Source organism: Hyla sarda, chromosome 10 (genome assembly GCF_029499605.1).
Source record: "Hyla sarda isolate aHylSar1 chromosome 10, aHylSar1.hap1, whole genome shotgun sequence".
Lineage (NCBI taxonomy): Eukaryota > Metazoa > Chordata > Amphibia > Anura > Hylidae > Hyla > Hyla sarda.
Genome location: NC_079198.1, coordinates 53,065,439 through 53,176,979, shown reverse-complemented (window position 1 = coordinate 53,176,979; position 111,541 = coordinate 53,065,439). Strand labels below are relative to the sequence as shown.

At 44.3% G+C, this 111,541-nt stretch overlaps 1 protein-coding gene across 1 annotated transcript; it reads right to left on the bottom strand.

Annotated features, from left to right (window-relative positions):
• Positions 1–7,595: 7,595 nt before the first annotated feature.
• On the bottom strand, positions 7,596–68,188 carry ATG12 (autophagy related 12). Its single transcript, XM_056542007.1, has 4 exons — positions 68,017–68,188; positions 49,286–49,422; positions 10,809–10,871; positions 7,596–7,984 (listed from the first exon to the last, which is right to left on the bottom strand). The coding sequence occupies exons 1-4, from the start codon at positions 68,144–68,146 to the stop codon at positions 7,925–7,927; spliced, it is 390 nt and encodes a 129-aa protein (XP_056397982.1). The 5' UTR covers positions 68,147–68,188; the 3' UTR covers positions 7,596–7,924.
• Between the last annotated feature and the right edge of the window lie 43,353 nt (positions 68,189–111,541).

Below are 111,541 nucleotides of genomic sequence, written 5' to 3'. Positions count from 1 at the left end.
TAATATGTCTATGTTTAAATTGTTAGTCTGGAACGTGCGAGGCATGTCGGATAGTATTAAAAAGTGTGCAATCTTTGATTATATTCGGAGGTGCCTTCCTGCGATCATATGTTTAGTCGAGACCCATAGGTCAAGAGATGAGCAGATACTACCAAGGAAGTGGGCCAAAGAAGAATACCATTCCAGACTCTCTTCTTACTCCGTGGGAGTATCAGTATATGTCCATAGGAAGGTACCATTCGAAACTAAAAATGCAAAGGTAGACAAGTATGGTCCATACGTATTTCTCTATGGAATATGGGAAAAAAGGGCCGTTATCTTGGCTTTTGTTTATATCCCTCCACCTTTTAGAGTGGACGTTTTGAGGGACCTCGTGAGTTATAGTGAAAGTAAGACACATGCGGCATTATGGATAGTTGGAGACTTGAATAATGTAATGGACCCTAGTATGGACAGATAAAAATTAGGTAGGAATGTAGGGGGGAATGTAACAGCATTGGCGAGATACTGTGGAGAGATTAATTGGGTTGATGGGTGGCGAAAATTAAACCCAGGAGTAAGACAGTACTCATGCTTTAGTACCTCATATAACACTGCTTCCCGAATTGACCTATGCCTTTGTGATAAGAATGCGATGACCTGGACCAGTAGGGTGCAGTATAAAGCTAAAACCCTATCGGACCATTGCCCAGTGGTGGTGGAAATTGGAGGTCAGGCAATGGGTGGGAAAAGGTTGGGCTTTCGGCTCAACCCCCACTGGATAGAATTAGTGGGAGACCAGGACTGGTTTAGACAGGAAATAGAGGCATTCTGGGAGATTAATCATAAGTCCGCAAACCCTCAGGTAGTATGGGATACCATGAAGGCATATTTGAGGGGCCTATATATAGGGCGAATTAATAAAAAGAAAAAGGAATTTTCACAGGAAGAATCAACACTGAATAGTAAAGTGGCAACATTAGAAGCAGGGATAAATGAGGATAGTGGGGGTGAACGGCTGTTAGAATTGAAGGCAGCTCAAGAGGAATATAAAGAATATCTACTTAAAAAGGCACAAAATAAACTATTCTTTAGTGGGCAATTTAATTTTTTTGAGAAAAGGAAACCAAATAAGACATTGTCAAGATTACTTAAAAATCAAGGTGAGGAATGTGGTATTATGGCTCTGAGGAGGGTAGATGGCAGCATAACCACAGAAAGAGAAGAAATAGCCCAAATGGTTAGCTCTTTTTTCTCCAATCTCTATATAAGTAGCAATATTAATAGGGCTGACGTAGTGGAATTTTTGAGGGGAATTAATATTCCAAGTCTGACAGAGGATGTCAGGGATTCCTTGGATGACCCAATCTCCCTCCAGGAGCTGGAGGAAGCATTGGCATCAATTCAAGGGAATACATCCCCCGGGTCCGATGGCATTCCATTCCAGATATATAGGATATACTCAACCCTGCTACTTCCAAAATTGCTGGGTATCATTAATGAATCCTGGAGGGGGGGGGGGGGGTTCTTCCTAAATCAATGTGTGAGGCTAATATTAGACTCATTAGGAAAAAAGATAAAGATCCCTTGGATTTGGGTTCATATCGTCCTATCTCCTTGCTTAATACGGATATAAAGATAATAGTGAAAGTATTGGCAAGGAGATTAGATAAAGTGGTGGAGGTAGTGGTGGGCAATGACCAGGGAGGATTTAGGTCAGGAAGAACGGTCCACAACAATATCCACCAGGTGTATGAGGCAATCCAGAGTGGATCCCGGGGCCCCCGCTCCATTCTGTCACTGGACGCTACTGAAGCTTTTGACAGGGTGGAGTGGGGATACCTCTGGGAAGTGTTGAACAGGGTGGGCCCGAGATTCTTGAGTTATATTCAGGTATTGTATACTAACCCTGAGGCGAGTGTAGTGGTGGATGGAATTCCCTCCTACCCATTCAAACTAAGTAGAGGAACAAGGCAGGGCTGTCCCCTCTCACCCTCTTTATTTTTAATTTATATTGAACCCCTAGCGGCTTGGATAAGAGATAACAATGTCTATGAGGGATTTGGAGTAAATGGAGAGATGAGTAAGATCTTATTATTTGCAGATGATATCCTCCTTTTTGTAACTAACCCACAAGAAAAAATACATCGTATCATTAAGCTGTTCGAGGCATTTGCCCCTCTATCTGGGTTGGAGATAAACTGGAGTAAATCTACTATGATCCCCCTGGATGAAGATATGGGGGAGATGGTGGGAAGACTATCCGTGCTAAAAAAATGAATGTTTCCCCTATTTGGGAGTAAAAATAGCAGCCACGAATGATAGGTTTGTGATTAACAATATACGGCCCCTTTTGAATAGTTTAGCGAAGAGAGTAGAAGTATGGATTAAAATGCCTTTCTCTATGTCAGAAAGGATGGCGATAGTAAAAATGGTGGTCCTCCCACAGATCCTTTTCTTTCTTAGTGCCTCGCCAATGTGGATCGCCAATTGCTGGTTCCGGAAGATAGAAGTGATACTGGGTAGATTGTTATGGGGAAGAAAAAGGGTTCGTCTGAAGTACCTGAAGTACAGATATTTTATGGCCCCTGGTGACAGGGGGGGGATTGGACATGCCCAACTTTCTTGTTTATTACTTGGCCGCGCAGTTGGTACGAGTCGTGAATTGGAGGAATTCTAGATATCTGGAGAAGATTGTAGTAGATAAGGAGAAAGAGAACATATATGAGGTGTTGGAATTAGATGATTATGAAGAAAAGGGTTCAAATAACATGATGTTATTGTATAAATATAGAAAAGTATAGGAAAGATTAAAGGAAGAATTACATATAGAAAATAGTTTTGGGTTCACCCCCTTATGGGGTAACAATAAATTTAAAGAATTGGTGGATTGTGAGTCAACTTTTTGGGATAGTAAGGGTATAAAATGATTGGAACAAATATTTGATAGAGGACAACTTTTTTCATTTGAGCACATAAAAAGGGGGTATGATATTAGTGATAATGATTGGCTGTACTATTGGCAGGTTAGTCATGCAGTCCATAACACGATAGATAAGGAGATATATGTAGCACAGAAACACAGTTTGATAGAAGCACTAACTCAAATAGAGCACTTAAAAAAAAAAAGGAATATCAATTTTGTATAAGAAATTAAATAAGATTATTGGAGTAAGGGGGGCCGATAGAATTAAAGAAAAATGGTCCGGGATAGCGGGTACTGTGTCTGAAGATGAGTGGGACATTATGGCCCAAAATATAAGTAAGGTTTCTCGTAATATGGAACATAAAATCGCACAATTTAAGATACTACACAGGACCCACTATTCCGCGCTTCATTTATATAGGATAGGGGTGAAAATTACGTCACAGTGTGTTAAATGTGGTTTGGAAGAAGCGGATTATCTACATAGCTTCTGGTCGTGTAAGAAGATATCTGTTTTCTGGGAATCGCCAGACTGACCATATTAAGGAATTGGATATCCCCTAAAGAATTGCAGATAGAGGAATGGAAGGTTTAAAAATCATGAAAAATAAGGAGTTTAGATGGATGAGGAGTAAGAAGGGTCAAAGAGAATGTAGAAAAATTTGGAATGTATGGTAGACTTAAACATTAACAATTACTTACAATTAAAAATCCCCCCCCCCCCCTTCTTTCCTCTTTCCTTTTCTCGGTGCCAGTGGGGTGGGATGGGGGGGGGGGGGTGTTAATAATGATTAGGTATACTTCTCAGATGTAAACAAGCATGGCTATTTGGCCTTTTTGTCTTTTGTCCTTTCTTGATTGGTGACGTTGTTATATCTGAATTGTATAATGTATTTTTGTAAACTTTTATTATTAAAATAAACATATTAAAAAATAAAAAAAATAAAAACACTCCCAGCATGCCCTTTGGCTGTCCATGCATGCTGGGGGTTGTAGTTATGCAACAGCTAGAGGAACACTGGTTGCAAAACACAGAGCTTGTTACTTAACTCAGTGTTTCCCAACCAGTGTGCCTCCAGCTGTTGCAAAACTACAACTCCCAGCATGCCCAGACAGCCGAAAGACATGTTGAGAGTTGTAGTTTTGCAACATCTGGAGGGCCACAGTTTTGAGACCACTGTGCAGTGGTGTACAAACTGTAGCCCTCTAGATTTTTCAACTCCAAGCATGCCCAGCCTGTCCAGGCATGCTAGGAGTTGTAGTTCTGCAACATCTGAAGGGCTAGATGTTACAGAACTACAACTCCCAGCATGCCTGGACTGTCTGGGCATGCTGGGAGTTGTAGTTTTGCAACATCTGGAAGGGCTACAGTTTGGACACTACTGCACAGTGGTCTCCAAACTGTGGCTCTCCAGATGTTGCAAAACTACAACTCCCACCATGCTTGCTGGGAGTTGTAGTTTGCCAACTCCTGGAAGGCAGCAGTGAAGATCACTTACTGTTGCCTCCGCTGGTCCCGCTGCCATCTTCCCCCCGCTCTGCTCCAACATCCAGGGTCAGGCCATGCGGGGATTTCAACTTTAACCTCCCACCCCCCTCCTGCCATTGGTCACTTTGTCCTAACGACCAATGGCAGGGGATAGGAGCTGTCTCTGAGCGCCATTGAGCTTTTGGAGAGAGAATTTTTTTGGAATGGAAGTCATGGGCCACGTGCACTTACAAAGCCCCCATGGTGCCAGAACAGTGGACCCCCCACATGTGACCCCATTTTGGAAACTACACCCTTCACAGAATTTAATAGGGATGCAGTGAGCATTTATACCCTACTGGCGTATGACAGATCTTTGGAACAATGGGTTGTGCAAATGAAAAATTTAATTTTTTTATTTTCATGGACCACTGTTCCAAAAATCTGTTAGGCACCTGTGGGGCGTAAATGCTCACTGTACCCCTTATTACATTAGTGCCCTTCAATCCCGGACAAATTTACTCTCCAAAAGCCCAATGGCGCTCCTTCTCTTCTGAGCATTGTCGTTTGCCCGCAGAGCACTTTACATCCACATATGGGGTATGTTCTTAATCAGAAGAAATGGAGCTCCAAATTTTGAGGTGCTTTTTCCCTATTCTCGCTTGTGAAAATGAAAAATGTAGGGTAACACCAACATTTTAGTGAAATTTTCTTTTTCTTCTCATTTTCACATCATAGTAACATAGTTCATAAGGTTGAAAAAAGACCAGAGTCCATCAAGTTCAACCTATAACCCTAATGAGTCCCTACTGAGTTGATCCAGAGGAAGGCCAAAAAACCCTCATACTAGAAGTAAAAATTCCTTCTCGACTCCAAAAAAATGGCTTCAGAATAAATCCCTGGATCAACGTTCTGTCCCTATAAATCTAGTATACATAACCAGCGATGTTATTCTCCAAAAATGCATCCAGACCCTTTTTGAACTCTATTACAGAGTTCACCATGACCACCTCCTCCGGGAGAGAATTCCACAGTCTCACTGCTCTTACAGTAAAGAACCCCGTCTGTGCTGGTGTATAAACCTTCTTTCCTCTAGACGTAGAGGATGCCCCCTTGTTATTGATACAGTCCTGGGTATAAAGAGATCATGGGAGAAATCTCTGTACAGTCCCCTCATATATTTATACATAGTTATTAGGTCTCCCCTAAGCCTTCTTTTAGAGATGAGCGAACTTACAGTAAATTCGATTCGTCACGAACTTCTCGGCTCGTCAGTTGACGACTTTTCCTGCGTAAATTAGTTCAGCCTTCAGGTGCTCCGGTGGGCTGGAAAAGGTGGATACATTCCTAGGAAAGAGTCTCCTAAGACTGTATCCACCTTTTCCAGAGCACCGGAAAGCTGAACTCATTTATGCAGGAAAAGACATCAACTGCCGAGCCGAGAAGTTTGTGACGAATCAAATTTACTGTAAGTTCACTCATCTCTACCTTCTTTTTTCTAAACTAAATAACCCTAATTCTGATAATCTTTCTGGGTACTGTAGTCCTCCCATTCCCCGTATTACCCTGGTTGCTGTCTTTGAACCCTCTCCAGCTCCACTATATATTTCTTGTACACTGGTGCCCAGTACTGTACACAGTATTGTATGCGTCGTCTGACTAGTGATTTGTACAGCAGTAGAATGATTTCCTTGTCATGGCTATCTAGGCCCCTTATTGATGCACCCCATGATTTTATTTGCCTTGGCAGCAGCTGCCCGACACTGGTCACTACAGCTAAATTTACTATTAAAGGGGTTCTCCACTGCCTTCACCTACTTTCGGCAGTTAGTTAGCTCTGTGGCTATATGTTATTATGGCTTTTTTTCATGTTGCTAACGGGTCTGTATGTGGTGTTTTACTTACCTTTTTTCCAGACCCGGAAGCTGGTTTCTTCATTTGCTTCCTGCCTTGCCTCGACCACTTTTTTTCTTTTCTTCCGCCGCCATCTTGCCATTGGGACGTCACCGTGGAGGGTGGTGTGTTGGAGGCCGGCCTTCCCCTCGCTCCGTACGTGCCCGCCTCCCGCGCGACGGAATCCTCTGTCGCCATGAGCACACACCCTCCTTACTTTCAGCTTCTAAGCTGAATGCAGATTGGGCTGCTTTCGGCAAATCAGATGCCGTGATGGGCACATGCGCAGTTGGTCCTCACTCAGGAGGGTCATCTGCGCATGTGCCATAGTGATGTCAGCATCGGGCCTGACGCGCTGGAGGATTGTGAACCCTAACCTGGCCAGAGGTGAGTCCCGGAGCGCTGGACAGCTCCTGAAGGTTTGCTATGGCAGTGTTTCCTAACCAGGATGCCTCCAGCTGTTGCAAAACTACAACTCCCAGCATCCCCAGACACCCAAAGGCTGTCTGGGCTTGTTGGGAGTTGTAGTAGGAAAGCTGGGGAACTTAATTTTAACCCCCCCGATCTCCTATTGGACCCCTGCCACCTCACTCCTATCCCTTCAGGGGGATTGGGGCTGTCTTGGACAGCCCTTATCATCCTTATTGTCCACTTTACCGGAGACCAGAATTCCCACGGGCGTATAGGTATGCCCTGGGTCCTTAAGGATCGGGTGACAGGGCGTACCTGTAAGCCGTGTCCCCAAGAGGTTAACGGAGCCATAGTGTGACGCATCGCTCACAACAAGGAAGATGACCACACCTGAAGGATTTGAGCAGTGATTACAAGGGCCCAAGGGAGAAGCAGCAGGCAAGTTTTTGTTTTCTATGCAGGCAGCCTAGGGATAATGTTAAAAATCTGAGACCAGAAAAGGATGTGGCCCCTGATCTTAAGTTATGATGCAAATAGAAAACAAGAATGGAATGTGGATGCTGCTTTTTTTTCTCAGTGTCTGAAGGGATGAGGAACAGAGATGGGGAGGCATCTGAATGCTATATACAGCAGCATGAGATGTGTAAGCAGTAGGCTGTGACAATGGGAAACACACCAAACACAGACAAGTATAGAACAAAGACTAACAACATAAAGCAAAAAAAAAGTGGCCTGCAGAAACCATCTGCATAGTGGTGGGAAAACTTGACAGCTTATGTGGAGTTATTCTGCATTCCAGAAGTTTTTGGGATGGTGACTTCTTAAGATATAACTGAATATTGACAGAAGTGACAGTTTTGTTCACTTCTCATGTAGGTTTGATGCAGAAATATAACTAATAAAATAAGTCAATCTGACTGAATTCACTTCAGCATAGTGATGTTAATGTAAAAAAAAAGAAAAAAAAAGCTACAAAGTAAATAAATGAACTGTCCAAGCAGCAAATAATGAAAATAAGTTACATTTAGAATTGTTGAAAGCATTTGATATATGTCTAGATCCATCTTGCTTCTCTCTGTACAGTAAGGTTACAGTCAACGAATCACAAACTGCTTTGCATGGAACAGGATACAATCCAAGCATTCTCGAAGTAGGTTGGACCACAAATGACTACATTAAGGCATGCTATTCTTAAGGTTCTTCTAGAACCAGAAACAATAACATGAAGATGTAAAATTGATGCTTCTTCACCCCCAAGCTTGTGATTTGCAATAATGTAAAACAAGCTTTCCATCGCTTCCAAAGCACTGAGGAAAAGAAAAAAAAAAAAAAAAAAAAAAAAAAAAAAAAGTTACACAAAATAGGAAAAAATATCTAGAATTAAATATTACCATTAGAGATGAGCGAACTTACAGTAAAATCGATTCGTCACAAACTTCTCGGCTCGGCAGTTGATGACTTTTCCTGCATAAATCAGTTCAGCTTTCAGGTGCTCCCGTGGGCTGGAGACTCTCTCCTAGGACTGTATCCACCTTTTCCAGCCCACCGGAGCACCTGAAAGCTGAACTAATTTATGCAGGAAAAGTCATCAACTGCCGAGCCGAGAAGTTCATGAAGAATCGAATTTACTGTAAGTTCGCTCATCTCTAATTCCCATCAATGCTAAAAAATTATTTACATTGCAGGCAAGAAAGATTTAAAAGAAAAAAACTGTTGGTATTACAGAATGTGACATGCAGCTTTTAGCCCAGATTTACTACTTAAAATGAGGCAGAATTCTGGCATAATTTGCACCACATAACTGGCTTATATGCTACATGCAACATTTATTACATGTTTTAAACACTTTTTGAGCCACTTCCACTTTCGATAAAGCGGGTATGACTTAAGCTAAGACAGTGTGTGCCAAAGTTTTATCTTTAATTTGGGTGCAGTTTAAAGGGGTACTCCGGCGCTTAGACATCTTTATCCCCTATCCAAAGGATAGGGGATAAGATGCCTGATCGCGGGGGTCTCGCCGCTGGGGACCCCCGTGATCTTGCACGCCACACCCCGTTTATAATCAGTCCCTAGAGCATGTTCACTCCGGGTCTGATTACCGGCGACAACAGGGTCGGCGGCGTGTGACGTCACGCCTCCACCCCCGTCACACTCCGCCCCTCAATGCAAGCCTATGGGAGGGGGCATAACAGCTGTCACGCCCTCTCCCATAGACTTGCATTGAGGGGGGGTGGAGCGTGACATCACATGGGCAGAGCCTTGATGTCACAACGCTCCGGCCCCGTGATCGACAGTAATCAGGCCCGGAGCAGACATGCTCCAGGAAGTGATTATAAACAGGGTGTGGCGTGCAAGATCACGGGGGTCCCCAGGGGACCCTGCGATCAGGCATCTTATCCCCTATCCTTTGGATAGGGGATAAGATGTCTAAGTGCCGGAGTACCCCTTTAAAGGGGTATTCCAGGCAAAAAAAACTTTATATATCAACTGGCTCCAGAAAGTTAAACAGATTTGTAAATTACTTCTATTAAAAAATCTTAATCCTTTCAGTACGTATGAGCTTCTGAAGTTAAGGTTGTTCTTTTCTAAGTCCTCTCTGATGACACCTGTCTCAGGAAACGCCCAGTTAAGAAGAGGTTTGCTGTGGGGATTTGCTTCTAAACTGGGCGTTTCCCCGAGACAGGTGTCATCAGAGAGGACTTAGAAAAGAACAACCTTAAAGCATAACTGTCGCCAAAAAATCTCTTTATATTTTGTTAATCAATGTATTAGAAACAACTTTCTAATTACATGTGATTAACAAAAATGTATCTTTATATATATTTTTTTACTCTAAAAAAAAACGACCACTAGGGGTCTCCCTACATGTTCCGGCGCATAGAGTTCGGACTCATGCCAGCCTGGTAGCATGAGTCCGAAATCTCAGTGAAGCCGGACACTGAAGAGCACAGCGCAGCTCCCCGCCTGTCAATCAGACAGGCAGGAGTGAGTGCTGTGCCAGCAGCACGGGTGCTCCTGACATGGCCAGCCGCTTCATCTGGCCAAATATCAGTGTAGCACAGGGCAGCACAGAAGAGGATCGGGACTTGTACGCTCTGTTTCCCGAAGCAGTCATTCATTGTCCAGTAGTAGCAAGGCAGCATGATGGGACACAGAGCACATAAGTCCCGACGTGCTGCCGCGCTACTACGGGACAATGAATGACTGCTTCGGGACACAGAACGTACAAGTCCCGCAAGCTCACTCACCTTGCCGGGGATATCTATTACACTCTGATGTTGAAGAGGGAGAAGGGCGGAAGTGCGGATTGACAGGCTTCAGATGACGTCAAGCCTGCCGGGCCACGCCCCCTTCCTCCCTCGCTCACGGCAGGAGCCTGAGCAGCCACAGGGGATCTAAAAAAGGTATTTATATGGGGTTTTGGGTAAAAATATAGACAGGGATAGAGTCAGTGAGAGTCAGGGACAGATTGGGGGGAGGGATTAGGGACAGCTTAGTTGATGATAGTTACTCTTTAACTTCAGAAGCTCATAAGTACTGAAAGGATTAAGATTTTTTAATAGAAGTAATTTACAAATCTGTTTAACTTTCTGGAGCCAGTTGATATATATAAAAAAGTTTTTGCCTGGAATACCCCTTTAAGCCAACTAATGGTTGGTCTAAGATTAGACAGTCTAAGAATGCAATCAATTTACCAAATTGCCTGAGCCACCATGATAATTCTGGGGCTTTGTTAGGTTATGTTCTCACACACTTTTTCAGACTTTTAACCTTAAAAAAATAAATAAATAAAAAAAATATAAACTGTCTGGAAAGAAAAACTCAATTCGGTCGGTTTTTCAGCCATTTTTTCAGCTTTTGTGCATGAACATAGCTTTAGACTGTGTACTCTAAGACCTTGATTTACCAGTGTGCCCTAGCTGTGATTGGTTGCTATGGGAAAACCAGTTTCTGTCCTCAAACAGATTGCTAAATCTGGGCCTAAGTATATGCGGTCCAAAAATCAGTTTTAGTAAATCTGGGCCACAAGGTCAAAAAATATCAAAACCACCAGCAGTCAGGTGAAATAATCACTAACTCAAAGCAACATGGCTAAAGATGAATGATCAATAAAATAAGTGGCTCTTTTACCTCATATAATATGCCCACTTCTTGGTCAGGTGATGGAGCAAATGACTGATTGACATAGATGAACTGTAAATATACATAAACATATTTATAAAAACAATTAGATGTTCAGTAAACACTAATAAAACATTTGCAATAAGAATCCAAGCACATTCAAGTATATATACACTAGGGATCAACCGATATTGATTTTTTTAGGGCCGATACTGCGTGGAGGTTAGGGCCGATAGCCGATATTCCGGTATAAGTTATCGGCTATTTAACCCCCCCCCCCCCCCCCCCCCCGGCGACAACACTGCAGACCATTGATTTAAAGTGGGCGTTTTAAATCAATGAACTGCAGCGATTTTTGCTGTGCCAGAGACCCCCTGCCTGTCCTGGGGTCCTCCTGAGTCCTATCCCCGCCACCACGAATGCCCCCCCCCCTGCACCACACCGCACCCCCCACCACACCACCCCAGCCAGAGACCGCCGCTGCCCTACTCCCGGTTTTATAATTACCTGTTCCCGGGGCCCACGCTACTTTTGGCTCTGTCAGCGTCCTCCTGAGCTGTCACTGTGCGCACTAACTGTGACGTTGTGTTGAGGACGTCCCTCGTCATTGCGCAGCGCACAGCGTAACACAGGATGCTGCAGGAGCCAGAAGTAGCCCGGGAACAGGTAATTATAAAACCGGGGATGGGGGAGGCAATGGTGCGGCGGCGGCGGTCTCTGGCCGGGGCGGTGCATTATTGGATTATCGGCAAGGTAATTGCCGATACCTATAACGTCCAAAATAGTGAATCAGCCAAACTGATAATCGGTCAATCCCTAATATACACTGTCTCAAGAAATTAAGAAAATACCAATAATACCAAATACCATAAAACATATACAATCATACTGGCCTAGATTTGTCAAAATAGTTTGCTTTGCCCATAGCAAAGTGAAGCTGTAATTTCTCAAAATTGCTCTGGTAAAATGAAATCTGAGCAGTCATTGGTTGCTATGGGCAAAGCAGAGAGTTTTTGTCTCAGACTCGATAAATATACATGGCAGCACGAAACAGAGAAATGCTTCCTTCTTATTACATCCACCTATTAGTTCTGAAAAGCTTTGGTTTTTAGAACAGCCGTAGTTTAAAAACTGTCAAAAAGGATTTTTGAGTCGCTTGGAACCCCAGCCAGCTTTGCCATGCCTACTAAGCTTGATAGAACGCTGCAAGTAAGAGAGAAGCTGACAGGGAATGCTTATTTCCAGAAGGTTTTTAACCTCTTAAGGACCAATGACGTTGTGGAACGTCATGGCACCCTGGGCTTTAAGGACAGATGACGTCCCACAACGTCATGGCGTTCTCCGGTCCCTGCCGCTTGCCGGGCAGAGATCGGAACGGCATGCCGTGCAAATGCCTAGGGGGGGTCCCGAGACCCCCGCATGTCGGCGATGGCAGAAAATCACATGTCAATTCAGACATGCGATTTTCTCCTATTCTGGGCTGATCGGGTCTCTGGTGACCCGATCACCCGGAAAATAGGGATGCTCGGACCTGTGAGTGACAGGCCCCAGCATCTTGCAGGGTAGGAGTGAGGTCGCAATGCTGCGATCTCCTCCCTTCCCCTGCCATTGGTCAGAACTGATTCTGACCAATGGCAGAGCAGGACGGTGGGTTGCCATGGAAACCCCCCGTTCCTGCCACCCCTGGATGTCAGGTAGAACGGGGGGAGAACATGGAGGCCGCTACCTGGAGGAGACGACTCGTGGGGCCCGGCAATCATCGCAGATATTCACCGGAGATCCCGGTTCAGGTAGGGAATCGACGGTGGGGGGGAGAAATGAAACTGAAAGTAAAGTGATTTTTACTGCGGCAACCACTAGGAAGGCCGAACTGCAACTCCCAGCATGCCCAGACAGCTGTCTGGGCATGCTGGGAGTTGTAGTTTTGCAACATCTGGAGGGTCACAGTTTGGGGACCACTGTTACAGTGGTGCCCAAACTGTAGCCCTCCAGATGTTGCCAAACTACAACTCTCAGTTCTGTAACATCTGTCCCTTCAGATTTTGCAATTTTCATGAAATTTTTGAAAATTGCTGCTCTACTTTGAAGCCCTCTAATTTTTTCAAAAAGTTAAAATATGTCCAATTTATGATGCCAACATAAAGTGGACATATTGTATTTGTGAATAAAAATAAAATTTATTGGGAATATCCATTTTCCTTACAAGCAGAGAGCTTCAAAGTTAGAAAAATGCTAAATTTTCTAAATTTTTCATGAAATTTGGGAATTTTTCACAAAAAAAAGTAACGCCGAAAATTTAACACCAAAATAAAGTAGAATATGTCACGAAAAAAAAAAAAACAATCTCAGAATCAGAATATTCGGTAAAAGCATCTTAGAGTTATTAATGCTTAAAGTGAAAGTGGTCAGATGTGCAAAAAACGCTCTGGTCCTAAGGTGTAAAATGCCCTGGTCCTTAAGGGGTTAAAGTGGGAAAAGGAGTAAAATAGTTACAGACAATGGGGGACATATTCAAAAAAATTAAAATGGCATTTCCCACCAAAATTTTGGAGAAAAAGTTTTCATCAAATATTGAAAGTGTTTTACGCGAGAGTGATCTGGGTGGCATACCTTTGATGTTTTTTATATCATAGATATTTTCAAGTGGTGTCCATTTTACATAAAAATTTCACACCAGCTCTTTTGCTAGTGTAAAAATCTATTTTTTTTTTCTGTGGGAGAGGGGTGTCATTTCCTCAATTACTGAAATATACAATAGTAAAAAAAAATAAAAAATGAATTTTTAACCACTTTAGGGACCCAGGGAATACGGGTACGCCATCGCTCCCTGGTACTTAACCCCTTAAGGACCCGGGGTTTTTCAGTTTTGGCATTTTCGTTTTTTCCTCCTTACCTTTAAAAAATCATAACTCTTTCAATCTTTCACCTAAAAATCCATATGATGGCTTATTTTTTGTGCCACCAATTCTACTTTGTAATGAAGTCAGTCATTTTACCCAAAAATCTATGGCGAAACGGAAAAAAAAAATCAATGCGAGACAAAATTGAGAAAAAAAAGCGCCATTTTGTAACTTTTGGGGGCTTCCGTTTCTGCACAGTACATTTTTTGGGTAGAAATGACACCTTTTTATTCTGTAGGTCCATACGGTTAAAATGATACCCTAATTATGTAGATTTGATTTTGTTGTACTTCTGGAAAAAAAAAATCAGAAAAACATGCAGGAAAATGTATATGTTTAAAATTGTCATCTTCTGACCCCTATAACTTTTTATTTTTCCGCGTATGGGGCAGTATTAGGGCTCATTTTTTGCGCCGTGATCTGAAGTTTTTAGCTGTACCATTTGATAGGACTTATTGATTGATGCATTGATAGGACTTATTGATCGCTTTTTATTCATTTTTTCTTGATATAAAAAGTGACCAAAAATGCACTATTTTGGACTTTGTAATTTTTTTGCGCGCACGCCATTGACCGTGCGGTTTAATTAATGATATTTTTATAATTCGGACATTTCCACATGCGGCGATACCACATATGTTTTTATTTACACAGTTTTTTTTTATGGGAAAAGGGGGCGATTCAAACTTAATAGGGGAGGGGTTAAATTATCTTTAGTCACTTTTTTTTTCACGTGTTATAGCTCCCATAGGGACCTATAACACTGCACACACTGATCTTTCACATTGATCACTGGTTTCTCATAAGAAACCAGTGATCAATGATTCTGCCGCTTGACTGCTCATGCCTGGATCTCAGGCACTGAGCAATCATTCGGCGATCGGACAGTGAGGAGGCAGGTAGGGATCCTCCGGCTGACCTGTAAGCTGTTTGGGATGCCACGATTTCACCTCGGCTATCCCAAACAGCTCCCTGAGCTAACCGGCATGGTTTCACTTTCATAGTGCTCATTTTAATAAGTGTTAATAGCGCACGGCAGCGCGATCAATGCCGCGCGCTATTAGCCACGGGTCCCGGCCGTTGTTAGAGGCCGGGCCCGACCCGCTGTGGCCCCGCGTTATAGATCGGGATCGGACTCAGGTTAAGGACCCAGGGCATACCCGCCTGTGGGTATTTCGGTCCCTGCCGCGCACCAGGTGGGGACCGGACCAGGGTGACTGCTGATATCCATCAGCAGACACCCGATGCAAATGCCCAGGGGGTCCTGAGAATACCTCCCCCCCCCCCCCCCCCATGTCGGCGATCGCACCAACCCACACAGGCGATTCCGGTTATAAGGGTCACACATACGGGTCCGGAGATAGTTACATAGTTAGTATGGCTGAAAAAAGACATACGCCCATCAAGCCCAACCAGGGAGTTGAAGGGAAGGGTGTAAGGGGATAAGGGGAAGGGATGTAGTTTTATAATTCTGCATAAGCATTTATGTTATTTTGTTCCAGGAATATATCTAACCCTGTTTTAAAGCTGTTAATTGTTCCTGCTGTGACCAGTTCCTGAGGTAGACTGTTCCATAAATTCACAGTCCTTATGGTAAAGAAGGAGTGTCGCCCCTTTAGACTAAACCTTTTCTTCTCCAGAAGGAGGGAGTGCCCCCTCGTCCTTTGGGGGGGGTTTAATCACACCCCTACCCCTTATTTCCCTGGTTGAACTTGATGGACATATGTCTTTTTTCGACCGTACTAACTAACTATGTAACCTGGAACAGTTTTTCTCCATATTTTTTGTATGGGCCATTTATATACTTATATACGTTTACTCATATACTCATATCCTCCTTAAACATCTTTTCTCAAGACTAAACAATTTTAACTCCTTTAATAATCACTCCTCATAACCAAGATGTTCCATGCCCCATATTAGTTTAGTAGCACGTCTCTGCAACCTCTCCAGCTCTGCAGTGTGCCTTTTATGTACAGGCGTCCAAAACTGAACAGCATATTCCAGGCGAGGCCGTACCAATGCTTTATAAAGGGGGAGTATTATGTCCCTGTCCCTTGAGCCCATGCCTCTTTTTATACATGACAATATCCTGCTGGCTTTGGAAGCAGCAGCCTGACATTGCATGCTATTCTGAAGTCTGTGATCCACAAGTACACCCAGATCCTTCTCTACCAGTGACTGCCAGTTTAATCCCACCTAAGACATACGATGCATGCATGTTCTTAGTACCCAGATGCATAACTTTACATTTATCCACATTGAACCTCATTTGCCAAGTGGATGCCCAGACACTTAGTCTATCCAAGTCATCTTGTAACTTATGCACATCCTCTATAGACTGTACCGTGCTACAAAGCTTGGTGTCATCTGCAAAGATAGAAACAGAGCTGTTAATACCATCCTCTATATCATTGATAAATCAATTAAACAACAGCGGTCCCAGTACAGAACCTTGGGGTACACCACTAATTACCGGGGACCAATCAGAGTACGAATCATTGACCACCACTCTCTGGGTACGATCCATGAGCCAGTGTTCAATCCAGTTACAAACTAAAGTTTCCAAGCCCAAAGACCTTAACTTACCTGTCAGACGTCTATCTATGAGGGACAGTATCAAACGCTTTAGCAAAATCCAGAAACGTTATATCCACAGCCATTCCTCTGTCAAGGCTTCTACTCACCTCTTCATAAAAGCAAATTAGATTGGTTTGACAACTTCTATCCTTAGTAAACCCATGCTGGCTATCACTTATAATACAATTATCCCCTATGTATTCCTGTATGTAGTCCCTTATAAGTCCTTCAAACAATTTACCCACAATGCACGTTAAACTTACCGGTCTATAATTGCCTGGGGAAGACCTAGAGCCCTTCTTGAAGATTGGCACCACATTCGCCTTGCGCCAGTCGGGGGTGTAGAATACCCCCCACCCCCCCCAATCACCTCCTGTATTTATGGCGAGGTGGTGATTTCTTCACCCTCCCCAGGAGCGCTACTATTGGCCGGACGATAGTCCGACCAATAGCAGCCGGCAGGGGAGGGGTTAATGTCCCCTTCTCGCAGCTCTGCTAGCCCAGTCAGAGTTCAGTCAGCAGGCAGAGCTGTGAGCCAGGGACCCCCCCCCCCTCTGCCGAGATCAGAGCTCCTCCGGGCTGAAGGGTCCTTTAGTCAAGGTGAGTTTGTATGCACGGACAGGTAGGAGGTTAAAGATAGAAAAAATTTAATAGGTCCTCAAGGGTCCGCCTCAGTTTTTTTCGGCGTGACCTGGGCCCTATTAGGGGTTCAGGGCGCTGCATTTGGCCCCCCATTTTTTTGGGCCGCAGCTTTTTTGTTTTATAACGGTGTGGGACTTATCACACACAGTAATATAAAAGTATACACCAAACACACACACACACACTAACTACATACTTCCCAGCAGTTCATTGCCAACCACCCTGATTCTTTTTTGGCAAGGTCCAATGAATGGTACTCCATTGATGCAGCCAAAACAAGGACATTTTGGGGCCTCATGCTGCATATGGGCCTGGTCAAACCCAGTGTCAGACAGTATTTGAGCAGGGACGTCCTCTACCAGACCCTGCTTTATAGTATGGTCATGGCATGGAAGCAGTCTGAGGCCATTCGGAAATGACTCCATTACACTGATAATGCGGCATGTCCTGTACAAAGTGAGGCCGGCCATTGATCACTTTGGGGACATTTTTTTGGAGGCCTACGTACCCCTCAGGGAGCTCTCGGTAGATGAATCTTATCAATTTTAAGGGGAGACTCATCTTCTGCCAGTATATTCACTCGAAGCGGGCGCAGTATGGCGTGAAACTCTACACTCTGTGTGAGAGTACCTCTGGGTGCACTTACAAGTTTAGATTATATGAGGGATGAGATTCCCGTACTGAACCCCCAGAATGTCCCCCCACTCTGGGTGTCAGCGGGAAAATCATTTGGGACCTTGTGCACCCATTGCTGGATAAGGGTTACCACATGTACGTGGACAACTTTTATACCAGAATCCCTCTGTTCCCATCCCTTGCCGCCAGATCCACGTCAGCTTGTGGGACCGTGCGGAAGAACCAGAGAGGCATCCCTCTAAATTTTGTTTAGACACCTATGCTTAAGGGTGAGTCCTGTGCCCTTACCCATGAAAACCTGTTGCTGGTCAAGGTATATGGATAAGAGGGATGTCCTTATGCTGACCACTATTCATGGTAACGGCAGCTCATCTGTCCCTGTGCAAAGTACCACAACGGTCCTCAAGTCCGATTGTATTCTGGACTACAATCGGTATATGAGGGGGAGTGGATCTCTGATCAAATCCTCAAGTCATACAATGCCATGCGCAAAACACAGGTATGGTACAAAAAAGTTGCGGTCTACATGGTACAGGTTGCCATGTACAACTCTTTTGTACTATCCCAGCACGCTGGCAACACAGGGACATTCCTCCAGTTCCAAGAAGAAGTCCTAAAGGCCCTGATCTTTGGAGACTGGCAAGAGCAGGGCGGAGCTCCCAAAGAACTGAAGTTATAGGTGCCAGGATCGTCCCAGGCCAACACTTTCCAGGTGAAGTCCCCCACACTGGAAAGAAGGGACGATCCCAGAAAAAAAAAAAATGCAGAGTATGTCACAAGAGGGGGATACGGAAGGACACCACCATTCAATGTGACACTTGCCCTGATCATCCGGGTCTCTGCATTAAAAACTGCACACTTCCATGCAGTACAAAATTTTCCCTTTTCATTTAAACTTCCCATAATTTGACCCTAATGTACCAAGTCCAGGGTAAATTCCAAGTTTTAACCCCATAATCCACTAAATTGCCAAAAAAAAAAGTTTCAGAAATATATATATATATAGATTTTTTTTTCCATTTATATATTAAGACCTCTGGGGGTATTTTTGTTCCAAAAATGAGTCAGGGGTCACTGAGTCACTATCATCGGGGACTTTTTATGTTGCCTCAAATGTGCAGTGCTCTCTCCACCTGAGCGGGGTGCCCATTTGAGGCAACAGGTTAGGGACAGCAGCACACATCACATTCCCAGAATGATGATCCAGAGCACAGGGTTTGGGGTGGGCATATTTTTTAGTTTTTGCTATGCTCTGGGTCATCATTCTGGGAACATAATAGAGAAAATGTCACCATACTAATTTATCGTGACATTTTCTCCTGTTACCATTTGTGGAAATGAAAAATTGGGGTAACCCCAGCCTTTTAGTGTAAAAAAAATAAATAAATATCACATTTTTCCTTTTCACATCCCACTTTGATAAATGATCATTAAACACCTGTGGGGTGTTAAGGCTCACTGTACCCCTTGTTACGTGCCTTGAGGGGTGTAGTTTCCAAAATAGTATGCCATGTGTTTTATTTTTTTGCTCTTCTGGCACCATAGGGCTTCCTAAATGCGATATGCATGCCCCCCCCATTTCAGCAAAATTTGCAAATGTGACTCCTGAGCATTGTAGTGCGCCCGCAGTGTTCTTGACATCCACACATGGGGTATTTCCATACTCAGAAGACATGGGGTTACACATTTTGGGGGGCATTTTCTCCTATTACCCCTTGTAAAAATGAAAAATTTTGGGGAAAACCAGCATTTTGGTGAAAAAATATAATAATTTACACATCCAACTTTAACGAAAAGTAGTCAAACACCTGTGGGGTGTTAAAGGGGTTATCCAGGAAAAAAAAATATATTTTTTTTTAAATATCAACTGGCTCCAGAAAGTTAAACAGATTTCTAAATGACTTCTATTAAAAAAAATCTAAATCCTTTCAGTACTTATGAGCTTCTGAAGTTGAGTTGTTCTTTGCTGTCTAACTGCTCTCTGATGACACTTGTCTCGGGAACCGCCCAGATTAGAAGAGGTTTGCTATGGGGATTTGCTTCTAAACTGGGCAGTTCCCGAGACATGTGTCAGCAGAGAGCACTTAGACAGAAAAGAACAACTCAACTTCAGAAGCTCATAAGTACTGAAAGGATTAAGATGATTTTTTAATAGAAATAATTTACAAATCTGTAACTTTCTGGAGCCAGTTGAATATATATATATATATTTTTTTTTTTTCTGGATAACCCCTTTAGGACCCAGCCAATTTTCACTGTAGGACCCGGCCATTTTTAGCACATCTGACCACTGTCACTTTAAACAATAACAGCTCTGGGATGCTTTTACCTTTGATTCTGATTCAGAGATTGTTTTTTTTCGTGACATATTCTACTTTATCATAGTGGTAAAATTTTGTCGATGCTTGCATCATTTCTTGGTGAAAAATTCAAAAATTTTATGAAAAATTTAAAATTTAGCATTTTTTTTTTACTTTGAAGCTCTCTGCTTATAAGGAAAATGAATATTTCAAATAAATGATATATTGATTCACATATACAATATGTCTACTTTATGTTGACATCATAAAGTTGACATGTTTTTACTTTTGGAAGACATCAGATGGCTTCAAAGTATAGCAGCAATTTTCCAATTTTTCACAGAATTTTCAATATCAAAATTTTTCAGGGACCAGTTCAGTTTTGAAGTGGACTTGAACGGCCTTCATATTAGAAATACCCCACAAATGACCCCATTATAAAAACTGCACCCCTCAAAGTATACAAAATTACATTCAAACTACAACTCCCAGCATGTACTGATCACCGAAGGGCATGCTGGGAGATGTAGTTATGTAACAGCTGGAGGTACGCAACTACCACTCCCAGCATGCAGAGACAGCTTTTTGCAAATCCCAGCATGCCCAAACAGCAGTTTTGCAACATCTGGAGGGCTACAGTTTTAGAGAACACTGCAAAGTGATCTCCAAACTGTGGCCCTCCAGATGTTGCAAAACTACAAATCCCAGCATGCCCAGACAGCAAACAGCTGTTTGGGCTAGGAGTTGTAGTTTTGCAAGATCTGGAGGGATACAGTTTAGAGGCCACTGTATAGTGGTCTCAAACTGTACCCTCCAGATGTTGCTAGGCAACTCACCGGCTTCTGTAGGATCCAGCCGCACGACATAGTTGCCCAGCGATCTCCGTCGCCCGCTGCCTCCGGATGGGCAAGTGTATCTTCGGCGCTCGGTCCCCGACGGTTTCCCCGTCCTGCCCCGCCTATTGTGGGTGGGCAGGACGGGGAAAACGAAAGTAACCCCCCCCCCCCTCCACCTGCTATTGGTCGTCGATTCTGGCGACCAATAGTGGGGATAGGAGGGGTGGCACCCCTGCCACCTCACTCCTATCCCTTCAGCAGGATCGTAGGCGGCTTAGACAACCGCGTTCCCCCTTATATTCCGGGTCCCCATAGAACCGTAATGACCCGGAATCGCAAGTGTGAATTCACTTGCAATTTGCCGCGATCGCCGACATGTCTGATGACCCCCCCCCCCTGGGCATTTGCACGGGATGCCTGCTGAATGATTTCAGCAGGCATCCCGGTCTCCGTCCGGCGCTTGGCGGGGGCCAGAATTCTCCATGACGTATGCGTACGTCATGGGTCCTTAAGTATCAGGGTGTCATGACCTACGCGTACGTCAAGGATCCTTAATGAACCTACAGCAAAGAGGGGGAAGATAGTGTAGATAGAGAGGTGGGAATTATAAATGTACCTGGGGGTGGAGCGGAGGGAGGGGTTAGAATAGTTAATAGGAATAAGCTTCATAGGAAAATAAAACTTACACCCTTGAATCCCATTAACCCCAATAACATAAAGGATGGAAATGTAAAGTGTATGTTCACAAATGCCAGAAGCCTAGCAAATAAAATGGGGGAGCTTGAGGCCTTGATACTGGAGGAACATATTGATATAGTTGGGGTCACTGAGACATGGCTGGACTCCTCGCATGACTGGGCTGTCAATCTGCAGGGGTTTACATTGTTTCGCAAGGATAGAATGAACAGAAAAGGTGGTGGAGTCTGTCTGTATGTAAGAAGTGGTATGAAAGTCAGTGTGAACGATGCCATAGTGTGTGATGATTCTGAGGATGTGGAATCATTGTGGGTAGAATTACAAAAGGAGGGAAATACTGAAAAAATAGTATTTGGTGTAATCTACAGACCCCCTAATATCACTGAAGAGATAGAAGTTCGGCTTCATAAACAAATAGAGAGGGCCGCCCGGGCAGGTACAGTGGTAATAATGGGAGATTTTAACTATCCAGATATAGATTGGGGTCCGGGGTTGGCTAAAACTACAAAGGGGCGACAATTCCTAAATTTATTGCAGGATAATTTTATGGGCCAGTTTGTAGAGGACCCAACAAGAAGTGATGCCTTGTTGGATCTGATCATTTCCAACAACGCAGAGCTGGTTGGTACTGTAACTGTGCGGGAAAACCTTGGTAATAGCGACCACAATATAGTTACTTTTGACTTAAAATGTAGAAAACAAAGACAGGCGGGGAAGGCAAAAACATATAACTTTAAAAAGGCAAATTTCCCTGGGCTGAGAGCTGCACTACAGGACATAGACTGGGGGAAGGTTTTCTCAAATACTGATACAGAAGGTAAATGGGACATCTTTAAATCAACTCTAAATAACTATACAGCTAAATATATACCAAAGGGGAACAAATATAAACGATTAAAACTAAATCCTACATGGCTGACACATGATGTTAAAAAGAGCAATAAACAACAAAAAAAATAGCCTTCAAAAAATACAAATCTGATGGGTCAGCTATAACATTTAAAACAGTACAAGGAGCTTAATAAAATCTGTAAAAATGTAATAAAAACAGCAAAAATTCAAAATGAGAGACAGGTGGCCAAAGAAAGCAAAACTAATCCTAAATATTTTTTTAGATATATAAATGCAAAAAAACCTAGGACAGAGCATGTAGGACCCCTTAATAATGATAATGGGGAGGTTGTTACAGGCGATCAAGAGAAGGCGGAGCTACTGAATGGGTTCTTTAGTTCTGTATATACTATGGAAGAAGGAGCTGACATTGGCCAGGTCAGTGCTGGTAACACATCATGTAATGTACTGAACTGGCTTAATGTAGAGATGGTACAAGGTAAGTTAAGTGATATAAATGTAAGCAAATCCCCAGGACCGGATGGATTGCACCCAAGAGTTCTTAGAGAGGTAAGTTCAGTAATATCTGTACCCCTGTTCATGATATTTAGAGATTCTCTGGTGTCTGGTATTGTGCCAAGGGACTGGCGCAAGGCGAATGTGGTGCCAATCTTCAAAAAGGGCTCTAGGTCTTCCCCAGGAAACTATAGACCGGTAAGTTTAACGTGCATTGTGGGTAAATTGTTTGAAGGACTTATAAGGGATTACATACAGGAATACATAGGGGATAATTGTATTATAAGTGATAGCCAGCATGGGTTTACTAAGGATAGAAGTTGTCAAACCAATCTAATTTGCTTTTATGAAGAGGTGAGTAGAAGCCTTGACAGAGGAATGGCTGTGGATATAGTGTTTCTGGATTTTGCTAAAGCGTTTGATACTGTTCCTCATAGACGTCTGACGGGTAAGTTAAGGTCTTTGGGTTTGGAAATTTTAGTTTGTAACTGGATTGAACACTGGCTCATGGATCGTACCCAGAGAGTGGTGGTCAATGATTCGTACTCTGATTGGTCCCCGGTTATTAGTGGTGTACCCCAAGGTTCTGTACTGGGCCCACTGTTGTTTAATTTATTTATCAATGATATAGAGGATGGTATTAACAGCTCTGTTTCTATCTTTGCAGATGACACCAAGCTTTGTAGCACAGTACAGTCTATAGAGGATGTGCATAAGTTACAAGATGACTTGGATAGACTAAGTGTCTGGGCATCCACTTGGCAAATGAGGTTTAATGTGGATAAATGTAAAGTTATGGATCTGGGTACTAATAACCTGCATGCGTCGTATGTCTTAGGGGGGATTAAACTGTCAGAGTCACTGGTAGAGAAGGATCTGGGTGTACTTGTAGATCACAGACTACAGAATAGCATGCAATGTCAGGCTGCTGCTTCCAAAGCCGGCAGGATATTGTCATGTATCAAAAGAGGCATGGACTCAAGGGACAGGGACATAATACTCCCCCTTTATAAATCATTGGTACGGCCTCACCTGGAATATGCTGTTCAGTTTTGGGCACCTGTCCATAAAAGGGACACTGCGGAGTTGGAAAGGGTGCAGAGACGCGTGACTAAACTAATATGGGGCATGGAACATCTTAGCTATGAGGAGCGATTAAAGGAGTTACAATTGTTTAGTCTTGAGAAGAGACGTTTAAGGGGGGATATGATAAACGTATATAAGTATATTAATGGCCTATACAAAAAATATGGAGAAAAACTGTTCCAGGTTAAACCCCCCCAAAGGACGAGGGGGCACTCCCTCCATCTGGAGAAGAAAAAGTTTAGTCTCAAGGGGCGACACGCCTTCTTTACCGTGAGGACTGTGAATTTATGGAATGGTCTACCTCAGGAACTGGTCACAGCTGGAACAATTTACAGCTTTAAAACAGGATTAGATACATTCCTGGAACAAAATAACATTAATGCTTATGAAGAAATATAAAATCTCATCCCTTCCCAATATCGCGCCACACCCCTACCCCTTAATTCCCTGGTTGAACTTGATGGACATATGTCTTTTTTCGACCGTACTAACTAACTATAAGGCTCAATGTACCCATTGTTACTTTCCTTGAGGGGTGTAGTTTCCAAAATAGTATGCCATGTTTTTTTGCTGTTCTGGCACCATAGGGGTTCTTAACCCCTTAAGGTCCAGGGGTTTTTCCCACTTTCATTTTCTCCTTACCTTTAAAAAAAAAAAAAAATCATAACTCTTTCAATTTTGCACCTAAAAATCCATATGATGGCTTATTTTTTGCACCACCATTCTACATTGTAATGACAGTCATTTTACCCAGAAATCTATGGTGAAACGGAAAACAAAATCATTGTGAGACAAAATTGAAAAAAACAATAAAATAAAAAAAAAGCCATTTTGTAACTTTTAGGGGCTTCTGTTTTAAGGTAAAAATTACACCTTCTCTTTATTCTGTAGGTCCATACGGTTAAAATGATACCCTACTTATATAGGTTTGATTTTGTCGTATCTACATGCAGGAAAATGTATGCGTTTAAAATTGTCATCTTCTGACCCCTATAACTTTTAAACTTTTCCGCGTATGGGGCAGTATGAGGGCTTATTTTTTGCGCCGTGATCTGAAGTTTTTTGTATTGATCAGACTTTTTGATCGCTTTTTATTCATTTTTTCATGATATAAAAAGTGACAAAAAATACGCTATTTTGGACTTTGGAATTTTTTTTACCCGTACGCCATTGACCGTGCGGTTTAACTAACAATATTTTTCTTCGGACAATCCCTCAGACAGCCCTATTCACCTTTTTTTTCCCGGGTCATCAGAGACCCGATTGACCCGGAATCGCCGGTCTGACTAGACATTTGGGGGGGGGGGGGGAGAACCTGCTTGCACTGGCTGCCTGCTGATAGATATCAGCAGTGATTGCAGTCCGGTCATTACCATGGGTGTACAGGTACACCCTGGGTCCTTAAGTACCAGGGCGTCAGGGCATACCTGTATGCCCTGGGTCCCTAAGTGGTTAAATATAGATTTGACGTAATAGTCCCCTATGAGGACTTAAACAATTGTGAAGAAAAAAAGATAATGTGAATGAACCCCTTCCCTAATAAAAGTTGCAATTTTTTTTAAAATAAAAATTTGTAAATAAAAATTAAACTTACCGTATATACTCGACTATAAGCCGACCCGAACATAAGCCGAGGCCCCTAATTTCACCCCAAAAACCTAGGAAAAGTTATTGACTCGACTATAAGCCTAGGGTGGGAAATACATCATCCCCCATGTCATCATCCAGAACCCCGTTGTCACCACCCTGTCATCATCCCCCCTCCTTTCATCATCACCGCCTGTCATCATCCCACCCTCCCGCCCCACATCCCCTCCATCATCACCACCTGTCAATGTCTGAACAGTAGTCTTCAGCCATCGGCTGTCCGGGCATGCTGGGAGTTGTAGTTTTGAAACATCTGGAGGTCTGCAGGTTGAAGACCACTGCGGCCTTCGTCATCATCCAGACCCCCCACACCCCCTTTAGTTTTGTACTCGCCTCCGCTCGGCAGGAAGGAAGGGTGATCTGGTCCGGGCCATCTGTGCTGCAGGGACCGTCTGGTGGGGAGGGATAGTCGTACCGGGCTGTCCATCTTCACCGCGCTTCGGGCCCGGAATATTGGTGTTGCCTTGACGACGATGCACAGGGACGTTGCGCATGAACATCCCTGTGCGTCGTCGTCAAGGCAACGTCACTATTCTGGGGCCAAAGCGCGGAGAAGAGGCCCCCCCCCCAGTGAAGATGGACAGCGTGGAACGACTATCCCTCCCCACCGGACAGTCCCTGCAGCACAGATGGCCCGGACCAGCTCACCCTTCCTTCCCGCCGAGCAGAGGCGAGGGGTCTGGATGATGACGAAGGTCGATGGCTGTCCGGGCATGCTGGGAGTTGTAGTTTTGAAACATCTGGAGGTCCGCAGGTTTTCAGACCACTGAGGGCGGAGAGTTCACTCGAGTATAAGCCGAGGGGGGTGTTTTCAGTACGAAAAATCGTGCTGAAAAACTCGGCTTATACTCGAGTAAATACGGTAAGTGGCGTTGCCACGTGTGTAAATGTCCAAAGGATGAAAATATGTTAATATCACACTGTGTAAATCAGTCTGTGTAAATGTGTTAGTGATCAGACAGACAATTTTAAGCATATTCATTTACTTACAAAATGTTCTAATTGTAATAGTAGTAAAATATATAAACTTTGGTATATTTGTAATCATATTGACCTACAGAATAAAGAGAACGTCATTATTGCCTCAAAGTGAACTACATAGAAGCAAAACCACCAAAATTTGCAAACTTGCATTTTTTTTAAAACTTATTCCTACATATAAATTTTTATTTTTTTGTGCTTTACAAGAGAGTATGTGGTAAAATTAGTGATGTCAATACAAAGTACATTTGGTCACACATAAAACAAGCTCCCTGTAGGTAATAAAAAAATATATAAAAAAAACACAACAACATGACTATCAAAAAGTGAGGAGGAAAAAACAACAACAACAGAATAAAAAATAAATAAAGATAGGTTACTTACCCGGTAATCTGTTTTTCCATTAGCTCATGATAGCACCCTTTGAGACTTAGAATAGTAACCAATCAGGGCGGGACTACCACCTGAAGGACTTTACGTCCAAAGGAAAGATCAGAAACAGGATTTAACTGCAACCTATACGGGGACATTTATCATCGTTGCTTTGGTAACAGAGTTCTGTAGGCATTTTTTTCTTGCTCTTGGCTTTGCTTATGTGCAACGTATTTATCATACTATCACAGGGGGTTGATAAATCACTTTTGAATGCCTTTTTTTTGGCACACATAAGCAAAAACCAATAAATGACTTCAGAACAGCACTTTGTCACCCCACCGCAGCTGTGAAAAAAAAAATAAAAAATAAAAGTGCGATAGATGTTTTTTTAGGGATTTATCAAGTCGCACAAAAAGTTGCAAGTAGAGATGAGTGAAGTTACAGTGATTTGATTCGTCACAAACCTCTCGGCACGGCAGTTGCTGACTTTAGTCTGCATCAATTAGTTCAGCTTTCAGTTGCTCCGGTGGGCTAGAGACTCTCTCCTAGGACTGTATCCACCTTTTCCAGCCCACCGGAGCACCTGAAAGCTGAACTAATTGATGCAGGAAAAGTCAGCAACTGCCGAGCCGAGAAGTTCATGGCGAATCGAATCATTGTAACTTCGCTCATCTCTAAATCAAGGTTATGGAACTTTACTTCACCTTCATGTCTTGGCTCATCACAAAAAAAGAGGGGAGAATATTCTGACATTTATGAGAGCCTCCTTTTGGCAGAAAAGATGGTAAAGTTCTCATTACTACTCTGTCATCTGATATCTTGAGGAAAGGCAGAGAGCACTTGCAATTCTCCTAGCCGTTGTTATTGCCAGGAGGAAGCACATCTTGAGGGTGAGCAACTTGATGGAGATAGAATCCAGAGGTTCAAATGGTAGTCCTGATAAGGCATCTAACACCAGACTTAAGTCCCAAGGGGGAACGGTAGGTCTTGATAGAGGATTTAATCTCATAGCAACAGAAATAAAAGGTTTAAGATATCTGCTAACTTGCAGTTAAAAAACAAAAAAAAGTGCTGAAATTTGTATTTTAAAAGGGTACTAGGACATAGGCTGCTTTCACACTATAAAATGTATCCGTTTTAAAGATCAGTTTGAAGTTCCGTTATAGAAGGAAAAATAAAAAAATAAAAATGAAAATTGGCCGTTAAACAGCCGTTACAAAATCCCATTATAGTCTATGGAGGAAGAAAGGGTAGATAAAAGTGGGGAATATGTAGAGCGCTCCTGCTGGCAAAGAACGGACTCAAGACGGCACATGCGATGAAGGCGCGTGCGAGCGCCGAAAAGAGTCCTAAAATATTTCAATAAATCGTCCTGTGCAGCCGTGGCGTCTTGAGTCCGTTCTTTGCCAGCAGGAGCGCTCTACATTATTCCCCACTTTAATCTACCCTTTCTTCCTCCTTTAATCCGTACCCTAGAGGACACGGATAGGGGAGATAGAGCTGCACACTGTATTCACCGATCTCCACCCATACCTCCCATACCTTGCACTGTTGCATCCTTCCAGCAGGTCGGTACAGCACAATAGGTGAGGTGGTGGTCCCCCCCCTTTTTTTTATTTTTTTTTATTTGACGATAACACACGAGAGAGCGCCCCGTTTTGTTTTTGTTCCGCTTTCTATCATTAGTCTCTGGGATTTTTAGATGATCCGTTTTAACCAGTTATTAATAACGGACGTTATTTTATGACGGAAGATTGTAACGGACGAAATAGTGCATGCACTATTTCTTCCGTTCATTCACCCGTCACAAAATAACATCCGTTATTAATAACATGTTAAAACGGATAATGTAAAAATCCCAGAGACTATAATGGGATTTTTTAACAGCCATATGGAATTTTTTAATGGCTGTTTAACGGCCAATTTTCTGTTTTTTTTATAACGGAACTTCAAACGGATCTTTAAAAGGGATACATTTTATAGTGTGAAAGCAGCCTTAGCTTCTTTTCCAGGCCTAACTGAAGGAAATTAAGGATTTGAGGGATATTAGGATCTCCCAATGGATCGACTGCAGGTGCTTCTACTCTTAAGAAGGCTCTCCGTGTTCTTAGGTATATGGCGGATGTTACATATTTCCCACTTGCAAGTAAGGTGTTTATCACTTGGTCAGATAGGCCCCTTGCTTTTAGAATTGACCTCTCAGCATCCAGGCTGTTCAATGAAGTTGAGCAGACTGAGGATGATGAAATGGTCCCTGGTACAGTAGATCCTCCCTGTCTGGAAGAACCCATGGTTGGGAGACTGACATTGTCCTTAGCAAAGTAAACCAGGGTCTTCGAGGCCAGAAGGGCTCTATCAATAGCACTAAGGCTCTGTCCTCCCTTATCTTCAAGATCCGAAGGATAAGGCGAAGAGGTGGGAAAGCGTACCCTATTTCTCTTCCCCAATCCCGAGAGAAGGAGTCTACTGCTGTTGGATAATCCAGTGGGTTGAGAGAATAGAACCTGGGATTCTTCCTGTTTCTGGAAGCAAAGACATCTATAGAGAACGTTCCAAACCTTTCCTCTATCATTGCAATTATCTCCTTGTTTGGACACCATACGGACTGAAGTAGATGAACTCTGATCAGGAAGTCTGCCACCTTGTCCTCCCCTTTCAGGTGAACAGCAGAGAGAGATGCCAACCTGGCTTCTGCTAGGGAAAAAATCTGGAAGGAGAGATTTAACAGGGACTCTGATCTTGTCCCCCCGTTTAAGTAAGCTACAGTTGTGGTGTTGTCTGAATATATCAGCACATCCTTCCCTTAAATTTGAGGAATAAGCAGAGATATTGCCTGGAACACTGCATAGAGCACTTTGTAATTTGATGTAGACTGATGCATCTGAGGAGACCATCTGACTTGAAGAAGATGCTGTCCGCAGGAGGCACCCCAACCCCAAGGACTGGCGTCTGTAGTTATACTCACTAACGATTAGAGAGACCAAGGTACCCCCCCTTGAGATAGGTTGTTAGAAAGGGAACATTTTTGGTTTAGCGATGAGGGATTGCCATCCCCTCTTTTGAAGGATATCTGTCTAACATCCTGGATTTGTACTGAACTACAATACAAGAAGTCCTCAGACCTAGTACTGACATTGCTTCCCTGAAGGTGCATAGGCAAGACCAAAAAAGAACTTCTGGTCTGTCCTTGATGAGGACCTGTTTGGCTAGAGGCAGGAGAGAAAGCAGAGAGACACTGAATTTAGAAGGATGCCTAAGAAGACACACTGCCTGGAAGGGGTTAGGTTTCACTTTTTAGATTCAGATTCCAACCCAGATCTTTCAGTATGGAGCAAACTACTTGAATGTGCAAAGGAAGGGGTTCTGAAGAGCCTGATACAATCAGTAAATCGTCCAGATATGTAACTAACAGAATATTTTGGGTTATTCTGAAAGCTGCCACCTCTGCCATCACTTTGGTGAATACTCTTTGGGCCTGAGAGACCCCAAAGGGAAGTGCTTGATACTGAAAATGGACCCATACTCCCTCCATAAACACTGCCACTCTTTGAAACTTTTGATGAGAGTTGTGGATGGGAATATGGTAGTAGGTGTCTTCTAAATCTACAGAGGCATTATGCAATTTGGAAATAGAGGGATTGTGGATTTTAGGTACTCTATCCTGAATTTTTTGTAGGACAGAAAGTTGTTTAACCCCTACAGGACCCATGACATAACGTTACGTCCCGACACCCTGGATCTTAAGGACCCATGACGTACAGTTACGTCATTGGCAGTTCTGGTCCCTCGCCGGGCGGGGACCGGACCGGGATGCCTGCTGAAATCATGAATTCACACTTGCGATTGGCGCGATTCCGGGTCATTACGGGTCTACGGTGACCCAGAATATAAGGGGGATCGAAGTTGTCTAAGACACCTACGATCCCCCTGAAGGGATAGGAGTGAGGTGGCAGGGGTGCCACCCCTCCTATTTGTGGTCTAGACGCGACCACCAATGGCAGATCGGGGGGGGGGAGGGTAACTTTCGTTTTCCCCATCCTGCCCACCCACAATAGGCAGCGCAGAACGGGGAAAACGAAGAGAACCGGCGCCGAAGATCGACTTACCCAAATGGGCGGGCGACGGAGATCGGCGGGCGGCGACGTCGTGCGGCTGGATCGTACGGAAGCCGGTGAGTTGCCTAGCAAAGTCTGGAGGGTACAGTTTGAGACCATTAAACTGTATCCCTCCAGATCTTGCAAAACTACAACTCCTTGCATGCCCAAACAGCTGTTTGCTGTCTGGGCATGCTGGGATTTGTAGTTTTGCAACATCTGGAGGGCCACAGTTTGGAGGTCACTTTGGAGTGTTCTCTAAAACTGTAGCCCTCCAGATATTGTAAAACTGCTGTTTGGGCATGCTGGGATTTGCAAACAGCTGTCTCGGCATGCTGGGAGTGGTAGTTGCCTACCCCCAGCTGTTGCATAACTACATCTCCCAGCATGCCCTTCGGTGATCAGTACATGCTGGGAGTTGTAGTTTGAATGGCATTTTGAATACTTTGAGGGGTGCCGTTTTTATAATGGGGTATTTCTAATATGAAGGCCCTTCAAATCCACTTCAAAACAGAACTGGTCCCTGAAAAATTTCGATTTAGAAATTTTTTTGAAAAATTAGAAAATTGCTGCTATACTTTGAAGCCCTCTGATAAACATGTCAACTTTTTAGTGGTCTCTAAACTGTAGCCCTCCAGATCTTGCAAAACTACAACTTCAAGCATGCCCAAACAGCTGTTTGCTGTCTGGGCATGCTGGGATTTGCAGTTTTGCAACAGCTGGAGGACCACAGTTTGGAGATCACTTTGCAGTGTTCTGTAAAACTGTAGCCCTCCAGATGTTGCAAAACTGCAAATCCCAGCATGCCCAAAACAGCTGTCTCGGCATGCTGGGAGTTGTAGTTGCATACCTCCAGCTATTGCATAGCTACATCTCCCAGCATGCCCTTCGGCTGTCAGTACATGCTGGAAGTGAGGCACACTGGTTGGAAAATACCGAGTTAAGCAACAGAACTTAACTGAAGGTTTTCCAACCAGTGTGCCTCCAGCTGTTGCAAAAGTACAACTCCCAGCATGCACGGTCAGTACGTACATGCTGGGAGTTGTAGTTTTGAAACAGCTGGAGGTTTGCCCCCCCCCCCCATGTGAACGTACAGGGTATATTCACACAGGCAGGTTTACAGTATGTTTCCCGTTTCAAGTTTGAGCTGCGGCAAATTTTTTGCCACAGCGCAAACTCCTAGTGGGAAGCTCACTGTAACACGCTAGTGCGAATGTACCCTAAAAACACTATACTACACTAAGGCCCCGTTCACACTCCGGAATTCTCGCGGCTGAATTCCGCGAGCGGGGATTCTGCCTGGCGGCCGCTGCCGAATGTACTTCGTCACCATTGACGGCTATGCAGTGCTCGCGGAATCCGCGCAAAGAATGAACATGTTCTTTCTTTGCGTGGAACACTTTCAGCGGCGGAAATGTCTGGCGGAGACCCGTTCACACTAATGTTAAAGTTCACACCGCGGAATTGCGCTTGTGGAATTCCGCCCGGAAATTCCGTGGCAATTCCGTAGTGTGAACGAGGCCTAACACATAATAAAGGGTAAAACACTACATATACACCCCCTTACACTCCCCCCCCCCCCAATAGAAATGAAAAACGTATTGTATGGCAGTGTTTCCAAAACGGAGCCTCCAGCTCTTGCAAAACAACAACTCCCAGCATTTCCGGACAGCCAATGACTGTCCAGGCATGCTGTGAATTTAGCAACAGCTGGAGGCACCCTGTTTGGGAATCACTGGCGTAGAATACCCCTATGTCCACCCCTATGCGATCCCTTATTTAGTCCTCAAATGCGCCTGGCGCTCTCTCACTTCGGAGCCCTGTCGTATTTCAAGGAAACAGTTTAGGGTCACATATGGGGTATTTCCGTACTCGGGAGAAATTGCACTACAAATTTTGGGGGGCTTTTTCTCCTTTTACCGTTTATGAAAAGGAAACGTTGGGGGCTACACCAGCTTGTTAGTGTAAAAAAAAAAAAATTTACACTAAAATGCTGGTGTTGCCCCATACTTTTTATTTTAAAAAGCGTTAAAAGGGGGGGGAAAAAAAGACCCCCCAAAAGTTGTAACGTAATTTCTCCTGAGCATGGAAATACCCCATATGTGAGCGTAAAATGCTCTGTGGACGCACAACAAGGCTCAGGAGTGAGAGTGCACCATGTACATTTGAGGCCTAAATTGGCGATTTGCACAGGGGAGGCCGATTTTACAGCGGTTCTGACATAAACGCAAAAAAAGAAAATACCCACATGTGACCCCATTTTGCAAACTACACCCCTCACGGAATGTAACAAGGGGTAGAGTGAGCCTTAACACCCAACAGGTGTTTAATGAAAATTCTTCAAAGTTGGATGGAAAAATGAAAAAAAAAATAAATAAATAAAAAAAATTCACAAAAATGCTAGTGTCACCCTAAATTTTTCGTTTTCACAAGGGAAAATAGGAAAAAAGCCCCCAAAATTTGTAACCCCGTTTCTTCCGAGTATATAAATATCCCATATGTGGATGTAAAGTGCTCTGCTGGCACACTACAATGCTCAGAAGAGAAGGAGGGCCATTGGGCTTTTGAAGAGAAAATTTGTCCAGAATTGAAGGCCACGTGTTTACAAAGCCCCCATAGTGACAAAACAATGGACCCCCCACATGTGACCCTATTTTGGAAACTACACCCCTCACATAATGTAATAAGGGGTACAGTGATCATTTACACTCCACTGGCATTTGACAGATCTTTGGAACAGTGGTCCGTGAAAATGAGAAAGGGGAATTATGACTTACCGATAATTCAGTTTTCTTGAATCATCACATCAGCACCACAATGAGATTGCTCCCCATTGACCCTTAAGGAACAGGAAGCACAAAGAGGTTAAAAGGCCCCTCCCCGGACAACCCCTCAGTGTTTTCAAATTACTAAGAAGTATACATATAAAGAACTAAACATACGTACACTACTTAGGGAGGGATTAAAGGGTGCTGATGTGATGATTCAAGAAAACCGAATTATCGGTAAGTCATAATTCCCCTTTTTCATATCATCATCACATCAGCACCACAATGAGACATACCAGATAAATGATGTCTAGGGAGGGACTACAGCTTGCAGCACTTTCTGTCCAAAGGCCAAATCCTGAGACGAGGCTACATCCAATTTGTAGTGTTTAAAGAAGGTGTGAGGTGTCGACCAAGTCGCTGCTCTGCAAATCTGCTCCAATGAAGCAGAACATTTTTCAGCCCAGGAGACTGCTATTGCTCTGGTTGAGTGAGCTTTTAGCTGTTCAGGAACTTGTTCTCCTGATCTTCTGTAAGCCTCAGCAATAGATGACTTCACCCATCTGGCAATAGAGCTTTTAGAGGCTTTCTTCCCTTTATTAGGGCCCTGGAACTGAATAAAGAGATTTTGATCTTTCCTCCAATCCTTGGTCTTTGTAGGTAGAAAAGGATGGTTCTCCTGACATCCAAGGAATGGAATATCTCTTTTATTTTTTGGGGAATTACAAAAGGTTGGTAAGATAATATCTTGAGACCTGTGAAAGTTTGTTACCACTTTCGGTAAAAAAGCTGGATTTAATTTCAGTATAATTCTGTCTTCAAGCACGGTAAGGTAGGGTTCTTCAATCGATAATGCTTGAATCTCACTTACTCTTCTTGCAGTTGTGATGGCTGTCAGGAATACTGCCTTCCAAGTTAGGAATTTTATAGAAGAGTCTGAAAGTGGTTCGAAAGGTTCCTTGGTGAGACTAGAAAGCACTAAATTAAGATCCCAAGGCGGAGACAGGTTAGATATTTTCGGCTTCAGCCTTGACACAGCACCAAAAAAATCTTCTGACCCACTTATGCTCCGCAATACTTGTATCAAAAAAACAACCTAAGGCTGCTGCCTGTACTTTCAAAGTACTGATGGATAATCCTTTGTCAAATCCTTCCTGAAGAAAGTTTAAGATTTGTGGTATATCAGGGTTCAGAGGGTTTGGAGGGGAGGAACCACACCAGGAGACAAATTTCTTCCATTGTTTCCAATAAATAGCCGAAGTAGAAGAAGGTTTTTTGTTTTTTAATAGAGTATCTATTACTCTGTGGGACAGGCCCCTCTGAATCAACACTGACCGCTCAAAAGCCAGGCTGTCAACTGCAGGTTTGTTAGATCCCTGAATAGTATAGGACCCTGCTGCAGGAGATCTTCTCTTACTGGTAGAGGGTAAGGGTGATCTATGGAGAGATGTTGAAGTAGAGTCTACCAACCTCTTTTGGGCCACCTTGGGGCTATGAATATCACCTTGGCCTTCTCCATCCATATCTTCTGTAGAGACCTGCTGATCAGAGGGAAAGGAGGGAACGCATAGGCTAAGTTGAAGTTCCAACTTTGTTGAAGTGCATCTACTCCCTCCGGGAGATCGCCTGGAAACAGGGAAAAGAATTTGTTTACCTTCCGATTTTTCCTTGTGGCGAATAGATCCACCTCTGGAATGCCCCACTTCAGGACAAGATCTTGAAAAACTTGTGGATTGAGTTCCCATTCCCCCGGACTGATCTGATGTCTGCTTAAATAATCTGCTTGGGTATTTTCGCTTCCCTTGAGATGCACAGCAGAAAGTGACAATATCTTGCCTTCCGCCCAAAAAAAGATCTTTTCTGTCAAGGCTTGTAGAAGGCTGTGTCTTGTTCCTCCCTGATGATTTAGGAAGGCTACTGTGGTAGCGTTGTCGGTGTAAACCTTCACATGATGATTCCAGATTTGGTGTTGAGAAGCCTTCAGCGCCTTGAATACGGCTTTCAGTTCTCTGAAATTGGAGGAGTGCAGACGAGTTTCCTCTGACCAAGTGCCCTGTAGGTAAGAATTCTGAACATGTGCGCCCCAACCCCTTTGACTGGCGTCTGTTGTGACTGTCACCACAGGAAGGGGAACCCAGGATACCCCTTTTTCCAGGTTTTTTCTCTTCATCCACCAAATGAGAGAATTTTTGACAGAAAGAGGAATTTTCATCTTCTCCAGCGCACTCTGTGAGCGGTTCCAGACTTTGAGAATGTGTTTCTTAAGGATTCTTGTGTGACTCTGGCACCATGGGACTGCTGGAATGCAAGAGGTCATGGAACCCAACTGGGACATCGCATTCCTTATTGTGGAGGAATTTGCATGGTGGAAGGCTTTGATCTTTTGGATTAGAGCAGTAATCTTGTCCTCGGGAAGGAAAGTCATCTGCCTGTCCGAGTCTAATATCATCCCTAAAAACAATTTTTGTTTCGCAGGGAGGAGATTCGACTTCTGGAAATTTATGATCCAGCCCAAATCCTGTAAAAAGAGAATTGTTGAGTTTACATGTTGGGACAGAAGTTCCTTGGATTTGGCAATAACTAGGAGATCGTCCAGATATGGAATGAGTAGGATTCCCTTTTGTCTCAAGGATGCCACTACTTCTATCATAACCTTGGTGAAAATTCTCGGGGCTGAGGATATTCCGAATGGTAGAACCTGGAATTGATAGTGGAAGGTCATATGATTTTTGATTACAGCAAATCTCAGGAATTTTTGATGTTTTGGAAAAATTGGCACATGAAAATAGGCGTCCCTTAGATCTATGGTTGCCATCCAGGCATACTGAGGTATCAGGGGAACGGCTGTTTTGAGAGTCTCCATCTTGAAGTGTTTGTATATTATGAAACGGTTCAGATGTTTTAGATTTATTATAGTTCTGAAAGAACCATTTGGTTTGGGAACAAGAAAAAGGCGAGAGTAGTGGCCCTGTTCTTGTTCCTCTAGAGGAACAGGAATGACTGCTCCCAGAGCCAACAAATCCTGAACGCCTCGAAATAGCTGGTTGTTTAGAGACTCTGTGCTGAGATTTGTTGTGCGGAAAGATTGAGGTGGGGGGGGGGGGGGAGACAAACTCTATTTTGAACCCGTTCTTGATGGAATTTAGAATGAACTGGTTTGTTGTTATATCCTTCCACTGATGGTAGAATAGAGTTAGTCGCCCCCCCACCGGAGGCAAGTCACTGTTTTTTGTCAGGGTTGTTAGGGTTGAGCAAGAAGTCTCGCCCCTTACCTCCTTTAGGATAACTCCACCTTCCGGACTTTCCTTTTCCTCTATACTCCTTCTGTCTATTTCTGAAGGGACGAAAATTCTTCTTTGGTTTTGAAGATTTCTCTTCAGGAAACTTCTTTTTGTCGTCTGCAGCTTTCTGTAGGATGTTATCTAAGACAGACCCGAACACCAGTTTACCTTCAAAAGGAATAGAGCAGAGTTTAGATTTAGAGACAGAATCTCCCTGCCAATTTTTCAGCCAAAGGGCTCTTCTGGCAGAGTTAAATAAGGCCGCAGATTTTGCTGCCATTCTTACTGACTCAGCTGACACATCCACTAGAAAAGCAGTAGCTAGCTTCAGCATAGGGATAGAAGACAGAAGTTGGTCTCTGGGTGTCTTATTTTCAATATAGTCTTCTAATTGACCCAGCCATAGAAAAAGGGATCTTGCCACGCTTGTAGCTGCAATGTTGGGATTTAATAAAGCTGATGATGCATCCCAATTTTTCATAAGAATTCCTTCCATCTTCCTATCCAAAAGGTTCCTTCAATTGTGAGGAATCTTCAAATGGGAGAGAAGTTTTCTTGACCACTTTAGCCACTTGAATATCTATCTTGGGAGCTTCACTCCATAATTCAGTATCCTCAGTACCAAAAGGGAACCTTGCTTTAAATTCTTTAGATAACATGAGCTTTTTATGTGGTTCTTTCCATTCATCCATAATTAAGCTTTTCAGGTTCTCATGAATAGAAAACGTATTTTGTTTCCTAGGTTTTAACCCCGCAAACATCTCATCCTGCACTGACAGGGTAACCTTAGGGTCTTCTATATTCATGGTACTTTTTACGGCATTTAGGAGAGTCTCCGTATCTTCAGCCGAAAAATAGTATCTCTTATCCTCAAATTTTTTGGAGGAAGAAGGAATATCATCCTCTGACTCCAGGTTAGAAGATAAGGCATCTATTTCAGAATCTGAATCAGAATCCACATTAATTGTAGGCTTGGATTTTTTAGCAGGAGGAGGATCACAAGTAGTTGGCTTAGGCAGAGCAGCTGCCACAGAGGCCTGGACCTGTTGATTAATTAGTGACCTTAATTTGTCCATAAAAGGACGGAGTCTCCTGCTGAACAATCCTGGCCGTACAGGAATTACATAAGGATTTAAGATGTCCTTCAGGTAATTTTTAAAAGCATAAGGCACATTTCTTAGGCTTGACTTTAGAAGACTTTTTCGGGGTGTCCTTGTCTCCCTAAAAAAGGAGAGAAGGAATACCCATAAAAAGAGGAACAAACCTCACAAGATAAGTAAGTGAAACCCCCAAGGGGCCAGATACTCACTGGGCTGATCGACTTCCCTAGCTCCGCAGATTCAGAGCGAATTCCAGAGGTAGCGTCCATTTTAGCAGAAGACATAAAATGGGCGAGTCTTACCTTTAAATAGCCCAGCTGATTCGGGTTTTGACGCCTTCCAATCGGCGTCCCCACGTGCAGCACCACCCGGCCAGGATTCAAAATCCGCGCCGAGAGAAGAGGCGGAACTTCCGGTCTCTGACAATCCCGGCACCCTGCGCGCAACGTGACGTCACACGCCAGCGCCGGAACCGCCGGAGACCAGAAAAGACCAGGGGACACACACGCGTGCGCCCGAGGTCTCCGCACGCCTATCTCCCCGCCGCTTAAACTCACCGAGCGCCGCGGCGGGGACTTGTAGGGTCCGGGAGGCTAGCGCAGAGCGCGCGACCCGGAGCGGCAACCTGAGAGGGGGAGATCCTATGACGACCGACCTCTGCCGCCTGGTATGGCCCACACCTGATCCTGACACCAGCCCCAGGACCAAGAGATAAAACCTCCATGCTTCCTAAAGGAACAGGAAACACAGAGGGGTTGTCCGGGGAGGGGCCTTTTAACCTCTTTGTGCTTCCTGTTCCTTTAGGGTCAACGGGGAGCAATCTCATTGTGGTGCTGATGTGATGATGATATGAAAAATTTACTTTTTCATTTGCACAGCCCACTGTTCCAAAGATCTGTCAAACGCCAGTGGGGTGTAAATACTCACTGCACCCCTTATTAAATTCTGTGAGGGGTGTAGTTTCCAAAATAGGGTCACATGTGGGGGGGGGGGGGGGAGTCCACTGTTCTGGACCACAGGGGGGCTTTGTAAACGCACATGGCCCCCGACTTCCAATCCAAACAATTTTTTTCCCCAAAAGCTCAATGTCGCTCCTTCTCTTCTGAGCATTGTAGTGCGCCAGCAGAGAACTTGACGTCCACACATGGGGTATTTCCATACTCAGAAGAGATGGGGGTTTCAAATTTTGGGGGGCATTTTGTCCTATTACCCCATGTAAAAATTTAAAATTTGAGGGAAAACTAGCATTTTTGTGAAAAAATAAATCATTTACACATCCAACTTTCACGAAAAGCCGTCAAACACCTGTGGGGTGTTAAGGCTCACTGGACCCCTTTTTATGTGCCTTGAGGGGTGTAGTTTCCAAAATAGTATGCCATGTGTTTTTTTTTTTGCTGTCCTGGCACCATAGTGGCTTCCTAAATGGGGCATCCCCCCCACAAAACCATTTCAGCAAAATTTGCTTTTCAAAAGCCAAATGTGACTCCTTTTCTGAGCATTGTAGTTCGCCCGTAAAGCATTTTAGGTCCTAACATGGGGTATTTCCATACTCAAAAGAGATGGGGGGCATTTTGTCCTATTATCCCTTGTAAAAATTTTAAATTTGAGGGAAAACTAGCATTTTAGTGAAAAAAAGGTTTACTGGACCCCTTGTTACGTGCCTTGAGGGGTGTAGTTTTCAAAATAGTATGCCATGTGTTTTTTTTATTTTTTTTTTTTGCTGTTCTGGCACCATAGGGGCTTCCTAAATGTGACATGGCCCCCAAAAATCATTTCAGAAAAACTCGCTCTCCAAAATCCCACTGTCGCTCCTTCCCTTCTGAGCCCTCTACTGCACCCTCCGAACACTTGACATACACATGAGGTATTTTCTTACTCAAGAGAAATTGGGTTACATATTTTAGGAAGATTTCTCTCCTTTTACCCCTTGTAAAAATTCAAATAACTGGGTCTACAAGAACATGCCAGTGTAAAAAATGAAGATTTTGAATTTTCTCCTTCAATTTGCTGCTATTCCTGTGAAACACCCAAAGGGTTAACAAACCTTTTGAATGTCATTTTGAATACTTTGAAGGGTGCAGTTTTTATAACTGGGTCATTTATGGGGTTTTTCTAATAAGAAGGCACTTCAAAGCAGAACTGGTCCCTGAAAAATTTTGATTTTGAAAATTGTGTGAAAAATTGGAAAATTGCTGCTATACTTTGAAGCCCTCTGATGTCTTCTAAAAGTAAAAACATGTCAACTTTATGATGTAATCATAAAGTAGACATGTGGTATATGTGAATCAATATAATTTTTTTGGAATATTCATTTTCCTTATAAGCAGAGAGCTTCAAAGTTTAAAAAAAAGCAACATTTTCAATTTTTCATAAAATTTTGGAATTTTTCACCAAGAAGTAATGCAAGTATCGACACAATTTTACCACTAACAAAGTAGAATATGTCACGAAAAAACAATCAATCAATCTCGGAATCAGAATGAAAGGTAAAAGCATCCCAGAGTTATTAATGCTTAAAGTGACAGTGGTCAGATGTTCAAAAAAAAGGCGGGGTCCTACAGTGAAAATTGGCCAGTCCTTAAGGGGTTAACTTTTTAAAATGTATTATAACTCCGTTTATTTGTTTTTTAAACTAAGAGGGGAATAGATCCTCTCCCCTCCTTCCTCTGGGTGACTGGAACCAGGACTTTTTTGAGCAAAGAAGAGATTTCTGTTATCATGGCCTCTTGTTTCAGGGAATCCTTCACTATACCAGTGGGAAAGAATCGGTCCGGAGGAAAAGACCGGAACTCCAGAAGGAGACTCGATCTCAGGGTGGATAGGACCCAGGTGCTGGAAGATATTTTCTCCCAGGCCCCCACAAACCTGGATCTTTATAACTGGACTCCTTGTTGGGATTGAAGAGGAAACCTCTACCTTTGTAAGGGATTTTAAAATTTCCTATTATCCTGAAACTTCTGATTAGGCTTTCTGGATTTTTTTTGCTACGAAAGGAATCAGGGGCACAACCCTGAGTGGGAAGTCCTTTCTTCCTATCAGAAGCCTTCTCAAGTACTTCTCTAACACGGGACCAAAAAGGCGATCTCCAATGCAAGGGATGGAACATAGTTTGCCTTTTGAGCCCACATCACCCTTCCACTGCCTAAGCCATGTGGCTCTCCTAGAAGAAATAGATAAAGCAGCTGCTCTGGCACCCAATCTGACGGAATCTACCGAGGAGTCTGTAAAAGAAAAAAAAAAAAAACACCACCTTGGAGATTACAGGTAAGGATTACAAGATCCGTTCTCTAGGGGTCTGGTTAACAGGATGGGATTGTAAAACCCAGAGTCTTAGGGAGTGAGCAACAGATGTAGCAGCTAGATTGGTTCTGATAGAAGCTGTGGTCACCTCCCATGTCTTTTTGTTAAAGAACTCTGCTTTTTTGTCCATTGGGTCAGACAGGGTTCCTAGATCATGAAAAGGCAAGGCGGATTTTTTTTGGTCGTTTTAGCCACCGGGGCATCAATTAACGGGGCTCTATCCCATGAATTAGTAACTGACTCCTCAAAGGGGTACTTCCTTTTAGGGAGCATAGGAAACAAGATTTCTTCTCAGGATCTTCCCATTCCTTATCAATTATTTGCCTTATACTTTTATGCAAATTGAATGTACGGGACTTCATGGGGCCTAAGCCTTCATAAAGAGCATCTACAGCCATGGCCGTCTCTCTGCTCTCCTTAAGATTAGCCATTAGGCTGATTGCTTTAAGGAGCTGATCAGTATCATCTGGAGAAAAGAGAAATTTGGATTTAAAAAACTCTTCCTCAGAGGAATATAGAGTATGATTTTCCTCTTTAAAACTAGGGGAACTGGAAATGGCAGGGGTGACCACAGAGGAGGCTGAAACACCCACATTCCCAACAATTCCTAGTCCTTTAAGGGATGAATCTATCTCCTCCCGGATAATTACTCTTAGGTTGCTAGCAATTGTAGAGGACTCCTGGGCCATGATAACAATACAGGTTGTGCATATAGATTTTTTTATAGGCAGAATCTAATGGCTACTTACATTTTGCACATTACAGGATTTAGAAGAAGACTTCTTACTACCCTACAAAATAAAACAATAGCCTGACTTAGCTTGCAGAATATGGAATGAAATTTAAATTCTCAACCAGAAGTAGATCCACACCTCCGTAGCCGGGCCGGAACAACTCTTCTTGGAGCGTCCACCTCCCTCTGTCGAATGCTCAGACATGCTGGAGTAGTTCTTTCAGAAACGCCAACAGGGAATCCGAAAGGAGAAATCCTGCACTACTTTTGAATGGAGCCAGAACCGTAAGTGGCACCAAAAATGTACTAACCTTTTTTTTTTCTCCTAATTTTAGATAAGTGAATGCAGAGGACTACGTCAGATTCAGTGGATTGCAACAATTTTTTTAAATGTCAAAAGGGTTAACGAGGGCTGTGGGGGGGGGGGGGGAGTGTTTTTTTAAATAGAAAAATTGTTTCAATGTGTTGTGTTTTTTATAATTTAAATTTTCTGGCTTAGTAGTGGAAGCTGTCTTTCAGACTGAATCGATTACTAAGCCAGGACTTAGCGTTATCCCCAAAATCAGTTAACGCTAAACCCCAATTATTACCCCTTACCCACCGCCACAGGGGTTCGGTTCAAAAATGGTGCTCCTGCGCCTAGACTGTACCAGGCTGCCATTATTTAGACTGGGGAGGTCCAGTAACAATGGTCCTCACCCACCCTGGTAACGTCAGGCTGTTGTTGCTTAGTTGGTATCTGGCTATTGAAAATAGGGGGAAACACACACACGCTTTTTATTTAATAAAAAAAAAAAAAAAGTGTGTGTGGTTCCCCCGATTTTCAGTATCAGGCAGATAGCAACCAACCAGCAACAGCCTGACGTTACCAGGGTGGGCAAGGACCATTGTTACTGACCCTCCCCAGCCTAAATAATGCCAGCCTGTTACCACCTAGGCCTAAGAATGCCATAGTTGACACGCCGGGCCTGTTGGTACCGGCTTTTCCCGACACCCCTGTGGCAGTGGGTACCAGTGTAATAATTGGAGGTTAGCGCTAGCTGATTTTGGGGCCAACACTAAGCCCTGGCTTAGTAATTGATTCCGTCTATAAGACAGCTTCCACTACTAAGCCTGAAAATTAAATTAAAAACTTGACACATTATAATTTTTTAAAAAATGTTTAAACACTCCCCCACAGCCCTTGTTAACCATTTTATTGAAATTAAAAAACAGCTGGTCATCGTCGCAGTCCACCGAATCTGATGTAGTCCTCCACATTCACGCATCTGAAATGAAAAGAAAAACAAGAAATATGGGTTAGTAAATTTTTTGGTGCTCTCCCCTGGGGATAGTGCACATAATGCAGCATGTTCCTAAACCGGGAGCCTCCAATTGTTGCTAAACTACAACTCCCATAATGGGGGGCTGTAGTTAAGCAACAGCTGGAGTCTCCCTGTTTGGGAAAACACTGCCAGAAAGTGTCTGTTCCCATTATGAAAAATGTATAATGTGAACAGAGTCAGGCCTGGACTGTGTAGCTCCACCCCCTAATGAAGTCATCACTAGGAGGCGGAGCAGTAAAGGTTGCAAGGTGTCTCAGGAGTGAGACCCCTTTCGATCTGCCCCTCTACCCTTGGACTACTATTCCCATCATGGGACAGTCTGTCCCATGATGGGAGTAGTTGTAGTACCACAGAACTGAGGGATGGCACTGGAGCCAGTGGGGAGCGCAGTGGTGCCACATGTGCCGCCGGCTTGTTAACTTAATAAATGCGGATCACAGCGGGTCTCTGGAGAATGACCTGCAGCGATCTGCACCTCAGCCCCTAGACTATAACTTCCATCATGGATGGAGTCTTTCCATGAAGGGAGTACTAGTCCTAAAAGTCCCGCAGCCGGGGGATGTGCAAGTGCCATCCCTCAGCGCTGCAGTACTACAACTACTCCCATCATGGGACAGACTGTCCATAATGGGAGTTATAGTTTAAGGGCTGAGGGGCAGATCGCAGTAGGTCATTCTCCAGAGACCTGCTGCGATCCACATTTATTAAGTTAACAATCCGGCGTCGCATGCGGCTCCACTACGCTCCCCTCCGGCTCCTATATACAGCTCTGCTAATTCATAATCCCTACCGCCGGGAGACAGCAGCTCCGATTGGTGAAAAGCTATTTACCAATCAAGGCTCCTGTCTCCCGGCGGCGGGGGATTATGAATTGTGACAGCTTATACAGTATACCCCGTCGGGAGCCGACAGGGAGCGCAGTGGAGCCGCATATGCCACCAGCTTGTTTACCTAATAAATGTGATCTGATCCTCAGCCCCTGGACTATAACTCCCATCATGGTCAGAGTCTGTCCATGATGGGAGCAGGGCTGTGGAGTCGGTCGATAAATGTTCTGACTCCAGTTTTTTGTGCTTCCTACTCCTCTATATTAATATGCGAATGTATTTATAAACACTTACAGTTAAATCCAAGAAGCTGTTCCACCAAGTTCTAAGCTCTTCTAGCAGAGAGGTAGTTGGGCAGAAGCTGCTGCCTTCTTTTTGTGTGCTGATCTGCTGCTGAAGATAGGGCAGTGGGAGGATCCAGGAAGGGGCATTTATTATAAAACATGATTTCTCTAGTAGAATCTCATAGTCCTGTTTAAAGTTTAAGCTAACAATCGGAGTTTACAAGTTTTTATAGCCTTAGCTGAATGGCAGCAGTTTTTCCAACGGTTTACAGCTTCAGTCTTGAACTTTTGACCCTCCATTCCCTTCACTTATACAAGTGTCTCTATTCCTGCAAAAAACATATTTACTTAATCCTTTCAGTGAGAGACTATGTTACCCATGGGGTCCCTGTAACAGCAGAACACAACACTATGGAAAGTTTAAGTATTGCCCCTCCTAATCGTGCGTTGCTGCACATGAAAAGCATGCTTCTTCACAGTCACTTAACGTGTTTGTTTTGCGGTTACATGAGGCACTGCATGCATTGGTCTTTATTCTTACAGTAGAGAAGTCATTAATAAAACTTTTTGTGAATTGGGACATTTAAACTTGCTTTTTTTATTCCAATCTAAATTTAGTAGGAGTCTGTGCATTGTTTGCCGGCTCCGACTCCAGGTACCCAAAATTTCGTCCGACTCCGACTCCACAGCCCTGGATGGGAGTAGTAGTTCTAACTGTCCTAAAATAGTCCCGCAGCCGGAGGGGATGTGCAAGTGCAGTCTCTCAGCGCTGCGGTTCAACTACTCCCATCATGGGACAGACTGTCCCATGATGGGAGTAGTTGTAGTTTAGCAGTGTTGAGGGACAGCTCCTGCATGCCACGGCTGTCTCGGTAGAACACTTTCCTACGTCTCCTTTTTAATATAAACAATAGTCCCACTAGACCTATAATTAACCTAACATAATGTATCCGCATCATAGCAGGTCTAGGAACTATATTGTCCTCCTAAACTGTGGAGGGGCTCTATGCGCAAATATGTATACCAAGAAAGAAAATAGAGCTACAAAAAAAACTCCATTAAAAATTTAACAAAATTTTATTATTCATCATTTAAAAATAGAAAACATGAGGTATAACTCACAAGGACACCAATAAAAAAAAAAAAAAAACATTCAGTGGAATACAAGGCGAATATAAATGCAAATACATATAACTTATTATTGCACATAGATTGTTTGTATATCCTATTGCAAACAACAGGCTAGGTATATGTAACATGGATGAAAGCCCATCTCCAATTGACTACTCCCTAGTCTGTGGTGCAGTATGCGCATAAATAATGCGAACACTTCACCATAATGATATTAGTACTCTAATACTATGTGCACTCAACCATGTTGGTAAACTGCCTGTAACCCACCGAACCCTGTGTCCTTTTTGATGGTGCATTTTTGCGTTAAAAAAAAAACGCATTTGCGCCAAGAAGTGTCTAAACAAAAAAACGCACATGATAAATTAGTATCCACTGTAGAATGCATTCCACAACACAAAAATAGAGTACTTGCTTTTGCTCTATCAAAAAAGACAATAAAATTCACTGCGCAAAAAAATACACAAGAAATAGGGGTAAACTCAATAATCTGAGAACTATATGTGTGTCAGTGTAAATATAGCGAAGTTTCTGTAAATGGTGCCATCTTACTGCGATTATACTGTACAAATCACAACATTTTTACAGCTATTTTGGAAAATAGCAGTAAAACTGTGGTGGTAATTAACATTACTGCTAATTCAAAGCCCCAATGTGAACACAGTGTAAAGGGGCATGGGGTTAAAAATGTGACTATATGCCCTTCTATTCTATCAATAAGTATGGGGAATGTTTTTTGCTCGAGGGAAATGCCTCAATCAGAAACGTCTGGACCCTATAAGAAGAAATGGTCAGGGCCACTCCCTGTTCTGTCTATGAATCTGATGTTTATGAATCTTGAAGATATACCTGAAAAAGGCTGTTTCACACACATAAACCAATAATTATTAAAAAGGGGGAATATTATAACATTTATGCAGTCCCTCTAACCCAGGCCTGCACAACATACGGCACATTTACGGCACACATCTTGAGTTCCACGATCATATAGCCTTGATAAGATAAAAGGTGCTAGTCCAATGACTAGTCTAGGACCCTTGACACTTCTCCATAGCTCAGAGGAGGTGATGAGAGTCTCCTGCAGCCCCAGCAAATTTTCACCAATAAAGTAGCATCCCCATAAATCCCTACTGAGCAGCAGAGGGACTTGCATATCCCAGGAGAGGCATCTCCTGCACTCCTGTAGCAGCCTTCTTGCCCCTTCTTGTTCAACCTCAAGCCAAGAAGTATTTTAAGCAGCCAGTGCATCCAGCCGGACCACCACCCAGGGGCTATGGGGATGAACCGCTTGGACTACTAGCATAAAGTCCCTGAATGGAGTGCTGCACTAGTCTAAATGGTTAATACCGGACAGCTGCATGATGTTTGTCATTAGCCATGGATCCCAGCTATAGTGGATATAAAGCATGCTCAGCTCCTGAGCGAACTTCATACACATTGGGGGAGATTTATCATTGCTTTTAGAGCATTTTTTTGTCTATGTTTTGGCGCAGTTCAGGCGCAAGCAGCATATTTTGAGACTTGCATGCGCCTTTTGATATAGACAGTTTCACTCTTTTTGCCTGTTGAACTTTTTCTTTTTGACCATGCAGTGGTCACGTATTTATCATTTGCGACTTTTGTCCAAAGTCGCTATTTTGTGAGCAAAGGTAAATTTTTAGGCGCATAGCTACCCCACCTACCAGTAGGTGTGAGAATAATTTCTACCTTCCATAATTCAACCATTAACTCCTTCCCGCAGAATCCCATCTATAGACTGCGAATAGCGCAGGTCCTTCGGGCATTCCGCCGTCTATAGACGGCATTCAGTTAACCCGGCGGGTTAACTGGCAGAAGTCCCGCTGTTACCAGCCCAATAGCTGATAACTTATACCGATATGCCGGCGCTTTAAATCAATGAACTGCAGCGGCTTTTAAGGGGCAAGAGACCGCCACCGCTCGCTTCTCTCCCCCTGCCTGTCCTGGGGTCCTCCCTAGTCCAACCACCACCGCCGCCGCCCCATTGCCTCCCCCATCCCCGGTTTTATAATTCCCGGGGCCCGCGCTACTCTTTTTGCCTACCAGTTGAACTTTTTATTTTTGACCATGCAGACGTCATGTATTTATCATTTGTGACTCCCCGGGCCCAAGTAATTATAAAACCGGGGATGGGGGAGGCAATGGGGCAGCGGCGGCATCAGCATCAGAGGCAGCAGTGAAGATCGTCACTAATCTTCGCTGCTGCTTCTAGGAGTTTCAAAACTACAACTTCCAGCATGCTCAGACAGCCTTTGGCTGTCTGGGCATGCTGGGTGTTGTAGTTTTGCAACAGGGCCACAGTCTGGAGACTCTCCAATCTGTGCTCTTCCAGATGTTGCAAAACTAGAACTCTCAGCATGCCCAGACAGTCCAGGCATGCTGGGAGTTGTAGTTCTGTAACATCTGGCCCTGCAGATGTTGCCGAACTACAACTCTCAGCATGCCTAGGCAGTCTGGGCATGCTTGGAGTTGAAGTTTTGCAACATCTGGAAGGCCACAGTTTGGAGACCACTACACAGTGGTCCCCAATCTGTTCTCCTCCAGTTGTTGCAAAACTACAACTCCCTGCATGCCCCTCGGCTATCTGGGTAGTTTTGCAACAACTGGAGGCACACTGTCTGGGAAACATTATCTGTTTTCTAACTCAGCGTTTCCCAATCCCTGTGCCTCCAGCTGTTGCATAACTAACTCCCAGCATGCACGGACAGACCATGCATGCTGGGAGTTTTAGTTTTGCAACAGCTGGAGGCACACAGTTTAGGAAACACTGAGTTATGTAACAAACTCTGTGTTTTACAAACAGTGTGCCTCCAGCTGTTGCATAACTACAACCTCCAGCATGCACGGACAGCCAAAGGGCATGCCTAAAGTTATAGTAGTGTGCCTCCAGCTGTTGCATAACTAGAAGTCCCAGCTTGCCCTTCTGTCACTGCATGCTGAGAATTGTAGTTTTGCAACAGCTGGAGGTTTGCCCGGCTATGCGCTGACAAGTACTTGCCAGTGCATGGCCAGTATTTGTCGGCGCTTTCGCATACCAACGCTCAACCCGTGGTGTACCCCTATGGGTACGTGTACCTAGGGTTGAGAACCCAGGCCTCTGGTTGTTGGTCTGACTTTTTTTTTTTTAAGAAAAGGTGTACGTTAGACAACTTTTCACGCTAAAGGAGAGCTGCACCTTATTCATCATTACGCTGCACATTATTGACGAATAAGGCGCACACTAGTCAAAGTATAGACAAAAAAAAGGTGGAAATTTGATCTAAAATAGACATTTCTTGATAAATCTCCCCCATTGTTGCTTATATAGCTGATAATATAACTGCTGACCTCTAGCTGTGTGAGAACTATAAGGCTATGTTCACACGCCAGAATTTCTGCATAGCAGTTTGCATGAATTTGGAGCCAATACACTTCACTAAATTGTCCCATTTACACAGCAGAATTTCTGCTGCAGGAATTACTTTGAAGTGTATTGGCTATAAATTCATGCAGAATTCAGTGCAGAAATTCTGGCGTGTGAACATAGACTAAGTCATGTTGTGTGGCTGTTCACATTGATATATATTCAAGTGATCATGTAATTGAATATAAACACCTACCATCTGTTCTGATGCTTCCATCTTCAAGTACTTCTTGATAAAGAACATCAGACCTTGCACTGTACGAGTCCGCTCTATAGTCCACTTCTTATTCTTCATTATTGGTGTATCACCAACAGCCTTTAGGAGGACATCAACTAGAGGGGGAAAAAATTCAATTTCAACACTTCATTTCTAAAAAGGGTTTTTCTTACACAATTCAAAATCACTTTGGGATACAACTGGTTACACCCAATACCCTTTTTGTATTCACCAAGACTGGGGTAGATAGCGGCATCCTCAAACAAAAGGTGGGAGAGCTTAAAGGGGTTCTCGACCCCTAGACATCTTATCCCCTATCCAAAGGATAGCGGATAAGATGTCTGATCGCGGGGGGTGGGGTGGCGCTGTGGACCCCCACGATCTCAGCTGCAGCACCCCAGACATCCGATGCACGGAGCGAACTTTGCTCCATGCCAAATGACTGGCGATGCGGAGGCTTGTGACACCACTGCCACGCCCCCTCAATTCAAGACTATGGGATGGAGTGTGGCAGTTTTGTCACGAACCTCCAGCGCAACACCCAACACTCTAAACGAATGCCGGGTGCAGCAGGGAGGTTGCAGGGGTCCCCAGCAGCAGGACCCCGTGATCAGACATCTTATCCCCTATCCTTCAGCAACACAGCGGGAACTCTGCCACTGCAGCGTTTGATTGTAAACCTAACAATAGCATCTACACCTAGGGCTCCAGGGTATATAGAACCAGTTACTGGAACCCCTGCAGTGTGAGACATATGCCACATGGGAGCTAACATGGTGACGCTATCCATGTCCGTATATTGAGGTCTATCTTGGATATAGGACTAGGTGTCCACTCTATAATCTAGTAACTCTTAGTGAATGCAGATTTTTTATTAAAGTTGTGCTATCCTTACACAGGTCCCTGAGTGTTTCCCCTGAGGAAGCAAGCATGTTGAGTATTGTAAGTGACGCGCTTGCAGAAACATGTTGAGAGTGAGATTATTGTGCGACTCATTTACTGTTGTACGCACATAGCACCGAGTTATGCAACCGTGATCTGACCATAGAGTTTATGATAAAAATGTACTGCATGTTATAGTCCCTTATGGGAGCTTTAACATTGCTAAGGGGGAAAAAAAAAAAAAAAAAAAGAGAGAAGAGGAAATAAAGATAATTTACCCCTCCCATAATGAATGTTTGAATCACCCCCCTTTACCCATAAAAAAAACAAAAAAAAAAAAACTGTGTAAATAAAAATAAAAACGTGGTATCGCCGCGTACATTAATGTCCATACTATAAAATATATAGTTAATTAAACCGCACGGTCAATGGCGTACACGCAAAAAAATTCCGAATTCAAAAATAGCGTAATTGGTCACTTTTTATATTATGAAAAATGAATAAAAAGTGATTAAAAAGTCCGATCAATACAAAAATAGTCCCGCTAAAAACTTCAGATCACGGCGCATAAAATGAGCCCTCATATTGCCCCGTACGCAGAGTAAAAAATGTTATAGGGGGGGGGGGGGTGTCAAAAAATGACAATTTTAGACATACATTTTCGTGCATTTAGTTATGATTTTTTTCAGAAGTACGACAAAATCAAACCTATATAAGTAGGGTATCATTTTAATCGTATGGACCTACAGAATAAAGATAAGGTGTCATTTTTACCTAAAAATGTACTGCAATTTTGTCGCACAAAGATTTCTTTTTTTTTGTTTTGACTTAAATTTTTGGGCAAAATGACTGAGGTCATTACAAAGTAGGATTGGTGGCACAAAAAATAAGCCATCATATGGATTTTTAGGTGCAAAATTTAAAGGGTTATGATTTTTAAAAGGTAAGGTGGAAAAAGCGAAAGTGCAAAAATGCTCGGTTCTTAATCCCATAAGGACTGAGCCCTTTTTCACCATAAGGCCAAAATGGGCCTGGTCCATAAGGGGTTAAGGACCAGAGCATTTTTTGCACATTTTGCATTTTAAGCATTAATAACTCTGAGATGCTTTTACTTTTCATTCTGATTCAGAGATTGTTTTTTCATGACATATTCTACTTTATGTTACTGATAAAATGTTGTCGATACTTGCATCATTTCTTGGTGAAAATTTCGAAAATTTTATGAAAAAAATAAAAAAAGAATATTTAGCATTTTTTCTAACTTTGAAGCGCTCTGCTCACTGGCATTTGAGAGATCTTTGGAACAGTGGGCTGTGCAAATGAAAAATTACATATTTCATTTTCACGGACCACTGTTCCAAAAATCTGTCAGACACCTGTGGGGCGTAAATGCTCACTGCACCCCTTATTACATTATATGAGGGGTGTAGTTTCCAAAATTGGGTCACATGTGGGGGTCCATTGTTCTGGCCCTATGGCCTTCAATTCCGGACAAAGTTTCTCTCCAAAATCCCAATGGCATTCCTTCTCTTCTGAGCATTGTAGATCACCCTCAGAGCACTTTACATCCACATATGGGGTATGTTCTTACGCAGAAGAAATAGGGTTACAAATTTTTTTTTTTTTTTTGGGGGGGGGGGGGGCTTTTTTCCTATTTTCCCTTGTTAAAATGAAAAATTTTGGGTAACACCAGCATTTTAGTGACTTTTTTTTCTCATTTTCCCATCCAACTTTAATGAAAATTCGTCAAACACCTGTGGGGTGTTAAGGCTCACTATACCCCTTGTTACATTCCATGAGGGGTGTAGTTTCCAAAATGGGGTCACATGTGGGTATTTTTTTTTATTTGAATTTTTTTTGCGTTTATGTCAGAACCGCTGTAAAATCAGCCACCCCTGTGAAAATCACCAATTTAGGCCTTAAACGAATATAGTGCGCCTTCACTCCTGAGCCTTGTTGTGCGTCCGCAGAGCATTTTACGCCCACATATGGGGTATTTCCGTACTCAGGAGAAATTGCGTTACAAATTTTGAGGGTCTTCCCCCCCCCCCCCCCTTTACCTCGTGAAAATAAGTATGGGGCAACAACAGCATGTTCGTGTAAAATGTTTTATCTTTTTACACTAACAGGCTGGTGTAGCCCCCAACTTTTCCTTTTCATGAGGGGTAAAAGGAGAAAAAGCCCCCAAAAATTTGTAATGCCATTTCTCCAGAGTACGGAAATACCCCATATGTGGCCCTAAACTGTATCCTTGAAATACGACAGGGCTCCGAAGTGAGAGAGCACCATGCGCATTTGAGGACTAAATTAGGGATTGCATAGGGGTGGACATAGGGGTATTCTACGCAAGTGATTCCCAAACAGGGAACCTCCAGCTGTTGCTAAACTCCCAGCATGCCTGGACAGTCATTGGCTGTACGGAAATGCTGGGAGTTGTTGTTTTGCAACAGCTGGGGGCTCCGTTTTGGAAACCCTGCGGTACAATGCATTTTTCATTTTTATTGAAAGGGGTGTATACAGTGGGGATGAAAAGTTTGGGCACCCCAGGTAAAGATTTGTATGAATGTACATAAAGAAGCCAAGGAAAGATGGAAAAATCTCCAAAAAGCATCAAATTACAGATTAGACATTCTTATAATATGTCAACAAAAGTTAGATTCTATTTCCATCATTACACTTTCAAAAAAAAATAAATAAATAAATAAATAAAATAAAAAATGGCATCTGCAAAAGTTTGGGCACCCTGCAGAGTTAATATCTTGTACTGCCCTCTTTGGCAAGTATCACACTTTTTGTAGCCAGCCAAGAGTCTTTCAATTCTTGTTTGAGGTATCTTTGCCCATTTTTCCTTACAAAAGTCTTCCAGTTCTTTGAGATTTCTGGGCTGTCTGTCACGCACTGCTCTTTTAAAGGGGTATTCCATTTTAAAGGGATATATATATATATATATATATATATATATCTCTCTCTCAACTGCCTCCGGAAAGTTTAACAGATTTGTAAATTACTTCTATTAAAAAAATCTTAATCCTTCCAATAGTTATTAGCTTCTGAAGTTTTCTGTCTAACTGCTCAATGATTATGTCACATCCCGGGAGCTGTGCATGATGGGAGAATATCCCCATAGGAACTGCACAGCTCCCGGGATTTGACATCAGGGATGTGGAATTCCTATCGCCCGACGCCCGGGACTAGCAGTTTTGGGCGCCGGGCAGGTGAATTTGTCCGGCCCTTAGCCCGGCTTTGGGCAAGCAGGGCCGGACCTGACAAGTGCGGCGGCAATCTGCAGCCCGCTCCATACTCTGCAGCCTGTGTCCTCCGAAGCAGAGCAGGGGAGATTAGAAGCTGTGTACAGTATTTGTTTTCTCTCCCCTGCTCTGCAGACGTGCGGGGGGAGATGAGGGGGCGTGGCTTCTTGCTCCCCGTGCAGACCTGCATCCTCTACCTTCACTCCCCCCAGCTGTAGCTTCGGAGAACTGAGGGGGAGGAGGCACGTCTGCACGGGGAGATGCTTGCGGCGCTCACAGGGGAGTATGGAGCGGGCTCGGGATTCCTGCCTGCTCCATACTCTGCAGCCCCCGGCTGTTCTCAGTAGCCGGGGGCCGCCGCTAATAGCCAGTATGCGGCGATCGCCGCGGCTGGCTATTAACCCTTTAGATCGCCACTGTCAAAGCTGACAGCGGCATCTAAAGGGACATGTGAATGCTCCCTGGTGGGCTAGTGGGGTGGATCGCCCCCGCAGCGCGATCGCAGGGGGGCGATCCACTATGGAGGTAGCCAGAGGGCTTACCTCTGTTCCCTGCTGTCCCGCTCTGTCATTGATAGAGCCTGGCTGGGCTAGGCTCTATCAATGGATCACAGAGCATACAGGATTAATAGAGTTCAATAGAACTTCATTAATCTGTCTGAGGAATCTAATGATTCCTCCTAAGTGTAAAAATAAAAAAAATAAAAAGTTTTAATAAAAGTTTGAAAGACACACATTAACCCAGTGGTCTTGAAACTGTGCCCCTCCAGATGTTACAAAACTACAATTCCCAGCATGCCAGCACAGCCGTTGGCTGTCCGGGCATGCTGGGAGTTGTAGTTTTGCAACATCTGGAGGGCCACAGTTTGAAGACCGCTGCATTAACCCCTTTCATGTTAAAAGTTCAAATCACCCCCTTTTCCTATATAAAAACAAACATTTGGTATCGCTTTGTGCGTAATTGTACAACCTATTAAAATATAACATTATGTATCCCGTACGGTAAATGTAAAAAAAAATACCGAACCACAGATTTGTAATTTTTATAATATCCCAGAAAAACCACCAAATCTGCAAAATTATCTTTTACTATTTCAATTTCACTTCCCATATAATATTATATATATATATATATATATATATATATATATTTATATATATATATATATATATATATTTTTTTTTTTTTTCAGAGAATATGTTATTGAAAAATTAAAAGATATCATTATAGTAGGTAGTTATGGCTATTATAGGGCGAGGAGGAAAAAATTTGAGCGTAAAAGCGATAATTGGCCTGGACAAGTGGATAGTCATGAGTAGATTTCGCTCCATTTTAGTCCCGTGGACAAGTAGTTTTTTTATAAAATTTCCACACCCCTGGACATCATCATTGAGCAGTTAGACAGAAAACTTCAGAAGCTAATAACTATTGGAAGGATTAAGATTTTTTAATAGAAGTAATTTACAAATCTGTTTAACTTTCCGGAGCCAGTTGATATATAAAAAAAGTTTTGGCCTGGAGTACCCCTTTAAGGTCTATCCATACATTTTCAATTATGTTGAGGTCACGAGATTGTGAAGACCATGGCAAAACCTTCAGTTTACGCCTCTTGATGTAATCCCCTGTGGATTTTTAGGTGTGTTTAGGATCATTATCCTAAACAGAAGCCATCCTGTCTTTAACTTCGGCTTTTTCACAGATGGCATCAAGTTAGCATCCAAAATTTGCTGAAATTTTATTGAATCCATTTTTCCTTCTACTCGTGAGATGTTCCCTGTGACACTGTCTGCAATACAACCCCAAAGCATGATTGACCCACCCCCATGCTTAACAGTTGGACAGAGGTTCTTTTCATTACATTCTGTTCCCCTTCTTCTCCAAATGTACCTTTGCTCAATCCAGCCAAGAAGTTTAATTTTAACCTCATCGGTCCACAGAACTTGTTTCCAAAATGCATCAGGCTTGTCTATATGTTCATTTGCAAAGTTCAAATGCTGATTTTTGTGGTGAGGATGTAGAAGAGGTTTTCTTCTGGTCTTCCAGATCTTGCTTTAACTTCCACTCTTCCTGATGGCTGCAATTTCTTCATTACATTCCGAACAGAGGATATTGATATCTGAAAACGTTTTGCTATCTTCTTATAGCCTTCTCCAGCTTTGTAAGCGTCAACTATTTTCAGTTTCAGATTTCTAGACAACTGCTTAGAAGAACCCATGGTGCCGATTGTTGGGGCAAGGTCAGATGAGTCTGGGCATTTAAAACCTTTGAGACTGACATCACCTGGTCTTCCCAGATGATGATTGAGAACAATCTATGACACTGGCAGGTCATGCTATAAATTCTGCAGGGTGCCCAAACTTTTGCAGACGCCATTTTTTTGTTTTCTGTTATTTTGAAAGTGTAAATGATGGAAATAAAATCTAACTTTTGTTGACATAATATAAGAATGTCTAATCTGTAATTTGATGCCTTTTGGAGATTTTTCCATCTTTCCTTGGCTTCTTTATGCACATTTATACAAATTTTTACCTGGGGTGCCCAAAAACTTTGGATCCCTACTGTATGTAGTGTTTTACCCTTTATTATGTGTTAGTGTAGCTTTTTAGGGTACATTCACACTGGTGGCGGTTTACAGCGAGTTTCCCGCTAGAAGTTTGAGCTGCGGCGGGAAATTTGCCGCAGCTGAAACTTGAAGCAGGAAAGTCGCTGTAAACCCGCCCATGTGAATGTACCCTGTACATTCACATGGGGGGGGGGGGGGGGGGGGGGGGGGCCTCCAGCTGTTGCAAAACTACAACTCCCAGCATATACTGATCGCCGAAGGGCATGCTGGGAGATGAAGTTGCATACCTCCAGCTGTTGTATAACTACAACTCCCAGCATGGCGAGACAGTTTGCTGTTCGTGCATGTTGGGAGTTGTAGTTTTGCAAGATTTAGAGGACCACGGTTTAGAAACCACCGCACAGTGGTCTCCAAACCGTAGCCCTCAAGATGTTGCTAGGCAACTCACTAGCTTCCGTAGTCTGCAGCACGTCGAACCAGGGAGCCAGCTGCACATCGTCGCCGCCTGCCGATCACCGCCGCCGGTAGTAAGTGGACTGCTGGCGCCGGTCACCGTCGGTTCCCCCGTTCTGCCAGTACTACTGTGGGTGGGCAGAACGGGGGAACCAAACTTTAACCCCCCCCCCGCACCCGATCTGCTATTGGTCGGTTGCTTCTGACCCACCAATAGAAGAGATAGGAAGGGTGGCACCCCTGCCACCTAACTCCTATCCCTTCAGGGTGACCGGGGGTGTCTTGGACACCCCCGAACCCCCTTATTTTCTGGGTCACTGGAGACCAGTATGACCCTGAATTGCCGAATATCACCGGTCTGAATTCAAATGGGCGATATGCCGGGGATGCCTGCTGAATGATTTCAGCAGGCATCCCGATCCGGTCCCCGACCGGCTAGCGGCAGGGACAAAAATTACCATGGGCATACCCATAATCCCTCAGTCCTTAACCCCTTAAGACAAAAAAAAAAAAAAAAAAAAGAGAACGGGCACCGCCTAAATACACACCCCTGGGTGCAAGCAAGTTGCACACATGCTAGTTCAGAAAAAAAAAAGAGAAAGCTAGCAACTATATCATGCTGCACACCAATAAGTTATTTAATCAGTCTCATGTGCCATACAAAAAACATCATCTTTATTTCAATATGCAAAAAAGAAGAGAGTATACAGACATTTAAAAACATACATTCCTCCATCCAGAATGTAACCCTACTACAGCCAACCCGTGCTGGGTAAATGACCCACTGTTCAGGGAAGAGGACAATCCTGCCACAAAAATTGCTGAATAGACAGTAACACCAGTTTCAAATATATAATGCAGTTAGTACAAAACGTTCACAAAAGATAATAACATCAAGATTAAAATCAATTCCACACTATCCAAATATGAGCATACCAACTGACATGCATCTATCCAACTATCCTATTGGCTAGCAGGTCAAATCAAGGTAAATACCAGTCCTAGTAAAGTGCATGTGACATGAGAGAGGTGACCGTCTCTAGCTAGTAAAAGTGCAATGGCAGAATGTCCTCATCCCAAACACGGGGACAGCAGACCCTAGGACATGTGCCGTAAATGTATGGCGCTGCTAAGAAGTACTTACATTTACGGCACAGCTTTCCTGGATCACCGCATCTCTGGACACGGTGATCGGGATGACAGCTAATATCTATCAGCAGCCATATCGCTGGGCGGTGATCGGGTCGGCGATTGGAACGGAGATCGGCACCGGCAGGGAGTCTCCTACCTTGCCCTAGTCCAGCGGGGGTCCACTCAGGATCGGTGGCAGCAAGAGGAGCAGCAGGATTTGTCCCTGCGGCAGGATACAGCGGCGGCAGGATACAGCAGGAGGTGAGGTCCTGTTCACCTCCTACTGTTGCTTTGCAACAACTCGCAGCATGCAAAGCCCAAGGGCATTCTGGGAGTTGTACTTTTGCAACAGCTGTTAATCCAACTACAACTCCCAGCATGCCCTTTAGTAGTCTGTGCATGCTGGGGGTTGTAGTTTTTCAACAGCTGGAGGCACATTTTTTCTATGAAAAAGTGTGCATTCACTGTTGCATAACTACAACTCCCAGCATGCAAAGACTACCAAAGGGCATGCAGGGAGTTGTAGCAGTGTGCCTCCAGCTGTTGCAAAACTACAACTCTCAGCATGCCCTTCGGCTGTCTTTGCATGCTGATTGTTGCAGTTTTGCAACAGCTGGAGACATTGGTTGTGAAATAGTTTGTTACCTAACTCAGTGTGCCTCCAGCTGTTGCAAAAATTCAACTCCCAGCATGCACTGAGAGACTGTACATGCTGGGAGTTGTAGTTTTGCCGCCCCCCCTATGTGAATGTTTGAGATGTGGCAAATTTTCCGCTACAGCTTAAGCTCCCAGCTCAAACTCACTGTAAACCCAACCGTGTGAATGTATCCTAAAAACACTACACTACACAAAATAAAAAGTAAAAACACTACATATACACACACCCCTACACAATAAAAAAAAAAAAAAAAAAAAAAATACATGTCTTGTACTTTCCAAAACAGAGCCTCCAGCTGTTAAAAAACAACAACTCCCAGGATTGCCGGACAGCAACTGACTGTCCAGGCATGCTGGGAGTTTTGCAACAGCTGGAGACACCATGTTTGGGAAGCACTGCCGTGGGGTATTTTTGTGGCGGATTCAAATCCCCAATTTAGGCCTCAAATGCGCATGACTCTCTCTCACTTCGGAACCCTATGGTAAAGTTGGGGGTCTACACTCTCATATTAGTGTAAAAAAAAAAAATATGCTTTAACACTAACATGCTAGTTTTGCCTCATACTTTAAATTTTCACAAGCGGTAAAAAAATTTAAAAAAAAGACCCCCAAAATTTGTAACAGTTTCTCCTGAATACCGAAATACCCCATATGTGGGTGTAAAATGTTCTGCGGATGCACAAGGTTCAGGAGTGAGAGCTCACTATGTACATTTGAGGTCTAAATTTTGCGGTTCTGATATAAACACAAAATACCCAGATGTGACCCCATTTTGGAAACTACACCCCTCACGGAATATAACAAGGGGTATAGTGAGCCTTAACACCCCACAGGTGTTTGACAAATTTTCGTCAAATTTGGATGTGAAAAAAAAAATTATAATTCTCACTAAAATACTGGTGTTACCCTAGATTTTAGTAGAGTAAGAACATACCCCATATGTGGCTGTTAAGTGCTCTACAATGCTCAGAAGAGAAGGAATGCCATTGGGATTTTGGAGAGAGAGAACGTGTCCGAAATTGAAGGCCATGTGTGTTTACAAAGCCCCCATAGTGCCCGAACAGTGGACCCCACATGTGACCCCATTTTGGAAACTACATTCCTCACGTAATGTAATAAGGGGTACATTGAGCATTTATACCCCACAGGTGTCTGACAGGTTTTTGGAACAGTGGTCCGTGAAAATTAAAAATGTTGTAAGATCTATCAAACACCAGTGGGGTGTATATGTTCATTCCCCCCCCCTTATTAAATTCTGTGAGGGGTGTAGCTTCCAAAATGGGGTCACATGTGGGAGGTCCACTGTTCTGGCACCCGGGGGGGGGGGGGGGGGGTGTAAACGCACATGGCCCCCGACTTCTATTCCAACCAAATTCTCTCACCAAACGCCCAATGTTGCTCCTTCTCTTCTGAGCATTGCAGTTCGCCTGCAGAGCACTTAACATCCACATATCCACATATGGGGTATTTCCATATTCAGAAGAAATGGGGTTACACATTTTGGGAGTCTCTCTCTCCAATTACCCCTTGTGAAAATGAAAAATTTGGGGTAACCTCAGCATTTTAGTGAAAAAAATAAATAAAAAAAATCAAATTTTTAATTTTCCTGTCCAACTGTCACCCTATCGGTCCAGCCAAGACATTAGAGAGAGTGTGATGGTGCAAGGGTTAAGGCCACCAGACCTCTGGGTATCCACTACTAGTCCCAGCAAGTCACCAAATTAACCCTTAGATAAATGTGTTTCCACCAGAGCTGCCTTCAGAAAGGTGAGCTCCTATATTTAGAGATCAAAGCCCAGAGCTGATTAATTAAACATTTAATCTGATAAAAGGTATCACAGTGCTATGCATAAAAATAAACAAATGACATACAGTTACAAAAATATGAAAGAGTTTAGCAAGGCAAGTTAAGAAAAAAAACATGAAGTTCTTACAGCATGATATAGCAGTCCATGAGAGTGCTGTTCTTAGGATGGTCTTGTCAGCTTGTGGCACAGCCTTGAACAACAGTTGAGTCCAGCATTTTAAGTCTTATCTGCTTCTTTGGAGGGAAACTACATTCCCCCCCTCTGATCCCACCAGGGCATCTCTCTTTCTGACCCCTTATCTGTTTGATTATATGATGGGACCAGAGTGCAAAGGAGATACCAAACAGCCAGACCCCCAATAAAATGCAATACACAAACCCACAGTCTGAATGACCTCTCACCCCCAGGTCTTAGTTTATACACAGATACAATAAAAACACATGTATGTTTCCATAATCAGGCCTTGGGCCTGACACCAAATTTAGCGGAAATTTGTCAAACACCTGTGGGGTGTTAAGGCTCATTGTACCCCTTGTTACGTTCCTTGAGGGGTGTAGTTTCCAGAATAGTATGCCATGTGTTTTTGTTTTCGCTGTTCTGGCACCATAGGGGCTTTCTAAATGCAACATGCCCCCCAAAAACCATTTCAGCAACATTTGCTTTCCAAAAGCCAAATGTGACTTCTCTTCTGAGCATTGTAGTGCATCAGCAGTGCACTTGATGTCCACACATGGGGTATTTCCATAGTCAGAAGAGATGGGGTTACACATTTTGGGTGGCATTTTCTGCTATAACCCCTTGCAAAAATGTAAAATTTTGGGGGAAACCGGCATTTTAGTAAAAAAAAAAAAAAAAAAAATTAATTTACACATCCGACTTTAACGAAAAGTCATCAAACACCTGTGGGGTTTTAAGGCTCACTGGACCCCTTGTTACGTTCCTTGAGGGGTATGGTTTCCAAAATAGTATGCTAGGTAGGGTTGTTTTTGCTGTTCTGGCACCATAGGGGCTTCCTAAATGTGACATGCCCCCCAAAAACCATTTCAGAAAAACTTACTCTCCAAAATTCCATTGTCACTCCTTCCCTTCTGAGCCTTGTAGTGCGCCCACAAATCACTTGACATCCACCTATGAGGTATTTCCTTACTCGAGAGAAATTGGGTTACAAATTTTGGAGGGCTTTTTCTCCTTTTACCCCCTTGTAAAATTTCAAAAACTGGGTCTACAAGAACATGAGAGTGTAAAAAAAAAATGAATATTTTGAATTTTCTCCTTCATTTTGCTGCTATTCCTGTGAAACACCTAAAGGGTTAACACACTTACTGAATGTCATTTTGAATACTTTGAGGGGTGCAGTTTTTATAATGGGGTATTTCTAATATAAAGACCCCTCAAATCCACTTCAAAACTGAACTGGTCCCTGAAAAATTCTGATTTTGAAAATGTGAAAAATTGGAAAATTGCTGATGAACTTTGAAGCCCTCTGATGTCTTCCAAAAGTAAAAACACGTACATTTTATGATGCCAACATAAAGTAGACATATTGTGTATGTGAATCAATGTATAATTTATTTGGAATATCCATTTTCCTTACAAGCAGAGAGTTTCAAAGTTAGAAAAATGCTAAATATTCAAAATTTTTATGAAATTTGGGGATTTTTAACCAAGAAATGATGCAAGTATGGACAAAAATTTACCACTGTGGTAAAGTAGAATATGTCATGAAAAAAACAATCTTGGAATCAGAATAATCGGTAAAAGCATCCCAAAGTTATTAATACATAAAGTGATAGTGGTCAGAATTGCAAATAAGGGCTGCGTCCTTAAGGTGAAAAAGGGCTCAGTCCTTAAGGGGTTAAGGACTTTAAAACAGTGGCATCCTTAAAGGGGAACTCTGGTGGAAAAAAATATTTTTACAAATCAACTGGCACCAGAAAATTCTACAGATTTGTAATTCACTTCTATTTAAAAATATCAACCCTTCCAGCACTTATCAGCTGCTGTATACCACAGATATACTAGAGAAATTTGTGAAGTGCTTTCCAGTCTTCCCACAGTGCTCTCTGCTGACACCTCTGTCCGTGTCAGGAACTGTCCAGTGCAAGAGAGGTTTTCTAGGGGGATTTGCTTCTAATCTGGACAGTTCCTGACACTGAGCAGAGAGCACTGTTGTCAGACTGGAAAGAACTGCACCATTTTCTCTGTAGTATAAAGCAGCTGATAAGTACTGGAAGGATTAAAGGGGTATTCCAGGATCTAAGCTTTTTATCCTCTATCCAGAGGATAGGGGATAAAATGTCAGCTAAAGGGGGCGACCCCCCCCCCCCCCCCGCGCGCGATCTCCCCGCAGCACCCACATAGTTTACGGGGCTTCCGAGACTGGAGCAGTGACGTAACGTTACGCCCCCTCTGAGACACCATGCACCCTCCATTCAAGTCTATGGGAGGGGGCGTAACGGCCCCCTACCATAGACATGAATGGAGGGGGCATGGAGTCACGGGGAGGGCGCGCAGTTACGTCACTGTTCCAGTCTCGGAAACCCGGAAGTTTCCGACACTGGAGACGCAGCCCCGTATACAATGTGGGTGCTGCAGGGAGATCACGGGGGGGTCCCAGTGGAGAGCCCCCCCGTGATCAGACATTATTATGGATAGGGGGTAAAAGCTTATTTTTTTGTCAAATATGTTTTTATTGTTTTCCCAACATTTCACAGCAAATGAATAGATATATAGCAGTCGCAGCTGCTGATCCATGTACAAACATGACAAAGACATAAAATGTCTTAAGAAATTTGAGAAAAGATAACACAAACTAACAGTTGTCAAATAGCGTGAGCGGAAACACAACCAAAGGATGAAAGAGTTAGGAGGGAAAGAAAAGGTAGAAGGAAGACATTAAGGAAGAAAAGAACAAGAATAAGAGGATAGGGGGGAGGGGAACAGAGACCTCCAGCCTGGACCTCGGCCGGTTACTTAGTCGTGGGGATAACTACACCCTTTGTGGGGATATTCGATCCAGGGTGACCATGTCTTGAGGTATAAGTCATATTTTCTCATGGCCCTATGGGACATTTCTTCGAATCTGCACACCTGGTGGACTTTGGTAAACCATTCCCCCATCGAAGGGGGCTCCCTTTGAGGATAAAAGCTTAGCTCCTGGAATACCCCTTTAAGATTTCTTAAAATAAGTAATTTAAAAATCTGTTTAACTTTCTGGTACCAGTTGATTTGAAAAATTCATTTTCCACTGGAGTTCCCCTTTAACCCCTTAAGGACTCAGGGCTTTTCCGTTTTTGCACTTTAGTTTTTTCCTCCTTACCTTTTAAAAATCATAACCCTTTCAATTTTCCACCTAAAAATCCATATTATGGCTTATTTTTTGCGTCGCCAATTCTACTTTGCAGTGACATTAGTCATTTTACCCAAAAATGCACGGCGAAACGGAAAAAAAAAAATCATTGTGCGACAAAATCGAAAAAAAAAAACACGCCATTTTGTAACTTTTGGGGGCTTCCGTTTCTACGCAGTGCATATTTCGGTAAAAATTACACCTCATCATTATTCTGTAGGTCCATACGGTTAAAATGATACCCTACTTATATAGGTTTGATTTTGTCGCACTTCTGGAAAAATCATAACTACATGCAGGAAAATTTATACGTTTAAAAATGTCATCTTCTGACCCCTATAACTTTTTTATTTTTCCACGTACGGGGCGGTATGAGGACTCATTTTTTGTGCTGTGATATGATTTTTGTTTTGATCGGACTTTTTGATCACTTTTTAATGGTATAAAAAGTGACCAAAATACGCTTTCTTGGACTTTGGAATTTTTTTGCGCGTACGCCATTGACCGTACGGCTTAATTAATGATATATTTTTATAGTTCGGACATTTACGCACGCGGCGATACCACATATGTTTATTTTTTATTACATTGTTTTATTTTTTTTTATGGGAAAAGGGGGGTGATTCAAACTTTTTATTAGGGAAGGGGTTAAATGACCTTTATTAACACTTTTTTTTTTACATTTTTTTTGCAGTGTTATAGGTCCCATAGGGACCAATAACACTGCACACACTGATCTCCTATGCTGATCACTGGCGTGTATTAACACGCCTGTGATCAGCATTATCGGCGCTTGACTGCTCCTGCCTGGATCTCAGGCACGGAGCAGTCATTCGTCGATCGGACACCGGGGAGGCAGGTAAGGGCCCTCCCGGTGTCCGATCAGCTGTTCGGGACGCCGCGATTTCACCGCGGCGGTCCCGAACAGCCCGACTGAGCAGCCGGGTCACTTTCAGTTTCACTTTAGAAGCGGCGGTCAGCGTTGACCGCCGCTTCTAAAGGGTTAATACCACACATCGCCGCGATCGTCGATGTGTGGTATTAGCCGCGGGTCCCGGCCGTTGATTAGCGCCGGGACCGACGCGATATGATGCGGGATCGCGGCGCGATCCCGCTTCATATCGCGGGAGCCGGCGCAGGACGTAAATATACGTCCTGCGTCGTTAAGGGGTTAAGTACTCGCCGATACCAATTACCGATACTTTTTTCTGTCATGTGACATTTTTAAATGGGAAAAAGGGGTGTTTTTTTTAAAAAAAATAGATTTTTTTATTAGAGGAAGGGCTTTTTTGTATTAAAAATATTTTATTTAAAAGAATTCAAACTTTTATCAGGGAAGGGGTTAATTTACATTTATTATATATTTTAACACTTTTTTTTAGTGCACTATAGGGCACTATAACATGCAATCTGTAGATTGCATACACTGATCATTGATATACAATAGCATATAATTGATCAGTATTATCGACGTTCCTTTACTACTGCCTGCCATTGATGGCTGCAGTAAAGAAGCAACAACTGGACAGCAAGGAGCACGATAAGGGACCTCTGGCCATCCTCGCAGCTGACTGGGACACAGCAATTTCAGTGCAGTGATCCCATCAGCATCACTGAGCTAACTGGCAGTTAACTTAAGGACTTTTAGACGCAGCGATTAACTTTGATTGCAGCATCTAAACGGTTAATGCCGGTGTTCAGAATTAGCCACAGGTCCCAGCTATGACTTGTGCTCAGCTGCTGGGCACGCTGCATTGTTCAATGCCTCCGTGATACCTGCTAGCAGGGGTACTGCCGGCAAGTATCGGATTAGGCATCAGGGACATTTGCACAAATACAAGTACTCGTGCAAATATCCAGTATCGTTATCGGGACATCCTACTAAGAATCCCATTATAGTACAGGGTGGGCAATTTATATGGATACACCTTAATAAAAAGGGAATGGTTGGTGATATTAACTTCCTGTTTGTGGCACATTAGTATATGTGAGGGGGGGAAACTTTTCAAGATGGGTGGTGACCATGGCGGCCATTTTGAAGTCGGCCATTTTGAATCCAAATTTTGTTTTTTCAATAGGAAGAGGGTCATGTGACACATCAAACTTATTGGGAATTTCACAAGAAAAACAATGATGTGCTTGGTATTAATGTAACTTTATTCTTTCATTACCGTATTTTTCGCCGTCTAAGACAATTTTTCTTCCCCAAGAAAAGTTGGTGAGTCTTATACGGCGAATACACACCTATCGCGGCGGTCCCTGCGGCCATCAACCGCCGAGACCCGCGGCAAATACAGGACATCACTGATTGCGGTGATGCCCTGTATTAACCCTTCAGACGCGGTGATCAAAGCTGACCGCCGCGTCTGAAGCAAAAGTGACACTAACCCAGCTGCACCAGGAGGGACCTTACCTTCCTCCTCGGTGTCTGCTTCGTGCCGGGATCCCCTGCATGGCCGGCAATCTCCTTCGTTGTATCATGTCGTCGCGCACGCTGCCCCGTCATCCAACAGGAGCGGCAGCAGAAACGTTCCGGTTGACGAGTCTGGAGCGGCGGGGACATGTGAGTATTACCTCCTATACCAGTGGTCTTCAACCTGCGGACCTCCAGATGTTGCAAAACTACACCTGTCCGGGCATGCTGGGAGTTGTAGTTTTGCAACATCTGGAGGTCCGCTGGTTGAAGATCACTGTGACCTATACTTTACATTGTATTCTAGATTTTCCTCATTTAAAATTGGGTGCGTCTTATATGCCGGAGTGTCCTATAAGACGAAAAATACGGTAGTTCTTTACAAGTTTCTGACCACTTATAAACTGTGTTCAATGTGCTGCCCATTGTGTTGGATTGTCAATGCAACCCTCTTCTCCCACTCTTCACACACTGATAATAACACTGCAGGAGAAATGCTAGCACAGGCTTCCAGTATCCGTAGTTTCAGGTGCTGCAGAATGGGCAAAACAAAAATTGGAACAGGACCCTCAGTTTACGCAGAAGATTTTGTTCAGTGATGAGGCAAACTTTTATGTGAATGGTGAAGTTAACAAACAAAACCACAGCTATTGGTCTGACATTAACCCACATTGGATAGATCCCTCCAAGACTGTTGGAACACAAAAATTGATGGTATGGTGTGGTATATGGGTTACAAAGATAGTGGGGCCATTCTTCATCAATGGAAACCTCAAGGCCACTGGATATGCAAAATTGCTACATGATGATGCGTTTCCCTCTTTATGCACTGAAGCTGGCACGTTCCCTGAGTTTTTCCAGAAAGATGGTGCACCACCACATTATGGGTGTCAGGTCCGAGCATTCCTAGATGAACAGTTTCCTGGAAAGTGGATTGGTCTCCGTGGGCCAGTTGAATGGCCCCCAAGGTCTCCCGATCTGACCCCCTTAGACTTTTTATCTTTGGGGTCATCTGAAGGCAATTGTCTATGCTGTGAAGATACGAGATGTGCAGCACCTGAAACTACGGATACTGGAAGCCTGTGCTAGCATTTCTCCTGCGGTGTTGCTATCAGTGTGTGAAGAGTGGGAGAAGAGGGTTGCATTGACAATCCAGCACAATGGGCAGCACATTGAACACATTTTATAAGTGGTCAGAAGCTTGTAAGTAACTCATGAAAGAATAAAGTTACATTAATACCAAGCACATCATTGTTTTTCTTGTGAAATTCCCAATAAGTTTGATGTGTCACATGACCCTCTTCCTATTGAAAAAAACAAAAGTTGGATTCAAAATGGCCGCCATGGTCACCACCCATCTTGAAAAGTTTCCCCCCCTCACATATACTAATGTGCCACAAACAGGAAGTTAATATCACCAACCATTCCCATTTTATTAAGGTGTATCCATATAAATGGCCCACCCTGTAGATATCTCATGGTTAAATAAATAAAGTGGACAATGCCCAGCTGTCTGCATATAAAACAACAATACTGACCTGCCACCACTCCCCCAGTGTCCCTCCGCTGCAGTCTTCTTCCCGGACTGGTCATGGGCTGCATGTGACACAGGCTCAGGAAATCACCGGCCGGAGTAATGTCTCACATCAGGTAACAGACCATAATGACACCGAGGGAGTGGCGGCAGGAGAGTCCTGTTTATTTTATTTGCAGGTACCCAAGGCATTATACTAAAAAAATGTCCAGGAGACTTCTCCCTTAAAGTCAATAGAATGTAACAGGATCTGGTGGTTTCCATCAGGCAGAGGACCTGCTCTGTTTTACCAAAGTTGAACAAGATCCCCAAACTAAGACTTAGATGTGAACCTAGTCTAAAAGGAAGCGTCTCTGTTTAGTGTAACTTTCATTTCATACAATAGTCCAATCTATAACCCTGCCCCATGGTCACAAGGTTTCCCAACCAATGAGCCTACTGCTGTTTCATAACTACAACTCCCAGCATGCCCGGACAACACAGTGACCAGTAGAATAACAGCAGCTTTATGCTGTAACATTGCTGTGTGACCTCCTGAGCAGGGTCTCTGCGCTATTCTATTACATGTGTACCCCCCTTTACAGTCTTCCCCGCACTGGCTGATTGCAGTCAGCGCCCCCTGCAGGTACCAACATGCCATAGCTCCATACAAGAGAACTTCCTTACTCTTACTTTTACGTTTCGCTTCGCACTGCGGCTCCTCGGTGGCTGGAGACACGCCAGCTGCGGGGACAGGCTCGATTGCTGCGTCTCCGCCACCGTTAGCGGGTGACGCACTGTAATTCTCGCCCGTTTCCTCCATTTATGTTTCTGGCAGTTCTACCTGGTAAGGGCGGAAGCGAACCGGAAATACGTCACTAGCCGGTGATGATAGTGGAGCGCCGATCACTCGCTGCCTTTATACACATTCCTCTTGTTTGGGGACTTCTTAGGCGTCATAGTGGAGCGCAGATCACCGCTCACAGCCTGTATGCAGCCTACTACCTGCAATCCGGACAAGTGAAGTCTGGAAAGTCACCGGACGGTGATCACTGCCCAGAGAGTCCCAGCAGCCCCCGAACATTCCCTTATGAAAGTATTAGCTTTGGTAATGTAACTCCATCTTAGAACCTACAAGCCAGAAAGCAGCGCAGTGTAGCGCCCATCTGCCATCTTGTAGCCTGGTGGTGTTCTTTATGATGGGACATACTAAAAGGAATGGCAAAGAGGAAAGAATGCCCATAAAGATCAATGAAAATGTAATATTTCAATTAGAGACACAACTATTTGATATATCTAATAAATCTTTTTCAGAAATAGTCTCCAAACTCAGTGATGTTGTTTAATATTCAGATTAACCCCTTAAAGGGGACCCCCGTGATCTTGTACACGGCACCCCGTTTGTAATCAGTCCTCGGAGCGTGTTCGTTCCGGGTCTGATTACCGGCGACCACACGTGTGATGTCACGCTCCGCCCCTCTATGCAAGCCTACGGCAGGGGGCGTGACAGCTGTCACACCACCTCCAATAGGCTTGCATTGAGGGGGGGCGGAGGCGTGACATCACATGCCGCCGGCCGTGTGGTCGCCGGTAATCAGACCCGGAACGAACACGCTCCGAGGACTGATTATAAACGGGGTGCCGCGTGCAGGATCATGGAGGTCCCCAGTGGCGGGACTCCCGCGATCAGGCATCTTATCCCCCATCCTTTGGATAGTGGATAAGATGTCTAAGCACCGGAGAACCCCTTTAAAGACCCAGCCAATTTTCACCTTAAGGACCCGGCCATTTTTTGCACATCTGACCTCACTTTAAGCATTAATAACTCTGGGATGCTTTTACCTCTCATTCTGATCCAAGATTGTTTTTTCATGACATATTCTACTTTATGTTAGCGGTAAAATTTTGTCGATTTTTGCATAATTTCTTGGTGAAAAATTCCAAAATTTGATGAAAAAATTGAAAATTTAGCTTTTTTATTTTTTTTATTTGAAGCTCTCTGCTTATAAGGGAAATGAACATTCCAAATAAATTATATATTGATTCACATACACAATGGGGGGCATTTACTAATCTTTTACTATGTAGTCTGGTTTTTACCCTGTTTTTTTCTACTTCATTTTTGACTATGTGCAACAAATTTACTAAATTGCTGCACGGCATTAATAAATTTGGCACACGTAGGCAAAAGTGGGAAATTTACTTCATGTAGTAGAAAAAATAGTCTGTTCCTTTTTCCTGCTGTCTGAATAGGTTTGGCTGCTGGTTTCCTTCTGGATCTTTTGTTTTTGAGGTTTTTTTTTAGCTTTTTCACCACATCTAAATAATTCAATAACTACAGTGGTCCCTCAAGTTACAATATTAATTGGTTCCAGGAAAACCATTGTAAGTTGAAACCATTGTATGTTGAGACCATAACTCTATGGAAACAGGGTAATTGGTTCTAAAGGCACCAAAATGTCATCCAAAAATAGGAAAAAGTGACAAAGAAAAATAAGTAGATAACTGATATAGATGAAGCAAATCCTTACATATAAAAGTAATAAAGATCTGCTGGGAGCTGTAAATCACTGTCTATGTCAGTGTTTCCCAAGCAGGGAGCCTCCAGCTGTTGCAAAACTATAACTCCCAGCATGCCTGGACAGCCAAAGGCTGTCCGGGCATGCTGGGAGTTGTAGTTTTGCAAAAAATGGGGCCACCCTGCTTGGCAAACACTGGTCTATGTAGAGGACAGGAGCTTCTTCAGGGGTCCTGTACAGTACAGGCAATGTCCAAAACAAGTAATGGAGTTGCCCTCACCTGGTGTCCAAAAGAGCAGCTAACCCTGATACAGGTAAAGTGTACAGAACATGTAATACCAGTCAGTGCATACACTTCAGTAATACAGGGGTTTTACCAGTGAATGCCCATTTTGATTGGTTGGTTCTTCCAGCCATTGACACGTTTTACAGATCTGGACTGTCTGTAGCATTGTATGTTGAGTCTGGTTTCAACTTACGATGGTCCAGAAAAGACCATTGTATGTTGAAACTATTGTATGTTGAGGCCATTGTAAGTTGAGGGATCACTGTAAATTGTAGTCATGGCTCAGAAGTGGTAAACGGCGTTTAGTGTGTGTGTATGTGTGTGTGTGTGTGTGTGTGTGTTTATTACATTTTTTTAACACAGTTTTTTCCTCCCTAAATGTACTTACACTTTTTTTTTTTTTTTGGTTACTTCTTCTACAGATCTGTGTATCCTGTGGACTCCTTCGGATTCGGTGGACTACTTCGATGACCAGCGTTTTTCTTTGCTTGATGTTAATAAAATGGTTAACGAGGGCTTGTGGGGGAGTGTTTTTTGTAATAAATTTTTTTTAAAACCTGTTGTGTTTTATTTTTATTTTACTTTACTAGACAGGCTTAGTAGTGGAAGCTGTCTTATAGACTGAGTCCATTACTAAGCCGGGCTTAGCGTTAGCCACAAAAACAGCTAGCGCTAACCCCCAATTATTACCCCGGTACCCAACACCACAGGGGTGCCGGGAAGAGCCGGTACCAACAGGCCCGGATCGTCAAAAATGGCGCTCCTGGGCCTAGGCGGTAACAGGCTGGCGTTATTTAGGTTGGGGAGGGCCAGTAACAATGGTCCTCGCCCACCCTGGTAACGTCAGGCTGTTACTGTTTGGTTGGTATTTGGTTGAGAATAAAAATAGGGGGACCCTATGCGTTTTTTTAATATATTTAATTATTTATTTTAAAAAAAAAAACGCATAGGGTCCCCCCTATTTTCATTTTCAGCCAAATACCAACCAAACAGTAACAGCCTGACGTTCCCAGGGTGGGCGAGGACCATTGTTACTGGCCCTCCCCAGCCTAAATAACGCCAGCCTGTTACCGCCTAGGCCCAGGAGCGCCATTTTTGACGCTCCAGGCCTGTTGGTACCGGCTCTTCCCGGCACCCCTGTGGCGTTGGGTACCGGGGTAATAATAGGGGGTTAGCACTAGCTGTTTTTGTGGCTAGCGCTAAGCCCAGGTTAGTAATGGACTCTGTCTATAAGACAGATTCCACTACTAAGCCTGTCTAGTAAAGTAAGAAAAAAACACAACAGGTTTTAAAAAATTTTTATTACAAAAAACACTCCCCCACAAGCCCTCGTTAACCATTTTATTAAAATCAAACAAAGAAAAACGCTGGGCATCGAAGTAGTCCACCGAATCCGAAGGAGTCCACAGGATAAACGGATCTGAAATGAGAAGAAAACAAAAAAATGGGTTAATACATTTATTATCACCTGCTCACACATCTCCCGCCCCGCACGACTACAACTGCCAGCATGCCCTTACAGTAAGGACATGCTGGGAGTTGTAGTTGTGTGGTGCAGGAGATGTGTGAGCAGGTGATAATAAATGTGACAAGCTTGTCCCCTGCCCCCAGCTGCAGGACTACAACTCCCAGCATGCCCTTACAGTAAGGTGGGGCGGAGGCCGGGCACAGTGTTTCCCAACCTGGGACTTGTAGTTTTGCAACATCTGGAGGCACCCTGGTTGGGAAACACTGTTTTAGGCCAGTGTTTCCCAACCAGGGTGCCTCCAGATGTTGCAAAACTACAAGCCCCAGCATGCCTGGACAGTCAAAGGCTGTCTAGGCATGCTGGGAGTTGTAGTTTTGCAACATCTGGAGGCAACCTGGCTGGGAAACACTGGCCTAAAACAGTGTTTCCCAACCAGGGTGCCTCCAGATGTTGCAAAACTACAAGCCCCAGCATGCCTGGACAGTCAAAGGCTGTCCAGGCATGCTGGGAGTTGTAGTCTTGCAACATCTGGAGGCACCCTGGTTGGGAAACACTGGCCTAAAACAGTGTTTCCCAACCAGGGTGACTGTTTTAGGCCAGTGTTTCCCAACATCTGGAGGCACCCTGGTTGGGAAACACTGTTTTAGGCCAGTGTTTCCCAACCAGGGTGCCTCCAGATGTTGCAAAACTACAAGCCCCAGCATGCCTGGACAGTCAAAGGCTGTCTAGGCATGCTGGGAGTTGTAGTTTTGCAACATCTGGAGGCAACCTGGCTGGGAAACACTGGCCTAAAACAGTGTTTCCCAACCAGGGTGCCTCCAGATGTTGCAAAACTACAAGTCCCAGCATGCCTGGACATTCAAAGGCTGTCTAGGCATGCTGGGAGTTGTAGTTTTGCAACATCTGGAGGCAACCTGGCTGGGAAACACTGGCCTAAAACAGTGTTTCCCAACCAGGGTGCCTCCAGATGTTGCAAAACTACAAGTCCCAGCATGCCTGGACAGTCAAAGGCTGTCTAGGCATGCTGGGAGTTGTAGTTTTGCAACATCTGGAGGCAACCTGGCTGGGAAACACTGGCCTAAAACAGTGTTTCCCAACCAGGGTGCCTCCAGATGTTGCAAAACTACAAGCCCCAGCATGCCTGGACAGTCAAAGGCTGTCCAGGCATGCTGGGAGTTGTAGTCTTGCAACAACTGGAGGCACCCTGGTTGGGAAGCCTGCGCAACTTACCGGCTTCCGTAGGATCCAGCGCTGCACGACACTGCCGCGCGACGATCTCCGACAGCGATCGTCGCTGGAGCCTCGGAAGGGTAAGTGAACCTCTTCGCCGGTCCCCTTCAGCTGTTTAGTTTTGCAACAGCTGGAGGACTACAGTTTACAGACCACAAACCAGGGGTCTGCAAACTGTGGCCCTCCAGCTGTTGCAAAACTACAACTCCCAGCATGCCTGGACAGCCAATGGCTGTCCAGGCATGCTGGGAGTTGTAGTCTTGCAACATCTGGAGGCACCCTGGTTGGGAAACACTGTTTTAGGCCAGTGTTTCCCAACAAGGGTGCCTCCAGCTGTTGCAAAACTACAACTCCCAGCATGACCGGACAGCCAATGGCTGTCCAGGCATGCTGGGAGTTGTAGTCTTGCAACATCTGGAGGCACCCTGGTTGGGAAACACTGTTTTAGGCCAGTGTTTCCCAACAAGGGTGCCTCCAGCTGTTGCAAAACTACAACTCCCAGCATGCCCGGACAGCCAATGGCTGTCCAGGCATGCTGGGAGTTGTAGTCTTGCAACATCTGGAGGCACCCTGGTTGGGAAACACTGTTTTAGGCCAGTGTTTCCCAACAAGGGTGCCTCCAGCTGTTGCAAAACTACAACTCCCAGCATGCCCGGACAGCCAATGGCTGTCCAGGCATGCTGGGAGTTGTAGTCTTGCAACATCTGGAGGCACCCTGGTTGGGAAACACTGTTTTAGGCCAGTGTTTCCCAGCAAGGGTGCCTCCAGCTGTTGCAAAACTACAACTCCCAGCATGCCCGGACAGCCAAAGGGTGTCCAGGCATGCTGGGAGTTGTAGTCTTGCAACATTTGGAGGCACCCTGGTTGGGAAGCTTGCGCAACTTACCGGCTTCCGTAGGATCCAGCGCTGCACGACACTGCCGCGCGACGATCTCCGTCAGCGATCGTCGCTGGAGCCTCGGAAGGGTAAGTGAACTTCTTCGCCGGTCCCCTTCAGCTGTTTAGTTTTGCAACAGCTGGAGGACTACAGTTTACAGACCACACACCAGTGGTCTGCAAACTGTGGCCCTCCAGCTGTTGCAAAACTACAACACCCAGCATGCCCTGACAGCCAAAGCCTATGGCTCTCAGGGCAGGAGCCCGGGCTGACATTACAGTGCAGCCGCCCGGGCTCCTCATACGGCCTCCCCGCTACCCCCTTTGTCTCCCGCCCGGGCTCCTCACACGGCCTCCCCGCTACCCCCCCCCCCCTTGTCTCCCGCCCGCGCCGCTCAGCTCCCGCTGCTACAAGACTACAACTCCCAGCGTGTCCTCACTGTAAGGCCATGCTGGGACTTGTAGTCTTGCAACAGCAGACAGATGGGAGTTGTGTGGCGCTGGCAGGTGAGAGGGGGGATGTAAATCACTGCAGTGTCCCGGTAGCGCAGTGAGGGTAGCGGGGAGAAAGTATGTCGGAGCCCGGGCGGCAGCAGCTTTTCCTGCTCCATGTTGGAGCTGGAGTAAATTTAGTAAATTTTTATGGCCGTTGCGACAGTTTATTGCGCAACTGCGACTGTCTCAGTTAATAAATTCCTGACCACTGCAAGTAAAAACTGAAAACTTGCGTAAATTAAGCGGGAAATTTTTTTTTGACTTTCTAGCTCTTGCTAGGGAAAGTCGCACAATTTATAGGGTAGGCGCAATTGCGACAATTTTGCGCCAAAAATAGTCAGAAAAAAATGACTAAACCCCTTAGTAAATGCCCCCCAATATGTCTACTTTATGTTGGCATCATAAAGTTGACATGTTTTTTACTTTTGGAAGACATCAGAGGGCTTCAAAGTTCAGCAGCAATTTTCCAATTTTTCACAAAATTTTCAAAATTAAAATTTTTCAGGGACCAGTTCAGTTTTGAAGTGGATTTGAGGGGTCTTCATATTAGAAATACCCCATAAATTACGCCATTATAAAAACTGCACCCCTCAAAGTATCCAAAATGACATTCAGTAAGTGTGTTAACCGTTTAGGTTTTACACTCGCATGTTCTTGTAGACCCAGTTTTTGAATTTTTACAAGGGGTAATAGGAGAGAAATCTTCCTAAAATGTGTAAACCAATTTCTCTCAAATAAGGAAATACCGTATTTATGGGGGTATACCACGCACCGGCCTATAACACGCACACTCATTTTACCAAGGATATTTGGGTAAAAAACGTTTTTTTACCCAAATATCCTTGGAAAACTGAGGGTGCGTGTGTGTGCATGCGTATACCCCGATACACTGTTTCTGACCCCGCAGAAGCCCCAGGAAAGGCAGGGGGAGAGAGGCCGTCGCTGCCCGCTTCTCTCCTCCTGCCTTTCCTGGGGTCTAGAGCCCTGCTGCCGCCGCTTCTCTCCCGCTGGCTTTCTGCGCCGCTGCCCGTTCTTTCCCCCTGACTATCAGTGCCGACGCCCCATTGCCGGCGCCGATAGCCAGGGGGAGAGAAGCGGCAGCGGCAATGGGGCAGCGGCGCCAATAGCCAGGTGGAGAGAAGGGGCAGTGGCACCCATTGCTGGCGCCGCTGCCCTGTTGCCTCCCCCATCCCCGGTTGTATAATTACCTGCTGCCGGGGTCGGGTCCGCGCTGCATTGTTGCTATGCACTGCACGACTCAGGGGACGCACACCGGAGGCCTGAAGCAGCGCGGATCCGACCCCGGCAACTGGTAATTATACAACCGGGGATGGGGGAGGCAACGGGGCAGCGGCGCCGGCAATGGGTGCCGCTGCCCCTTCTCTCCTCCTGTCTGTCGGCGCCGCTGCCCGATAGCCGGGGGAGAGAAGGGGTAGCGGCACCGATAGCCAGGGGGAGAGAAGGGCCGGCAGCAGGGCTCTAGACCCCAGGACAGGCAGAGAAGCCGGCAGCGACTGCAGGTCTCTGCACCTGCAAAGCCGCTGCAGTTCATTGATTTAAAGCGCCCGCTTTAAATGATTGAACTGCAGCGGCTTATCGGCGTATAACACGCAGGTAGACTTTAGGCTAAAAATTTTAGCCTAAAAAGTGCATGTTATACGCCGATAAATACGGTACCTCATATGTGGATGTAAAGTGTTCGACAGGTGCACTAGAGGGCTCAGAAGGGAAGGAGCGACAATGGGATTTTTGAGTTTTTCTGAAATGATTTTTGGGGGGAATGTCACATTTAAGAAGCCCCTATGGTGGCAGAACAGAAAAAAAAAAAAAACACATGGCATACTATTTTGGAAACTATTCCTCAAGGAACGTAACAAGGGGTACAGTGAGCCTTAACACCCCACATGTGTTTGACTACTTTTCGTTAAAGTTGGATGTGTAAATGATTTTTTTTTCACTAAAATGCTAGTTTTCCCCCAAATATAAAATTTTTACATTTCTTCTGAGTATGAAAATAACCCATGTGTGGACATCAAGTGCTCTGCTGGCACACTACAATGCTCAGAAGAGGAGGAGCGCCATTGAGCTTTTGGAAAGATAATTTGTTTGGAATGGAAGTCAGGGGCCATGTGCGTTTACAAAGCCCCCCGTGGTGCCAGAACAGTGGAACCCCCCACATGTGACCTCATTTTGTAAGCTTCACCCCTCACAGAATTTAATAAGGAGTGCAGTGAGCATTTACACCCCACTGGCATTTGACAGATCTTTGGAACAGTGGGCTGTGCAAATTAAAAATTTAATTTTTAATTTTCACGGATCACTGTTCCAAAAATCTGTCAGACACAATGCTCATTGTACCCCTTATAACATTCCGTGAGGGGTGTAGTTTCCAAAATGGAGTCACGTGTGTGTGGGCAGGGGGGGGGGGGGTTCCATTGTTCTGGCACTATGGGGGCTTTGTAAACACACGTGGACTTTAATTCCTGACAAATTTTCTCTTCAAAAGCTCAATGGCGCTCCTTCGCTTCTGAGCATTGTAGTTCACCCACAGAGCACTTTACATCCACATATGGGGTATGTTCTTACTCAGAAGAAATGGGGTTACACATTTTGGGGGTCTTTTTTCCTATTTTCCCTGTAAAAATGAAAAATTTAGGGTAACTCCAGCATTTTAGTGAAACATGTTTTTTTGTTAAATTTTTTCATCCAAATTTGAAGAATTTTTATTAAACACCTGTGGGGTGTTAAGGCTTACTATACCACTTGTTACGTTCCGTGAGGGGTGTAGTTTCCAAAATGGGGTCACATGTGGGTGTTTATTTTTTTGCGTTCATGTCAGAACCGCTGTAAAATCAGCCACCCCTGTGCAATCACCAATTTAGGCCTCAAATGTACATAGTGCACTCACTCCTGAGCCTTGTTGTGCGCCCGCAGAGCATTTTACGCCTACATATGGGGCATTTCCGTACTCAGGAGAAATTGCGTTACAAATTTTGGGGGTCTTTTTTTCCCTTTACCGCTTGTGAAAATAAAAAGTATGTGGGGCAACACCAGCATGTTAGTGTAACATTTTTTATTTTTTTTCCACTAATAGGCTGGTGTAGCCCCCACCTTTCCCCTTCCTTTTACCCCTTCCTTTTCATATGGGGTAAAAGGAGAAAAAGCCCCCCAAAATTTGTAGTGCAATTTCTACCGAGTACAGAAATACCCCATGTGTGGCCCTAAACTGTTTCCTTGAAATATGACAGGGCTCCGAAGTGAAAGAGCGCCATGCGCATTTGAGGTCTAAATTAGGGATTGCATAGGGGTGGACATAGGGGTATTGTATGCCAGTGATTCCCAAACAGGGTGCCTCCAGCTGTTGCTAAACTCCCAGCATGCCTGGACAGTCAGTGGCTGTCTGGAAATGCTGGGAGTTGTTCTTTTGCAACAGCTGGAGGCTCCGTTTTGGAAACACTGCTGTACAATACTTTTTCATTTTTATTGGGGGTGACAGTGTTAGGGGGTGTATATGTAGTGTTTTACCCTTTATTATGTGTTAGTGTAGTGTTTTTAGGGTACATTCGCACTAGCGGGGGTTTACAGTGAGTTTCCCGCTAGGAGTTTGCGCTGCGGCAAAAAATATGCCGCAGCTCAACCTTCAAGCAGGAAACTTACTGTAAACCTGCCTGTGCGAATGTACCCTGTACATTCACATGAGGGGGGGGGGGGGGGACCTCCAGCTGTTTCAAAACTACAACTCCCAGCATGTACTGACAGACCATGCATGCTGGGAGTTGTATTTTTGCAACAGCTGGAGGCACACTGGCTGGAAAACCTTCAGTTAGGTTCTGTTACCTAACTCAGCATTTTCCAACTAGTGTGCCTCCAACTGTTGCAAACCTACAACTCCCAGCATGTACTGATCGCCGAAGGGCATGCTGGGAGATGTAGTTATGCAACAGCTGGAGGTGCGCAACTACAACTCCCAGCATGCCAAAACAGTTGTTTGCTGTTTGGGCATGCTGGGATTTGCAGTTGTGCAACATCTGGAGGGCTACAGCTAAGAGACCGCTGCACAGTGATCTCCAAACTGTGGCCCTCCAGATATTGAAAAACTACAAATCCCAGCTTGCCCAGACAGCAAACTGCTGTGTGGGCATGCTAGGATCTGTAGTTTTGCAAGATCTAGATGGCCACAGTTTAGAGATCACTGCACAGTGATGTCCAAACTGTGGCCCTCCAGCTGTGGCAAAACTGCAAATCTCAGTATGCCCACACAGCAAACAGCTGTCTGGGCATGCTGGGAGTTGTAGTTTTGCAACATCTGGAGGGCTACAGTTTAGAGACCACTGTATAGTGGTCTCAAACTGTACCCTCCAGATGTTGCTAGGCAACTCACAGGCTTCCGTAGGATCAAGGGAGCCGCATCGGCGTCCTCTGCTGCCGCCAATCACCGCCGCCGATCGTCTCCTCCGCTGCCGCCGATGGGTAAGTGGACCTCCAGCTCCAGTCCCCTTCGGTTTCCCCGTTCTGCCCCGCCTATTGTGGGTGGGCAGAACGGGGAAACCGAAAATTAACCCCCTTCCCCCGATCTGCTATTGCTCATCGCTTCTAGAAGACCAGTAGCAGGGATAGAAGGGCTGGCACCCTTGCCACCTCACTCCTATCCCTTCAGGGGGATCGTGGGTGTCTTGGACAACCCCGATCCCCCTTTTTTTTTTTCAGGTCACCGGGTAACCATAGAACCGTATGACCCGGAATAGCCGCAAATCGCCGGTGTGCCGACATGGGCCTTAACAGGTCCTTAACAGGTTAAAGCGTACTCGTCAGATCCAACAAAGAAACATTTTTTTTTAAAAATATATCACTCCATGGACCATGTACATCTAATTTTTATGTGTCTAGTACCTTTATTTTTTTATTACACTTAAAGTTTAGTCTGAATTCCTCTCAGAGAGAGGGGCGTGGTCTCACTGTGCAGGTCTCCGCCCTCTCCCTCAGTATGCTGTCTGCTCACACCTCCCCTAGCATTAGCAAAACTACAACTCCTAGCTTGTCCTTACTGACATTAGCGGGACACAAGCTGACAGTGGGAGGATTTTTACTCCAGCTGTGAGCCCTGCACTCACAGCTGTCAATCAAGAAAGTGTGTCCATGACATAGGTGATGGTGCATGGACACATCAGGACTAGTATGTGTCCAAGCAGGCAGGGGGGGGCAGTTGTTTTTTCAGTATGAAATACTGAAAAATTTCTAATGAAAGCAATTGCAAAACCTATTGGCTTTGCATGCTTTACAACATATCAAAAGTTTTTGTATATGACAGTGCCCATTTAACCCCTTAAGGACCAGGCCAATTTTCACTGTAGGACCAGAGCGTTTTTTGCACATCTGACCACTGTCACTTTAAGCATTAATAACTCTTGGATGCTTTTACCTTTCATTCTAATTCCGAGATAATTTTTTCGTGACATATTGTACTTTATGTTAGTGGTAAAATTTTGTCGATACTTGCATCATTTCTTGGTGAAAAATTCCAAAATTTTATGAAAAAATTTAACATTTAGCATTTTTCTAACTTTGAAGCTCTCTGCTTGTAAGGAAAATAGACATTTCAAATAAATTATATTTAAATTCACCAATACAATATGTCAACTTTATATTTGCATCATAAAGCTGACATGTTTTTACTTTTGGAAGACATCAGAGGGCTTCAAAGTTCAGCAGCAATTTTTCACAAAATTTTCTAAATCTGAATTTTTCATGGACCAATTCTGGTTTGAAGTAGATTTGAAGGGCCTTCCTATTAGAAATACCCCACAAATTACCCCTTTATAAAAACTGCACCCCTCATAGTATTCAAAATGACATTCATTAAGTGTGTTAACCCTTTAAGTCTTTCACTGGAATAAAAGCAAAATAAAGGAGAAAATTCAAAATCTTCATTTTATACACTCGCATGTTCTTGTAGACCCATTTTATGAATTTTTACAAGAGGTAGAAGGAGACAAATCCTCTCAAAATTTGTAACCCAATTTCTCTGGAGTAAGGAAATACCTCATATGTGTATGTCAAGTGTTTGTCGGGCACTGTAGAGGGCTCAGAAGGGAAGGAGCGACTATGGGATTTTGGAGAGTGAGTTTTTCTGAAATGGTTTTTGGGGGGCATGTCACATTTAGGAAGTCCCTATGGTATCAGAATAGGAGAACCCCCCCCCCCCACATGGCATACCATTTTGGAAACTTCACCCCTCAAGGCACATAACAAGGGGTCCAGTGAGCCTTAACACCCCACAGGTGTTTGATGACTTTTCATTAGTCAGATGTGTAAATGAAAAAAAAAAAAATTCACTAAAGTGCAGTTTTTTCCCCAAGTTTACCATTTTTATAAAGGGTAATGGAAGAAAATGTCCCCCCAAATTTGTAACCCCATCTCTTCTGAGTATGGAAACACCCCATGTTGGGCCGTAAAATGCTCTGCGGGCGAACTACAATGCTAAGAAGAGAATAAGTCACATTTGGCTTTTTGAAAACAAATTTTGCTGAAATGGTTTATGGGGGGCATGTCGCATTTAGGAAGCCCCTATGGTGCCAGAACATCAAAAAAAACAAATGGCATACTCTTTTGGAAACTGCGCCCCTCAAGGAACGTAACAAGCGGTACAATGACCCTTAACACTTCACAGGTATTTCACGACTTTTTGTTAAAGTTGGAAGTGGAAATGAAAAAAAAAATGTTTTCACTAAAATTCTGTTTCCCCCCCAAATTTTACATTTTTACAAGGGGTAATAGGAGAAAATTACCCCCAAAGTTTGTAACCCCATTTCTTCTGATTATGGAAATACCCCATGTGTGGACGTCAAGTGCTCTGCTGGCGAACAACAATGCTCAGAAGAGGAGCGCCATTGAGCTTTTGGAAAGGGAATTTGTTTGGAATGGAAGTCAGGGGCCATGTGCGTTTAAAAAGCCCCCCGTGGTGCCAGAACAGTGGACCCCCCCACATGTGACCCCATTTTGGAATTTACACCTCTCACTGAATTTAATAAGGGGTGCAGTGAGTATTTACACCCCACTGACAGATCTTTGGAACAGTGGGCTGAGCAAATGCAAAATCACATTTTTCATTTTCACGGACCACTGTTCCAGAAAACTGTCAGATACCTGTGGGGCGTAAATGCTCACTGTACCTCTTATTACATTATGTGAGGGGTGTAGTTTCCAAAATGGGGTCACATGTGGGGGGGGTCCATTGTTCTGGCACTATGGGGGCTTCGTAAACACACGTGGCCTTCAATTCCGGACAAATTTTCTCTTCAAAATCCCAATGGCGCTCCTTCTCTTCTGAACATTGTAGTTCACCCGCAGAGCACTTTACATCCACATATGGGGTATTTATATACTCAGAAGAAATGGGGTTACACATTTTGGGGGGCTTTTTTTCCTATTTTCCCTTGTGAAGATGAAAAATTTAGGGTAACACCAGCATTTTAGTAAATGTTTTTTTTTTTTAATTTTCTCATCCAACATTAATGAAAATTCGTCAAACACCTGTTGGGTGTTAAGGCTCACTCTACCCCTTGTTACATTCTGTGAGGGGTGTAGTTTCCAAAATGGGGTCACATGTGGGTATTTATTTTTTTGTGTTTTTGTCAAAACTGCTGTAAAATCAGCCACCCCTGTGCAAATCACCAATTTAGGCCTCAAATGTACATAGTGCGCTCTCACTCCTGAGCCTTGTTATGCTCCCGCAGAGCATTTTACGCCCACATATGGGGTATTTCCGTACTCAGGATAAATTGTGTTACAAATTTTGGGGGTCTTTTTTTCCTTTTACCTCTTGTGACGATAAAAAGTAAAGGGCAACACCAGCATGTTGACCAGCAGTGTAATTTTTTTTTTTTTTACACTGGCTGGTGTTGCCTCCAACTTTTCCTTTTCATAAGGGGTAAAAGGAGAAAAGGCCCCCCCAAATTTGTAGTGCAATTTCTCCCGAGTACGGAAATACCCCATATCTGGCCCTAAACTGTTTCCTTGAAATACGACAGGGCTCCGAAGTGAGAGAGCGCCATGCGCATTTGAGGACTAAATTAGGGATTGCATAGGGGTATTCTACGCCAGAGATTCCCAAACAGGGTGCCTTCAGCTGTTGCTAAACTCCCAGCATGCCTGGACAGTGAGTGTCTGTCCGGAAATGCTGGGAGTTGTTGTTTTGCAACAGCTGGAAACACTGCTGTACAGTAGGTTTTTCATTTTTATTGGTGGGGGGGGGGGGGGGGGACAGTGTAAGGGCTTTATAAGTAGTGTTTTACCCTTTATTATTTGTAAGTGTAGTGTTTTTAGGGTACATTCACACTGGCGGGTTACAGTGAGCTTACCGCTAGGAGTTTGCGCCGCGTTGAAAAATTTGCTGCAGCTCATACTTGAAGTAGGAAACTTACTGTAAACCCGTCTGTGTGAATGTACCCTGTACATTCACAGGGGGGGGCAAACCTTCATCTGTTTCAAAACAACAACTCCCAGCATGCACTGACAGACCGTGCATGCAGGGAGTTGTACTTTTGCAACAGCTGGAGGCACACTGGTTGGAAAACCTTCAGTTAGGTTCTGTTACCTAACTCAGTATTTTCAAACCAGTATGCCTCCAGCTGTTGCAAAACTACAACTCCCAGCATGTATTGATCGCCGAAGTGCATGCTGGGAGATGTAGTTATGCAACAGCTGGAGGTACGCAACTACAACTCCCAGCATGCTGAGACAGCTGTTTGCTGTTTGGGCATGCTGGGATTTGCAGTTTTGCAACACCTGGAGGTCTACAGTTTAGAGACCACTGCACAGTGATTTCCAAACTGTGGACCTCCAGATGTTGCACAACTACAAATCCCAGCATGCCCAGACATTTTTTTTTACAATAACATGTTGGAGTAGACCCCAACTTTAGCTTTTCATAAGGGGTAAAAGGAGAAAGACCTCCATAAATTTGTTAGACAATTTCTTCCAAGTACACAAATACCCCATATGTGACCCTAAACTGTTGCCTTGAAATACGACAGGGCTTTGAAGTGAGAGAACGCCATGTGCATTTGAGGCCTGAATTAGGGATTTGCGTAGGGACAGACCCAGATGCAAGAATTAGACATTAGACTTGCCTCCGATACTAAAAATACCCTACGGCAGTGTTTCCTAAACAGGGTGCCTCCAGCTGTTGCAATACTCCCAGCATGCCTGGAGAGTCAATGGCTGTCTGGCAATACTGGGAGTTGTTTTGCAACAGTTGGAGGCTCCATGTTACGCTGTGCACTACAGCCACACACGCTGGCCGTGAGCGCATGGTCCCCTTACCTTCTGCTGCTGACGGGGTTGGGACTAGCATCGCGGGACGCACCCGCATGCGAGCCCAAGTCCGTCGCTCTCCGGGTGTTTCTGCTTCGGCGTGCGTTTCCCCATCCCTTAGGGTGTGCGCGCACCGGAGCTTTAACATTTAAAAGGGCCTGTACGCTCATTAGTGTAATCCACCTGTGGCTTGTTTATAAATTCCTCCACCATCCTCAGTTCTCTGCCGGATCTTTGTTGCCTTGAGCCCGAGAGAAAGCGTTCCATTGTATTACCTTGCCATGTACCAGATCTCCTGCTTTTGTGACTTGACCTTTCTCCTCTGCTGCCTGCCTACTGAACTCCTGCTACGTCCTGACTATGCCACTGTGCCGCCTGCCCTAACCTTCTGCTATCCAGACTATGAGTTGCCTCATCCCTCCTGTGCCTCGCATCTCCTCAGCCGCCTGTGTGGTCGAGCCGTGCCAGGGGTAGCGACCTGGGTGTTGCCTACAGCTGCAAGCCCATCCTGCTTTGCGGCTGGCTCTGGTGAAAACCAGCGGCACATTAGACTCCGCTCCCTAGTACGGTCTGAGTCATCTGCCACACAGGTCCAGCGGATCCACATACACCGGAGTTCCCATCTTCATAAACTTGAGTGTTACAGTAAGATCAGTCCATGGATCCCGCTGAGGTACCCCTGCCTGAAGTTGAGGATCTTTCCTCTGTTGTGATACGTCAGTCGCAGCAGTTGGCCTGACAGGCGCAGCAATTTTCTCAATTTTCAGCCATGATGCAACAGCTTTTGGCCTTGCAACAGCAGCAGGTACCTCAATCTGGCCCACCTCCAGCTCCTGCAGTGTCTCCTGGCTCCCAGCTGCACCTGCCTTTGCCTTCCAAGTATGATGGGGATTCCAAGTCGGGCAGATGCTTTGTTACACAGTGCTCCATGCATTTGGAGCTCATGTCTTAACTGTTTCCGACGGAACGTAGTAAGGTGGCCTTTGTCATTACTCTACTTTCCGGAAAAGCCCTGGCTTGGGCTACACCCCTTTGGGACCGTGGTAATCCAGTATCCTCCAATTTGTCTGCATTCTTGGCAGAATTTCGCAGTGTCTTTGAGGAACCCGCACGTTCCTCTTCTGCTAAGATGGCGTTGCTGAACCTCTGTCAAGGGAACTCTATCGTTGGTGACTACGCGATTCAATTCGGCATTCTGCCTCCGCCTGGAACTAACTTGCCTGGAATGAAGAGGCCTTGTGTGCCACATTCAAAAAAGGACTGTCATGAAGGATTAAAGATGCCCTTGCAGCACGAGATCCTCCTTCTTTGAATGGACTTATCCACTTGGCCACATGCATTGATGTGCGTTTTTCCAAAAGACAGGAGGAATTACGCTTTAAGAGGGAATCTGCCAGCCTGACACCTGTGTTCCAACGTCCACCTCTTCTGTCTCTTGCGCCTCTTGCCAAAGAGGTTATACAAGGAAATCGTTCTCGTCTTATGCAACAGGAGAGGTCACGAGAACGCAATGAAAATTTGTGCTTGTATTGTGCTAGCCCGGAGCACTTTCTCAAGGAGTGTACAGTTCGCTCGCACCTAGGGTACATGGGAGAGGCATCCCTGGGTATGAATACTACCTCTCCACGCTTAACTATTCCTGTACAAGTCTTCGCTTCAGCCAAGTCTTCCTTCAGCGCTACAGCATTTTTGGATTCCGGATCAGCAAGTGACTTTATTGATGCAGCTTTAGTCCACAAGTATCATCTTCCCCTTACTCAGCTTGCCAAGCCCTTGTTCATCTCCTCTGTTAATGGACAAAATCTGGACTGTAAGGTTCACTTTCGTACTGAATCTCTCGTCATTCAAGTGGGAGTATCACATTAAGAAAAGATTGAATTCTATGTTCTACCACACTGTACTTCTGAGATTCTTCTTGGTCGTCCTTGGCTGCAACGTCATTCCCCGCAACTGGATTGGAGAACTGGAGAAATAATTTGCTGGGGACAATCCTGTCAAAATTTTTGCCTCCAACCTGTTCTACGTCAAGTTGTTTCTCATCTTCCTCCTTTACCTGACTTGCTGAAACCGAGATTTCTCGGACGTTTTCTGCAAGAAACAGGCTGAATCTCTGCCTCCACATCGTCCTCATGACTGCCCTATTGATCTTCTGCCTGGTACCACTCCTCCTCGCTCGTGGGAGGATATACCCTCTTTCAGTTCCTGAGATATCCAGGAGAATCTCCAAAAGGGATTTATCCTTAAGTCCTCTTCTCTTGCTGGAGCAGGTTTCTTCTTAGTAGGGAAGAAAGATGTCTCACTCCGTCCATGCATTGACTACAGGGGACTTAACAAAATCATGGTCAAGAACTATTACCCTCTACCTCTTATCTCAGAGCTTTTTGACCGCCTATGTGGTGGTCTTCTCCAAGTTGGACTTACCGTTTCTTGGCTACATTGTCTCTCATCAGGGCCTGCAGATGGATCCAGATAAGTTGTCTGCAGTATTGGATTGGCCTCGGACCTATGTGCGATTCAACGCTTTCTGGGATTCGCTAACTATTATCGTCAGTCTATCCCACATTTTCCATCCTTGGTTGCTCCTATTGTGGCTCTCACTAAAAAGGCATCTAATCCTAAATCTTGGCCTCGAGAGGCTGAGGAGGCCTTCTCCCCTTTTAAAGTCTGCATTTGCCTCTGCTCCCGTGCTTACAAGACCTGATCAAGAGAGGCCCTTTGCTTTGGAGATTGATTCCTCATCTATTGGAGCAGGTGCCGTTCTCACTCAGAAAAACGCCAAGGGCAAGAGTGTAGCTTGTGGGTTCTTCTCCAAGACTTTCTCTCCTGCTGAGAGGAATTACTCCATTGGAGATCGTGAACTCCTTGCTATCAAGCTAGCTTTGGAGGAATTGCGACATCCATTCGAAGGTTCTTTTCATCCGGTCAGCATCTACTCCGGTCTTAAGAATCTTCTATACCTTCAGTTTGCTCAGCGTTTGAACCCCCACCAGGCAAGATGGTCACTGTTCTTTTCCAGGTTCAACTTCTTCATTCACTTGTGTCCAGCAGACAAGAATATCAGGGCTGATGCTCTCTCCAGGTCCTCTGATGTCATTGGTTCGGACTCCACGCCTAGGCATATTATTCCTCCTGACCGCTTGATTCCTGTCGCTCCTGCCGAGATTCAGCAAGTTCCTCAGGGAAAATCCTTTGTGCCCATCAGATTGAGATGCAAGGTACTGAAATGGGGTCATTCTTCCTTGACAGCAGGACATCCTGGAATATGCAAGACCTTACTTCTTATTTCCCGGCACTACTGGTGGCCCCATCTTGAACGTTATGTTTCTGATTTAGTTTGGTCCTGTGTAACTTGTGCCTGTGATAAAACTCCTCGGCAAAGACCTGCAGGACTCTTACAGCCTTTACCCATTCCAGAGACTCCCTGGTCCCATATCGCAATGGATTTCATCACCGATTTGCCACCTTCTCATAATAACACTGTCATCTGGGTGGTGGTAGATCGGTTTTCAAAGATGGCTCATTTAATTCCTCTACCAGGTCTTCCTTCTGCTCCGCAGCTGGCGAAGTACTTCTTGTTGCATGTCTTTCGATTACATGGTTTTCCACAGCATATAGTTTCGGATCGAGGGGTGCAGTTTGTCTCTAAGTTCTGGCGAGCCCTTTGTAACCGTCTGGACATCAATTTGGACTTCTCCTCTGCCTACCACCCTCAGTCCAACGGTCAGGTGGAGAGGGTTAATCAAATCCTTGAGACTTATCTTCGGCATTTTGTTTCAGCTCGCCAAGATGATTGGGCTGAATTCTCATATAATCTTAAGGATTCTGAGTCCACGAGGTCGTCTCCCTTTTTTGCTGTCTACGCACTACATCTCCGGCCTCCTCTTCCTCTCCCAGTCTCCTCCGGTGTGCCTGCTGTTGATGAGCTGGTCCGTGACTTCTCCACCATCTGGCAACAGACCCGACAGTCGTTGTCCCTAGCTTCTGCACGCATGAAGGTGCAAGCAGATAAAAGTAGAAGACCTCAACCGTCCTTCTCTCCTGGTGACATGGTGTGGCTTTCATCCAAATACATCCGCTTCAATATTCCCTGTTACAAGCTTGGTCCCCGCTACCTTGGTTCCTTCCAGATTCTACAAAAGATCAATCCTGTCTCCTACAAACTCTGTCAATCTGCTACGTTACGTATTCCCAATTCCTTCCACGTCTATCTCGTCAAGCCTCTTGTCGTAAACTGGTTCTCTCAGAACAATCCTGTCCCAACACCTGTCTCCGGCTCATCTGACATCTACAAAGTTAAACAGATTCTTGCTGCAAAAACTTTTTTGGGTCCTGGGAGGGTTACGGTCCTGAGGAGAGATCTTGGGAACCTGAGGAGAATATCCTGGAACCTGACCTTCTCAGGAGTTTTCTCTCTCATAAAAGGAGGGGAGACCAAAGGGGGGGTTCTGTTACACTATGCGCTCCGGCCTCATGCGCTGGTCGTGAACGCATGGTCCCCTTACCTTCTGCTGCTGAGAGGGCCGGGACTCGCATCGCGGGACACGCCCGCATGCGAGCCCCTGTCCGTCACTCACCGGGTGTTTCACCTGCCTCTGACTCCACCTCTCTGCTCCGGCGTGCTTGTCCCCATCCCTTAGGGCGTGTGCGCGCTGGAGTGTTAAGATTTAAAGGGCCAGTACGCTCATTAGTGTAATCACCTGTGGCTTATTTTTAAATTCCTCCACCCCCCTCAGTTCTCTGCCGGATCTTTGTTGCCTTGTGCCCTAGAGAAAGCGTTCCTTTGTATTGCCTTGCCGTGTACCAGATCTCCTGCTCTTGTGACTTGACCTTGCTCCTTTGCCGCCTGTGTATAATGACACCAGCTGACCTACACCAGTGATAAAGAGTTGGCTTTAAAACATAACTTTTAATAATTATTCAATAAAAGATATATGGTACAAATAGGGTGATTCAGTCACCACCATTGGATGACTGAGGGAGTAATTGATTGCTGGGTGACTACCAGATGGTTAGTCGCATCAGGTTGAATGTGCTTTGACACAACACTCCTTATGTGATTGGATGTGCTTGTACAACATCATAGCACTCCTTACTTGGATATGGTTGATGAAGGAACATTGTTTTCCTCTTTTAGCAGTAATATTCTGGTTTAAAGATTATTGTGTACATGCACGGAATGACACTATTTGTACCATATATCTTTTATTGAATAATTATTAAAAGTTATGTTTGTTTTAAAGCCTCCTTTTTATCACTGGTGTAGGTCAGCTGGTGTCATTATACACTTGTTATTTGGCTTAGAGGTTTTTGATTCGATCGATCTTGTACAGGACCTTACTGGTGTGCAGTCTGTTTTTTCATTCCTTTGCCGCCTGCCTACTGAACCCCTGCTATGTCCCGACTACGCTACTGTGCCGCCTGCCCTGACCTACTGCTATCCTGACTACGAGTTGTCTCATCCCTCTTGTGCCTCGCATGTCCTGAGCCGCCTGTGTGGTCGAGCCGTGCCAGGGGTGTCGCCTGCAGCTGCAAGCCCATCCTGCTTTGCGGCGGTCTCTGGTGAAGACCAGCGGCACCTTAGACTCCGCTCCCTGGTACGGTCCAAGTCATCTGCCACACAGGTCCAGCGGATCCACATACACTGGAGTTTCTGTCTTCAGAAACGTGAGTGTTACAATTAATTCCCTTCTTTGCAAGTGTTACTCTCCCTAAAAAGGGCAGCCCCACACAGGAACCTCTCCCTATTTCCCCCTACAAACCTACCATTTCCCAGGCTTTTTAGGTGGAAATAGAGAGAGTTTTCTGTGTGGGGCCGCCCTTTTTAGGGTGAGTAACACTTGCCAAGAAGGGAATTAATAGGGCGAGAGTAGGGCCTTACAAGAGAAGTTTTTACCCCAACCTGCTACAATGGACAATACGTTTTGTTCCCTTCTACCTTTTCGAGGAAAGTGTTAAAAAGGGCAGCCCCACACAGGAACCAATCCCTATTTCCACCTAAAATCCCTGGGAAATGGCAGTGTTTTTAGGTAGAAATAGGGAGAGGTTCCTGTGTGGGGCCGCCCTTTTTAGGACGAGTAACACTTGCCGAGAAGGAAATTAATAATGCGAGAATAGGGCCTTACAGGGGAAGTTTTTACCCCCACCAGTAACAATGGACCATACGTTGTTATCTTCCACCTTTTAGAGGTCTTTGCATCAAATCAATACTTGGTGGTGTAGGTGGCACATGGTGTTTTTACACACCTTTCCTTTGGTTTGATTGAATTTTTTTTAATCCTAAGCATATTATTAAAAGTTAAGTTTTATGTAATGCATATCCTCAATACTTACTTGTGCACACTAACACTTTTACAAAAGAGACCATTTTCTTCTGCCTACCTGCCTCAGCTACTATTCTAATCCTGCAACCCGCCTGATGCCATACATGTGATGCCAAGTTTTCCTTTTTTCACCCACCTTTGTCACCGTGTACTGGTATTGCCACCCACTGCACCACTCTGTCACCGGGTCACTTTCAGGACTCATGATGCTGCTGCTGCCACCTCCTTGCTGTCATTCAACCACTATTTGGTCTCCTCATGCTGCCGCCAACTCCATGCTGTGTCATTCAGCCACTATATGGTCTCCTCATGCTGCCGCCAACTCCAGGCTGTGTCATTCAGCCACTACATGGTCTCCTCATGCTGCCTCCACTTCCACACTGTGTGATTCATCTACTATATGGTCTCCTCATACTACCACCTCCTCCACGCTGTGTCATTCAGCCATTATATGTTCTCCTTATGTTGCCGCCACCTCTGCGCTGTGTCCTTCAGCCACTATATGGTCTCCTCATGCTGCAGCAAACTCCAGGCTGTGTTATTCAGCCACTATTTGGTTTCCTAATGCTGCTGCCACCTCCACACTGTGTCATTCAGCCACTATATGGTCTCCTCATGCTTCCGCTACCTCCAGGCTGTGTCATTCAGCCACTATATGGTCTCCTCATACTGATGCCACCTCCAGGCTCTGTCATTGTGCCGGTCTGTGACAGTGATTCTAATACCGCCGCCTCTGATCTGCATGTCATACTGAATAACAGTATTGTTTCACTAACCCAGCATACACTCTATGCGTGTTACAGCAAGGCAAAGTGTTCTACACCCCTATTAAGGATCTCTGCAGGCCAGAAATAGCATTTTTCAATAGTGATTTGCCGCAAATAAATTTGGACCGAACTGAATTTTTTCGGAAAATTCGGAAAATCGGCCGAATCCAATTTTTAAAAAATTCGCTCATCTCTAATCAGAATAGTTAAAGTCCCCCGTTATTATCACATCATTTTGATTTGCTGCCATGTATATTTCCCTTAGTAATTGATCTTTTGGCTCTTCCATAATATTTGGTAGCTTATAGCAAACCCTATCAGAATGTTTTATCTCTGTTTATTTCTATCCATAATGACTCCACATTATCATTTCCCTCTGATATATTGTCCCGCAGTGCAGCCTTCAGACTGGACTTTACATAAAGGCAAACTCCGCCCCCTTTCCAATTTGTCAGATCTTTCCTGAATAATTTATACATTGTATGTTGACCGCCCAGTCATAGCTATCGTCCAACCATGTCTCTGTTATACCCACTGTCTTCTCAGCTATTATCAACTCCAGTTCGCCAGTTTTATTGGTCAGACTTCTGGCAGTAGTCAACATGCAATTCAATGGTGTATGTTTCTTATTTGAAGCCTACCCCACTATCTAACCCCTCCCCATTGCAATAGAGCATATTGTTGATTTTTCTCATGGATCGAAGTGTCCCTATCTATTCTCCATGTTTAAATTCACATTTAGATAAAGGGGTTTAAAGAGCACAATGCATGCACAATCCCAAGATGCCAATATTGGATATAGATGCATGATCTGCTTCAGTATATGTTTGATTCAGACGTTCACACAGCCTTGTAACTGTACTATTTTGAAGATCTATTCTCTTTTGGCAGAAAACTTATTTGTATGCCTAACACTAGATGAAGGCAAATCTTATCTGCAGTTTTGAGTTTTAAGGTTGATTAATGGTGTTAAGTAAGCCTTTAGCAGTAATCTTCTTCAGATAAGTAATTAAGATGTAGAAAGAAATGGGATGAAGAATTAGAGAGAGTAGAATGAAATCCTCTTGTAAAGTATTTTCCTAGAGGATAGGTAATCATTTAACTGAGCTTCAAACTGATTCCCTTGATGATTGTGACCCAGTTGGAAGATGATTATTTTTAATGTCAGAAGCTTATATTTGCTGTCTGTCCTTCACACCTGCCTTTTGAGCGATCATTGGGTCATGGATTCAAGATTCAAATTCCCATCTGAGCCTAAGCACAGATGGGACTATTTCCCAATACTAGGGATCCCCCCAAAATTTAACTTTTATTGTTTACTCTCTAAAAAAAACTTTTTACCCTAAGTGCTCATATAAACAGGGATATAGCAATTAAAATTACATAGGAGATCATGAACTTTACTTAGTAGTTTATATATGTATCCACTTTAGAATCGGGGATTGTTACTTTGCAGAGTGTTCATTAATCTTGACGACCATAAGGGTTCAGTAAATCTGCTCCTTACATTGACTTAATTTGGCATCAGTCATCTGCAAGAAGCTCTTCCTATTATGGTCTGTCCCTATGCGATTAAAATACCACATGCGTATACCCCCCCGACGTTTCGCTGGAGAAGAACAGTTTTGTCAAGGGTCGGGGTAATACGCACAGTGTTACCCTGACCCATGACAAAGCTGGTCTTCTTCAGTATGACAAATAAAATAATACATAGGTATTATAAAAAAAAAAAAGTAGATTTGTTGCTTATGATCTGGACAAACATCCACTTACAGGTCACCTGTGTGGGTCCAAATTTGTCTTAGAGGTATTATTTGGCCAAATAAGAAGCTACATTAAGGGATTCACAGATAAGATGATACAATATCAATAATGTGCTGATTTGTGTATAAAAAATGGCTACCAACCTTTTATACACTAGATATACGTCATTGATTATATTGTTTTGGATACATGCACAGCATTTTCTCACACAAAAACTAAAGAATATCCCTCAGCCCTCATAATCATTGGAGACCTTCTGAGATTCAAAATAAACTAATTGTCTCCTCTCTCAAGGATGGTCTTCCCCCCCCCCCCCCCCAAACAACCATCTCATGGTCTTGCTCATGGAATCCTTGTTTTTCTGGTATTTAATCATCCAGTTATTATTAATTATTTCGTTTCCCTAACACTTACAATTAATAAAACATAAATGAGTAAATGATAAACACAATGGGGGAGATTTATCAAAACTTGTGTGTCATGTATGGGCAGGGAACAGTGAAGCCCTAACTCACCAACAGCCACTGTCCCTACCCATTGCCTATCCACCCTACGTGACAGATCGATAACCACAATGACAAACTCTCCCAGCTAAGTGCCGCGGTAGCATTGTCAAAATAATATAATACAAAAACAGTAGGAGTCAGGAAACAGCTGGAGGCACACAAACTAACAGAGATACACTAAGACACACACGGTCAAATCAATGTCAGTCTAGCCGAGGTTGGTACCAGGAAATAGAGGCGTACAGGAACAAAGAACAAGAGAAGAGTCAAGGGAAAAGCCAAAGATCAATAAACAAGCAGGTATCTAGTAAGCAGCAGGTGTCAGCTAAGGTATAACCTTTCACTGACAATGAACTGATCACCCCTCCTAGCTTATATAGGCAGGAGATCAGGGATACACCTTCCTAATAGGAAGCAGAGCTGAGAACCACACCCAGACAACACAGGTGAGCTCCAAGCAGCTCCAGACCAGCCAGATGGTACATTGTGTAGAGGAAAAGTTGACCAGTTGCCCATAGCAACCAATCAGATTGCTTCTTTCTTTTTTGAAAAGGCCTCTGAAAAATGCAAGAAGCAATCTGATTACTATGGTTGCTATGGGCAACTGGTCGACTTTCCCTCTGCAGAGGTTTTGATAAATCCCCCCCATAGATACCGTATTTATCGGCGTATAACACGCACTTTTTAGGCTAAAATTTTTAGCCTAAAGTCTGTGTGCGTGTTATACGCCGATACACCCCCAGGAAAGGCAGGGGGAGAGAGGCCGTCGCTGCCCGCTTCTCTCCCCCTGCCTTTCCTGGGGTCTAGAGCGCTGCTGTCGGCCCTTCTCACCCCCAGGCCTCCAGCGTGCGTCCCCGGCGTCGTTGCTATGCGCTGAACGGCGCAAATATCCTTGGTTAAATGAGGGTGCGTGTTATAGGCCGGTGCGTGGTATACCCCGATAAATACGGTATATATCTCAATGACACATTTGTCTGACTTAGATATAGAGAACATTAATGAAGCATTTAAAAGCTTAATTAGTAAATACATATAGTAGTACTACAAGTCACAGAAGTTAGTCACCATGTTACAGTATAACATCAGTTAGTTAAGATATCATATAAATATATTACTCTGAACTATACATGAAATGATGTCAAGAGTGGACAAATATTAAAGGAGATATGTGGTGACAATCTTTTAAGTCATCCTGTGCCCGGGCTGCAAAAAAAAAAATATAAATAACTTTAACTCCCCTTCCAACTTTCCCCCATTGCGCTGGTATCAGCCTGTCCTCCTGCTCTGCTCTGTGCTTCTTAGTCTCGGAATGTCACAGCACTGTCAGCGTATCACCGGTCGCAGCGATGTCCCGCCTTGGCTGGTGATAGGCTGAGCGCAGTGTCACATAAGGAGCTCTGGCCAGCCGACGAGGGAACCTAGGAAGGTGTTAAAAGACTTAAAAGATCATCACCGCATATCTCCTTTAAATCTTAATTTTGAAGAACACTTAAAATAAGTTTCTTTGTAGGAATATTATAAATAGAGATGAGTGAACTTTTGAAAAATTTGATTCGGCCGATTCCCCGAATTTTTTGAAAAAATTTGGTTTGAAACTAATTCACTTGTGGCGAATCTATATTAAAAATGGCTATTTCTGGCCTACAAAAAGCCTCAATAGGGGTGTAGAACACTTTGCTGTGTTCTAACACGCATATGGAGTGTGCTGGGGTAGTGAAATAATACTGTTATTCAGAATAACATGCAGATTACCGGCATCGCTTTTAGAATCACTGCCGCAGAGCGGCACAATGACAGAGCCTGGAGGTGGCATTAGTATGAGGAGACCATATAGTGGTTGAAAAAAACAGCCTGGAGGTGTTGGCTGCATGAGGAGACCATATAGTGGCTGAATGACTCAGCGTGGAGGTTTTGGCAGCATGAGGAAACCCTATAGTGGCTGAATGACACAGCGTGGAGGTGTTGGCAGCATGAGGAAAACATATAGTGGCTGAATGACACAGCTTGGATGAGGCTAAAGCATGAGGAGACCATATAGTGGCTGAATGACATAGCGTGGAGGTGTTCGCAGCATGAGGAGACCATATAGTGGCTGAATGACACAGCGTGGAGGTGTTGACAGCATGAGGAGACCATATAGTGGCTGAATGACACAGCGGGGAGGTGTTGGCAGCATGAGGAGACCATATAGTGGCTGAATGACACAGCTTGGATGAGGCTGAAGCATGAGGAGACCATACAGTGGCTGAATGACACAGCATGGAGGTGTTCTCAGCATGAGGAGACCATATATTGGCTGAATGCCACAGCGTGGAGGTGTTAGCAGCATGAGGAGACCATATAGTTGCTGAATGACACAGTGTGGAGGTGTTAGAAGCTTGAATAGACCATATAGTGGCTGAATGACACAGCGTGGAGGTGGAGGCAGCATGAGGAGGCAATATAGTGGCTGGATGACACAGCTTGGATGAGTCTGAAGCATGAGGAGACCATATAGTGGCTGAATGACTCAGCGTGGAGGTTTTGGCAGCATGAGGAAACCCTATAGTGGCTGAATGACACAGCGTGGAGGTGTTGGCAGCATGAGGAGAACATATAGTGGCTGAATGACACAGCTTGGATGAGGCTAAAGCATGACACATACAGGAGCATGCTCTGCTCTGTGCTTCTTAGGCTCGTAATGTCACAGCACTGTCAGCGTATCACCGGTCGCAGCGATGTCCCGCCTTGGCTGGTGATAGGCTGAGCGCAGTGTCACATAAGGAGCTCTGGCCAGCCGACGAGGGAACCTAGGAAGGTGTTAAAAGACTTAAAAGATCATCACCGCATATCTCCTTTAAATCTTAATTTTGAAGAACACTTAAAATAAGTTTCTTTGTAGGAATATTATAAATAAAGATGAATGAACTTTTGAAAAATTTGATTCGGCCGATTCCCCGAATTTTTCGAAAAAATTTGGTTTGAAACTAATTCACTTGTGGCGAATCTATATTAAAAATGGCTATTTCTGGCCTACAAAAAGCCTCAATAGGGGTGTAGAACACTTTGCTGTGTTCTAACACGCATATGGAGTGTGCTGGGGTAGTGAAATAATACTGTTATTCAGAATAACATGCAGATTACCTGCATCGCTTTTAGAATCACTGCCGCAGAGCGGCACAATGACAGAGCCTGAAGGTGGCATTAGTATGAGGAGACCATATAGTGGTTGAAAGAAACAGCCTGGAGGTGTTGGCTGCATGAGGAGACCATATAGTGGCTGAATGACTCAGCGTGGAGGTTTTGGCAGCATGAGGAAACCCTATAGTGGCTGAATGACACAGCGTGGAGGTGTTGGCAGCATGAGGAAAACATATAGTGGCTGAATGGCACAGCTTGGATGAGGCTAAAGCATGAGGAGACCATATAGTGGCTGAATGACATAGCGTGGAGGTGTTCGCAGCATGAGGAGACCATATAGTGGCTGAATGACACAGCGTGGAGGTGTTGATAGCATGAGGAGAACATATAGTGGCTGAATGACACAGCGGGGAGGTGTTGGCAGCATGAGGAGACCATATAGTGGCTGAATGACACAGCTTGGATGAGGCTGAAGCATGAGGAGACCATACAGTGGCTGAATGACACAGCGTGGAGGTGTTCTCAGCATGAGCAGACCATATATTGGCTGAATGCCACAGCGTGGAGGTGTTAGCAGCATGAGGAGACCATATAGTTGCTGAATGACACAGTGTGGAGGTGTTAGCAGCTTGAAGAGACCATATAGTGGCTGAATGACACAGCGTGGAGGTGGAGGCAGCATGAGGAGGCAATATAGTGGCTAGATGACACAGCTTGGATGAGTCTGAAGCATGAGGAGACCATATAGTGGCTGAATGACACCGCGTGGAGGTGTTGGCAACATGAGGAGACCATGTAGTGGCTGAATGACACAGCGTGGAGGTGTTGGCAGCATGAGGAGAACATATAGTGGCTGAATGACACAGCTTGGATGAGGCTAAAGCATGAGGAGACCATATAGTGGCTGAATGACATAGCGTGGAGGTGTTCGCAGCATGAGGAGACCATATAGTGGCTGAATGACACAGCGTGGAGGTGTTGATAGCATGAGGAGACCATATAGTGGCTGAATGACACAGCGGGGAGGTGTTGGCAGCATGAGGAGACCATATAGTGGCTGAATGACACAGCTTGGATGAGGCTGAAGCATGAGGAGACCATACAGTGGCTGAATGACACAGCGTGGAGGTGTTCTCAGCATGAGGAGACCATATATTGGCTGAATGCCACAGCGTGGAGGTGTTAGCAGCATGAGGAGACCATATAGTTGCTGAATGACACAGTGTGGAGGTGTTAGCAGCTTGAAGAGACCATATAGTGGCTGAATGACACAGCGTGGAGGTGGAGGCAGCATGAGGAGGCAATATAGTGGCTAGATGACACAGCTTGGATGAGTCTGAAGCATGAGGAGACCATATAGTGGCTGAATGACACCGCGTGGAGGTGTTGGCAACATGAGGAGACCATGTAGTGGCTGAATGACAAATTGTGGAGGTGTTGGCAGCATGAGGAGACCATATAGAGGCTGAGTGACACAGCGTGGAGTTGGCAGCAGCATGAGTAGAAACTAGGCCTTCACAATTCCTAAAATTATAAAATGAATTCTGAATTTTAAACCAAATATTTTGGGTAGCTAGTGCTACCATAACAACATTTTTATTTCCAGACCCATGCCCAGCAGCATCAGTAAACCATATATTGCCTGAATGAAACAGCCTGGAGTTAGCAAAACCATGAGGAGACCATTGAACTATAAGAATTTTAAATAGAAATCTAAGATTTTGAAATTAAAATTGAGGATTTTGAAATGGAACTTTTAACTCCCAAGTTTTAGTGTCAAGGGCCCAGGCGTGTGGGTACAAAGGACCTAATCTAACAAGGAGTCACATGGTAGCACAATGACAGAGCCTGGAGGTGGCATCAGTGGGAGGAGACCATATAGTGTCTGAATGGCACAGCCTGGAGTTAGCTGAAGTATGAGGAGACCCCAGGGCTTCACAATCTCTAAGAATAAAAGACGAAGTTTGAATTTTAAAACCGAAGATTTTGGGTAGTTAGTGCTACCATAACAACATTTTTATTCCCAGACCCAGTCCCAGCAGCATCAGTAAATCATATATTGCCTGAATGGCACAGCTTGGAGTTGGCAGCAGATGAGGAGACAATAGGGCCTACAATCTCTAATAATAAAAGTTGAATGTGGAAATTTCAATTGAAGATGTAGTGTGCTACCATAAACATATATAGGTAATGTCCTAGGCTCAGCAGCATCACTAAACCATGTAGTTGCTATGTGACACATACAGGAGCAGGCAGCAGCATGAGTACACAAGAGGGGTTCCCTAATATTAAAAGGTGAATGTTGAAATCTCTATTGAAGATGCATGTTAGCTAGTGCTAAACATCCAAAAATGTAAGGCCCAAGCCCAGCAGAATCAGTTAGCCAAGTAGTTCCTTAAACACACAGTCAGGAGCCAGCATCGGCAGTATACCAGAGGGTTTCATAACCCCTTAAATTGAAAGATCAATGTTGAGCATGTATTAAACATGTATTTAGCTAGCGCTAAACATCCAAAAATGTAAGGCCCAAGCCCAGAAGCATCAGGAAGCCAAGTAATTCCTGAAAGACACAGGAGCAGGCATCAGCAGTACTCAAGAGAGTTTCATAACCCTTTACATTGAAATATCAAGCTTGAAATCCCAATTAAGCATTTATGTTAGCAAGTGCTACCATAACATATTTGGAGTTAATATCCCAGTCCCAGTGGCATCAGAAAACTATATATTGGCTGAATGACACAACCTGGAGGTGGGGAAAGCATGAGGAGAGCATTGAAATACAAGAATTTTAAATAGAAATCTAAGATTTTAAAATTGAAATTGAGGATTTTGAAATGGAACTTTTAACTCCCAAGTTTAAGTGTCCCTGGCCCCGGCGTGTGGGTACAAAGGATCTAATCTAACAAGCAGTCTCATGTCACAAGGCAGCACAATGACAGATGGAGGTGGCATGAGTAGGAGGAGACCATGTAATGTCTGAATGGCACAGCCTGGAGTCGGTTGAAGCATGAGGAGACCCCAGGGCTTCACAATCCCAAAGAAAAAAAGACGAAGTTTGAAATTTAAACTGAAGATTTTGGGTAGCTAGTGCTATTATAACAACATTTTTTAGACCAAGCAGCATCAGTAAACCATATATTGGCTGAATGACACAGCCTGGAGTTGCCAGCAGCATGACGAGACCATTGAAATCTATGATTTTTTAATTTAAATTTAAGATTTTGAAATTGATATAATGGATTTAGTAATTGAAATTTCACTACTCTGCCTGACATACTTATTGTATATATGAGGGGAGTACAATACGCTTCAGTTCGCTTAGAACAGTATTTATGTAGAACAGCAGCAGGCGTGTACTATTGGCTGGCCTTTCACAGTATATAGACCCTTGACAGATTAACAGGTACAAAATAGTACACCACTTAGATGTAGGTATGTGGTATGCACTAATGATGGCAGAAAAATGTGCTACAGTACGCTTAAAAATACTTATTTTTACCTGTGTCCCAGATTACAAAATTCCTTTAGAATCCGAAATTGTCAGAATACCACCTGACATTCAAAATAATAAAATGATAGATACATTCTCTGAAGAAAAGGATCCTTCATTAGATGGCAATATGAGTATTGTGTGTTCCGGTGACATTAGCTCATCGGAGGAATAGGAAAACACAATAAAACTTCATTCTGCAACTGAAGAACCACAACAAAGAATGAACGACTTAAAGCCTACTGGAACTGAGGAACTTCAAAATGGTAAATCTACCACCTGGGATAGTCAGTCAATTCAAACAGCCAGTGGTCAGTATCCACAGTTACCTGTTTCTGCTAGTCTTTGGCAATATTCCTTTTATTACTGGTATCAACATGGCAATAATGCTGGGAGAGTAACTCAAGGATAGCCACATGTTTCCTACAATACATAGTCAATATATGGAGACCATATAGTGGCTGAATGACACAGCCTGGAGTTGACAGAAGCATGAGGAGACCATATAGTGTCTGAATGACACAGCCTGGAGTTGGCGGCAGATGGGGAAACAATAGGGCCTCACAAATTGTAAGAATAAAATATGAATTTAGAAATTTTAATTGAAGATGTATGGTACCTAGTGCTACCATAAACATATATAGGTAATGTCCTAGGTCCAGCAGCATCACTAAACCATGTAGTTGCTGAATGACACAGACAGGAGCAGTCAGCAGCACAAGAGGGTTTCATAACCCCTAAGATTGAAAGATCAAGGTTGAAATCTCTATTAAGCATGCATGTAAGCTAGTGCTAACATCCTAAATTAAAGGCCCAAGCCCAGCAGCATAACTAAGTCAAGTAGTTTCTGAAACACACAGCCTCTAGCAGGCATCAGGATGAGTTTACAAGAGGGCTTCACAACCCTTAACATGTTGATGTTATGTTAACATGTTATGTTAATGTTTAAATCTGTATAGAAGATGTATGTTAGCTAGTGCTAACATCAAAAAATTTTAGGCACTAAACCATATACTTGCTGAAACACACAGCCTGGATCAGGAAGCAGCAGAAGTACACAAGAGGGCTTAATAACCCCTAACATTAAAAGGTGAATATTGAAATCTGTATAGAACATGTATGTTAGCTAGTGCTAACCTCCCCAAAAAAATTCAGGCACAGGCCCAGCAGCATCAGTAAGCCAAGTAGTTCCTGAAACACACAGTTTGCATCAGGCAGCAGGATGTGTACACAAGAGGGCTTCACAACCCCTAACATTAAAAAATCAATGTTGAAATCTTTACTGAGCCTGTAATATCCAAGACAGGCCCAGCAACATCAGAAAACAATATATTGGCTGAATAACACAGCTTGGAGGTGGGGAAAGCATAAGGAGCCCATATAGTGTCTGAATGGCACAGCCTGGAGGTGGCATCAGGAGTCCTGAAAGTGACCCTAATGCAAGGAATTTCCGAAACTGGGGACCAGCACCTTAACCTCTTAAGGATCCAGGGCATATGGATACGCCCTCACACCCTGGGCCTTAAGGACCCAGGGCGTATCCATACGCCCTGGCGTTTTCCGGTCCCTGCCGCGCGCCGGGCAGAGATCGGAACCGGATGCCTGCTGAAATCCTTCAGCAGGCCTCCAGGGCAAATGCCGAGGGGGGCCATGTAGGCCCCTTATGTCGGCAATCGCCGCAAATCGCAAGGGAAATCGCCCTTGCGATCTGCGGCGATACCGGGCTGATCGGGTCTCTAGGACCCGACTGCCTGGTAATTTTGCATGATCCCGGCTGTCACAGACAGCCAGGACCATGCTAAAGTATAGGAGCGAGGTGGCAAGCCTGCCACCTCCTCCGATCCCCTGCGATTCTTTGGTTAGTTAACCGACCAATTGCAGGGGGGGGGGTGGTTACTTCCTCCCGCCCTGCCCGGCCCGTTGAAGTCCAGAGAGGACGGGAGGAAGACCGGAGGACGCGGCGGGGGACAGGGGAGTGCTGGGGCCCGGCCCTGGTACTTACCTCGTCCCTGAAGACCAGGATCCAGACGATGAAGACGGCGGCGGCGACAGGTGAGTTCCTCTTCAGCCGCGGTAGGGCCCTTTACAGCAATGCACGTCGCCGTAAAGCGACATGCATTGCTGTAATGGGACCCTGTATACTAGAACTCCCAGCATGCCCAGACAGCCCTTGGCGTCTGGGCATGCTGGGAGTTGCAGTTTTGCAACATCTGGAGGTCCACAGTTTGGAGACCACTGTGCCCTTCCAGATGTTGCAAAACTACACATCCTCAGCATGCCCTTACTGTCCAGGCATGCTGGGAGTTGTAGTTCTGTAACATCTGGCCCTTCAGATGTTGCAGAACTACAACTCCCAGCATGCCTGGACAGTAAGGGCATACTGGGAGTTGTAGTTTTGCAACATCTGGAAGGGCACAGATTGGGAACCACTGTATTAGTGGTCTGCAAACTGTCGTCCTCCTGGTGTTGCAAAACTGCAACTCCAAGCATGCTGGGAGTTGTAGTTCGGCAACATCTGGCTCTAAAGATGTTGCCTAACTACTACTTCCAGCATGCCTGAGAATGTTTGGGAGTAGTGGTTTTGCAACAACTGGAGGCACACTGGTTGGGAAACATTGTCTGTTTCCTAACTCAGTGTTTCCCAACCCGTGTGCCTCCAGCTGTTGCAAAACTATAACTACCAGCATGCACTGATAGACTATGCATGCTGGGAGTTGTAGTTTTGCAACAGCTGGAGGCCCCCCCCCCCCCCCCCCCCCGTAAATGTACAGGGTACATTCACATGGGCAGGGGCTTACAGTGAGTATCAGGGTGCAAGTTTGCGATGCAGCAAATTTTGCGCGGCAGCTCAAACTCGCAGCGGGAAACTCGCTGTAACTGTACTCATGTGACTGTACCCTAAAAACACTACACTACACTAACACAAAATAAAATAAAAAGTAAAAAACACTACATATACACATACCCCTACACAGCCCCCCTCCCCAATAAAAATGAAAAACGTCTGGTACGCCACTGTTTCCAAAATGGAGCCTCCAGCTGTTGCAAAACAACAACAACTCCCAGTATTGCTGGACAGCCGTTGACTGTCCAAGCATGCTGGGAGTTTTGCAACAGCTGGAGGCACCCTGTTTGGGAATCACTGGCATAGAATACCCCTATGTCCACCCCTATGCAAAGGCCTCAAATGCACATGGCGCTCTCACTTTGGAGCCCTGTCGTATTTCAAGGCAACAGTTTAGGGCCACATATGGGGTATCGCCGTACTCGGGAGAAATTGCCTAACAAATTTTGGGGGGCTTTTTCTCCTTTTACCCCTTATGAAAAGGTGAAGAAAAATAAATTGTTTACACTAACATGCTGGTGTTGCCCTATACTTTTCATTTTGACAAGAGGTAAAAGGGAAAAATCCCCAAAATTTGTAATGCAATTTCTCCCGACTACGGAGATACCCCATATGTGGGCGCAAAGTGCTCTGGGGGCTCACAACAAGGCCCAGAAGGGAGAGTGCACCATGTACATTTGAGGTGATTTGCACAGGGGTGGCTGATTGTTACAGCGGTTTTGACAAACTTAAAAAAAACAACACATGTGACCCCATTTCAGAAACTACATCCCTCACGGAATGTAATGAGGGGTGCAGTGAGAATTTACACCCCACTGGTGTCTGACAGATCTTTGGAACAGTGGGCTGTGCAAATTAAAAATTTCGTACAGCCCACTGTTCCAAAGATCTGACAGACTCCAGTGGTGGTAAATGCTCACTATACCCCTTGTTATGTTCCTCAAGGGGTCTAGTTTCCAAAATAGTATGCCATGTGTTTTTTTTTTTGCTGTTCTGGCCCCATAGGGGCTTCCTAAATGCGACATGCCCCCCGAGCAAAATTTGCTCTCAAAAAGCCAAATATGACTCCTCTTCTGAGCATTGTAGTTCGCCCGTAGTGCACTTCAGGTCAACTTATGGGGTACCTCCATACTCAGAAGAGATGGGGTTTCAAATTTTGGAGGGTATTTTTTGCTATTAACCCTTGCAAAAATGTGAAATTTGGGGGGGGAAACACATTTTAGTGAATTTTTTTTTTTTACGTATGCAAAAGTCGTGAAACCCCTGTGGGGTATTAAGGCTCACTTTATTCCTTGTTACGTTCCTCAAGGGGTCTAGTTTCCAAAATGGCATGCCATGTGGTTTTTTTTTGCTCTCCTGGCACAATAGGGGCTTCCTAAATGCGACATGCCCCCGAGTAAAATTTGCTCTCAAAAAGCCAAATATGACTCCTTCTCTTCTGAGCATTGTAGTTCGCCCGTAGTGCACTTCTGGTAAATTTTTTACAATTTTTTTACATATGCAAAAGTCGTGAAACACATGTGGGGTATTAAGGCTCACTTAATTCCTTGTTACGTTCCTCAAGGGGTCTTGTTTCCAAAATGGTATGGCATGTGTTTTTATTTTTTGTTGTTCTGGCACCATAGGGGCTTCCTAAATGCAACATGCCCACCAAAAATGTACTCTCCAAAATCCCCTTGTCGCTCCTTCGGTTCTGAGCCCTCTACTGCGCCTGCCGAACACTTTACATAGACATATGAGGTATCTGCTTACTCGAGAGAAATTGGGCTTCAAATATAACTATACATTTTCTCCTTTTACCCCTTGTAAAAATTAAAAAAGTGGGTCTACAAGAACATGCGAGTGTAAAAAATGAAGATTGTGAATTTTCTCCTTCACTTTCCTGCTATTCCTGTGAAACACCTAAAGGGTTAAAAGGCTGACCGAATATCATTTTGAATACTTTGGGGGGTGCAGTTTTTATAATGGGGGTCATTTGTGGGATATTTCTAAGATGAAGACCCTTCAAATCCACTTCAAACCTGAACTGGTCCCTGAAAAATAGTGAGTTTGGAAATTTTGTGAAAAATTGGAAAATTGCTGCTGAACTTTGAAGCCCTCTGGTGTCTTCCAAAAGTAAAAACTTGTCAATTTTATGATGCAAACATAAAGTAGACATATTTTATATGTGAATAAAAAAAATATTTTGAATATCCATTTTCCTTACAAGCAGAGAGCTTCAAAGTTAGAAAAATGCAAAATTTTTAAATTTTTCATAAAAGTTTGGGATTTTTCACCAAGAAAGAATGCAAGTTACCAAAAATTTTTACCACTATGTTAAAGTAGAATATGTCACGAAAAAACTATCTCGGTATCAGAATGATAACTAAAAGCATTCCAGAGTTATTAATGTTTAAAGTGACAGTGGTCAGATGTTCAAAAAATGGCCGGGTCCTAAGGTGTAAAATGGCTGGGTCCTTAAGAGGTTAAAGGGGTATTCCTGTAGAAAAATTTTTTTTTTTTAAATCAACTGGTGCGAGAAAGTTAAACAGATTTGTAATTTACTTCTATTAAAAAATCTTAATTTTCCAGTACTTTTTAGGGTCTGTATACTACAGAGGAAATGATTTTCCTTTTGGAACACAGAGCCCTCTGCTGACATGACCACAGTGCTCTCTTCTAACATCTCTGTCCATTTTAGCAACGGTCCAGAGCAGTATATGTTTGCTATTGGGATTTTCTCCAACTCTGGACAGTTCTTAAAATGGACAGAGATGTCAGCAGAGAGAACTGTGGTCAAGATGTCCACAGAGAGCTCTGTGTTCCAAAAAGTAAACCATTTTCTCTGTAGTATTAGGCAGCTAATAAGTACTGGAAGGATTAAGATTTTTTAATAGAAGTAATTTACAAATCTGTTTAACTTTCTGGCACCAGTTGATTTAAAAAAAAAAAGTTTTCCACCATAGTACCCCTTTAATTATGTTTTGCAGTATCCATGGAAGCACAATGAGAGAGCCTGGAGGTGGTAGCATCAGCATGCGGAGACCATAGAGCAGCACAATTATAGAGCATGGAGGTGGCAACATCAGCAGGAGGAAACCATAGATCCGCACATTTAGAGAGCCTGAAGGTGGCAGCATCAAAATAAGGAGACCATGTGGCTGAACAACGACAGCGCCTGGAGGTGGTAGCATCAGCATGAGGAGACCACATATGGTGGCACAAGGACAGAGTGTGGAGGTGGTAGCATTAGCATGAGGAGACCATAGAGCAGCAGAATGAGAGAGCCTGGAGGTGGCAGCATCAGCATGAGGAGACCATATTGCGGCACAATAACAGAGCCTGAAGTTGGTAGCAATAGCATGAGGAGACCATAGAGCAGCACAATGACAGAGCCTGGAGGTGGCTAGAACTTAATGATATGATTTCATCCACATATTTAAAAAGATCTTAATTAAATAAGAACAATTTGTACCTTACCCAAATCATGTAAGTGGCAACATCTACATAAGGGAAAGCTGGGTGGCATCATGGATAACCATTGTCTTGTTACCATCAGGCCAGATCAGAAGCATATCTGCATTGGATAGGAAGCTTTAGGGTACGTTCACATGAGCGGATTTGCAGCGGATTTTATGCTGAAGATCCACCGCTGAAGGACCCTCTGTATTCTGCTTTTACATGTGCCTGCTCGGGGCGGCAATACGAGATACAAGCAGACACAGTGCGATGTGCGAGTCGCCGCACGCATGCGCAGTATACTCACACATTGCAGCAGCTCTCGGCCTAGCTCACTGAGCAGTTTATTCACCCATGATGAAACGTGTTTCACAGTAAGACTGCTTCATCAGGCATCAGGATCCCATCGCCAAGTTGGAGGAAGTTTTTACTGTGCTCAAATCCTGACGTGGAACGGCTGCAGGCACCTGCATTACTATCCTCAATCCTTAGTTACACTTGGTGGATTGTAACATGTGGTAAGCGGCACCTTTATTATACCAAATCTGGTTTTCAGCGTTATCATACCATGGATCGCTGTCTTGAGATCCCTTCAGTCTTTGTGTCCAATGCCTCTCTATCCCCTCGCCAAGTTGGACAAAGTTTTTACATTGAGTAGCTAAGTTGGCATTTTGGCCCCCTGTCTCACCATTGGTCTACTATATTTTAAATTTATATTGTGGTTGCATTTTTAAATCAATTTTTTCAAATTTAAAGGGGTACTCCGCTGCTCAGCATTTGGAACAAACTGTTCCGTATGCTGGATCCGGGAGCTTTTGACGTCATAACCACGCCCCCTCAAGATGTCACGCCCCACCCCCTCAATGCAAGTCTATGGGAAGGGGCGTGGCAGCCACCACGCCCCCTCTTGCATTGAGGAGGAGGGGGGCGGGGCTATGACGTCACGAGTTCCTGTCGCCGGCTCCGGCATTCGGAACAGTTTGTTCCAAATGCTGAGCAGCGGAGTACCCCTTTAAGTTTTACTGTTGTTGGTTGTTGAATGGAGGGATGCATGGCATGAGTCTTCATCAGCCGGATACCTCTCCTCAAGCTTCCCACTACTCAAAATCCCTGGACAGAAGCAGGTGACAGCAGCAGTTCACCTGGTAAATAAGGTGCCATTCCAGCAAAATGATCCCTGTCATTCTTTGTTTATGTGGCAGCAAAGATGAAGCCAGTAAGGTCGGCACAACACCTATGCTGCTTTATAAACAAAGCCCATGTGTTTAGGTGGCAGAGCATATAACTGGTTAGAATTTATTTTTTTCACATGGTGCTCCCAGATTTTCTGTTTTATAAACTACTAGACACTGTTCTGAGTACTTCTTTGGTGGCATACCATTACCAAGCATTTTGTAATATCATGGGGGGCATTATTTAGTATTTTAAATAGCTATCATCTTAATTTAGTGTCAATGGCAAACAGCTCATGCCTTACTAAACTTACAAAATATATGATGGCTGAATCTGTAAATTTTGGTGAAGCTGTTTGACCACCTGTTTTACATCTGTAGTGGTAAGCAGAAAAAAACTCTCTTAACCTCTTAAGGACCCAGGGCGTATGGATACGCCCTCACACCCTGGGCCTTAAGGACCCAGGGCATATCCATACGCCCTGGCATTTTCCGGTCTCTGCCGCGCGCCGGGCAGAGATCGGAACTGGATGCCTGCTGAAATCCTTCAGCAGGCATCCAGGGCAAACGCCGAGGGGGGCCATGTAGGCCCCCCATGTCAGCGACCGCCGCAAATCGCAAGGGAAATCGCCCTTGCGATCTGCGGCGATAACGGGCTGATCGGGTCTCTGGGACCCGACCGCCCAGTAATTTCGCATGATCCCGGCTGTCACAGACAGCCAGGACCATGCTGAAGTATAGGAGCGAGGTGGCAAGCCGGCCACCTCCTCCTACACCCTGCGATCTGTCGGTTAGTTAACCGACCAATCGCAGCAGGGGGGGCGGTTACTTCCTCCCGTCCTGCCGGGCCCCTGGAAGTCCGGAGAGGACGGGAGGACACGGTGGGGGACGGGGGAGTGCTGGGGACCGGCCCCGGTACTTACCTCGTCCCTGAAGACCCGGATCCCTGCGATGAAGACAGCGGCGGCGGCGACAGGTGAGTTGATCTTCAGCCGCGGTCGGGCCCTTTACAGCAATGCACATCGCCGGAAAGCGACATGCATTGCTGTATTGGGACCCTGTAATCTACAACTCCCAGCATGCCCAGACAGCCCTTGGCGTCCACAGTTTGGAGACCACTGTGCCCTTCCAGATGTTGCAAAACTACACATCCTCAGCATGCCCTTACTGTCCAGGCATGCTGGGTGTTGTAGTTCTGTAACATCTGGCCCTTCAGATGTTGCAGAACTACAACTCCCAGCATGCCTGGACAGTGAGGGCATACTGGGAGTTGTAGTTTTGCAACATCTGGAAGGGCACAGATTGAGAACCTCTGTATTAGTGGTCTGCAAACTGTAGTCCTCCAGATGTTGCAAAACTACAACTCCAAGCATGCTGGGAGTTGTAGTTCGGCAACATCTGGCTCTAAAGATGTTGCCGAACTACTACTCCTAGCATGCTTGAGAATGCTGAGAGTTGTGGTTTTGCAACAACTGGAGGCACACTGGTTGGGAAACATTGTCTGTTTCCTAACTCAGTGTTTCCCAACCGTGTGCCTCCAGCTGTTGCAAAACTATAACTACCAGCATGCACTGATAGACTGTGCATGCTGGGAGTTGTAGTTTTGCAACAGCTGGAGGTCCCCCCCCCCCCTGTGAATGTACAGGATACATTCACATGGGCAGGGGGCTTACAGTGAGTATCAGGCTGCAAGTTTGCGATGCAGCAAATTTTGCGCGGCAGCTCAAACTCGCTGTAACCCCCCGGCCGTGTGACTGTACCCTAAGAACACTACACTATACTAACACAAAATAAAATAAAAAGTAAAAAACACTACATATACACATACCCCTACACAGCCCCCCTCCCCTCCCCAATAAAAATGAAAAACGTCTGGTACGCCACTGTTTCCAAAATGGAGCCTCCAGCTGTTGCAAAACAACAACAACTCCCAGTATTGCTGGACAGCCGTTGACTGTTCAAGCATGCAGGGAGTTTTGCAACAGCTGGAGGCACCCTGTTTGGGAATCACTGGCGTAGAATACCTCTATGTCCACCCCTATGCAAATCCCTAATTCAGTCCTCAAATGCGCATGGCGCTCTCACTTTGGAGCCCTGTCGTATTTCAAGGCAACAGTTTAGGGTCACATATGGGGTATCGCCGTACTCGGGAGAAATTGCCTAACAAATTTTGGGGGGCTTTTTCTCCTTTCACCCCTTATGAAAATGTGAAGTTGGGGTCTACACCAGCATGTTAGTGTAAAAAAAAAAATTTTTTACACTAACATGCTGGTGTTGCCCTATACTTTTCATTTTGACAAGAGGTAAAAGGGAAAAAAGCCCCCCAAAATTTGTAATGCAATTTCTCCCGACTATGGAGATACCCCATAAGTGGGCGCAAAGTGCTCTGGGGGCGCACAACAAGGCCCAGAAGGGAGAGTGCACCATGTACATTTGAGGTGATTTGCACAGGGGTGGCTGATTGTTACAGCGGTTTTGACAAACGCAAAAAAAACTAAACCCCACATGTGACCCCATTTCGGAAACTACACCCCTCACGGAATGTAATGAGGGGTGCAGTGAGAATTTACACCCCACAGGTGTCTGACGGATCTTTGGAACAGTGGGCTGTGCAAATTAAAAATGTTGTACAGACCACTGTTCCAAAGATCTGACAGACACCAGTGGGGGTAAATGCTCACTGTACCCCTTGTTACGTTCACTCAAGGGGTCTAGTTTCCAAACTGGCATGCCATGTGGGGGTTATTATGCTGTTCTGGCACCATAGGGGCTTCCTAAATGCGAAGTGCCCCCCGAGCAAAATTTGCTCTCAAAAAGCCAAATATGACTCCTTCTCTTCTGAGCATTGTAGTTCGCTCGTAGTGCACTTCAGGTCAACTTATGGGGTACCTCCATACTCAGAAGAGATGGGGTTTCAAATTTTGGGGGGTATTTTTTGCTATTAACCCTTGCAAAAATGTGAAATTTGGGGGGAAACACCCATTTTAATGAAATCTTTTTTTTTTTTTTTTTTACGTATGCAAAAGTCGTGAAACCCGTGTGGGGTATTAAGGCTCACTTTATTCCTTGTTACGTTCCTCAAGGGGTCTAGTTTCCAAAATGGTATGCCATGTGGGTATTTTTTGCTGTCCTGGCACCATAGGGGCTTCCTATATGGGACATGCCCCCGAGCAAAATTTGCTCTCAAAAAGCCAAATATGACTCCTTCTCTTCTGAGCATTGTAGTTCGCTCGTAGTGCACTTCAGGTCAACTTATGGGGTACCTCCATACTCAGAAGAGATGGGGTTTCAAATTTTGGGGGGTATTTTCTGCTATTAACCCTTGCAAAAATGTGAAATTTGGGGGGAATCACACATTTTAGTGAAATTTTATTTTCTTTTTTTACATATGCAAAAGTCGTGAAACACATGTGGGGTATTAAGGCTCACTTTATTCCTTGTTACGTTCCTCAAGGGGTCTTGTTTCCAAAATGGTATGGCATGTGTTTTTTTTCTGTTCTGGCACCATAGGGGCTTCCTAAATGCAACATGCCCCCCAAAAACCATTTCAGAAAAACGTACTCTCCAAAATCCCCTTGTCACTCCTTCGGTTCTGAGCCCTCTACTGCGCCCACCGAACACTTTACATAGACATATGAGGTATGTGCCTACTCGAGAGAAATTGGGCTACAAATATAAGTATACATGTTCTCCTTTTACCCCTCGTAAAAATTCAAAAATTGGGTCTACAAGAACATGCGAGTGTAAAAAATTAAGATTGTGAATTTTCTCCTTCACTTTCCTGCTATTCCTGTGAAACACCTAAAGGGTTAAAAGGCTGACCGAATATCATTTTGTATACTTTGGGGGGTGCAGTTTTTATAATGGGGTCATTTGTGGGGTATTTCTAAGATGAAGACCCTTCAAATCCACTTCAAACCTGAACTGGTCCCTGAAAAATAGTGAGTTTGGAAATTTTGTGAAAAATTGGAAAATTGATGCTGAACTTTGAAGCCCTCTGGTGTCTTCCAAAAGTAAAAACTTGTCAATTTTATGATGCAAACATAAAGTGGACATATTGTATATGTGAATAAAAAATTAAAATATTTTGAATATCCATTTTCCTTACAGAGAGCTTCAAAGTTAGAAAAATGCAAAATTTTCAAATTTTTCATAAAATTTTCAAATTTTTCACCAAGAAAGGATGCAAGTTACAATTTTTTTTACCACTATGTTAAAGTAGAATATGTCACGAAAAAACAATCTCGGAATCAGATTGATAACTAAAAGCATTCCAGAGTTATTAATGTTTAAAGTGACAGTGGTCAGAGGTTCATAAAATGGCTGGGTCCTAAGGTGTAAAATGGCTGGGTCCTTAAGAGGTTAAAGTTTGCACTTGTTTGCTCTAAGGTAAGCAGAAAAAACTCTCTTAAAGTTTGCACTTGTTTGCCCTATTTTATGACAAATACTGTGTAAACATTGGGGGAGATTCTTAAAGAATTTTGCGCCAAAAAAAGAATCTATTTTGGCGCAAAAAGTATCGACCACATTTTCAAAGAGCTTTGTGCCGCAGTTTACACTGTTCATGTCAGTTTTGTAAAAGTGGGTATGTCTACGTATACTGTCTGCTT

Bases quoted from the DNA above. Each gene is read 5' to 3' on its own strand.
- ATG12 (XM_056542007.1), bottom strand. From the start codon at position 68,146: ATGGAGGAAACGGGCGAGAATTACAGTGCGTCACCCGCTAACGGTGGC. The intron at 10,872-49,285 runs GTAGGTGTTTAT...GTATATTTACAG, and splicing joins TGGAAGCATCAGAACAGATG to TTCATCTATGTCAATCAGTC. The intron at 7,985-10,808 runs GTAAAAGAGCCA...TCTTTTCCTCAG, and splicing joins AAGTGGGCATATTATATGAG to TGCTTTGGAAGCGATGGAAA.